The sequence below is a fragment of the Toxotes jaculatrix genome, chromosome 6 (genome assembly GCF_017976425.1).
Source record: "Toxotes jaculatrix isolate fToxJac2 chromosome 6, fToxJac2.pri, whole genome shotgun sequence".
Taxonomy (NCBI): domain Eukaryota; kingdom Metazoa; phylum Chordata; class Actinopteri; family Toxotidae; genus Toxotes; species Toxotes jaculatrix.
Window position 1 is genome coordinate 13,633,995 of NC_054399.1, and position 144,179 is coordinate 13,778,173.

Genomic DNA, 144,179 nt, shown 5'->3' on the forward strand with positions numbered 1-144,179 from the left:
TCTGCTTGTAATTCAAGCGCTGCCTTAAGCACCAGCCGCTGATGCTGATGTGTTTATGTTGCCGTGCAGTCTTTTTTTCTTTCATGCTGGCTCCACAGATTATCAGCATCACAATACAGCGGTATTTGCAGCAACAGAATTTTTGGAGTCCTCGACACGTGCTGTCAATTTGTTCATAAAGTGATCCAATAAAGTGTTTGTTAGGGAAAGGACAGTTCTGCTCACTGTGGATTATTTTTATAAACATGCCCCTTTGCAGTGCATCTACTCTATCTTTTCATTTATTCTCTCACTTGTAACAAAATGATCAAAAGTCTGCAAATGTCTCCCATTAATTAAGGCAGAAATGGTTGTGGGAGAACTGGTGCTGTTCACGAGGACCGTCAAAGGGAAAACGGTCCGCATCAGATTGAATGTAATTGGCTTGGTTAGACACACTAAGAACCATGTGAGAGGTTTCGCTTCCCCTGCTCCCCTCTCCTCTTCTCCCCCATCGATAATGCCACTCTGCTGCTCTGTGAGAAGACATTATGTACCATTCTATAGCCTAGTTACATTTAAGTACCTGCATTTCCGTGTCAGGATAATGGACCTTGACATTGAGATGTATGAGGTGTATCTGATCCAAGTGGCTGGGCTGGTACAGAGATGGCTGATGGAGCGTGGGATGGGAATGTGTCCTGGCTAGCTTGGCTGACGAAATTATAGCAGAGATAAAAATAAACAGTCCCCTGCACAAGTGTTGGGGAATAATAAGCATAACCCCAATCAAAGTTAATGATGTCGTATTAAAAGGCCTTTATTGAGAGAGAGGGAGACAACAGCTGTGACATCTTGCATTCAAAGGAGAGATGGTAAACAAGATGTGGCGGTTGGTGGCATTTATAGGCTTGCGAGCAGATGATGGTGAGAGTGGGCGTGATGCTGAAGGGTCAGTAAGACTCCAAGGGAATGCTGAGGAGAGATTGTAAAAGTTCTTTGCTCCATAATAATGTTGCACATGCTAAAGTTATTTTTTCATCCAGCCACAAGCCTGCAGGTGAAAGTATCTGTTTCCTGCTCAGCATCAATCGTCAAGGGCAACTGAATTAAGAGCATCATTCATATTCAGGCTGAACGGTTACACCTCATGAAGGGTGAACCAGCAACCTACGTAGCATCTTTTCCAGGACAGAAACATCTGTGTGTATATTTGTGTGTGTAGCCCAAATGCTGTAATATGTGACCAGTTTTGTTGAGATAATGCAGAACCTCAGTGCAAATGAAGCTATTCCAGAGCAGAGAATTCAAACCAGAGAGCTTTGTTTATATGATTACATTTTTCAGACTAAGTATGACTAAATGCCTTAGTCAAATGGCGCCACTATGATCTGAGAGTGCTCTAGTTGTGTGTCCTAATCTCTACTTCCCTAATCACACTGCTATGTCTGCACATCTCTAGAGCAACTGGGGTGGTTTCTCTTTCGGGCCGCCATGGTTTTGTGTGGGTCACGGACCTGATGGGGAGACGGGAAAGGCCTGAGGATGGGGAGGAGCAGTGGAGTTGATTTTGGCCCGAGCCACAGATTTCTGAGAGGAACTGGGCCTTTCTGTTTCTCAGCTACACCTGGCCCAGGACACAGGAGATGAGGCCCCAGGCCAGCGTTCTTGGCCCGTACTGTCCAAAACAAACAGGTGGCGCTGGATATTTTCTCGCTTGTTGGGCTGCTGCTTGCCATTGGCCAGAAGTGAGCATTTATTAAGGTGACTCAGCCACTCATAAACAGCTATTAGTAAGGGATTTTCTCCAGCTCAGATTCGGCTCGGGGCTTAGCGAGCTGGGGGACCAAATGATGATGTGGCAAGAGGACAACTTTCCACCTATTACATCATCTTCGAGGCACTCTGTGATGGCCTGTCTAGCAAGATGGTCCAAAATAACAAGGTCAAAAATAATATGGCTTCTTAGCACAGAACTCAAGTCCTCTGAACTTTGTGTCTTTACTTCTCAGCCAGTCCCTGAGATTATGCTTTGGGGTCCAATCCAAGGTCAGCCACAAAAATGCATGCCCGACTAGGGAACAATCCAACAATTTAATGTCAGCAGTTCACATCTTTTCCTCTTACTTCTCAACCTCAAAGTAAGAGAAAAATAGTGTGAATTTTGCTACATCTACAGTCTTGAGTTGTCTAACATCAGGTTGAATTGTTTCCAATCCTGAAATACTGTACCTCTCTACCATATCCCATTACCTGTCAGCTTCTATTTCGCTTTTTGGACAAGAAGGCATATTATTTTCCACTTTAATGGCATGATCTCTCAACAGTGACTGTCAGCAGCTTGGAACATGGTTTTCACTTGTCTTTGCTTCAGTGGACAGAACAGTAACAGGCTCCATTGAAAAGATGTCGACAAAATAAGTGTAAGAGCTGGTTTACAGCTGTATTTGGTACAAAAGAAAAAGTGGGGATGAGTTATTATTTTGTGCTAAATTTTTTAGTGGTGCAGTGACACTGACCTAAAACGAAAGAATTACAGGATTGCCGTGTATTGTAACATGTCTTGATCTCATCGTTATTGTCTTGTGTATTAACACAGCCTTGCTATTTGAACTCTGTTAAGTTAAAACTCTACTAAGTTAGAGGATCAAACAGAAGAGTGTAAAAATGTAGGAAAAGAAATCATCTGATGTAGTATGATTGTTTTGCTACAGTTAAATGTGGATTTTATTAGAGTTATTATTATTTGTCCAATTTAGACCTCAAATTATCTTTCACTATCTTTTTCTTATTGCATTTGAATTTCAATCAGTAATTAAAAGTAATTTAGTAAATTCAGTATGTGTAAATTAATTAACACTGTATAGTCTACTTAGGTACACAGTTCTCTTACAAAGTTGCCATTTTGAATTTGAAAAATTATATTATTATATTATATTTTCAATAAACTGTCATAAAACATTTTTAATTGCCAGAGGATATAAGAATCTCATCCTTTGATAAAAAGGAGTTAATAAATAATTAAATAATCCTGTTTGATAGACACTACAAAATGTTCCGGTGGTCCTTTTCAAAGCGCAGTAGATTTTTATACATTGTGCAGACCCGCACACATTTGCATTTCTCTTATAACTGTTTTGTTGTGCCCTATTCATCATTGAAATTTTATTTATTCCTGGTGTCGAAACCATACCTCATACTTTAACAGCAAACATTCACACCAGAGCTGTCAGTGCTGCTGTAGCCTTGTTTTGCTGTCCACTGAGTAAAATCATTGGAGGAACTGGGGTTGACTGCTTTGCTCAGCGACACTGTGACAGTCACTGTTAAGAAAAGGGAGGGTTCCTGGTTCACATAGAACCTGTCAGGGTATTCAGACTGGGCTACCACCACACAAAATCTCACCTGTTCCTTGCATCACCTCAACAAATGTCTGGCAGGGACAAGATTCCATAAATCCCCCATATATAAATGAATAGTAATATAAAAATATGCATGCATTACTCCTCGCAAACATGATATCAAATTTGATGCGTGGTTTCACTTTTGTACAGCTGCATTAGTGGTTTGCAAACAGATGTGTCCTCATCATACATACATTGTTTGTATGCAAAGGAAGTATCATTGATTAACAGGAGGCATTTTCTTTTCCACGGCATGGCAGACCCTCTTACGTGTCAACACATATTGCTAGTACTAATACCTCGGTGTGAAGATCTGCAGTTCTCTGTGGTGTGCAGATGTTTTTGATAAGAGTCGAGTTTAGAGTGTAGAGTCTGAGTCTGAGTGTAGAGTTAAGTTTGTTTTTGGTTTGCTGACTCCAGAAAGAGTGTTCCTTCATTATAAGTTGTCCAAGCAGAACACACCAGAGGGAGAGGATTTCTGCTCTAGAGATCTGCTTCAACTTTCAGTTGCCCAACCAACATGGCTAATTAAGGCCCACAAATCTTTGGTTTCAGCCCCAGTGCTAGTGCTTCTCCACTCGACCACCAGGCCCCCAGGCACAGTGGGCATCAGGGGGCCACTGAAGAACTGTGTGGGGCAATGGAGCATACTGACTATGTCACATAGTGGGTCACTGTTTTTACCCAACTGAGCTTTTCCCCTTTATCGGCCCCCAACATCAGGGTCTGTTGGTCACACAAATTAAGGGGCAATTAAGGCACTGAAACAGCAGAGAGATCAAAGTAGGCTACTGGAGAAGAAGCCACTCTGGAGAGTTAATCAGTTTTATAAAGCAGCAACAGTCTAGCTTAATAGGAACCTGACCAGTGAAAATATATCAGATTGTTTTCTGTTACTTAAAAGTGAAACAAAGAGATGATTGTTTTAAAATGGGATAGATGCTGTTTAATTATTTGAGCATGCTGTTGCAGCTTAATTGTTATGCTACATGTACATACGCAGTGGGTTTTTTTTTTTTTTTTTTTTGTATCAGTGCAAACTGTAGTTCAGTTCAGCCAGGGGATATCTCAATCTTTCAGCTTGTCAAAGATGAGAGATTAAAAAGAGAAAAAGGTTGGATGGAATCAAGTCTGCAGAGAATTTCAACAGCCCCGAACCATCATTGAGATTTCTGTATCTCTGCTAATTTCTATCTGCATGACAGAGAAAAGGGAAAAAAAAAAAAGAACAACAAACATTTTCATCATCTCTCACTTTTGTTTCGTTGCTTTGTGCTTGGCAGTAACTCAGTGCCAATCTCAGACCAGTCAAACAATTTCTTCAATGAAATGTGCTTCATGGATTAAAATGTAATTTGCTACAGTTAATGAAAATGCGTTCCATATAAACACAGGAGTGCTTATTGAGTTGGGGTTTGGGAGGTGCGAGCTGGCTTTAAACAATGATAACCAACAGGTCTTTTGTAGAGAGGCTGTCTGATGTTTGCAGATGGGCCCTGCTGCTCTTGGGAGAAATGAGATAGCGTTGGCTAATTTAATTTAGATACGCATGTAACAGTATCTGCCTGAGTGCATGTGGCCTTGTTTACTGTGGGTGCAAAGATGCATTTTGAAGACTCGGGCATGTGTATGCGTTTGTGTTCGTACTTGTGTGAATCTTCGCACGTGTGTGTGTGTACATGTGTGCTGCAGAAACTTGCCAATATTTCATGTCTGTGTTCTATTCCTAGCAGAGCGTCCACCTGTCCTGCCACTGTCTCTTGAGAAACGGACACAAACCAAACACAGTTAATCAGGGGCTGATTACAAACCAAAGTAAGCCTTTATGTTGAGTCTAAAATCAGTTATTCCAGCCCACTATGAAAAGAAAAACATCTGCGAGTGGCACATTGAGCTAGACAGCCGCACCTGTCTAGTTAGGGCTCTACATAACCACATTTTTCAGCATGCCATGTTGCTTAGAAATATGTCAAAATCATACTGTGACTTGTGTGTGTGACACCCAGAGAGCACATGCTGATATATGTGTATCTCACTCAGCAGATTCGCCCTAGGAGAAAGTATATCCCTTGAGAATGTGTGTATATATATAGGAATGTGTAGTGTGTGGGTACATTTGTCTGACCACGATCACATTTGTCTGAGTGGGTGAGTATCTTTTAGTTGGAGTAAGTGTTTTGGAAGAGTGTGTGTGTGTATTCGCAGATATTCGCATGCTTTACAATGCTTCCCACAGACCCCAGCGGCACACAAGCATTAATTTGTACACAGCATATACTCATTAGGCTTGCACTGCTATGTGGGAGCATTGTAACAGGGTAGGGGTTAGGTTATATCCACTGAGGGGCTGTGTGAGTGTGACTGTTTGTGTGTTGGGATTTGCTGAGAATGTTGTTGGCTCTGTATGTGCAAATCTATCTGTCTGAGAGCATTTGTCTGTCTGAATATCTCCTCGCATGTGTGCGAACATGCTTGTGTTTGTGTGTGAAGACGACTGAACTTGTGGCCGGTCTCGTCTTCCTGACGTAACATGGGTTTTGCCTCACTTCAGGTTGGAATGCACTCTAAAAGTCCTCAGAGTAATTTGTTTTATGGAAAAAATGGTCAGCAAAATCCTTTAACAATTCTTCCATACCAAATCTCCAAACCACAGCACACACTTAGTCTCCCTTAATACCCACTGACATGCTACGGGATGGATGGAAAACACTGTATCTAGTCCTGTTTGAATGATGGTAACAAAACGCTTATCAAGAAATTATACCACTCTTCCACGTTTCCCACAAATAAATAATCATATCAGATACAGATATTTAATTGAAATGCAGTGGTGAAACGAAGCACACAAGGGAACCGTGCTTTGAGGCCAGCGTTAAACCCACTTAAGTGGTTATGGATAAAGCAATTGATTCCTGGGCTGGGTCAATCCTCTAACCTCCTGACGATACTTTATTGATTCGAATTTGACCGCGACTCTGTGCCTTGAACATAAATTATCACCCGCTGACGTGCAAACCCAGTCCTGCATTGGGAGGGACTTGGCACATGCTAAGTAATGACAGGTCCTCAGCTGCCATCTTGGGGATTCACAACACCAGACACCAAAGTATTAAATATTCACGTGGCAAACAGGGGATGAAAGGTTTCTAAGTGTTACTACTATGGTCTTCATATTGACTTATTACCTGCTTAATGCTCAAACCTGTGCTCAGTGCTTGACAGTGTTGGTGTGAAGGGAAAGTCTGATAAACTGGCCACTCATGACAAGAAATACAATCTCCTCTCTACATTTGGCCCCCCATTAAAATTTGAGCAGGGCAATCAATAAGGAAAACAGATGTGTGAATTAAGTTATAAACAGCATGGGCGTCCGGACTGAACACAGCCATGCCTTCGTAGCACCCAGAGGTCTTTTGATCTGCACCCAATGTAGAGTCTGACCGTTGGGGAATGGAAAGGGAGGCGTTGGGTCACCTCTGATGGTAACTCTTGTGCATGTAGAGGGATGCTGTCACGATCAGTGCTGTCTGGACCCAGGGCTAAAAATAAAGCTGCTAATAAAGACCTCTGAGGTGAGGGATCGCTGAGGTTGAGTTGGAAGAAAGAAGTCAAGGGACTGTGCTGTCCCCGGGCATGTGGGTTGGACTTGCTGTCGCAGTGCAAGCTACCCAAGAAGTGCTTGTTACAGGAAAGCAAGGGTGTCGCAGAGAGCAAGAGGATCCACACATATGCACCTCACCCCCTCACTAACATTACATCGGCATCACAGGCCTATCCATCTCATTGACAGGTCAGTGGCGTCAAGTGCCAGGGGGTGTGACATTGCAGACACTGGAGTGTGCCCTACACACACACACACACACACACACACATACACACATTATTGGAGCCTCAAGATGCCCCTCTGAGTCACATCTGGAGAGGGGGCAACTTGATCTGTGTCCACGGCTTGGGGGGTCGTAGCAGGAAGGACGAGTAGGGGCCTTTCCACTTAAGCTGATCCTTTCCATGCAACCCTTTGGCACTTACATATGAGGTCAAGATCGTAAAACCTCAGAATGTACAGGGTTGAAGGGGATCCGCGGGGCCCCTGATTGCATGGTGGAGGGGGGTGCTGAGTCCAGACCTATTTGTATCCATTGGTGTGTCGACATGTCTGGGTGTTTGTGTGCGTGTTTTTACTACATGTGTCACAGCTTGTCCTATAATGTGCCAGAGAGGAGGTGATTGAGGTTTCCTGATGTAACTTCCTTAGAATGCAACTTTTATCCTCACTTTGCACTTTGGGGAAAATGGTAGAGCCCGATCGATTTATCAGCTAGCTGATGTTGGCCTGTACAGGTATATCAGTATATATTTATGTTGTCTGATTTGTGCCAATATGAAACGGTAGATGACGCTGTGGTGGTGGACTGAGTTTGTTTAGTGTTGAGTTCATGCTATGTTGTTACCTAGTAGGTGAGACGTGAATAAACAGTGTCCCCATCTTTTACTCTCCTGTCAAATTTTCACTGTGAGAATTCATGTAAACAGTAACATATGTGGGTGGTGGTGGAAAGCAAGGAGGTCCTGGGGCAGCTGGGACTTTATGCAACCTCAGCTGACCATATCTTCCCCCACATTCATCCTTGTCATGTGGATGGCGTTGCTTGCGTGTGTGACTGTTTGACTTTCTTCTGTAATGAAAATTCCACATGTGGCACATCAGACATGGTTGACGTTAGCTGTCCTCACTGCTCACTGCTCACACACAAACACACACATACACAAAGCCCCTGGAGAAAAAAAACAACAAATGTTTCTCCATTCGCCTTTCTCTAGGGAGATATAGTGACAGGCTGAACTTCAGCCAGCGCTTTCAAACCTCTCTGAGACAATGGCAGCTTTTCATGACACTTCTCTCCCTCAACCATTAAAAGCCACCAGAAAACTTATTCAAACATATTTCAAGCTATTGTTCCTCATGTAAAATGAAGTCATTCTGAACAAAACCCTCTATTGTCCTTAGAAGGATTATTTTTAAAGACACTAGTAACTTGAGTGTTTGTAAGAATCATCAAGCCAAACACCTTTTCAGAAACAATTTCAGAGAGTTAGAAATGTGTTTGTCGATATTCCTTCGTTAATGGGTAATCAATGCGGCGGCAAGGGGGTCACTTCACTGCGAGACGCATTCGATCGGGCTGCGAATCGACCAAAGCAAATAACCAACAAGTGCATTCCCAAAAAACGGCTTGTCACTGAATGGTGAGAGAACATTTTCTGATACAATGCAAACCACTATTCTGCGGAGCAGCTTTGAAAATTGCTTTGTGTTTTGGTATTCATCCCCTCTTCCTTCTTCTCTTTCTCTCTGTGTGCAGTTGGCAGTGGATTGTGACGACGGTATGGGATGGATCTTTAATAGATTTGTCTCGGGCAGCACAATGGGAGGAGGGATCGTTGTTAACATTATAACGTATCGATCGCTTCGACTGCATTTCCCAAGGCCCTGTCAGACAGGAGCCATTACTCACAGCAGTCAGCCGCACTACCACCACCACGCATACACACATATCCCCTTCTCATGGCTGGCTGTGACAGTGCCTGTCTACACGATTTCACTATGTTCATGTCTTATGACCCCTTTAACCCTAGTTGTATCCTATCCTGTTGTAGTCTTCATTTTCCCTCTTCTGCTGGATGTGGCGTGACATAATTCCTACTTGAATGGAGGTACTGTAAACATCCAGCATTGTTCATGCTGATTTATACTTATGCACTGAAGTGTGGATGTTGTGCCCAGGGGCCCAGCATACCACTGGGTCGTTGAATGTTCAAAAAGAAAAGAAGCCTAAGAATTAATTGGGAAAGTCTGGTTATTAAACTGCTGCCCAGCAGCACAGAACACTCACCCCATGTACATTTTTATTCATATACAGAACAAAACAATTACATTTAGAGTTGGTCGTTTGGCAGACGCTTTTGTTCGAAGCGACATACAAATGAGTCCCAGACCGGTAGGACTAGCGATTGTTCCGATTGTTGTATTGATTGTTTGCAGATTGTTGTGAATAATAAACCTGAATGAGAGAATTTCGGTGGGTAGCCTCACGCAGCTAGTACAATAGATACAATGCTTAGCAGTGAACTGATGACAGAAAAAACTAATTTAACAAATTACAAATCAGCAATCACAGAACAGTAATAATAACCTACAGATAATTCCCCAGTGAGGGCATTTGAGGAGTATATAAAGGGACCCTCAATCCAGCAGGAGGAATGGATGTAACAATGTCAGTTAAGCAGCAACTGCTATAGACCTGTGCCAGTAGGGGTTATTACTAGCAACAGAATGTCCAACTGAAGCCAATGTTACAGACGTGTCATAAAATTGAGGAGGAGAAAAATGTAATATAACAATGGACAGTGGGAAATGTCCACTAGGAAGCCCTACAAAGCATTACCAGACTTGGTCCTTTAGATTAGATGCCCAGAATGAGGTTTTCTATACATGTGCCACAGGTGTCTGCAGTGTCTCTGTAGGAACACAAAGGACTGTGTCTCATCCAAAATGTCACTACACATACATATACACTACATATATATTTGCCTAAGTCTTCTATCCTTGTCCAGTACATTCAGTTTGTTCACAGACACTGATGGTACTAAACTACACAACATGGAGCAGGTGGGAGACAGACTAGTACCTTCTTCTTTATCATGCTGGACCAGTTAGCTCTTCCTCATCTCACAAAAGCAATTTCCATTACAAGCCTTCTCATTACCGCCATTGTTATTGCTCTGCACTACAAAGTGAATGTTAGAGAATATAAAGGCAGTTACTTAGCTTGTAAAATGCAGTAACCCTGCCATGCAGTTTTGTGGTGCAACAGTCAATGGATGAAGCCACCTCAGAACTGCACTGATAGTTACCTATAACACCTAACAAGATTTTCTTGATGTAGATGTATAATTCAGCCTTTGTTCTTAGCATAGTCTAACAGTGAGGGGACAGACATGGGAATAAGAGAAAAAGACAGATTTATCTTTCTGGGCAACAGATGTCTCTCAGCTGTACAGGCTGTATGGGATGGAACTGACAGGCTTGAAACATCCAAAGACAATGGGCTTCAGAAGGACTGTCCAAGCCAATATGCAGGGCAATGGATCTTTCCAGATGTTAATGAGCTGCGATTGTTACCCGGCTACAGGCTTGACCTTGTTTAAAGGCCGAGGTGTCTGTGTGTGTGTGTGTGTGTGTGTGTGTGTGTGTGTGTGTGTGTGTGTGTGTGTGTGTGTGTGTGTGTGTGTGTGTGTGTGTGTTTGTATGTCAGTTGTGTAACGTTAAACAAGAAAATACTTTTTCAGTACAGGCGCAAGAAAACTTACTTCTACTACTTTTTTAGACAAGAAAAGCATGTCTGTCTTCACACTCCACAGACTCAAAGACTTCAAATCCCAACTCTGTGTCCAATTGTTCCTGTCACCTTCCAAAAAAAAAGAAAAAAAAAAAAAAAACACCCAGCTACTAGGAGTGGATCCATCATGATTGGCGAATCCAATTGCCTTGGCCTTCTCTGTCCCTGCCCATTTGATGACCTGCTGAAGATTGATGAGCAGAACACTCCAGGGTCAGGGAAGATACCTTCTTTGCCCCACCACCATGACGGTGAAAACTCGTCTATGATCTTCAAACTGAAATCTGTCTTCTTTTTTCTCCCGTTACCCCCTTGTTGAGTGATGGTATGGAAAATGGAGAGTGAGGTCTGATACTTAAATATCAATTTCCCGGACGGTCACGCATCACCTACAGGTTATCTGTCTCCTGTGTTATTCTTCTGAGATTTGATTTGCTCCAGGCACATGCATATCACAGGCCTGCTATATGCAATTTTAGTTTTGAATTCCTTTTTTGGATTACTGACTTTCTTCTTGCTGTTTATCTAAAACCTATTCCACTTTAATGATTTCATCATTTTCTTATTAATACACATTTTCTTTTAATGGACTCATTAAGCGCACTTTTCAGCATGATGAGAAGACATTGCCAGCTGGACATTTGATGTCAGTTAGCTTTTTGAAATCCAAATAACAGCGAAATAACATGTGGCTTTGAGCATCACTATGTGCATTTGTGTATCCCAGTGGATGTTTACAGTTCTTTAATGGGTGACTGGGGCCCTGCTGAGAGAGGAGCAGTGCACGCAGACAACCCTCGCCTGTATCCCAATTTGGAGATAATTAAAGGCAATGAAAAAAGAAACACTTTCCCTGCTGGTGAAAAAGCACCCTCTCTCCCAGGACATGTTCTGGTGCACATCTTTTGTAGACCGAGGTCCACAAGAGATGTGCACAAAAGGCTGAATGAGTGACTGCGCAGCAGGGCTTGAATGCTGACTGCAGGATGGCCCACTGAACAAATCACTTAACGCACATAGAAAAAGGTTGCTGGAACCTCACCCCCACTGAGTTGAAAACCAATAAAATCATCTTATGAAAGAGTCATGGCCCCAAGAAACAGCTGATTCAAACAAGCATGACACTGGTATTTCTTCAGCCATAGAGTACCTGCTGCCTGGATAATACAAAGAAATCATGCAATATCTAAATGTAGAGTAGTGATTAATGTCATGAACAACAAAATGTGTCTCCAGTGAGTCAGCAGCACAATCCTAACAATTTCATTCAATCCACCAACAATCCACAACAAAACAAATGGAAATAACTCACTGCATGGGAGATGGGAAAAAAAAGTATGATATTCTTTCAAAAATTGTCATTAATAATGTAATTTATAGGTACAGTCTCATAGAGTGACCAAAATATAATTAAAAACAGAACCTTAAATTTTAATTTACCGCCATTCCAAAAACTGCACAAGACCATGGAAGCTCCTGTTCTGTCAGTGGCTGAATATTTTAATTTCTTCCTGCATCATAATTCAACAGAGCATCTAATTTTCACCTGTTCCAAGGTGATTCATCACACTTTCCTGCATTCACTCATTTGATTATGCCAACAATATGCCATGTCTGCTTTTTAGGAGCATCTGGCAAACAGAAACAGTCAGAGGCACAGATTCACCAAGTAATTATAGGATCTTGCAACATTTTCATGTTCACTACTTTCCTTTCTTTTGCCCACTAAAGTCTCTATAACCTAACTTTGTCTCCAACTTCTCTTCCCCTCTCTCTTACTCTTTCTCTCTTTTTTAGGTTCTGTCTCTCTTTCCATCTCTCTCTCTCCTGTCCTCATATGCTTCTATTTTTCTCTGTGGTCACCCTTTTCCTTTGCACCCCTGTCTCCTGCTGTCATCACACATTCTGTCTACTTTGTCAAGTTATCACTATCACTGTCCGTGGTCTTCCAGAGGAGGGAGGCCACTGCTGTCCTTGAACCGGAGGGGGGTCAAGAAATTAATTTGTTGTCTGATTTCGAAGCTACCCAGCGCAGCCAGTGGCCCCGACCCTGTGCGAGCTGTGGTGAATTTTAATCATGGTTGAAGCTGGAGTTTGGAAATAGTGCCAGGGTTGTCCATAAATGAAGGACAATCTGTGACAGCCCTCACTGCCTGCACTGCAGGTCCTGACTGCATTGTGAGAAATAAAATTTGTGAATGTGTGTGTGTAGGTGGTGAATTGGAAAGGGCACATGTTTTGGTGGCATCGGGTCAGAGACACATTGACAGCAAACAGAGATACACTGTGCATAATGACACATTGTGCAGCAAGACCTCACATACAGTGTAAACTGACAGAGTCTCCATGTCACTCTAAATAGGTTTGAAAGTAAGAGTGACAGAGAAAGAGATGAGAGGTGTTACAGATTCGTAGGTGTTAGTGTGTGATAGCCCTCAGGCAGAGGGAAGTGAAACAGAGAAACCAAGATTATTCTTGTGTTTGCAGAAGCACACAGGTTTATGGATGTTGGCCAAGCAGGTTCCTAGTGAATCAATGCCAGTTTATTTACTCTCTCCCTCTGTACTCTCGAGCATAAATAACCAAACTTTTACCCAAAAAAGGTCATGGTGAAGGGCTTTATACTCAACTAAAAAAATAAAAATGGGAACTGTGTGAGCATAGGGGACTTGAAAGTGAATGACAGACAGCAGGAACAGAAAGCAAAAACATGGAAAGACTAGTAAAGATAACTATAAAGTTTGCTAAGTTAGTTTTTTTTGCTCAGTGCTCCGCTGATTTAGAATTGGATTCCTATAACACAGACTCAGACTCACAGTTGACAGTCCATGCATCCTTCTCCCTTGTCAAAACCTGAGACCACAGCACAAATCAACCATAGGCAATTAGCTTGGTGATTCTGATGTATTATGCTAATAGCACCTACTGTACTCTTCAGCTACTAGTCTCATATAGTGATGAGGAGCGGGCTACAGATGTTTTGTAAGATCACCTCTCTCAAAATCAACACTATCTGGGAGTGTTGCAGTAGTACTCTCCAAGACCTGGAAGGTTCCCCTTTAAACACACATTACCTGATTTTGTAATTACGCCCAGTGTAAATTCCCAAACCATGCAACCATCTCCTGTATCATACTTTGAAACTCAACACAGTTCACAGTGGCTTCTCAAAATATCAGCAGTGAGCTGGAGAGGAAATTTGGGGACTCGGGGGCATATTAAAAAATAAAAAAAAAGATTCTGATTTCATGAAATTATAGCTTGCTCCAAAGACACATTAGGTGCCCCTTGTTATGAAGCTTCAAATATTCGTCTGATGAGAGAGGAAACCCATCCTCATAGGAAGTAAGTAATTGGGTTTTGCAGTGCAAGGCCACAGAAGGATTGTTGAGTTTAAAAAAAAAGATTTTATAATCTATATGTGCTTTTCACAAAGTCAGGAATGAAAGCCTAACGGTGGAATATCAAATTCCAGAATTAATTTTGATTTGTGTGAACACTGTGGCTGCTGAGTTTTGACTTAGTTATTTCTCAGTGTGGAAATGGAACAACCCCAAAAAGCAGTGCATCAGCCCTGGTAGGAACAGAAACGGATCGGTTTTTCTAGGCCAGCGTCAGAGCAGAAGATACGTCAAATCCTGGATTTGATTTTAAGGTGGAAGTATGCTGTTTTGGATATTGCTTTAAAGTGACTGTTATAAGTGAGGTTTGGTTCAAAGATGTTGGAAAGATTCCTTCTGGCGTAGCTATACCAGCTCCGCTCATTTCGTGAGAAGAAGTAAGTGAGCAGTGGCGTTGTCGTGGCAACCAAGGAACATAAAATTCTGATGCATGCAACTATAAAATCTTCAAAATCAGACTGTGATATTTATACCAGGACTATGTTTTCTTAATTTACTTACAGATATTATAGCTTACTTTTTTTTTTTAGCTTTCTTATTTTTTGTTTTATTTGATTCGTGTTAAGTGAGCTTTGATCAGTGACTTCAGTCATTTGAAATGAAGTACTTCAGCCTCATGATATCCAAAATAAGCAATAGTTTCCATACTTCTCTCTTCCCCATGTGAGAGATTGCTGCTGATTCACTAAATGATCCCTTATATTGTGCTCCCGAGGTCCCACAAACCTCTCCACTCTTTCTCCCCTTCTATCCATCCGGTCCTCCCACCTACCCCCCAAACACTCAGCACAGGGGCTGTGCTTGAGTGAAGCATTATAATAGCTCAAGGAAATGGCCCTTCTTGAGAAACTTTCAGAGAGCTGTCAAAGGGAGAAGATTAATGCCTGGCTAGGCTCTCCAGGGGACTGGGACCCCCCCCCCTCCTTCACCATTTCTCTCTTCCTTAGCCATTTTTTCACCCCCCCTACTCCTCCCCTCTCATCATCCACACACAGCCAACAATGGCATGTCCCATGCAAACGAGAGATTCAGTAACAGAATCGCTCAAAATGCCACGGACACACATTCATTTAGTTTAGTCTCACTTTACTGACACGTTGTTGGTATTTGCTTTTTTTTTTTTTTTTTTTTGTCAAGGGACACCAAAGTGCTTTGAGGACAATGCAGCATTGATGTGCTCATTATCCGTTCCTAGATGTCTTTATATCTCTCCGGTTGACATGATGAAGCACGTAAACATTCAAATGGCTGTCGTTTTAAAATCACAATCACTTTAATCGTTTAAAGGACAGGAATTTGCCTCGAAGGCATGTGTCCGGATCTTCCAGCAGGGAAAATCAATCTCCTGCTCAATGTCCTCTCTGAATTTTAGAAATAGCAAAGTTAAAAGCACAGAGGTTTCAGCAAGTGACTCCTTCTCTGCCTTCTCTTGATTCAATAAAACTCCACTTCCTGTTGTCGACGCTCTTGACATGGAGGCCTGTTCCATCTCTAGGACTTTCTTCCTCTTTGCTTCCTCTCACCGTCTCTTCCTCCCTTTTCTCCGTCTGTCCTCTGCTTCTTTCTCCATCCATCCCTCACACTGCCTGTCTCTCATCATTTCTCCACATCCTACAATTTATGTACTTGACACAGAGGTCTGCGCTCCCTCTCTGTCTCCCTCTCTTTCATTCTGCCTGCAGTCTATCCCTCTGTCTCTCATCATCTTTCCACCTTATGAAATTGAAGCACTTGACATGTAGGTCTGGTCGGTTTGCGATGTTGACCATTTAGTTTTAGCTGAGCAGTGATTGTGGGAGAATGAGGTAGACGTTTTGCTAAAGCAGTGTCCTTGTGCCTTTTTTTTTGCCTGCCTCAGTTGCTGTGACTTCTTTTGCACTTCCCTTGTGTATTTTTCACCACGCAGTATAGATCAGAGTGGCACCTTATGTGTTAGTATGTGTACAACTCTATCCGTATCAGGTTGAAAGAAAATGTGCAAGAATCAGCTCATCTTTGAAACTGTGTGCTGGGAGATCATTCTACATTCCTCCCACCTTCTATATGTTCTCTATGTATTTGACATGAGATGTGCGACACAGACATGCATTTCAAGCTCACGAACTCAGGTCCATCCCGCTGCACAGCTGTTGAGAAGATGGGAGGATGATGAGCTACTCAAACATTCCTCACACTTCTGTCTCTCTAGCCCTCACCTCCCCCTTCACCCTCGTCTCTCCCAGTTTTCAGAAAAGCAGGGGAAGTCTCGGCGGGGCGCCCTCTCTCTCTCCGCTCTGTTGTAGAGTCAGCCGTCCTCCTCGGGGACTGCTTGTTTGAACTTTCAGAATCAGAATTTGTAACGATACAGAGCAAAGCAGAGACGATGCAGCCATAGCAGTGCAGCGCACATCAGACTAAGGCGAGGAGGGGCCAGATCAAACACGCCCCTTAGGGAGTAATGATGAACCTCAGAGTGAGACCTCCAATCTCATCCAAAAGGCATGGCTGCATGTAAGACGCCTTTTGTCTCACACACTTTCCAAGTTTGTGACCTCAGTCTATCATTTGCATCCAATCAGCGTAAACAAGCGTGTTATTTGTGCGGTATTCCCTGGGCCACCCACCCATCCCTTCCACTGACAGCACAGAGAGGGAGAATGAAACCCTTGGGGCAATCCACGGTTTTCTGCAGCGTACACTTTGAACAAAGAAAGCAGACTGAAACCCCTCCTAGCAAGAGTTTTATGAGCCAAGATATTTCTTTTTTTACCCAATTCCAATTTGCTGTTGTACATTTGTGTTGGCTCGGCTGCAGTGGCTGTGCGATAGAGATGACAGGACTAATTACATAGCTCAGAAAACGTACACAGAGAAACGAAAACAGTCATGTTTTTCTGAACGTAGAACTGAAGCAGACAGCTGGTGGCACTGACCCCAATGTCACACCATATTTATTCTTCTGAAATAAACCAGCACCGTGGTGCTGATTTTGTGCCACTAGGGCTCGTCTGCATTGCGGGATCCTGCTGTTTTTAAGTTCTGCCAAGTCAAACCAATAAGCCGAAACAAACAGTTCCTTAGTCTTTAAAAAATAGACTGTCCTTACAATTGGACACAGGTGAAACCAGGCCAGCTCAGCTCTTAAGAGAAAAACCTCCATATAAAGTAGTCTTAAGTCCTGGCCTGAACCTAATCTGGGTGTAAAGTGAACTTGCCCTGAGGGAAAATACTATGAAGACCCTTTAACATCAGGTCTATCATGGATTATGAGGAATAAGTAAGGATTTTCTATAAGTGCTCTGTGAAATCCTTTTCTGCTGTATCTAGTAACTGCGGCGATATGTTTCAATTTGTACAGAGCAGCACATCGTGGTAGAACGTATCAGTTTAAGAGTGTGTGTGTGTGTGTGTGTGTGTGTGTGTGGCAGTGGAGGGATGACTGTGGAAAACTGAACACCCCTCTAACAGCTCAAATATTTGTGAGAAAGCTAAGAGAAGGTTATAGAGGTTTGGCTCATATTTCACTATTTTTATTTCAATTTGATTCAATAAATGTCAGGTTCGCTTCTTGAAACACTCAGTGCTAGGGATTTGTTTGGGTTCACTCCTCAATGCAGAGTTCAAAAATTGGCAGACTTCGAGTGCAATAACATGTTTATGTGTGCTTGGGTGTCTGTATGTGTGTGTATAGATGAAAGCAGTTCATAAAATATTACTGCATGCTCTCTGTATGTGTGTTTGTGTGTGTGTGTGTATATATAAACGTGCAAATGTGTTCACATGGACTGCTTGTTCACACTGTGAACTGTGTGGTCCGTCATTGCGGCCAAAACCATATTAGGTCAGACACCCACAGTAATGTCTTTCTTGACACTGGCCAGAGTGACAAATCGGCGTGTTAGACAGCTCACACAACAAAACTGCTAACAAGAAAAACAGTGGAACGTGTACAGTAGATAATGGTACAACTGGGATGTCCAAGATAAGGTCATGAGTCTGAGTCAAAAATTAAACAAAAGCGTTTCAACCATCTCACAGCAGGCTGGGCGATAAGGCTCAGAGCCTCATATTACTGAAGTGTTACTATACTGATCCTTGTTTCCTATTTAACTGGTGCATATAAAGCAGCATAATCAGCTAAGTGGTTGTCAAAGCAAACAAGATTGCACTCCAGAATTTCCAAATCTCTGAGACAAATATTTTATTCCATGTTTATTCATGTGTAGTGCAAAAGAATAGCAAGCATAAGTGCACATCATGTGCTACAGAACAAATGAGAACTTTAAAATATTGGTAATTCTTAGCCAAGACCCAGTCGAGACCACCACCTGGTACAGTGAAGTCAAGGACAAAAAAACAAAACACCAAAGGGAATGTCGACCAAGTCAACATTAGGACCACACATGTACTAGAAAGGAAATTAGATATTTTGTGTTTGTATCTGACATAATACCTAGTATGAAAACTCATTGCTATTTTGGATGAAAATGTTTAAATATGAGTTCATTTTATTCCATGTTGTACCTTAAATTGCTGACACTGCTTGTCACGTGTTAGGACGTGGATGTGGCCATACAGTTCCTATTCTAATTTAAGTAATCCACAGGTAAAATGAGGCAAAGTGAAATGCATTAATTGTGTTTGAAGTAAAATGTGCAATCGAGGTTGCCTAAAATTTGTATGAAAGATTAGTTCCAAAGGCTGCTTTTTCAGACATGCATATTTCTTCACGGGTGTACACAAAGACTCTGACGGGGTCTTAAGCCCATTCCTGGTAGGTCTATCCAAGTGATTAAGCTTTGCTTCACCCAGCAGCTCCAAATGTTAAAGGTGTGTAAAGTGTTATTGGCAGTAGCTCTGCCTGACCTCCTCAGCACAGCTGCCTCCCCTTTAACCAACAAGGTCTCAAGGGGTCACAGCTTAGCAAATCATGTGACCAGGAGAGGTCACAGGAGAGAGGTTAAAAGATCAAGTCCACTTCCAGAGAGGCCAGAGTTTAGGGGCACCAGCATAAATTCAGTCACAAGGGTATGGTGCTAATGGTCAAGTTGTTGTGTTGCTCCACAAACAATGGATAGGAGTTTGTGTTTTGCAGTGAACTTTCTAAAATAAATTCATAAATGAAATTTCTCCCTCTCTACTGCCCAAACGAGCGTAGTCACAGTTCATTATGGATATGTTTAGGCCTTGTGGATGTGTGTGTCCTGTTGAATAAAGCATAGGCGCGGAAACACAAGTCTCTTTTCTCCTGACTTCAAAGACAATCGCTTGCACGCGCACAAATCACACAAGGACTCACAATTGTGTCAACCTGCATGCGTGAATTTCTTTCCCTTTTCTTCTTCTTCTCAATCTCCCGTATATCCGTTTTTCATGTAGTCACACAAGGGCTCGGTATATGCATTCACACGTTCACAGACACATGCAGACATGCATGTACTCCCACAAAAAAAAAAAAAGAAAACACTTCCACAGATACACACACACACAGAGTCACTCTCCTTCCTCTCCTCACTCACACAACCTGCCACATGGTTTGATTTCCTAATGTCTCTTACTGAAATAATAATATCTCTCCTTCTCATTTCTCGAGCCTTCACAGATACTTTGCAGATGTTCAAAAGCATATGAAATGAGCTGATGAGTTTGGAAAGTGCAGGTCTGATGAATTCTGATAAGATTCAAACATTATCGTTTGACTGCACCTGCACAGCTCTGTATGCTGTATAAGAACTCTACATACATTTAGCTCATGGCAGTTACAAATTTAAATGGTCTTACCTGCATTTTAACTTCTTGCTTAATTTAATTGTCCAGTTTCTTTTTTTTTTTTTTTTTTGCACACAAGGCAGCCATTTGACTTAACAACAGAATCAAACAGGGATCAAATAAATTGTAGGTACCTAGGATGTTACTGTTTAGTGAGCTGCATGTGTGTCGGCTTTGCTGCATCTAACTACTGATCACTGTGTCTCTGCCCCTGTAGCCAGCCCCTGTCCCCTCCTGCACACCTCTGTGGTCTTGACAAAAAGTCAATATCTGCCAAAGAAAGACTGCATTTCATTTTATTAACATAAGAATCAACTATATCCCCAAACTGAACTACCTTCGTCAGTCTCTTTTACCATAGTAACTGTAGATGCTCTGTCATCAGTGCAGGGGTTTGGGGTTTGACTGGACACCGTCCAAAATGTTTAGACTGCAGCTGACAGATAACGCTAATTGTTCGATGCGTCAGCAGTCAAAAAGGACACTTGTCCATCTCTTATGGAAATGTTTTGCAAGTCAAGGTTTTTGGAGGCTTTTAATCTTATACAAGAGTTTATCAGTCATCATATCTGACGTGCTATTAACTGGACGAATGCACTCATCTCGCGTCCCAGGTGTGAGAGTGCTTGAGTGCTGAAGTCCAGGAGTAAAGACAAAATTACTCATTCTGAAGTAAAAGGTAGTTCAAACTGTGCATTGTTAAGAATTTGACCTATATGGAGATAAGCATAAAGACACACCAGCTGCTGTAGCCTTTAGCTGTGTACCACTTCCATACTAAACTAATACTAGATTCAAACTAGATACATTTTCATGCCTAAAAGGTACATTAAGGCTTATCTTTCCAAGGAGGCACAGAGTAACATCACTGCAGACAGATAAAATGATGATATCCACTTGCTTTGCCCCAGGTACGGTGCAGGCGCTATCTTACAAATATGACTTATTATTGGTGCATCTCACACTTTATCAGTGGTTAACATTTATCTTGCTTTAGATAAAAGGAAAGCTCTCACTTTTGGAATCCGGAGGGGTTGGAGGTGATGGATTGATAATAATGAGGTTATGAAAAATGCATTGAGATTAAGTACAGTGGGATCAGATACATTGGTTATAACTGCCAACCTTCACTGAAGACACACACACACACACACACATGCTCTTCTCTCACCTCCTGGCTTCCAGTATTCTCTGATGCTTTACTTTATTGCCCCTGTCCACCCACCCAAACATCCACTCGCTAATCTCCTTGCCTCATTGATGGCAATCACTTGGTGTGACTTCTGGCAGATAAAGTAGCCCTCAGATCATCTACCCCTCCTTACCCTCCTTTCCCATCCCTTCCTGCTGATTTCATCACTTCCCCGCCGTCCGGCCATTGGACATTTAGGAGTCGACTCACAAAGGAGGACCGTGTGCTTCATCTGTGTCAGGATTAAACTGTTAACTAGGGTGTGACAAGCTGGGGAGGCCATGCCTTTGAAATGCAAAGTGAACATAAATGGGACGTAATAACCATGAGGGTTTTTTTTTCTCTTCTCCATGTGAATATTGGTCTGAATTTTGTCAGGGATTCAATTCATTGCTTGCCATGTATCAACTCAATTCTGGAGACTGTTTGTTCTTAGTCTCGATAGCCCTGAGGTATGGTGTGACTTTGAAGTGGTTTTATTCCAGAAAATTTCAGCAGCATTTCTTTAAGCCCTGAGAAATAATAAAATAGCCATAGCTGGAGAATGAAATTACTGGGCTGTTGCATTCCCATTCATCATATTAAAGGAATGTAGTCATCCAGAAAATAAAAGAATGAATAAAAGAACACAGGGGGATCGAGTGGAATAATCCTCTATCCCACTCAAACTTGGGCCAATTTTTTTTCACTTTAATTACATGTGAACCAGGTCACTTTTGACAGTGTGGCTGAAGGAAAGATGGCAGCAGCCGTATGAGGAAATGCCTCACCTCCTGTCACTTGCAAAGACTTTAACTGTGTGCAAAATGTGTCTGGTATGTCTGGTCTTGTGGAGACAAACAGGCACAAATGGTCAGGGGTTAGTGGTTTTACAATACCAGACAGCGTTGTGCTGTGAACCAGACTAGTGTGGGCCCTAAAACCTGAGGTGACAGATGAGGCAGAAAGTGTGAGCCACTTGGCCACCAGGATGTCCTGTGTGACTCATTTTCAAAGGGACAGTGGCCAAGCTGTTTTTGGATAGCTGGGCTCCCCAGCAGACCGAGTGCAGGTGTCCATTAGACACTCATTACATCTAAAGCGGCCAAATTTCAAGGAGTTAATCTGTAAGCCATCAAAAGGCCCCATGCCGAAACAAGACCTGACTCTGAATAAAGCAATTATGAGGTGCACACATATAAACATGAATAATGAATGACTGCATGCTGAATAAATGCATTTCCAATCCTGGCATGTTGGCTGAAAATGTGCCGGTTTTATGTGTTGAAAATCAGAATTTATGTTAATTTTCATCCCTTAGTATACAGCACTGAAAGCAAAACGGTTTGCATTTCAATGACAAATCCACACTGAGCCTCCACTCAGACATTTAAATCCAAAGTTGGAATTTCAATTGGAGAATTTTCATTTCAGGTCCCATTCATCTCCCCCACCCTGTTAGCATCTTACTCTCCATCTGATTGACACCCGGTCTTACGGTCTGTGGTCTATTTAATGGGATGGATGTGCATTTTACTGACAACCACATAATGGGAGCGAATGCTGTTTATTTTCAACACGGCATAGTATGGTAGTAAAAAGATTCCAATGCCAGTGGAAACCATGGATCATATGTGCTGCTGGGATTCAGACCAGCCCACATAACAGGACAAAGAATCTGTTGCTGATGAGAGAGCATGAGTAACCTAGACCAAAAGATGGTTACAATAAAAACATATTAGAGGGAGATGAAACTCAGTGATACCATGTCTGTTGTGATGTCTTACTTCAACTAATGTTTAAAGAAAACGGGGAAGACAATCCATCTTGTATGTCATACTGTTTTCTCCAAAATGGCTCCATCAACATGTTGTGAGTTTTGGCTCTCTAATACACCCAGTCTAATGAGCCAGGTCCACCCTTCCAATAAGAGGTCATTGCCAACTCCTTTTTCTTGACTCCTGAGAGCACTTCTTTACATAATGAAATGAACTCTCTTTTTAGTTCTGTGCCAGAAAGTTACTTTTCGCATTTACATCAGTGCATTTACAATGGAAATTGTAATTTAATCATGCAGTGCATTATTTATTTGCATTTTTCTAGGGCAACATATTGTAGAGTCACTGGAAGGAGACGAGGAGAGAGAATGAGAGACAGAAAGATGGAGTGAGGCTAATATGAAGGAGTTCACAAGAACGAATGGGATCATGAAGGAGCTGCTGATGTCTGCCATAAGGTTTTGGCGTGGGAGCCCCTGTCCCTGTTTGTGCGGTAGCCACTGGCAACTCCACATAGTGGTTTTGTTAAAGATAGATGACATCGTAATCCAGTTAGACATAAACCACATTCTCATCAGACCTTTCTCTGACCTGGAAAACCTTTCAAACAATGTAACATCCATTTAATTGTATGAAAGACTAAACGCTTGGTAGATACTGTTTTTTTTTTTTTTTTTTTTTTTTTTTTTTTTGCTGTGCCTTGCTATAACTTAGTATTTAACGATTACTTATGTGACTGTAGGAGTGCTGGATGGAGCAAAACCTCCAGGTTCTGGACTCTCAGTGGAAAGTCTCATGTCTCGACTTTATGTATACTAATTCTTTGTCAGTGTATTTTCAAAAATGCAACAATGATATTTTTCAGCATAAGAGACAGAAGAAACCTCTCTTACATCTTCCCTTGATGTTTCAAAGTCTGTCTGTAGAGCGTTGCCTAATCTCCTGCTATATACTGTATTTGCAGGTTCAGGAAAAAAAATATGATACGACTGACGTATTCTATTCAGCCACGAATCTTACTGAAACAACGCTGCATGAAATATATCACAGCTGGCGAAAGGCAAGAATATCCTAACTTGGAACTTGTCGGCAGAAAACCACACTGTAAAACTCAGTGACATCTTTATGTTCTCTGAGGCTTGTTCCTGCTTTTGGGACCTTTCTTTAGGAGTTTAAGATCAGTTATGTTCAGATGTTAGGTTACTGACAAGAGTGCCTATCTCACACCATGCATATACACACCTTAAAAAAAAAAAAAAAGAAACTTCCCCTCATCTCCTCCTGGCAGTCAAACTGACAAACAAATTCCACCAATCAAAGCTTTCTTCAGGGCACAGAGGTACGCTGTCCTCCTATGGTGAATCACAAACACAGCTTTGCAACAGCTCTCCTATATCTCATTTCTCATTCATTATCTGCCTATTTGAATGGACCCTCATCCATCAAGGACCCTGTAATTAAGCCTGTGGATTCAATTTGTCATTTCACCCCCTTCATTTTTTTGCCAATGAGGTGGAGGACAAAATATGTGTAATTCTGACAACAAGCAGATAATTGTAACTAATTTGACACTGGCCACAGGCAAAGATGAGGCCGCCTCTGTTTTTTTAAGCTGTCAGATTTGGCAGAGCAGATGCCTCTCTGGGGAAATAGTGATTTTATCAAACAGGTGCTTCATGAGAGAGCTGATCTGGCCTTTAAACAAGAAATGACATGCCGTCTCAACAGATGAGAGTTTGGGCAGCTTGATGAGTATTGATTAATGCTAAAAAGCAGAGTGAGAATGCTCAGAGTTGCAGGTTGCACTTTTATGGTTGTTTGAGCACTTTGTGCATGAATTTACCGCATCAAAGCCACAGGGAAAAAAAGGCAGCTGTGGATGCTCTAATTTAATTTGCTATATATTATGCTTGGTGTTTCTGTATTTTTTTTTCTATTATTATTTCAGCATTGAAAAGGTGTTGCTAGTTTTTCATCATAGTAATTGGGTAATTCTGAAATGCATTTATGAACTGAACTTTGGTCATTTCCATATTTGTGCATTTTAGCTGTAAATTATACAGCCTGGAAAGAAAAGAAAGACTGGTTAGCTTGTGTATTTGAATATCAGGTCTTTTCTGTGTGGAATTTGTGTGTGCTCCCTGCATCCAACCCTGTCTCTTAGTCTTCTGTCTCCTGTTGTTTGGATGACTTTCTTGCTGCAGTCCAGTGATCTCCCCCCGCAGGTGAAGTGACTTCTCCTCACGTGTGAATATGAACATGACTATGTTTGTGTCCTTGTTAATTACAAGTAGCAGATATCTTTACGTGTGAACCGATATTTCACACAAAGCAAATCTACTATCAGTCTAGCATAAGTTGAAAGAATGAGTTCCAAGGAATTTAACGTGTTGTTGTAACGACAAGACGTCCTCCCACTGGAACGCAGCCCAATTTCATATTTGAACAGCTGGAATAATTGGAGACCAGTGTTGTTTAAATAACGTAACTAAGATCAAGGTGGCTATAATGCACCTTACAAAATGTCTGACTTAATTTTACCTTTACAGCCCTCTCTCCTTCATAAAATTACACGTACGCCAGGCACAAATTCAATCAAAGAAACGAGTGTTGGGTGGAAGGGGGGGGGCTATTCTGAGGCTACGAAAATTTAATTTGTTTTTCTCATTCCAGGGATGGGAGCCCAAGTGCCACTCCCGTACCCACACCCCTCCCTGCGAGCACCTTTCAATTTGCCAGATTAGCGCCCCTATTGTTCCTCTGGCATGTTCCAGAGACACACACACAACAGCACAGCAGCCCCCCTCCAAAACATCAGTGCTACCCCCGCTCCTCACCTCCTTTGGTCCAACCACTCCCCGTCTCTCCAATCTTATTAAGCTAATTAACTCTTTCCCCCTCCACCAATTTCATTCCATCTCATTTAGTTGCCTCTGCCATCCCCAGCCCCATCTTTAATCACGTTTAAGGTGAACTTAATACACCTCTACCAGAACCCTTGCTCTCGGGCGTCATGTGAGCAGTGAGTGACAGAGATGAGCTTGCCATTATGAGTGCGTTCGTTCAAACAGTCTCTCCTGAAAAGCCCAAAAAAAAAAAAAAAAGGCCTCTATGAGACCAAGACCAAAAAAAATATTCTGTTTCCATGGCAATATGGTCTTAGTCAAGCTTCAAGTAGCATACCATATGAGTTTCAGGTTTAACTTTTTCTCATGCAAGGGAGCCAGTAGAAGAAAACACCAGCTGAACATACTGTGATCTTTTTTACTATTTTTTTTAAATATTTCTAACCTTTAACCTGTATCTGTATGTATATGTAAGCTATGAGTGAAAATTTTCATTTGAAATGATATTTATGTCCCAAAATGAGATGTTGGCCAGTAGAATAAAGCAACATATGGTATTTTAAACCTAAAGAACCCACAAGAATTAAACAAATAATACTCTTACCCTTTTTATGATTAAATTATAGAACGTTTACAGTGCAAATTCTCTTATAAATTTATATGTTTGCTATTATTAACGATTTTTACTATTATTAAATTTTGGGAAACAATTTCTGTTTTACTATTCCAGAAATTAAATAATTCAATATTCACTGTCAGTATCACTGCCACTATCAAAAACACAGCGTATAGCTCTGTCTATCATGAGTGTCCCGTCAGTATAAAAAGTTGTGCAGCGGTGCTGCATGCTCCTAACATCGGGAATGCTCTGTTTATTTAATACAAGCCAGATTATTTTTACTCTTCTGCTTTGCTATTGAGAACTTTGTTTTATTATACAGTATTTTCACCACACACCAAAAAAAAAAAAACACACGCCTCGAATTAAACTTACCTTGACTTGCCTATCGATCACACCACATACCATGGATTGCTAGGTGAAATCTAGAATAAATATGTGCAGTCTACATTTATTCTTCTCAGTCTTGGTGTTTACACCAACACATAAACACACAGGGAGGAGAACGAAACACTCCTCTTCCACACAGCACGTCTCTCTGCAGGAGAGGATGTGACCTTTCCCTTTCAGGAGGGAACACTTATGTGTGATGAGAAACACTTTATGACAGTTTTAGTCAAAGGAACCCAGGTCGCCCTTATTTAGAATAACAATCATGGAGGTAGGCTTATTTAGGTGTGGCATAACTTCCTCTGTAGAATACAGGTTATGTGTATAGATGAAGATACCCCGGTGAGAGACAAAAAAAAAACAAACTTACATTCACTTTTGAGATGTTAAGCTGTCAGCTACATAATCGTCCTCCTTCTGATCTTCAGCTGTTATTGTCACAGTTCATGTTGTCTTTGTTTTAAGTGTCACCTCTTTCACCCCTTCAGCCGACATCCCACCCCCTTGTGTTCTGTCCTCTCATATCATTCCGTCCCCTTCTAGGAGATAGAATGATATGAAGAACTGATATTATTACTTTGCTTTTCCAGGCTGAACATTTTGAATCCCTTGTTTAAAAAAAAGAACAAACTAAAATGAATATATCATCATCATTAACCCATGTTACCCATGATACCCATGTTTGTGCATTTCAAGAATTTTTAGAAGGCCAAACACCCCAGTAAGGAGGAAGGCGAAACTGAGTGGTTAACGCCTTCATGTTACAGTGGTTAGTTGTGAACCTCACTAGATAAATTACAGCCTCAACCTGCATTGGAAAGTCTGTGTTAAAAATGAAGCATGTTTCACAAGTGGTCGATAAACAAGCCGTCCAGATGTTTCCCAGGACATTAGTCACACGCCCACAATCCCAGTGCCTAAAACTGAGAACTGCAAAAGTTTATTTTCTGTCTGTAAGGTCACACAACTTCTCATTTTGTTTGTTTCAACACTTTAACTCTCAACAAATTCCTCCCCCAGCTAAACCAATAGAGCACCTTAAAAAACAAAGCCACACCTTAGCCACACAACCCTGACCAACCACTGATCCTTGATTTTAAGGTCCGGATCCTGCCTTTTCTTTTAAGAACATACAAGGCAGAACCCCCCTTGAAGGATTAACATAAGGCTTGGAAAGACAGAGAGGGAAAAGAGGAAGAGACGGAAGGAAGGATGAGCCCCTGTTAATGGGTGCTGGAGCGGCAGCTGACAGAAGCCACGTTTTCAATAGGGTGTGAAATTCCTGCTTGGATGGGACCTCCGTCTGGTAAATAGCTGAAGGGACAGAGAGTGAGGGGAAGCGCGTCAGCCTGTCTGCCCGCACTGGTCCCATGAGCCTCCCCATCATGCCCAGGGAGAGAGGAGGGTTTATCTGTGGTCGCTGATGCCCAACCGTTCTCCCCACTGACCTCTGTTGGCAGCGGGGAGGCTGCCGCAAAGGCCAACAACACACTAGGTGAAGAGGTCCTGTTGTAGTGGTGTGTGGCCTGAGCTGTTACAGAAATAGCTATCATGAAATAACACCACCAGCTGGGACCAAAGGGCAACAAATGAAGATAATACATCACACAAATGGATCCGAGAGCTCAAAGAATTCTAACACACAATCACTGTAATTTCTAAGTTGATGTAATGTGAAGAAACACATCCTTTGATGAAAAAAGGAAGGGGATAATAGACTCAGCTGTCAACTCGAATGCACAGCTGTCACCACAATATGGCTTCAAAGCAGCCTGAATACTTTACATATTGCCACCATAATACAAAAGAAATGACAATGTAAGCCTTTTGGTGAGAAAGCCCAACAGAGCGAGCGAACAGTCTTCGCTTTGTGAGATGTGAAGAAGGTAGATTGAAACAAAAGGTATCACAGAGCGCTCTTGGGAGTGTTGGCTGCCAAATTTAGGCTGGAAACTTCCATTAGGTTAAGAAATGACCCGGTTCTATCCTATTAGCAAGGACCTCAACCTTTATTGGACTGGGGTCGCACCGCTCTATATCGCCTCACCTCAAACTCTGTGACACATTTCTCCAATAACAGCCCATTAATTAGTTGAGCGCATTACACTGTTCAGAGGTGGGACAGTTCTTTGCCTGGAGCTGGCCACCCCGTCTCAGGCGGATAGACACATGCAAATCTGTTTGTTTCATCAAGTGTGAATTCAATTTGCGAGGTTCTTTTTTAATCTAGAGCACCTTTGCCCCCAGCGCATAGGAGGAGACCACAGAGCTCCGGTTTTGCTGAAGTTTTGATGAAAAAGAAGAAAAGGAAGGGCAAAAAGAGAAGGAGAGAAAGACAAAGAGTGGTAATGAAAGGCAAAGGTGGGCTGCTGTTAGGGAGGGAGAAAGGCTCAAGGTCCTTCAACCTAGGGGAGTCTATATGAAATGTTGCCAGGATCTTTTTTTTCCCCCCATCAGCACCCATGGGAAACTTCTGAACATTCACACAGAACAGCAGAAAATGCCCAAGACAAAACGACAAACAATGATAGATAGTACCGGATGGAGACAGGAGGAAAAAAAAAGATGAAAAAAAAAAAAAGAGACTAACGTTATCAGCACTTCTGTGAAAATGCTCGCTGTTTGTAGTCTGTTTTGTCAGAGTGTTTCTCATGCTTGTCTGTAGAATGTGTTCAGTTTTGCCAGTGGATGCCGCCAGTTGAGAAAACAGGGATTTGCTACAAAGGCAGAACACCCCTTTTGTTCTGGAGTGGGTAAAAGAGGGTATCACAGTCCCTGGTGAAAACTTTCCTGAAAGCATGAGAGGAGAAGTGTGCCTGATTTGTTCACTAAGACGAGTAGGAATACTCACATTCATTCAGACCCACATATAAGAATGCTTACACACACACACACACACACACAAAGACTTAAAAACACATTTTGATGTATAGTCTCACACACCAAACTCTTGTCCCACAAAACAGATTCCTGCGCATACACATATTCAAACCTAAGTTCTGTACTCGTTTATCCAGTCAAGAAGACACAAACCATGGTAACCATGTATGCATACACACACACACACACATATATATATATACACAACTCAGATAATCCCTCATCTTTCAAACTGGTGATTCTGGTGATTAATTGCAGTGGAATGTGTTTGGGAGCTCAAAGGAGACACTTTACTTTCTACCCATGATGCCTCATTCAGATCTGAGTGGGTGTAGGCCATGTTTTGTCAAAGTGTTCTGATGACAGACCGTCAGCGTTGGCCCTACGCTGTCAGTGTTGAGGCATGCAGTGGCATGACATAGTCTGTTATCACATGAATGTGAATCAGCCCCAAAAGCAACAGACCACAAATCACATCAGCGAAAGCAACAAGACAACATTTTCCATTTTAGGAAGAGGTTGAAGGGGGATGAGTAAAAGGCTCCCCAGGCCAAATGGAGAGGTTGTCTGTATATCTATTTTTTGTGGCGGGCTGCAGTTTTGTCATATGAATGATTGCATTCTGTTTGGCATTGTGGGTGTGCAAAATGATATCTGCTCACTTGTTTTCTTATACTGCGATATGGCTGTTTATAGCCATTCTCATTTGCAATCTTTTTCAGTTGGTAAAGAGAAAACGAATAATACATTTTCAGACATGCATGTCACCATAAACAACTCATTGAGCAATTACGACACACAGGATCGCATTCTCCTTTATAGTGCAGGCAGATGCAGAAGTTCCCCAGATCTATAAAGCAACTGCACACATTTTATCGTCTCTCCTCTCCCTTTGCTATTTTGAAAGAAGTCCATAAAAAAAGGGAGATAAAAAGGAAGCTCGGGGAGTTTAGGACGGCTACAATAGGCTTGTTAGTAATTCTAGAACACCAGGGGTGTACGTCAAACTGTACGGAAAATATGTAGTTGCATCAAAAAGGAACATGTGAACTGTCACAAGTGGCTATGAAAAATTCATTCATTCATTTAACAAGAACTAATGACTTTCAAAATACTGTCCGCAAATAAATGAATTGTCAGCTAAATGTATACCTTTTTTTCTCATTAGGTTGTGTTACATTGTGTTGTATTGCGTTGTGAATTTGATCATGTATGGTATGATTGTGGATTCGTGTTTATCAGCTAATCAGGTGTAATTTCAATTTCCAGTTTAGTCCACCGATACTGTTGGTATCCATTGTTACACCATGATAAAACCTTATGTGCCAAAATCTGTTTGGAACAATTCTTTCTGAGAAATTTAGTTTGTTTTTATACTGTAAATTAGCCAAAAAGAATACAGACTTTCTTTCCCCAGCAATTGACAGTCTTAGATTCAGTGTGGTCTTACCCACTTTACTTTTGTGAATGTTAGGATACCTCATCTTCCAGTGAGCAGTTATCTGCTTTGAAGCTCAGGCTACATTCTCTCATTCTATGCGAGAAAAACTTACTTAATTGGATGAAAAATGTCTTTTCTTTGTCCGTCTAACAGAAAACTTTTTTTTTTTCAAACTGCGAAGATGAAACAGAGTGGAACCTTAGAGTTTTTCTATTTTTATTTTTTACAATGGATGTTCTGTGTGATGATCCCCAATTTTTTCTCGGATTAACGGTGTGAAGGTTTGGGATCTGGCTTAGCTCTGTGAAGCTAACTCTTCTGATGACAAGTCGCAGCAGCCCACAGGGACGAGGACAGACAGTCTTGACAAACACCACACCGCTGTACTGCAGCACCTCAGAGGGTCACAGTAATCCTACCGTATACCATTACACTGCATATAGACTAAACACAAGGCCAGGTGAGAGAATGACGGAGTGTAGGGTGTATGTGTGTGTGAGTTCACGCTGTGCATGTACCTCAGCGTGCATTTTTGTTTTTAGCTAAAGCAGTTGTGTCAGTGTGTGTACATGTGCGTGTGTGGGCCTGCTGGCCTGTCTCACCCCATGTCTCCACTCCCACTATACGTTTTTGGTGAACAACACTAAGTGTGCATGCAAGCAAGCTTGTGTGTAAGTCTACATAATGCAGAACAGCCTTGCCTCCCACCCTAACTTGAGAAAAAAAGTCACAGCCAGGAGGCCACTTTGAAATACCAGGTGCTCATTTGGCAAATCCAGGCAACTGGGGTGTTTACATTTCAGCAACTGAGAGGGGAAAAAGACCAGATGCCCCCTTGAGCTGCTCAGCAGCGTCCATACAGAGATCACTCACATCGCCATGGGTGACAGACCTGTGTATGTATGTGTGTGTGTGTGTGTGTGGTGGGAGGAGTATAGGGATATATAGAGCACTGGGCAAAGTCACTAAACACCCTATGATGACTTGCAACAGGGAGACATGAAATAATGCAACAATGCTGAAAATTAGCATTGTTTGTTTGAACAGCACCCATTCTCCTTCCCCGCAAACCACACACACACACACACACACACACACACACACACACACACACACACACACACACACACACACACACACACACACACACCCTTCTCAAATACATGCTTTTGCTCTTCTCACTGTCTCTCTTTGCCTCTTATTACCTTATTACCCCGTTCTCCTTCTCTCTGGTTTCTGAATAGCTCCATTGTCCTCTCCCATTATTGACGCACCATATACAAACAGCTCAAGTACTTCCTTATCAGTTAAGAAAACAATGCGGCATGAATGAGAGTATGTTGTGTGGATGTTTGATGAATGGAAAGCAACGGATCTCTTCTAACACGTGCGCACACACACACACACACACATACACACACACACATATGCAACCACAGAGCACCTTGTCCCGGCTGGTGCTGCAGACATTTTTATTGTTTCATTATGTCTGCTATCAATTTACTGGCAGTAAATTCAGTCTGTCTTGATAAAACATTGCCTGTCAATTTTCTTCACAGCACCTGCTCATAACAAATCACTGAGGCACTCTTTCTGACTGATTGCTTCTTGGCAGAGCGCTTTGTGTTGTCTGTTTGTATCAGCTGCATGCATCAGGCGGCTGACTGGTGGTTATGGGCTGGTGTGTGGGTAGGTGCTGGCAGAGTAACCGTTTCCTTTCCCTGTGCGTGTATATCTGTGCCATAAAGATGGGTGGGGCGGCTTAAGAAGGAAAAAGAGTCTGCACATTTGTAACGTGTCTCAGTGGCTGTGCATGTGTTTATGCAAGCATGCATGCTTAGTGATCATTTTAACATTGAATATATATTTTATATGAAGGCGTGCACCCATTTAAATATAGCACCAAAATGATCATGAGATATTTTCCACTTGTGTTGCGTGTTTTGCTTTGTAAAATCAGTAACTAAATATTGTCACAGTATTAACTCAAAACATTTTCCAAAACAGTTTGAATGTTTTCTCAGGGAGTCTTGCTATCATATTGTGAAAAAAATGTGTGCTTGTTTGGGTTAACATCAACCTGTGTGTCATGTAAATGTCACTGGGGAGTGGAAAGTGGTTGGACTTGCGTGTTGCTGTCTGTCAAATGCTCGCTGGGCACAGTCATGTGTTTGTGTGTGCGGCTACACAACTGCATGCATTCATCCCTGCTGCCATGTGCCATACTGTGCAGGCTTGTCTGTACATGGGAGCATGTTCTTGAATTACATGTCCGCTTTACCAAATTACCTTCTCTGCCAGGGATCTTGCATTTCTCTCGGTCTGCCAGTCGGTTGTCACGGTATGCATGAGTAGAGAAAGTGAGAGTAATGTGCTAAACCATTACACCAAACCTGATATTTAAACCCACATGACCAGCTTCGGTCTTCATTCAGTTTTTAGCCTCGATTTTGTGTCGCATTTAGGCTGGATAGGAATGCATATTTGATGGTAATGAAGCGATAAAAAAACAAAGTAATCTAACGTAACAACTCTCTCTCAAAACTGTAAAATGTAGACTATTACACAGTCTAAACAACAGATAAACTAATAGGCTTCTACAAATAAATTTGAGTCCCAGTGTTAGTGAATTCAAGTAAAATAAAACTCAGATTAACATTAACAACAATACAAAGTTTGCTGAAAGTCATCTGCTGTCAGTCTATGATTATCGGTTATCTTGCCAGCTTCCTCCGATACCAGACAAAACAGAGTCGTAATTATTTGTGAAACAATCCACTTGTATCTTTAGCAGTGTAACTTGTTGTGACTCATGAATAGGTGAGATATTATGAGTTGCAGCCTGGCAGCACTAGTTTCACTTGTTAAATATTGATGATGTAATCATGTGTAAGCGTATGGACAAGTCAGAGCCCTGAGGCGAAAAAAAAAAAAAATGTTGCTCTGCTTTGTCTGCCTCAAGTCTAGTGGAGGCCCGAGACAACAGTGAAACTGCAGGGTGACTGTGATTGCCTGTTTCATCTGTGGCTAGACTTTTATGTGTTAGGGTACTCATCTAGGCCATATTTTACTCAAAAGTTAAAAAAAGAAATGCAGCAAAGGCAGTGATATGAACATGTAACTGTACTGCATTTGCACAGACATGAAAGATGGAATTTTAACTGCTGCAACTCTTTCCAGCTGGACTTAAGAATAGTTTTGTCTTCCAGATCAAAAAAAAAAAGTATTTTCAGTCCAACTAACTCTTCGTTTTTGTGTACTTATTACTTAATACTGGGTTTTATTACTGTTATACTGCATCTCTGAACATTACTAGAGGAGGATGAGTTCTAATATTTCTTTAACTTTTTTGTTTTATCTGTATATTTAAACCAAATATATCACAAGATCCATATCAAAGGGTTGGTTCACCCGCATTACATAACAGTAGTGGTATCTAGCCATAAGTTTCTCTTAGAAATCAGTGTTCGAGAATTCTCCCTCGACCTCAATACAATGGGGATTAATGGAAGCATGTTTGTGGAGATAATCCACAAAATATGCTTTCCACAGTTTTCATACGGACTATTTCTTTGACAGAAAGTAGTGAGAGAGAAAACTGTTGGCAGTGAAATCTGTGGATTATACACCAGTAAATGAGACGAAAGACAAGCTGCTGTTGAATATGATAATGTAATTTTTCACTGCTATGAAACCACAAAAGATGTTCCCACCCATCTCCACTGCATTGGGATGGAGATCTCACAATGTGGACGAATAAAGACGTGATATAACTTTGCTGTTCGGTTAGAAATGTCTTTTTTTTCCTCTGTCAAGCTTTTCATTGATGGATTAGAAATCAATCAATCAAATCTAATGTGAGTAGTCACTAAAGACATGACTGTTGTATGTGGGTGGGTGAATAATGCTTGTGCTTAATGTTTGTAGCAGTCCTGGCTGGGTCCTGCTGTGTTTTGTTGCTTAACATGCTAACTAGTGCTCAGGGAGTATCATCTGGTATGGGGGAAGAATCTAACAGGGACAAACACACGCACACAAATGTACTCACCCACCATGTCATGCCAGGGTAATAAGTGCTTTGGTTACATTACGCATACACTAAGGTAATAAGGACTTAGCACGCACACACTCATACACAGACCACCTCACACCCACCCACACTGAGGTAATAAGGGCTTGGCTTACACACACACACACACACACACACTGAATGACTACAGTCTTGCACCATCTTGCCAGGTGTCTGTGCTCTCTCACCACATGCCCCACAGCCAGCGGGCCAAGCTAATGGCCAGCTAACCAGTTGACCAGCTGACTCCCTGTACCACTACCACCTCTGCAAAATAATTTGCCCAGATTTAAACACTTTGAATCAATCAGCTTTTAGATCTTTTAGCAGAACCCACTTACACATACAGGAAGAGTCATTAGAAATATTACAAGCATTTACCCAGGGATGTGGCTGACATTTCTTTTTGGGTGCCCAGATCTGGGGTGGTGGTGGTTAAGGCTCTCTGCTTCCCATTACGCAGCTTTTGGGTCATGATATGCTGTATACGAGTGGTGTGTTCATGCAGAGGGAGAGAGTGAGAGCAACCGGATGAGAGCCATGTTGAATGGTAGCATGGCCTAAACTGAAACCATGTGCTTCTGTGGTTAGAAACTTTGTCATGACTAACTAGCTCTGGGAGAACCGCAGTACAGCTGGACACTGAGGGGGAAGAAAATCCCTTTTCACCTGATGGACAGTAACTAGACAGGGCCGAATTGTTGTGATTTGATGCTCAAAAAAAGGAAAGAAACCAAAGCTATTGACCTCTGCTTCAGTCAATGGCCTCAAGTAAGTCTTCTGTATGAGATACGAGTGTAGCAGTAACTACACTATTACAGATTTTGATGTGCTTTCAAATAGCAGAACATTCCCCCGGGCCTGTTTAATAAGTTAATTTCCTGGCTTGTTTTTGAGGGGTGTTGATAGTGACCTCCAGTAACCTACAGTAGAAAGCATCTGCCACCATTTGCCACTGTTGCCAGCCCTCGGGGTCACAGACTGCATGGGAGATTGCATTTTGCAGCCGGACATGCTGAAAGGTCAAGGGTCAGACAGAGAGTCTCTGGGTATGGAGGAAGAACGGGGCCCACGAGGGAGACACTGTGTTGACATTGTGTTTGGACACTTTGAACAGTGTTATCTCAAACAGTGCGCGGCTCTGGGCCAATCAATCATTCTGTTATTGGACCAGCTCCGGTGATTATTCATCCTGGACCTTTGATATCGGCTGACGTCAAATGGATCCTGCATGAGCCTCCTTACCGCCTCACTTTGTCCTTGGGAATTTGTCACGAGTGTATTTTCTTCAAAACATTTACTTATTAAAGTAAATTGAGTGTTCTGTCCTCAGTCCAACGTGAATGTAATCCACTGCTGTGATGGACACGTCCAGAATATTTATGAATCCAAAGCAATTGTGTTGGCACGAGTTAAGCTCCTGATATTTCAAGCTCAGCCATGGATGTAAAGAGACAGCTTATAAATCTGTAATGTACAGGCAGAGGTACCTCAAGAGCAGGGAGGGAGCAGGCCGCACATTACAATGGCAATGATAGTAACAACAGCACATGGGATTTTTTTTCCATTGTGTTAATGGGAAAATCTCTGAAGCGTACAGTCGTGTGTCTACAGCCCAGTGTACCTGCACTGACCTCTCCCCACAGCTTCTGCCACTCAGACCTAACACTGGGTAAAAACTGAGAGAGAAGAATATGTTTGAGAAATTGTGGGGTGAAAGAAAAGTGTGTGGACTGAGGTATTTCTACATTTGCACATGACATTTAGCAGCTGTTTTTGAATTAAGACCATATCCGCTTTGGAAAGCTGTTGATAGACTTTTTTGCTGTATTTTACAATATTTTCATGTAATTTTTCAGCTTTCTGTTTTACAAGTAGCAACTTTGATTCAGCCTATATATCCAGTTCAGCTTTTATATTGGCTCGAAACATTCGCTGACGCATAACAAGTGATGTTTAACAGCAGCAGAAAATGTTTTGGAAGAGAAGATTATGTTATGACAAAAGCAGTGATACCTGTTGTTTTGTACGAGAACAGATGTTCAAAAGTTTTTGAAATAAATACAGACACACACACTATGAGTGTTGGCACAAATCTGGAGATATGATTCCTCCATTGTGACAGCAATATATAACAAACTGCACATGCTAAATTCAAGTCACATGGAAATATTAGTTGATGGTTGAGTTTAAGCAAGTTAAGCAATTACAGATAAGGTTAGGCAACTGAAACCTTGGCTGAGTTTGTGATAAAGCTTTTGATGTGGCTGAAAAGCTTCAATTACAGTTTAACTGAACTGAACCTCAGTTTCCAGATATGTGATCACTTATCCACCACCTCAGCCTCAATACCCGAGTCTCCCACCACATAGCGTGCCCTGTCAGACTACTGCCTGTTTCTATCCATGTTCTCCACGTAATCCTGTCATAATGGTGAAAAGTTGTTTCTCTCACTTTCCGTCTGCACAGTGTGAAATTTGCATGCTCAGGCATGTTTGTCTGCAATCCATGTGTGTGCCTGCTTGACACCGTGATCCTCATACGTGTATGACTGCGTCTATCCATGGCTGCCTGTCTCCCTAAATGCCTGCCTGCCTGTCTGTCTGTCTGTCGGCACAAAGACGGCGGGGTCGTGGTGATGGGAGGTTGAGTCATAAATCTGCAGTCAGCTGAGACAGTGGAGTATATCTTTTCTCGGTTAGGTAAAGAAGGTGCTGAAAGGTGATAGATACTCACCAGAGACAGACAGTAGCTGGTTGTGGCAGAAGTTGGGGTGTTGGTGGTGGTAAGGAAAGTAGAGAGTGGAGTCGGGGTGGGGGTTGGGTGGCAAGGAGGTGCTGATTTACAGCAGCAGGACTGGAGCTGGAGGCGAGACAGTGGATGCGCTGTTGTGTGTTTGTGCCGGTGTGTGTAGAAGAGTGTGGATGATGGTGGTGGTCTTGAGGGGGTTCAGTCGGGGCAGTTGGGGCTGCATTCATGATCCTGTGTTAAGTGCTCGGTCAGTGGTGAAGGCCTGGAGGATTAGACCCCCGCACCTCCCCACCCCCAAAACTCTTGTGAACAGCCCCCCTCTCTCCCACACACAGTCACACACACACACACACACCTCCTTTCTGCCTGGATTCCAGCTTTGAGCTCTTGTGAGATTCTCCAGAGCCACCCACCACCAGCTCCCCCTCCACCAGTACTACCAGTGCTCTTTGCCTGTTCACTCACACGCACACACACACACACTAGTGTGCATGCACACACACGTCAAAAGACACTCCAACATAACCAACGGCTCACCATTCCCTTAATATTGCCAGAGTAAAGCGATCCTCTCACACTCACATCACATTAGTGCTGCTATTAGACCAGACCCAGACATAAGAGCTACAGGGTGTGTGTGTCTGTGTGTGTCTGTGTGTGTCTGTGAAGTCTGTGAGAGTTTTATGCATGCTGGAGGGGGTGAAATGTGTGTGTTTGTGTTTGCGTCCGGGCATGTGATTTGTGAGGGAGGGAGGGAAAGAGAAGTTTATGTCTGTGTGTGTGTGTGTGTGTGTGTGTGTGTGTGTGTGTGTGTGTGTGTGTGTGTGTGTGTGTGTGTGTGCGTGTATGTGTGTGTACGTGTTGAGTTTTAAGAGAGAAAGTAGAGACACTGATATCCTGGCACAAGATGAGTGGGAGGAAGGATGGATGAGGTTAGCGAGGGTCTGGCGAGGGCGCAGTAGGTGTAAGCTTGAGAAATTTCCATATGGCAATAAAATGTCTGCCACTTTACTTATTGAGTTTCTAATGTGTGCCAGGTGCCTCTCATGAGCACTTAGAGGACCATTTCACTGTGTCTGTGTACAGTATGTGTTTATCTGTATTTGTTCGAGGTTGCATTTGGAACAAATTGTGGACTTCAAACCAGATCAGACACTCCTTAAGGACAAAATTGGCGTCCTGAATTTGGTTTCAGAGAATCCAGCGAAAGTCAAAATGTCCTCTTGTCCTCACAGAGATTATATTATAGGGTGAAGGTAAGAGTAATGGTTAGGGTCAAGCATTTTTTGGTTATGGGTAATGGTTACGGTAAGCCTCTAGGAAAAAAAAATATCAATCCAACGTCTACAGAAATAGGCAATGTGTGTGTGTGTCGGTGGGTGTTTTCAGCTCTAATCTAGACCCGTTATAGTCGTTATATAACTGTATATACAGTTTTACTGCTGCCATTCATAGACGGGAAAACTCTCAACCGTCAGACTGGACCCAAATGACACAGACTATAAAATGTAGAAAAATAAACCTTCTCTATAAGTTTTGTAAAAACCAAACCATAGCTGTAAAGCACAGAACCGTCAAATTTATTAATGTGGATGCTCCAGTCATTGGAAAAAGTTTCCCTCCCCAAGTGTGTTGGTTTATACAAAGCCCATATTTATGGTTTGACACACTTATTTTTTACATTGGCATACAGTTGGGGGTTCAGGAATTCTTTGAGACTTACCCCTGGTAATCTTTTGTTTATCATACACCAAGGGTTTTGCTCTTTGATCTTCTGGGGGGATAAAAAACCTTTAAAGGTGTAACAAAAATCTGTAAAACTCCAAATAAAAACTAAAATTTTAGAATTATCATCATGTTTGCTTTTCTTTTCTTTGCAAAGCTTTTCTTAAGTCTTTCTACCTCATTTCCTTTTAAGAGCAGTCAGAATATAGCAGGAACAGAGGTGCTAGTCGTGAACTCAGTGGTTGCCCTTTAATGGCGACCAGGCAGGAGAGCCCGGGGCTTCGGTGGTTTTGGCAACAAATGAGACAGTCTTCTTTGAAGCCGCCACAGATCCCCTTACCCACGTTGCTTCACTTATTATAAATGGTTTTTCTTTCAAACGGACTATGTCGCTGTGAGGCAGACAGGAATTCATATGTGAGAAATTTTGTGTCAGTGAGACATGCCCACGAAAATATCTTGAGTAAGTTTCAGTCTCTTTTCATTTTCTTAATTTTTTTTAAAAAAGTATTTTAACACATCAAACACACACAAAATTATATATATATGTATATAGAAAATAAGTTAATTTTGTAGTAAATCACCATCTTATTGTTTTTATTGCAGACAGCAAAATGTTGAGAGTGATTGTTTATATAAAGAAGACTTTTATTTTCTCTATTATTCAGTCGAAAGTAGTAAGAAGTTATTTAACTTCTTGTGGATATGATATTTTTAGAATTTCTAAAGGCTGTTTTCCCACATGCTGAGCTGCTATGCCACCAAACAGCAGTAGTAATCATCACACGGGCAAAATAGACTAACAACTGTTAAAAGGAAATGTTTCAAATGATTTGTTTGTACTACCAGCAGAGGTTATTATTTCATTATATTTATTTTCATTTAATATTTTGGTTTATTTCAGTCTCTTAGGTCTCTTAGGTAATCCCTATTCACAGTAAGAACAGTGCAATATACCCTTTTATCAATTTCTTAGTCATTCTAAAAGCTATATAAAAGTAGTTTTCAGACAGGAGAGAACGCACAGTGAAAACATCCCTTTGATAAAATGATCCGTAACTGGAAAAACTTTGAGTTGAGAATTTCTTCATATTTCTCCTCTGATATCAGTCAGGTAGTAGCTCCAGCTAGACAAGGAGTTATACAAGAGATTTAGAGCAGTTTTTACGAGTATACGTCTCATACATAGTTTGAATTTCTATTTTACTTAAGATACAATATTATGAATATTATGAATTAAATCTGTAACTAAGCTTTGCATTCTCACTTTTAAAAACCTAAATTATCTTGGAATGCTCTACTACACAATCTAATTGTTTGTCTTTGCTCCATAAAATCAAATGCCCATATTTCGACTTGATGAGAGTCAACATTTCTGACCTTTCACACACAGAATTCACTGGAAAGAAAAAAATCTGACAATTGTAATTTGAAGTTTTTGAATAATTAGTGATGACAAAAGCGACAATTTCTTTGATCACTTTAGTAATACTCACAGTGAAGTTACACAAATATACTCAAATGGCAGAATTTTAACTCTTTAAAGTTTTTATTACAAGCCAACACTGTGACAGTGGCAACACTGACTCATAATATAGAAAGACTCAGCACAGAGCACATGGTTCCATCTGTCTGCTTGCACCTCTCAGGAAATGGCATCAACTTTACACTAACACCAGTCATTTGGCTTTGCTTCGACATTTCACAGGTCCAGTTTCCTCACAACACACCTAAAACCTTTCTCTGTATACACTGCAGAACAGGCGACAAATTCCACGGTATTAACATAAGTGCTGTTCTTTGCATACAGAATGAAGTTAACCAATAGAAGTCCCTTGTCAATACTGCAAATCCCTTACATTAACTTTAATGATAATAACTTTATTTGAAGAGCGGTGTTCAGCTCTCCACTTTTTTTTTTCTTATCTCCAAATACAGCAGAGAACACATCAATATTGAACATGATTAATAATGTAGTGGGCTTCTGCTATTTGGAAGCCTAGTGTTAATGCTGACTTTGCCAAGTTCAGCCTTTCATATTGTAGAACTGCGTCTGTCATCTCTGGCTCTGTTATACATTTCCTACTTAATTAAATGCATCAGTTGACTATTGCTGAATTTGAAAACAATTGATAAAATATTACTCAGCATTAAAGTAAGCGTCCGTATTGTTGAAATATTCTCTATACATCAGCATGTGTATTTGACCTGTGTGCTGACTTACTGTAGGCTCCGCTTCCTTACGCCCCCCACACACCACAGGATTTTATTTGAGACACCAAATGGCTATTTCCGTTTATTGAAATCACATAATGTGCTCGAAGCGACGAGTATTTTTGTCTGTAAAAAAAAAAAAAAAAAAAAAAAAAAACCCAAAAAACACAACTATATGTATAAAAATAAAACTTATTAAGGATTGCCGTTTGGAGTGAAATCCATCGTTCTTGGCACATTCTTTAACTTTGTTTACTGCTGTTTTGAGTATACACTGAAACACTTAACTAATGCAATAAAACGACTGTAAAGGCAGAGAGACTTGGGAGAAGGGCTGTAAAAGCCTGGTCGTGACAGATGCCCCCCTTCCTCAGCTTATCCAAGGAAGAGGACAAGTAAATTACAGGTCTGTTGTACAGCAGGAAAAAACACACACATATACACACACACACACACACTGCCTGCTGCCTTTGCCCGTCCGATTGAGTTAAATGTCTGACTGCGTTATTATTATTATTATTATTATTATTATTATTAACACAATCAGGCGATTTAAAGAACTGTGAAGTTCTATGTTCCGCACAAGTAAAAGCGTCGCGTCCCCGAAACTTTCTTAGCTTTATTACTTTTAATTTGACAGAAAACTTCGATCCCACGGACTCGAAATTAGTGGGAAGCTCTGAGGATTGTCATGAGCTATCATTCAGAGCCTTGTCTTAAAATTGCATTTTATTCATCCATATAATTTTTTTGTTTTTTTCTGAAACGAAGTCCAGAATATAAAGTGTGAGTGTGATGATGTCACTTTTCATACTCACAGAAAATCTGAAAAGGTGCGAGATGCCCTTTTTAGGTGAGAGAGAGAGAGATGGGGGGTGGGGGGTGTCCGTGAGTGTCCATCTCAGCTTCTCCGGATTGTTTCAGAGCTTTATCGCGGTGCCGTCGAAGAGAAAATCGTTTTAAAAAACGAAAAAATCAGAAGAAACTTCTTTTCTCCCTTATATCAAAACAGAGCGACCCGCAGGGGGGCGCTGTGTGTCCATCTCTGTAAAGGGGCTGGGAGTCCCAAGAACGGCAGAGCAGAATGACACGCTGTTAGAAAAAAATAAAAGAAATTAAATTTAAACGAAGCACATAAAACAGAAAGGGACACACTTTAATAATTAAGATATTAATTTAATGCTTGCAAATCCGTGGAAAAAAAAAACTGTTATGAAAATGATTACCAAAAAAAAAAAGTCAGTTATTCTAGTTTTTTGTCACAGACCTGTTTTACATCGAGTGTCTGGTGGACGGGAGAAACAAAGGCTGCTCTGCTCTGGGAACGAGTGAAAATGTTGTCAGGGAACCGCTGTTTTAATTTGATTTTGAAAATAAATGTGAGACTAAATGATTGTCAAGGTAGACTTCTTTTTTTTTTTTTTTTTTTTTTAGTGCAGCTGCTTCAACCGTAACCCCTCCTCCTGGTGCCCCCCGGTCTCTCTCTCTCTCTCTCTCTCTCTCTCTCTCTCTCTCTCTCCCCCCCCCCCCCCCCTCCCTCCCTCTCTCTCTCTCTCTCCCTCTCTCCCCTTATTCCTCCACAGCCGTGTGCTTCATTCCAGTGCACAAGCCGAGCGAAGCAGACGGTTCACACAGCAGCCAAAGCTGATAAATTCGCTCAGGGAATAAATATCTGTAAACCGCGCGGCTGTGGGAGTAACACTTGATCTTGGACGCATGTGAGCGTACACATACCTTGCTGGGACGATACACCATGGTTCTGACTCAAGTGCGGCTATCTCTGCCTCTGCTCCTCTGACCACAGAGAGGGAAAAAAAAAGTATCTGGATCTCATCGGAGAAAGGCTGTTGTTTCTTCTTCTTTTTTTTCTCACTGACTCTCAACGAAACATTGCTGGAAATATTCTCCGCATGGTGACCACGGAGCGGACTACCTGTTTTCAGCTGATTCGCTCAATGCGAGGGGAAGGGACTGGAAGACTTGCGCCCGTTGCCTTTTCTCTGGTCTAGTAAAGCACGTTGGAGATCACTGGAAGAGGAGAAGGGCTGCTGTATTCACACATTTTTATACCAAGGCTGTTATTTCCTCCGAACTCTCACCTTTTACGTGTTTTGGTGAATGGGGGTAACTCTGGTCCTGGAAGCTTGACACAGCTGGGACTGGGACTGGGACTGGGACGGGACTGGGTGCGTGGAGCGCCGGATCACCCAGGATTGTATTCCCTCCTCACTCACTCACTCGCTCGCTCGCTCTCTCTCTCTCGTGGGTCTATTTACATGTCCAACCTGACCGCTTTATGACAATGGATTACTTTCTGCTTTTATGCAGCCTCTTGCTGCCCGTGGTGTCCGCCGTGGAAGGTAAGAAATCTCATCTTCAGATGGTGTTATGTTGCATTGCAGGATGCCGAGAGCGTTATTATTCCTCCATACCAAAGCGAGCCAGCACCCATGCCTCTCTGAGGCTGGGCACCCCGGCGGGTGAGGCTCCTTTATACCCAAATTCTTCATTTTCTGCCATCGCAGAATTAAAACGAGCGCTTCGTTTTCAAACTGGCCATCTGGCTTGTTTTTAGGGATAGCTAATGGCATTACGGGCTTTACGCAGTCAAGCTGTGGCCGGTGCAGGTTTCAATGCACTATTGTTGTGCGCGTCAACGAAAGCTCATCCATTTCAATGGTAGTTGTGTATTCTTTTTTTGTAACACCAGCTATTGCCGTCTGTTAGTGCTTTCCTCGTCACTTTAAGGAAATTAGCTCTACACTGTATCTCATCGGGGAGTCGCGCACCCACGCCACCCCCCCCCACCCCACCCCCAGACACTTTCCCTCAGGTCGGCTGCGTGTATTTTAGGGCTGTGTGAGTGTGTGGCCTTTTGACATGTGGACTATCAGTTTAAGTCCAAAGTGTACCGTTGAAAAAAAATCCAACACGAGTCCATTTGATACTCAGTTTAATTAGAAAAGCTCTAAAATGATTTTGGAAAATGTAAAAATAAATAAATAAATAAACATTAATGAACTCAGTGAATTCAAATTATCATTAGCTTATATCTGTCAACTTTCGTTTTGTTTTAAGTTTTTCTCTTCAAGTGGCATCAATTGTTTATTTACATGTATATTTCCTAGCAGTTACTTTCAATAACAAAGCCATTTGTTTTAGCTGAGTGATGTTTGCCGTGCGTTAAATTCTAGCTATCTTCTCAGAGAGAGAGTGTCCCACGCTTGGTTTTCTTTTCTTTTCTTCCCTACATTTTTGAACGTCTCCCCTCTGCTCTGTTTGGGGAAACAAGTGTGAGGAATAGTGGAAATAAGGTTGAAAGGGGCCTAAAGCTTGAACTATGAATGCTGTCAGCCCAGGCGAGGCTCCCGGTTGGCTTGTGATGCCAGTAGGAAAGTAGGACAGTGGGCCACTGGCTCAGTAAACGCTTCTCTCTTTCAGCCTGTTTCTCGACCTGTCCGTACAATGTCATAAGAGTCCTTTTTAAAAAATAAATAAATAAAATAAAATTATATATATATATAATTTTAAAAGAACTGAAATAAGCCTGACAAGGAGTTGAATAGGAAACGCAGCTTTTACTTTGACTGTTTTCTCCTTGACTATTGATTATTTAAAATAAGGCGCAAACATTAGTCAGTGCATTGGCTGTTCATATACAGTGGACACATTTGCTGAAACGACAAAAGTAGTCAGCGTTGCTCAGCTCGTTTTAATTATTAAACAGCCATTACTAAACTAAATCATTTAAAATCGAAGATTAGGTTTTGCCATTTAGAAGCCTACCACGCCGCCCTGCATTGCATTTGAAGACTATCTCTAAACTCACTTTCCAGTGCCTTGACCCTAATTTGAGAAAACATCCGTAGGCCTGAGCTGAGAAAAGATCACGCTGCTTCTCGACCTCTTCATGAAATCACCAGTCTGACTAAATTGATTTCCACACTGCTGCTTCCTCTGTCAGGACCCGGGGCAAAGAATACGCGAGCACTGAGGGCACCGAAAATACTGTAAAGCTTATCTGATAACGGTTGTTGTTTTATTGCTACCTCTTGATAACAGGGAGAAGAAGTGGGCTATGGTGAGAGTCCTAATACAGAAGTCACTTATTCGCTCACAGATCTTACATTAAAAGCACCAGTCACACCACTTTTGACGCTGAATTAAGTGTGGAGTCCGCCTCTCTTTATTTAGATGGACGTGCTTAGCATTACAATTCTGTGATACCAACTTTCTCTGAACTAAATTATTTTAAAATTGTCTTTTCAAAAATATTTTTGCCAGGGACCCCCACCCCGGACCCCCTCTCAGTGACCCCTGCAGGTCACCGGACCCCAGTTGGGCACCACTGACTTAAAACACATGGCTGGAATGGATGAGGGGATTCTTGTTTTGCAGAAGTTTGGGGCTCCGGAGGTAGAGACAAGAAGTAGAGAGAAGAAAGTATAGAGAGAGAGAGACGGGGGGAGAGAGAGAGAGAGAGACGGGGAGAGAGAGCTTGGTGTTTTCTTCACTATAGTAGATACTTGGCTGCGCACCGGCTTTAAGTTGATGTATTTCGTTAGAACAATCTATCCCCTACATAAGTGATGCCATAAATTGTACCCCGCTGACCTGGCAGGGGGTTTACCTAAGCTTTTAATACAGCCGGCTGATTTATGGCCGTTGCTGGGACTGGGATCTCCTGCTTTATGGCGATTTAGGTCGAAACAAGCGGCCTGGCGGGGACAAGTTTCCCCGCTCCCACCGTGCGTCTCTCCGGGTCCCAGGGTCACACAGCCCGGGGAAAAGGCTCTTAATTAATTCATGTTTTCTTTTCTCTTTTTCTCTTCCCAGTTTTTTTTCCTTTTGTCCTTTTTTTCCACATCCGCTTCTTTAATGGAGATGTAATAGTTAAACTCAGCGTCTTCAATCATTGTAAATGTTTGTTTTTAATTATTTAATGATTCACCGACTGCACTCTTGGTTTCTCTCGTTTCTGAGAGCCACGGTGGCTGCAAACTAAAACGCTAAACAGTCATTTGAATCCATCCATGCACTTTACCTTATTTAACTGTTTAGGTGCCTTTACGTGGCTAAAATGAGGCCCAAAGAAAAAAAATGACCAGTAGCTTTGCGCAGAATTTGATATTCTTAATGGCCGTTTTGTCGCTCTGCGCAAAATAATTAAATATCCAGGTCAACTATTTTTAAATTATTATTTTATTTTTATTTTATGTTATTTTACATATTCAAATGTCTTGAATGTGTTCGTTGAATTCTGATCATGAGCCTTATTTGTACCTCAGATGTTCTCTGTTTTCATTCGATAATGAAATTCATGATGTTTTGTGAGTTGATCGCTGCGCTGCTGCTGAGGATAGGTCAGCCTGTGGCCTCACTGTTAGAAGAGTGTTAGAAAGGCCTTGGCTGTTGAACTTACAGCTGCTATCACTGTGCTGAAGAGACAAATTGCGTCGATGACAGTCCTGTGTAGCGCACAGGCGGTTTGGTTACTCTTCGGTGTAAATTACTTGTGATGGAGGAAGGAAGCACAGAGAAAAAAAAAAAAAAAAGCAATGAGCGCAGGCACAGGAATGATATTCAGGTCAGGCCAACCGAGCAGCAGACCCACCTCGATGCCGTGTGTCTGTTTGTTGTTGAAATGCATCCCTTTTGCGCATTAAAGGATTCAAGTTCATATCTTATGCTTAAATAAGATTCTTACCAATGGTCTAGCAGCCTGAAAGAATTAGAGTTTCACGTGGGGGAAAAAAAACTTACTCTGAAGCCCAGTTTAAGTGCCACTTGTGTTCAGCGAAAAGGTTTAGTGCGTGTTTATTATGCCACAAACGGCAGCCCCATTCTCCCTGACACTATAACCTCAAAACCTCTGATGATGACGCCCACTTGTACAAGCCTCACCTGGAATAATTTTCTGTTTAAACTAAGACAAATGGGCTTTTGTGGCAGCAGCTCGAGATTCCGCCCTCACTCTTCTTGCTTTCCCCCTGTTCATCGCAGTGTGTTTCGTGGAATGATTACGCACAACCAGGGCCTTTGAAGCGCACATGTTTATGTTTTTATGTGGGTGAGATCACACCTCCACAGGAGCTCTCCTGTGCCTGTTTGCAGTTGGCACATTTCTCATCAAACTCACGTGATTTATTCTCCCCTGTCTTGTTCTTAAGCAGAGGAGGTTGGAGGTTCCCCTCGCCGTCGTCATCGCCATTACTTTATTATCAATATCATCAGACATTGCCAGACGGTGAGGCAGTGGCAAATCATAAAAGGACGGGGAAGGAGGGTTGTAAATTATTATATCCAGTGGGTGATCATCCGGCAAACATCACATTTACGAGAAGAATTAATGATAAAAAAGAGAAATTAAAAAAAAAGTGAACTAGAACACACGATGAAGAGGGGATTTTTCCACCAGAGGTGAAAAATGTGCGTAAACTCGATTCCCACCAATATAAAACACGCCTCAGTTAAAATTTAGCTGATGTTATTTGACGTAATTTAAGCGGAATCCTGGTAAAAGCGCAAATGATGTTTTTTTTTCTCCAGTCCTAATAACATCCAAAGATCTGACCTGTGGCGATTTGATTGAGATGTGTTCCCTTTAATGTTAAGAAAAAGTACAACACCAAATTTGGACCTACTTTCAGGCCTGGGAGGGCCGTATCTGGCTAAAACGCAGTTAAGATTCATGATAAAAGCAGTAATGGGGCCATTTTGTCCGGCACACTTACTGTACTGAGGCCTTCATACACCAGGCTTTATTTAAAAGCGCGCAGCATGTGTGGCCCGAGCAGGACTCACTGTGACTCTGCTATGTTAAACTTTATCTAAGGAGCTCTTCTACATAACATTCAAAAGCAAATTACCGAACAAATGTATTTAGGGCCACAATTGAAGTGACAAAGGGAACTATTAGTGGCTCTATGGTGGCGATCACACAGTGTTCAAGGGCCGAGTGGAAACGTGCTAAAGAGGCGTGAAAGTGAATTTACAAAATAAAAGCAAAGTCATTTTGGCAGTTCTACTAATGAATCATTCTCATTCTCAATGGTGAATGACTTGGATCAGTGATTCTATCTATCTATCTATCTATCTATCTATCTATCTATCTATCTATCTATCTATCTATCTATCTGACTATCTGACTATCTGTCTAGTCATAGTGAATGAAATATCAATTTACTCATTTTATGAAAGTGAGTATATCAAACAGAAATACATGTTTTTTTTAATAACAAGAAAGACGATATAATGCTGGATAACAAATAGTCGCACAAACACCCACGCAGCACACAGAGGGTGAACAAAGTGTCAATTGACGTGGTCCCATTGATCGAGCGAATCAGCGCTGCTCAGCCTTTTAAAACCGCAGAATCAGGTTTGATGCGGGAGACTGCTTTGCTGTCTACTTGCGAGGAGCAATTACCAATTCATAAGGATATTTATCAATGCGTCCTGAATCAATTTGCTGGGTGAAGGATGACTTCGCCTCGCTGCTGCATTTACAGCAATAGCTGTGATTGCACTTTGGGCACAAATGGTTTCGTTCTAATGTAATAATAACAATAATAATAATTTTATTGCTGCTGCTGCTGCTTCTACTATTAATAATAATAATAATTATAATAAAAATAATAATTTCTGTGATCAAGAATTTAGGCTTTCAGATAATAAAATCAAGTCAGTCATTTATTTTATTAGCAAGAAAATAGTAAATAATTCTGTGTTCCACAATCTTAACCCCAAGGCTCAAAGATATATTAAAGAATAAAATTAAATAATATTAAATAATGTAAATGTATCATAATTTTTCAATAAAATTACAGTGTTGCATATATTTGAAAACAAATTAAAATAACGAATTATGATTACTATCATTATTAGTAGTATTAGTATTCAGTTTATTAATAATATTATTATAGAGTTTATTCTTGCCTTCATTCATGACATTTTATTTGCTTGAAAAGAACAAATTGGCACAGCAATGCAGACTGCTCTCAACATTAACAGGTCCGCGCTTGTTTAAAAGAATAAATGATCAAAACAAACCATAAAGACATGAGAGACAACAGCAGTTCCAGTCCATCACCCTCAGCATTATCCTGGTATCTTGACCTCTACAGGGATCCCAGCCACTCGGTAGGTCATGTAGGCAGCAGCCATGTTGAACAGATGTACAGTGACTTAGGTTCAGATTGGCGTAAGGCGCTCAGGAAGAAGGGGGAGTGGATGACTACATGTTGGGAGATGGGGTGGGATGGTAATGGGGGGAGCAGGGTGGTGGTGGGGATATGGGCCGGATTTGGAGCAGAGACCCAGAGAGCAGCAGAGCTGACAGACTTTACAGATGCAATGGGCCTGCGGGTGTGCTCATGTGCACAGGCTGATGGGTCATCATAAAGATTCACCGAGCTGGAATTTCACATGCAACAGCCGTGTCAGGCCTGCTGGGGCCTTCACAAACCAGGAAGCAGGATGACCAATGAAAATAAGGCTGCAGGGATGAAAATATGGATGTTTTCCGTTCAGCTGGGATTCTGTAGAGCTGCGCTGTGGAGTCTCAATTGAAGATGAGAAACTATGATACCCAGGATGTTGTCTTGTCAAGTGCATTTCAGTGTATTTTTTTTTTTTTTTTTTTTTTTTTTAGGGCTTTACAGTATAAAAAAAGCTCTCGAGCTTGGCTTTTGGAGCTTAGAAAACAGCATCAGCCAGGGCAGAATAAAACCAGCAGCAAATTATAAAAATGAGAGTAAGCATATTGTTATTACAGTAATACAGTATGCTTTGTGCGTTGTGGGTGTTAGTTTACAGTGACCTCGGCATGCAGTTAAATGCTACCAAACCCCTGTGTTTTTCAGTTGCTATAAATAATTGCTGTAGATATTGATATCAGTGGTTATGTCCATATGTGCACGAGAGCAAAAACTGGTGCTATAACTCAAAACAGTTTAATTCAGCCGTTTACAAGACACTGTAAAATGACACCAGTGTAGTGGATGTGACATAACTGTGACATGAGTAATGTGATCACAGGTAAGGAAATGTGATTGAGGCGAACTCAACTGACTGGTCTCTGTTGATCCAAGTAAAATCTGAGTACAGCTCTTACTGTAGTTCACCACACTTGCTTTTGCAAACATACACAGATAATCATACTAATTTAGTTGCGTAGTGTTAAAATTGGTCCTTCCTTCCTCACAGTGTTGTGGTAATTACTTCAAAGTTATATATTTGTGGTCATGAAACAAGCCGTAGCGAGTAGCACGTCACTCTATGATCTTCTAAGGATATTTTCCGGACAATTTCCAAAGCTACGTGTGTGAGTGTGCAGCTTGTGTGTATGGCTCTTGTATATGGCATTTGTGTGTGCAGTCCATCCTGGCATCCGACAGAGGGGCCTTGTGGGATGGCAGGTCTTTGACACCCACTGTCGAGAGCAAGCAGGAGAGGGCGAATGTGTCTGGGCCTGCCCACCGCACAGACACACTGCTGCTGTCTGTAGTCAGCCGAGCAGAACAAGGGAGAGAGAAAGGCACACAGACACAGGGAGTGAAAGGGAAGGAGAAAAAGCGAGTGAGGGGGAGCTTTTAAGCTAACGGGGATAAGCTTGTGTGTATGTATGTATGTATGTATGTGTGTGTGTTTCGGAGTTATGGTATGTTTGTTGCTGGAGTTACAGTATGTCAGTGTACCCTCCTTCCTCTAACTAAGGTGGATAGAATTTTTTTAAAGTCATGTAATATCAGTATAGAGAGCTGGAGATGCCATCCTTTGTATTAAGTCCTTGTCATTAATAAGTACTAAGGCTCAGCTTAAACCCTTATAGTACTAATAATTTATTATTATTATTTTTTGACAAATACTCATGTGAATCATGTTAATCATTGTTTCACTGCCCTGCTATTCCTGTCAGAACTTGTTCACAAACTGTTCATTTTTTGTCATGGGAAAGCCCCAGCATATGAAAGTTTTATAGCATTTGCGCGCACAAAGACAGAAGAAGGGTGATTCACATTGATGAGCTCACTCAGACAGGGATCTTCTCTCTCTTTGCTCCTTACCAAATTATATTAATGGCTTTCAAAATACTGATGAAATGTTTGACAGCATATTAATGGATTAGAGTTGGTGTTTTATAGGCCCTGTCTGCACCGGATGTCCAGAAAGTGCAGCTGAAGTTGCCATGTGTCAAAATGACCAGATTATAAGTGAGTTAGGACCTGCTGTGCTTTCCACCCACGCTCAACCCATGTCCTGTGACCCTTATGCAGAGGTCACAAGGGGCTCTGTTTGTGAGGGAGGAGGGGGGGGCCTCTCCTCAAGGCTTGTCTTGTTGCCTCTCTACAATAGCTGTCCTAACACAATCAAACTCCAGGGGTTATCCTTTTCCAGTGGCGAATAAAAATAATCTCAAAGAGGATGTGTATATTTAGAGGGGCCGACTGCGCAGCTTTCCACGGCTCGTTGACACACATAAACACTCACACAAACAGACCAGGTCAAAAGCACAGCTGGAGACTAGGTCAGTGATGTGTGCTTGACTTCTTTTTGTCGTCATGGCCAGTCTGCAGATCAGGGCAGTTGTACCATATGCATGCAGGACCCGTAGCACTGATCGGAGATGACTAAGAGCCTGTATGGACATGTGATGGCCATTATGCTGCTCGTCTCTTGGCAAGAACAGAAATCGCAGGCACTGGAGGTTTGAAGGATAGAGTTTAAAGGGGGGTTGACTTCTCCTAGCAGCAGTCTGATCCACCTCAGGGCCTACTCCCACAATTTCTTTACGAGCTACAGACCCTTGCAACAAATTTTACCGATGGAGCAGAAAGAGATCTTTGATTTTTCGACTTTAAAAAACGGCCAGTTACATCTGTCTGGAGAGTGAACGCTGCTGTAAAACAGTGTGCCTTGAGGGGGAAGAAAGGCCACATCACCTGGTTTCAGCCTTTGCCAGTCTTGTTAAATATAAGAAGAAAAGAGAGACGGGGGAAATGGGGAGGGAGGTTTCTTTGTTGAGCTTAACCATAGCTGGGTGGTTGATGGTGGGACTTTTCGAGGCTGAGGACCTAGCTCCCGGCCTTGTTCCCCTTCAAGAGCAGGAAAACAGCTTTTGCTAATTTTCAAAAAGCCATACTGAGTAAGCGTATGTGTGATGACAGGAACGTCTTCAAGGGAAACGCTCAAGTCATGACTGATGGGATGGACTCAAATGTCCACTGTAATTAACCATAATGCATGTGTGAGTACAAACGCGTTTGAAAGGTGTATATTTTACTTGGTAAGGGGTCTGTGTGTGAGGGTTCTCATTCACATGGAGTGCAGCGTTGCAGCAGGCCGCTATTACACCTTATTCTGCCCCACTTCTCATCCTTGGTGTCAAAAACACTCGCCACCTGCACTTCATCTGCACTTCAAAAGACCCGCAGGCAAGAGGAGGGCTCCCCGCTTCTATTAAATATTTCTCCCTTTCTCTTTTTGTCTTCTCGAGAACAGCGGAGGGCTTAACCAGACCCCTGCTCTCTTATCAACAGTGCACTAAATTCAATCTTAAACACATTCTCTTCTGCGCAGCTCCCACAGGTTGAGTCCAACACATTTCAGTGGCAGCAGCACCGATCACACGTGACCTTTTGTCAAGTTATTTACATAATCCCCATGGTTCCACACTGCAGCCTCCTGGAGGCACTGCCAGCTGTGAGGCGCATTTATTTAACCTCAGCTCAAGTTAAAATGGAGTTTCAGTGACATAGTGACTTTAATGTTTAAGTGAGTGCAATATTTAGAGGACAATGAAAGGAAGGTCAAAAAGCCCCATTGGCTGTTATTAAGGTAAGTATTTCATAGGGGCAATCAAGCAGATGTGTAGGTGCTGGTTTTGGTCTTTTGTTACTCAGATGGTCTTAACACCTGTCCATTTGGTAGAGCTGTAGATGGCAGATAGCTGTAAAGCAGTGTGTGTGTGTGAGGGAGTGGGTGTGTTTGTGTGCGTGTGTGTGTGTGTGTGACACAGAAACGGTCATGGTGTGTGTTTTCAGCAGCAGACGGAGGAAGGGAACACGAGGCCACCCTGTGGGTTTGCCATCAGCCTCAGTCAGTTCACAGAGCTGTTGTTCCACTGTTACAAGAACGTCTGTTCGCCGGTACTATACAATCACATGCAACTGATTGAGTACGCTAATTTTAGTTTTATTTTACACAGACCTTTTTTTGTCCTTACATCTCCATTATATCTGTTCTTACTTAAATACTGCAAGTTTACTTCACTGTCAGTTAAAGTGAGGATATATATATATATTTATATATATATTTCTAAATGTGTGGGCCTGTGTGACACAGTGATTGTTAGCTGTGAATTTAACAGGGATTTGACAGTGAGTGCTGTGAAAAACTAATTGCAATGAGCCAGATGAAAGCACTGGACAATATAGGGTGACCCCCTCCCTCTGTGCCAAGTCAAGCCGCAAACAGCTCCCTTTTCCCCTCTCACACCCTATGGAAATCCCTTCTGACCTCTCCTCACACATACACACACACACACACACACACACATGAATAGTGACAGTTACTTAATCACACAGCCATACACACACATGCACGCATTACTTCCGCCCGATACACATGCACATGAGCCCCCCATGAAATCCTCACCCGTGCACCCACCCGCTTCTTAGGGTCAGAGCCCACATCCACATCCCCTCACTCCACTGCTAATGAATCAATCAGCTGGTTCCATTCATTTCAGTGCTGTCAGACCCAATCGATCAGCCCCTTCCTCCCCGTCCCAACAGAGCAGCAGGGGAGCTCAGAGATTGAGAGAAGAAGAAGGGGCTTGAAACATCTAGACAGTTCAAAGACTCCTAATTTTTTATCTGCTTCGGTTCCCCAGAAATATGGCGTTTTGATGGTGTGCAGCAGTGTGAATGTATATGTGTGAAATGAAAGAGAGAGACGAGATTAAAAAAAGATCAAGAAGGCAAGACGTCACCTAGAGTTTATACGTGGTATCTGACCTTCTTTTTACCTTTGCAAGACTAGCGTGTTAGCACTGTGGATTCCAACATCACAGGAAGGCTAGAGATAGCAGGTGGTGGATTTCAGCCAGGTGCAAGCTCATTCACTTCCAGGGATGCCCCCTTTTTTTTGCTGTGATGCATAAACTGCCCCACCCTACTCTGGCGTTTGAGCCTCTAGCTTGGCGAGGTGAGCAATGTGTATGGAGGGTCCAATTCTCGCCATGCTCAGTTCCCCCACCTACAGAGTCAAAGTCAGAAAGGTTAGCAGTTATTAAAGCACCTCAAAGTTGGAGCTGTGTGTGAGAGAGACGGAGGCAGGAAGAGAGGGTGTACATTTTTAAAAGCCACTATTTATTGGCCAGGCAATTCATTTCAAAAGGTGTTGAGAGAAGAACTATGCAGGCCAGAGGTTGCAGTGAGGTCGCAAGGAGTCAAGGTCAATTGAGTTGAGTTTAGGGGAGAAAGGGTGGAAGAGGAAGGAGTGAGCGGAGCTGAGTAACACAGTAGCAGTAGGTTCTGAGACTGTGAGATCCATATAAGTAGAGAAAGTGTAATCTCCTGACTTGGAAATTTGCCACCAATCTGTCGTCCAAGTCTCCACTTTCACACCATGCAACTTCCTCCCTGGTTCAGGATTGTGCCTAGGAAGGGATCTTCACCTTTCCACCAGTACCTTTCGCCATCTTTTATCCACAGTCTCAGTATCTTGCTCACACATACACTCACATTGGTCCCAGATGAAAGGTCTAGGCTTTGATGCAGTCTGGAAGGAATCTGCAGGCAGTTTTTTAATGAATCTGACAAGCAAGCCAGGGCCAATCAATGGAAACATTGTGCGATGACTTCAAGATGCAATCTCTGATAGTGTCAGAATAGGTGAGTTAATGGCAGATGGAACGAAAATAATTATAGCTGAACAAAAGGCAGAGGGAGCAAGTGAGTAAACACAAATTTTATATGAATTGAGATTGCAAGCTTAACAGTAGTGGAGCACTGCGGGGTTATTATCTGCTCACGATTAAATGGCTGAGAAAATCAAAGCCTTGTTTAACTAGTTTATCAGTGGGAACAAAGCATAGTGTCTGCTACCATTCTTGTCACTGATTTAAAGGAGCCAATATATTTTATTGGCATTTGATTAGAGGAAGTCTGTGGTTGTACAAATGCAGTGGTGGTTTAGTACACGTTAATCAGGTATCACCAGCCTCAAGGTCCCCGTAGGTTTTGTGCCAGCCAGACAGCTTGGCGCTCTGGCCTGCCAAAGAGGAAGAACCGAAAGGTTTAAGACTTTCCAACAAAAGAAAAGGTGGGCATTTAGCAAAGTCCTCAGCAGACAAAGCTTTCTTTTATATGGTGTTTACCTTCCCCCTTTTTCACCTCCCTGCCACTCTCTTTTGGCTTTGTCCCTTTCCTCTTAGTCTAAGATCTCTCCGCCTCCTCTGTATAACTCTCATTCTAGTCCTTTGTTCTTTCATCTCATCCTTTTTGTCCATCGTTCTGCCCTCTGCCCCTGTTCAGTTCCCTCTTCTGTGACTGCCGCTTATCACGGTTACAGTAGGTCCTAATTGCAGTATTATTTTCTTTTCCCTGTTATCTCATGCCCTTGTGATATCAAAATCCCAACCGCGACAGTAAACAGCTGGGAGACAGATGCTATTTACTGCTCGCAGACCCTTTGTTGTTGCCTACCACTTGATAAGGTCTTGACTGTCAAGATGACTTCCTCTATTGTGTATGGAGAGAGGAAAGTCTTAAGTTAAAAGGCATGGCAAATGCATGTTATCTCCGCTCATTCCACTGACCCTAGTTGTTTTCTGTATCTCATGAAGGCCAAATGGTTTTCTGTATACAGAACAGAGAAACAAAAAAAAAAAATATCAGGTTCAAAGACTGACACTCAAGTGACAGGTCTGACATGCGCTTTTCTTTCAACATGTCATTGTCACCCTATGTTTTTTTTTTTCTCCCCACAAAACATGTTCCTTGCCTGTCAGGTTGTACAAAAAGAAAGATTAGAGCAGGGGGAACAGCTACATAAAAGAAAGGCTAGAGTGCTTCAGTAGGCTGTAACGTAATATGTTGCTTTAGCTGGCTGAGGGTGTCTAAGAGTGACTCGCGTGAGGTGTCTGGGTTTTAAATACTTCAGCCAAACAGCTTAGTGTGAAAACAATTGGCAGAGACATGAAAGTGTGAGCGAGAACACACAGACGGGTCAGATAACCCCTGGCCAGATGGGGATGGTCAAGTGAACAGGGGGAGAGAGGTTGTGGGGGGTTGCAGTGTTTATACCACTAGTGTCAGGGAAAGGATACAAAAGCATTACCCCCTGTGCCACTTTTGGCCTCTGTAAATCCCTGGGGGTGCAGGAACTAAAAGGGTGGTGATGATTAGAGATTCAATTTGGCTTGCCATCAATCAATGCCACCAAGACAGACAGGATTGCTGCCGATAGCCCATCCTTGCCACCAGATTGGGTCTGTCCCTCTTGGGATTCACGCCCTTTTTTCACGCTTTGTTAATTAAGCGACCAAGCTGCCCCTGCACTTACTTATTTATGAATCTTGGCTTCGACCGGTACTGAAGACCACTTATTAGTCCCCTAATTAGTCCCTCACTAATGGCTGTGCTTCCAGACAATCCATACAATCTCAATTCAGACCACCGACCCCCTCTCTGTGCACACGTAGAACCGTAACACCCATATGACCTTGACATTACACAGCCCACGTTGTCTGGTGTTGTGTTTCTGTGGTACTGGATAAAGTGCCCCACATGGGATAATGAGGCAACACTTAAAAAAATCAATTTCCATCACCGTCTGTCTAAGTAATTCCTCACCTGTTCATTAACCCAAGAATAGAGCGGCCCGGATGTGTTGAGCCTCGACAGTCATTAGATATGTAAGAGAGCCTGAAGGAACAGAACGGGAGGTTTCACGTTGGTGAAATATTAACACCTACCCAGAGCAACGAGGGCTTTGCAGATTTCATTCATGATTTATTGATATGTGTACCTTATTTTAAACAAGAGCTTGTTGCAAGCATAGAAATAAAACACGTGAATACTGTTGACTTCATAACACCTTTCTGAATGAAGTATGCCATTCCTTTCCACCCCAGTCTTATAATTACTGTAACTACCAATCAGTCTTGCAAACACCCCGCCCAAAAGCCGTTTCCCTTCCTTTCAATGAAGTCACTGTTCAGGGTCAGTAAGCCCATGCACTGTGGCCTCGTGTGGTGCGGTTTGAATCCCATAAACACTGGTCCTGAGTCAGATTTACTGGCCAGCGGCCCTGGGGATTCATTTGTATTCTGCCCACTTCGGCTGTTTCAGGGTCAGGGCCGATGACTAATCAGGTTGGTGCTGATCCACACCCTGCGGTTGGAGTATAACCAACCCCACCTAGCTCACTCGGACCACCAAGAGGTCTGACTTGTGTATATGTGCGTGTGTTGAAGGTAGATGGAACACATCTGAGATGGTTGGAAACATGCTGATATTTTTGGTGCATCTCATTTCCCATGTCGCCAGTTGGGGAGAAAAACAAACTTGCACCTCGTTGTTGTTTATTCCCTTTAGATTGTATCGCCACAGGCCTCAACAGAACTGAACCCAGCTGAACACATGTGCTAATGGGTGAGCTTAGGCATAAACACAGGGACTGTTATTTTTTAACTAGGCAAGTTTGCCACAGGCTGTGTTCTAAGGATCACAATAAGGCAGGTGGGTAGGTAGGGTGAACTTCTGGGTGAGTTATAAAAAAGTTAACCATTGCATCTCTTGGACAACCCTGGCGCAAAACAAGATTCCTCTCATTTGTGTTTAACTGAATGTACACATTCCCATGTCCATTTGCACATGCATGTTTGAGAAAGCAAAGAGAGAAGTAAAGAAAAAAACTCTGCTGCTCCCCTGATTGTAGCTCCCCTCAGAATGGCTTCACCTTCAGACGCTATTGTCTGACACTCTGGTATTCAGATTATCCACATAATATTATTTGAAAATGTAATGAGCTGTCAGGACAGAAAAGGTTAATGTATAAACTAACTATTGATTGTCCTAATAATCTGACCTTTTGAACCAATGATCTCTGCAAATGTACAAACAAAATCTCCGTCCTTCTCATCTACTTACCATCTTCCCGTGATAATATGGCATTTATAATACTTGTGTGGTCCTGTAAAAATTCCCAGACGACTTTCTGTGTCTGTGTGTCCTGCACACACACACACAGACACACAAAAACACAAAAACACAGATGCACAGCCATTCAAGTGGAAATCCATGTTTTAGATGCAGGAAATTGTGTGTGCACATGTATGTGTGCTAACATGCACTGTGTGTCAGCTCATAAATCAATGGGTGCCTGGCGGCCTTGTGGCTAGAGCTACTGTGTATGTGTGTCTGTGTATATGGGTAGGTAGTGGTGGTATGGGGGTAATTGGTGACACAGCGCTCCCTCCAAACTGCCAGCTTTAGTTACACATCAATGAAGGGTGAATAATACATTAGTCAGGATAGCCCATATCCCTCCTACATATCCCATGAGAAAGACAGAGGGATGGAGAAGTAGACAGATGACAAAATGAAAAATTTCTACACCATATATCTTCTATAGAGAAAAAAAATAAGCTAGAAGAGAAAAGATATTTAACCCAGAGGTTCCCGTTCCCTCCCTAATCTCATTTGTCATCCACATCATTTAGCGAAACCATCAAACTTCAACCTACCTCACTTCCTGTTTAGATAGTGTCCCCCCTCCCTTGTCCTGATGTACGACCAGCTTCTTTCTTTTAGATTTATGCTGCTGTTCAGGAGCTTTAAGGACACCAGGACACCGTCAGATGAAAGAGGAGTCCAGGCATAAACTTTAGGCCACCTGACTTGGGTTTAGTGGACTTGCTGGAGTGTGTGAGGGTCCTTGAGCGTAGATCAATGATGCAAGTGGTTTTGTAATCAAGGTGCGATTATTTCAACATCCATCTTACTAGGACGATGACAGGATGAGTTTCTGTTTGTGTATGTGTGTTACGGAAAGATAGAAAACTCATTTTGTCTGTGTCTTATGTTGGCCTGTGCAGTGTGTGCGTGTGTGGATCTTCTGCATTTTGGGACCGGTGTCCTTGCTAGTCCTTCTGCTTCTGTGCATGTGTATGTGCATATAAGTGTGTCCATGTGTGTGTTACTAACCGCTGTATGATTTATTCCTTCTTTCTCTGGTGTTGCTGTCTGGGGCCTTCTGTGTGTCATGCCAATGCGCAGAGGTCTTTATGTAATTGAAGTGGGCCTCTGAAAGCCCCCTGCCATATGGACCCCAGCAGCCTTGGATGCCTGTCTGTCCATCCGTCAATTTCTTTTAATTGCCCAGTGCCAGGATTCTGTGCCGTGACTATCTATCGAGTGGTTTCTCCATAGGTTAAATACATTAATATGTAATAAGGTTTGGGACCTCACCAGTCCCTGACCGTGAGATTGACCAGATAATGCTGAGCTGGACTGGAAACAGGTAGAGTGTGAATGTTAAAGGATCTTGTCTGGCTGTGACTTTCACTATTCTGACATTGTCATCCCCTTTTCTGTTTCCTTTTTTGTTGATATCATGTTGTTGAAATGGAACTCAAATAGAGTCTTGTATTGTTTGCAATATAATTGTAGTTATTGTTTTGCATCATAAAGTTTATCTCCCTGTGTACTGTAAAGTTACTTAGCCATGTTCCTGGAATCTGTGTGGCACACAGAGTGAAGTGTATTTTGGAAGCTACAAATTTAAGCTAAATGGCTAAGATGTAAATGTAACGCACATGTAAGGTCAATCAGATATTAGCATCGACATGGCCATGTTTTAAGCTTTATGGATGCTTCTTGCGTCCTCTCCCTATGCCCGTCTACTGGCAGGTTCATTACTGGTGCTTTTAGCTGCTAAAGAGGTGAAGTCCATTTGCACAGAGGAGGTCTAACAAGTCAAGTTATTACAGCAGCCAAGTGTGAGATTAATTAACTCATTGGCGATTAAGAATGCAGCTCCGACAAGAATCTCAGTGGAAGCGAGGGGAAAGAGGGAGAGAGAGACACACAGATAGTGTGAGAGAGAGCTTCCACTCCAAAACAGATCAACGTGATTAATCTCACACAGCCATTTGTGAGTATGTGACATCGAAAAACAAAATAGCCATAAATAATGATGATCTCTCCCCTGAACCTCTTACTCTAAATTAATGATGCCAAATAACAAATAAACACATTTATCTGCTACTACCCGCTTCAGAAATGAAATAAAAGCCCGGTCCCCAAAATAAATATATAAAGCCTTTTCAGTAATCAATCTGCAGCTGTTTGTCATCATAGATTTATTAACCGTTGTTCACAGTGCAAAGAATGAAAAAAGGCAGACAGAAATGAGGTTGTATCCAACTATCTCATGCAGCGCTGCTGCCAAGGTTTGGCAGGGTGGAGATCTGAACCACTTCACTCCAAAGCCCCAAAGCTGGTTATTTGGTTATAGCCAGCAAACACCCATCTAGGCAGGAGAGAAAGATAAAGAAGAATGGGAGTGGTAGCCACATGTGTGAAGGAGAGACTCTGTCATAAAGGTAGAGACAAAGGAGAAACAGAAAAGAACGGAAGGAAGGATTTGTGAGAGAAAGGACAAAACTAGATGACCTGCCCCGTTTACTTTGCTTAATGTTTTATTTACCGTAAACAGCATCTGGTGTATGAGCCCTTGTTCTTCTTCCTGTTTGTATTTGCAATTTTTCATGCTACATTAGGATTTTAACTCTTTTACATAAAGCGCCACTCCCCACTTCTTTGTACGTGAGGATACAGTGAAAGAGATACCTGTGCTTTTATGTGATCGTTGTGTGTATGGATTTGCGTGTCTGTTAGAGAAAGGGTGTGTGTGTGTGTGCGCGTGTGTGTGAGATTGTCTCAGTCACACAGGCCTGAAGAGCCCTGACCTGGCGGGCTGCATTCCTAACTTTAACTGCCCTAACCTCCCTTTTGTTCTCAGTGTCTTTGACCTGAATGGCTAATGACTGGGCAAGCAGGTAAACTGTAACAAGCCCTCTGCCTACTTAACGAGCTGATGTGAGAAGCACCAGCCTGCCTGCAGGGTTTGAACGTCACCTGGTCTTCCTCATCCTTCCTTTAGTAAAGAGAACACAGTGGAGTGGGGGTGCAATTATGTGTATGTGTGGTGGTGATGGGGGTATAGTATAATTACTCATCTCCTAAAATTCCCCATCTGCCGTTTTTTTTTTCTTTTTTTCCCAGCCTTTTTTTCTTCCTCACAGGTAAACGAGGGCATACCTGGGAAATTAACATGACTGGCGGTGATAATTGACTTGATAATTACCCTGCAACATCTTCATAAATCATCAGCGGTTGCTCGATGAGCCAAAAGACGGCTTTTAGTAGGTCTAGCCGCAGTTCACACTAATAGGATTGTCCCCAGCTCCTATTCTGTTTCTGTTTTTTGTTTATTCTGTCTGTGCAAGTTTCCGAGGAGAAGCAGAAAAGAAACAAGCAGACCTCAAAGACTTTTGGTCTTTACCACTGTGGTATTTTTTTAAACTGTTTTAAAGTAATTGGAAGCCACTGGCATGCGGAAAATGCGGACCGCATTGGGGCTTTGCCCCCTCACTGCAGACACACAGACAGCTGTTCCGGGTGTAACAGGAAGTAGACATCTTTAATTAGATTCAACACGATCATTACATGCTGCTCTGGAAGTGCATTGTAAGGTGATCTGATATGTTGGCAGATGACTGTATTAGGAGAGACTGTATTAAGCGAAACAAAGGTAGAGAGAGAGAGAATGAGTATGTGTTTGTGAGAGAGACTCAGTGGCTATTGAAACTGAATGGCAAAGCTGGGTGCTAAGCACTTTTCTTGTGGTGCGCAGCCATTCAAAAAGCCACGGCTTTTATTCAGTGCCCGGTTCCAGCTCGTTCTAGGCTACACCCCCAGTGAACAAACAGGATTTGTGTGTGTGTGTGTGTGTGTGTCTGTCTGTCTGTCTGTCTGCGTGTGTCTGCGTGTGTATGTGTACAAGTCTTAATAACATGTCTCATTTTGTATTTGTATGTGTGTTGGTGTTATTATTTTTTAAATAATGTATTATGCATAATGTGTATGCATTAGCATTATGTAAGTGTACAGTATGGGTTTGTGTTCCCATGTGACTGAGTTCTGTTTGTTGAGTCAGCCATTGCTGACACACAAAATTGTCTGAAACCTGCTATTAGAGCTGTGAAGTAACTGCTCACACACAATTCGGCTGCACAGGCAGCACAATAGCCCACCTCCTATTGAACAGAGGTGTGTTTATGTGTGTGTGTGTGTGTGTGTGTGTGTGTGTGTGTGTGTGTGTGTGTGTGTGTGTGTGTGTGTGTGTGTGTGTGTGTGCGTGCGTGTGTGTATTTGTGCATGTTTATGCTTCTAGTGCCTCTGAGACACTCAGATAATCAAAAGCTTCCACTCTTACAAGCAAGTACTTATCCATTCACACAGGTGAGTGTGTCCATGCAAACACAAACACCACCAATGTCTCCATTGAAATTATACATATAGCTCCCCAAGGACAGTTGCTGCTATCACATTTTCATATATTTGGTCCGGGAAACTGCGCTGCTATCTTCTACACAGTCCTTTGCCAGAGCTATCGAGCTGTTATGAATGGAAGCCCTGGTTGGCACAGGGGCAGTGGAGCAGAGGAGAGGAGAGGAGAGGAGAGGAGAGGAGGAAGAAAAGGACAAGAGAGTAGAAGAACAGAGAAAAGGACAGCAGTGAAGTAGACGATGGCTCCCTGGCCTGCAGTAAGGCAATGAGCAAGAACAGTTCCCATCAGGCTGCATGTCAAACACAGACACTTCAGGCAAACACACAAACATTGTAGATGTCTGCACACAGACACACACCCAGTCTCTGAAGGCCGCTACGTATCAGCATGCCAAAAACACTGTGGCAATGAAAGAAGTGCAGGGGCTGTGGGGAATACAAGGGAGCGTGTACCAGCTCTCCATCCTCTCCTCTCCCTCCTTTTCTCTCCACTGTGTTCTCTCCTCCCTCCTGCTCCCCCCTTTGTTACCTTACTGGCCCCCTTTGCCTTTCATTCCCATCTCTTTCTCTGCTTTGTTTGCTCCCTCTCTCTTTGTCTCTACTTTGAATATCTCTTTTCTTTTGCACTCCCATCTCTTGCTCCCCCCTTCTCTTCCCTGTTTTTCCTTGATTCGTTCTCTTCCTCTTTTTCTCTCTCACTCTTTCCGCTTCTGCTGAAATCTGTGGAGTCTTACAAGCAGCACTGGTATATATGAGTGTGCACTGCAATGACTGCCACACCCAAAGCTGGGAATCTTTCTCCCTCTCTTTCCACTCGCCTCTCCCTCGCTTATCTTGACAAATAAACCCATATTCAATAGTTATTTCCTTTGTGCTGTGGCTGTATCAGGCTGAGAAGTAATGCATTGAAAATGCAGGAGACTGTTGGCACATATTCCGTTATTGTTTGAACACGGTTCATTCCTCATTCATTGCCTTTTGCATTTCTCATGCATTTTCCAGCATTTTACTTTTACTGAAAACAGTCGGTTTTACACGGTTCCTGATCCAGAGTGACTTACAATTGCTAAGCAAATAGAGGTTCTTTTCTTTTTTCCCCTTTTATTTCTCAAGGACATTTTAACAGTCTGTTAATGGATGTGCGTTGACCTTGGAGATCAAACCTGTGATGTTTCAGTTCCAGTGTGGTCTCTTTAAGCACAAGGCCACACTCCCAAGAAGTCTTTGCTTTCACAAAAGGACGCACAGAATCTGTGGAAATGTGACAGGGGTCGATGAAGTTAAAGTAGGGCAGATTGTTGGCTGCCAAAACCCTATTGGCAGACTTGATATGCTAAATGTGACTTGGATGGAGTTAGCGAGTCCTGACACTCACCTGTCACAATGTTAGCCTGCACCACTAATACCCAAAATCCCTTAGAGAGGCAAAGGCGCCAGGTGAATTTCTGCTCACAGACAGACACACAGGCACAGAGTAACATAATGCTGGGATGCTGTCTTTCTTGAATAAAGAAAGATAGTCAGCTAAATTAATAATTAATCCAGTATACCTAAATAACTTAGACAGACAGATGGATTTCTACCTCTCATACCTGCACCCCTCCCTCTGAATCAGTTTAATGAGGTTTTCTTTTTAATTCTAACATTTAAATGAGACTGTTGAGTAAGAATGAGGATTATTTCAAGATTAATTAAATCATAATCTATCTTCCCCTCTCCTTGTCTGACCTTTGAGGCACTTCATATTTATTAGCGTCTGCTCTACCTCACATGATTCTTAGCAGTGTTGTGAGCTGCAGAGCGCTGCTTGTTCATTAGCCTCATCCACCGAGGAGTCCATCAGGGGAGTCTGCAGGTTTGACCAGACAAAGCAGCAAATCAAAGAATCTCGGCACCGCTTTATCTCATCGAGTAAATTACTCCACCGCCCCGCTTTTATGTCTCTCTCTTTGTAGAGGAACATATAATGAGGCAATTGTTGAATATCAGTTACAAGCTTTAAATAAATGCCAAAGTACATGGGATATGAGACGGATAGATAGAGAGACAAGTAGCTGTTTTAGAAAGATGTGAAAGAATTTTTTCATCATGAATTAGCGCTGAACTCAGTTTGCATTAAAATGAGCTGAAATGCAAAACAGCCTGCTAAATAATCTGTGGAGAGAAGCTGAATTTTGCTAAACTAATATCCTTTATTCCGTAGTTTTTGTTTTATATAGTATATATCACTGTCACTGCATGACAGTACAGACTGCATTTTTTCACATCTTTCTACTGAGGTGCCCTTGAGCAACGCTTTGAACCCTGGCATCCAAAGGAATGCTTTGGTGAAAACTGTCCCTGAATAAAAGACAGAGAGTGCAGTTTTTACAGTATATGTTATAAATAGGTGTGGTTGAAAGCTAGGTAATAGTGGAGTTGATGTTAGGCCGTGTGTTGCCTGCTTGTTATTTTGGTATGTGTCAAAGAAGTCTTTTTATAGAAATTTGAAATGTGCACCTACGTGTGTTCATGTGTATTTGGTGTATGAGGTGTATTTGTTTGCCTTTCATCTGCGTGGGAGGCTAGTAAATCAATCAGAGCTTGCTGAGGTTGCAGTTACACTATATTGTGTTTTAAATATGAATCGTATTCGAGGTATTGCTGTCCCCCAGGGAGCGTGGGGTGAAACGGAATGAAATCAACAGCTGTAGTGACACACGCGCACGCTCCATAACACACAAACGCACACACACAAACAGAGAGCCAAATTACTCAGTCTCGCTTCCTTTCTCACTCTGACTAATACAAACACACACGCGCGCACAAATACCCACAAAACTCGACAAGGAGATCTGTATTTCCATATGCAGATCCTCAGGGTGAAAGCAAACCTGCTCCTTGCTCGCTTGTTTGCATTTTTCAGTTGCAGTCGGCTGAGTCATTCGCCAGGAAATCAGATGATGGCACCTCGACGTCTCACGCAGAGGCACACACTGCACAAGTCACCCTGAGCTTACATTCAGAAATCGAATTCATGACTAGAGAGCGTTATGCTTAAACAGTGTTTACCGTCTGTGTTTGATGTTGAATTTTACTGGAGGGAAAAAAAAAAAAATCTAAACCCAGACTGAATTATGAAATGTTGTAAAACATAAAGAGAGAGGTGTGGAGAATTTCCAAAAAGGGTTGTAAGAGAAAAAGTGCTTCATTTATGGTAAAGTTTGAGCAAAAGTTTCCATGTTAGGTGATGTAAACATTCCGTGTCTCTACAGAAATGTGGTCCTGTGCCCATTTCCTGGTGGTGGTTAAACACAAACAGACCTGGTGCCCTTAACACAATCATTTGCAAATGAGGAGCATGCCTATCCGAAATGAGACGTCCGTGGTAATTGTGACACAAAGCCTTGTGCCAAAGTCACTGTTTCAATGAAACAATACTTGGAAGATTATTGCTCAGGTCTGATATATTTTAGAACCTTTTTTCTCATTGAAAATCCAAAATGGTGAGTGGAGGCTTTCAGTGACAATCTGCTTGTTTACTGTAAATGTTATATTTCCATTTCAAACGATGTTAGCATCAAATATGTGGCCCCTTGCTTAGTTTCCAGTGAGAGGCGAGTTAAGGCACTGGCAGCACCTAATTCGATTTCACATGACAAGGCCAAACATCTCAGTGTCGTAAATCAGCATGGGCTGGGATGACTCCTCGAGAGAAATATTTCAGTGGGGGAATGAAACCCAGTAAAGTTCACGTCACACAGGGAGGCATGACTGTAAAAAAAAAAAAAGAAGGTGGTTAGGTCTTCTCAGACAAAAGCCCAGAACTCTGTTATTAAGTCACGATAGTCAGCATCAGCAGTCTCGCAGGAGCAGTGCGCACACGTGAAGATAACTATTTACATGTTGAGTAAAGGGGGCAGGGTGGGACATAAAGATAAATGTGGAATGTAATGCACAGTGAACAAAAGCTTTCACATTCCCTTCTGAGAGCAAAATGTTACAAGCAGCTTTCACAGCTTGGGAAATGAAGTGGTAACTAAAAGGTTGCAGGTTCAAAGCTAGCTGAAGTATTCAGCTGGAAACACCAGATTAGTCAGCTGTTAAACTAAACTGAATATTCTGGGCAATCTGTTGTGCGTTGCGTGTTGTGTAACATAGGTTTTTTCATTTTCAAGTGAACAATGACAAACATTTTGTTGATTATATCAAGGAACAGCAACAGGAGCCAAGATGGCACTCCTGATGAAACGCAGACACTCGCGCTATCAAGAATTTCTGTTGAACTTACCCAGAATTGGATTTTGAAAGCAATTGAAAGCACTGGTGTCAGAGAGTAAGTAGCCAATAAAACAAGTGCTAAGGGTTCACCCCCAACCGTGAATGTGTGTGTGTGTTTGTGTTATTTTGTCAGTGCTGTTGATGAAGGGGTCTGTGACTTATTCAATAGCAACCAAACACAGAGCCATTCAATGAACCCATGGGACAATGCACACAGCTGTGAATGCCTGGTCCTGGGCAGGGTGAGGGGTTGGGTGGTGAACTAGGAAGCTGGAGCAAAAAAGGAAGAGAATGTGCACATTCACATTCACACACACACACACACACACACACACACAGAGAGAGAGAGAGAGAGAGAGAAATAACAGGGAGTCAGGGAAAAGGAGTTTTGGGGGAAACTGCAGTTTGTAAATGTTTCACATTTCCATTTAAGTCAGTTAGATTATGTGCTCATCTACAGTCACTTGCATAAAGTGAAACAATAAAAATAAACATCAGTTTTCCATTTTCAAGAGGCCAACATTAAAGTAACTAATCCTAAGAGGCACAATGTCAAAAGCCACAGTGACAATGCAATAAACCGAGCAGAAACTTCAGATTCAACCACTTACATTTATTCATACATCAGTGACTCAAACGGACACACGAACAATGACTCATAATAGAAAGGCACCGGCTTCTGAAGGCTAAACATGCACACATGCATATAGACACTCACTCAAGCACACACATGCTGACGCACATGTATGCACACACACACACACACAGAGGCACACCTGGTTTTGTAGACAGCTGCCCTTAGGGCTACCTGTTCGTCAGATCCTCTGTGCTTTGTAATTAGGAGAGTTAGTGAGAGAAGGGGGAAGGGAGGGCTCCAGAGAGAGAGAGAGAGAAGGAGAGAGAGAAGGAGAGATGAGAGAAAGACGGAATGAGTGAGGGAGAAAGAAAAGAGGGAGGGGGTAAAGACAAAGAGGTCCATTCCATCGCCAGTACAGGAACTAGACTAGACTTCATGAGCCCTTGAAAAAGGCAGTACCCTCCTTGGCTTGGTTGCAGCAGACACAGGCACACCCACACACACTCACACACATGCACACACACACATATATGTAATTTCAAAAAAGCAGCTGCACGAGCTCACAATGTCCTCCTTGCCGCGATCACAGCTTTTTCTTTTTCCATTTCAACCGCTTTGCTCGGCTCAGCTTTGCTCCCTCAAAGCCTCTGACAGAAAAGAACATGGTTGTGTTTGTTTTTGTTTATTTATCGCAAAGACCCAGCATCATCGGGTAAGAGCTGCTTGTCAGGAATTGCCTCTACAGAGACAACAGACCAAGCAGACAGACCAAAAAAAAAAAAATGACACGCTGTTACAACCCAAATAGTACTTGGCCCCAAGGTATCTTTTGACGAGGGGAAAATAATTGAGGGCAGAGCCCAGTGACAAATGCAGAGGGCAAAAACTTGTGTTCGTTAGATTTCCACACAGGGAGAGATGATGGTCAGACTGAGTGAGAAGGACAGAGTTTGGAGGAAAAAAATTAGAGACAAAGAGAAAGGTAGACTTGTTTGCAAGGTATCAATGGCATAACCCTGTTAGCACACACACAGGACAAACCTCTTGTGTGACAGCCATTGTGGGTTGACTGACAGTGAGTGTTAGCAGGGCGAAGTGTTTCTGTGTGTGTTGATGGGGGGAGGAAGATGGGGAGGTTGTCATGGGAGGAGAGTTCGTTGAGGAATTCCGCAGAGGAATCACCTCCTTGGCCTGTCCATGTCGCAGCAACCAATTACCGTGACTGTGAGTGTTTGTGTGTGGGTGCTGAAGGGGAGGTCTCTCCATAAAATGGAGGGGACTTCTCCTAATCATCGCACTCTGGCCCCGCACAAAGGCAAAAAGGCTGCTCGGACGATTTGAATTTGAATAGCATCTCTCCTCCTGCTTTCTTTTTCTGTGTCTCTCTTCCTCTTTCTCTGCCTCAGCTTCACGTTGACAAAAGCGGAGCCAACAAAGATAGCACACAAAGCAATCAGGCTAATAGCGCTAATAACTTGAGCGTGGGGTCCTCGCTCTCAGTGTTGACACATTTCACTGTTTCTGTGGCTAAACAGAGGCTCAAGTGTTTGGCAACCAGACGGCATAGTATTTTAATGGAGTGGCTACCCCATGCCAGGTTGCCATGTGCTTGGTCTGTTTGACTGTAGAAGACCACAACAAAAGCTACTCAGAGAAGAGGTGGGGAGAAGATAATTAACTAGTGGAGAAGCCTGAAGGGAAGGATTTTCAGGGAAGGAGTCATTAGGGGGGTTTAAGATATTTTTTCCATCACTTTTTTCTGGCTGAACAAAAAATTGTGCTGTCATCATGTTTCATTAACATGGCAGCCATTTTGTTTTGCACTTACAACAGGAAATCCCGCTAACAGGGCGCTGTGACGTCAACAAAAAGCTTTCATTTAACATTTCAAACATTGTTGTGTCTGCAACACTTATCTCTCCAAGGTCGTCGAGACATATCTTTTAGCTCCCCCAGGGTTCAGTTCAGTTATCTTTCAGTTGCCATCTGACGGGGGCCACGGTAACAAAGACGAGCATGCTAAAAAGCTCAAAGTAGTCGCGGCAAGATCCAAGCTAAATCCCTCACCTGTCTGCTCCCTGCGACCTGGGGCCTTAGCCCTGTGAAACAACTACACATTCCTCTCTCTCAATAATAGCCTTTCTTTCCCTTTCCTCCTTCGGCCCTTCTCTTTTTTCTTTCTTTTAAGAAGTCTGCTTGTTTGAACAAAGAAATATTTTAAGAGGCTTGTAACTCTGGGTGATGTGTGTGTTTGCGTGTTTGTGTGTGTGTGTAGGAGTGTGTATTGGATGCGGCCATAGGGACGAATGCTTCAGTGCCCTCCCCTGTTATTAGGCCTGCCCTGTCATTACAGGATTAGAGTGTAGGGGTTGGCTTTGCGTGTGTGCGTGCATGTGTGTGTATGTGCGTGAGAGTGCGCGTGCACATGTATTTGCCTGCGTATGATCTCTTTAGGCCTGTTTGTATTTCTGCAATCTTTCTCACACAATCAGAGCATGCAGAGAAAACAAATGTCACTGCCGTTTCTTTTCCCATGTTTGTTACGCTGATCCCAGGAGCATTTGACCTCTATCATAAATAACACTTTACTAAAGCAGTTCTCAGGTTGCTCAAACAGTGACTCGCTAATTGAATAGTCTTCGTAAGCAGTAGGAGGTTGAAAAACATTCCCCTGTACACTGCACGTCACATCCATCACAGCACAGCATGAAAACACAAGCACAGATATGGAGATTGGCAAGAGAGGGAAGAGGGAAGAGAAAGCGGAAAAAGGCAAATAAAAAGGGGTCAGACCTATCACTTCCTAGTGGGGTGAAGTGAGAGAGAAAGTAGCTAGAGAAAGTGTGGGATAAATTGGGGATAGATGAAGAGAAAGAGTGGGAGAAAGAGAAACAACAGGGAGTTAGATCCATCATTTCACAGGAATGATGAGAAAGAGATTGAAAATGGATAAAAAAAAAGTGAGTGCGTGCAAGGAAGATGGATTAAACACCCTTGTGCATCTTTGTATGCTGATCCAGCTCTACCTCCCACATCTGCATGCTTCACCCTCCCTCAGTGTGTGTGTGTGTGTATGTTTTACGGCAGGAAATTTGCATGTTCAGTTGCCTGATTTACTCTGTTTTCTCTTTTATCCCCTCCAACCCCCAGCTTTTCTCATTTTACACTTCCAGGATTTGAAACAGTGAAGTGAAACTTACAGTGCTAAAAGGCAAACGGGAGCGCTTTCTGTGCGCAGGGAAGGGTCTCACAGTCACTCACTGGTCGTTTCTCCCTCAACTCGTCCTTCTGGTTTTCTTTCCGTCTATTTTTCTTTTTTGTTTCTCTCAGCCAGGCCCATTAGGCAAGCCGCCAGCGTAGTCTCAGAAGCTTTCAGAGGTTGTTTGCTTAAAAAAAATACCTTTCTCTCTTTAATGTGTCTTACTCTGCTTCTGTCTCATCCTTTATCATTCATATAGCACAAGTCGGTCGGTTTGGCACACAAAAACTGTTACGTTGTGCGTGGGCATATCAAACTTTATTTTCTGTTTAGTTTTATTGCCTTTATTGTGTCTGTGTTTTCTGTGACTGTGCAGGTGTCTGAATTTGCCGTACAGTCATGGTTATTGCAGCGCGCTTCTATTGCCTGATGTGTTATTCACACACACACACACACACACACTCACACTCACAAACATAGTGTGCAGACACAAATGACAACAGCCACTCACATGCACATACACAGGGACAGAGAGGGAGTGGTCGGGTTAGGTCGGGGTCATTCAGTGCTTTTGCTCTGGCCCATTGACTCAGGATTGGTGCGCTACTTTGGGCACAATACAGGGCTTTGCACAAACTACACACTCACACACACACACACACACACACACACACAAGTACCCTCCCACACAGACACGCATACACATATTCAAACACACAGAAGCACAGGCCTGGTAAGGTTAAACAATGCAGATGCATCGAGATAGGAAGGGTTATTGCTGCCCGTGCACTCCCGAATGATCCACTGTCCAAACCACTGACTCGGATTGCACAGGTGTATGTTTTGCATATCTCTCTTTAAGCTCTCCAGCTCTCGTTCTTTCTCTCTCATCTCTGTCTCCCCCCTCCACCCCCTACCCCCTTTTTGACTCTCCCCGCTTGTCATTGTATTTCACCATGTTGCCATTTTCAACAAGGTCAGCTCTAATGACAAGCCAGTGTACCACACAAAAGGTATGACACAAGGCCTAGTCATACTAATAAACACCAGGCAGCGGAGGTGTATCATTTGCCACTGCACTGGCTTACATACCTGCGTAGCTGACGGTAACTGGTCCCAAATCACACACTGTCACAGTATGAGTCAGGGGAAATCCTGCAGCTAATGTGCACTGACACAGTTTCCAAGATGAAAACACTTGCAGACCCTTGTTTGCTCAAGTAACACATGTGGCTCATTGCGTCTAGTAACAAAGAGAGCTCTCGGCAAAAGCAGACTGCATTCATGATTTGTTTGAAGCATTTCTACTACTCGCACACAGAGGATATTGGAGATTGACTGGATAGAGAGAGAGAGAGAGAGTGAAGATTGTTAGTGACAAAGGTTGTGAGCCAGATTTGACCTTGTGCTGCGAGTGCATGATATTCACTTCAGTTCCCAGAACCACTCCCAGGGACACGGTTCTCACTGTGTGAACTGGCTCACGGTGAAGCTTCCAGATCATTTTGCATGAGGGGAACAAGCCAAAGCTACATTTGAAATCTGATTGATTGTACACTGAGTGTTTTTTTGTACGGGAAGATATCTCCCTTTGGCTGGATCTCACTTGGAAGTCATATTTTTTTCGCCAGTGTAATAAGCACATACACATGTCAGAGACACTGTCACTCAAAGCATGTGTGGGTGGAATTCAGTGGGAATTCCCAGTTGTAGGAGCATGCCGTCTCCACAGAGCTAGACATAATTCATAAGGGGTCTTTGAGTTCGAGGGTGTTTGCGTTTGTCACCACTGGTGCTCCTGAATGTAGCAGTGGTGGCAGCAGACGTTTGGAGAAAGGATGGTGAAATCCTGGGGTTATACTCTTTTATTTTGCTCCCAAGTGCCATTTCCTGTCAGCTTATCCAGTGGAAAAAAAAAAAGAAAAAAACTGCAAAGATGAAAGAGGGAGAGAGAAGCACAGAAAAACTGAGAGATGGTGGTAGAATAGCAAAGAAGGCTGAAAGACTTCTTCAGGTTCATCTCCTGCAACTGAGGCAGGAAAAGCGGAACATCTCGCACTTCCCTCGACAGGGACAGTGCAAGCTCACTTTCTGCCAGCGCCGTTTCATCATCTTTTACTATCTTGTAGAACAGCGCAGCGGTTGAGATAATAACGGTGGCTGCATACTGCGCCTTGAGCGCCAGGTAGTAAAAGACTCGACATTTACAGTCTTCCTTCTCTGCTCTCACAAAGCCGGCGACTTTGCCAGTAGAAACACGAGAGTGGAAAGTGGATAGGCGAAAAGGGATTTGCAGGAGAGATCCCTGTCCACCATTTTGTGTGTTTGTGTGTACTGAGTGTGTGAAGTGTGTGTGTTCCTCTGTACGTGCCAAGAGATGGGTGTACAAATAAACTTGTCTACACTCATGCTTGAGTGTATGCATTGAGGTATTGACAGAAAGTGAATCCAATTCAAACGTATTGACCCCTGTTCCGCTCAAGAGCGTCTCTTTTGTGACACCTAACTTTATTACCCCCTTCTCCATTAATGCCTTCTGTTGGGTTATATATCTTTTGGAGTTTTACAACCTGTTACCCATTGTGTGTGTGTGTGTGTGTGTCTGTCATAGTGCCCTGTGGGAAGCGGAACCATTTCTCAGTGAGACTCACCGTTGTTTCCTCTCCACTGTATAAAAGCAAATGTCTAATAGAGACTAATTAGCCAGACGAGGAGCTGCAATAAAATGTCACACAATACCTCACGGATCACCCACCGAGATCTCTGTCTCCCTCTCTTGCACTGTTTCTTGATCTTCCTGTCACACACACACACACACACTACTTCTTTGTCTAATTGAATCTAATATCGCTCTAAGCCCGTGCTTTCTGTCACTGAGTTACTCACTCACTTATCTGAGAACGACTTTGGTCAAAGTGTCTTATCTGTTTCTTGGACCATTTTACAAGTTTTATGACATTGTTTTAAAACTATTGAGAGTTCTAGTGATCTCCTTTTTCACCCTGTTCCCCTTTGTCTAACCTGGTTGTTTTCTTTTTCTTTCCGTTTGCAGAGACGCTGATGGACACAAAGTGGGCTACGACAGAATTAGCCTGGACTGCACACCCTGAGACTGGGGTGAGTACTTGGCATTGTGCCCATCGTATTTGTTGCTGTACTTTTTCTTTGTAATTTATGTGATCTTATAAACTTTCATGTTCCTATATGGACAGCAGCTGTGACTGTTGCATGTATGTGTGTGTGTGTGTGCACATTTGCGTCTTTGTGCCTCTACATACAGTATGTCTGCTTGCCTCTTTGAAGTTGAACAGTCCTATACACGTTCATCAGTAAATCACACCACAGGATGTGTTTTAGCATTCAACAGGATGCCTCCGAGCACTTAAAACGTGCAAAACGCGTCAGTTTCCTCGTGAAGTAGCCTTTTAAACACAGAAATATTTCTCGGTGTTGACCTGTTGCACATCCAGGCATCCAAATCTACCACACACAAAGTGCTAGTGACAGCCTCATCTTGCTTTCCCATGTGGTCTCCACAATGGACTAAAGAGGAGCAAAAAGAGTCTTGACCCCTCCTCAGCTATACTTCAAAGACCGCCAGCACTCCTCCCCTTGCCTTTGTGTGGCCCTCTGACTTGGCCCTTCTGTATTGAAAGGTGGGCCCCCATTTTTTATATTTTGTTTTTAGCCCAGTGCACTTGCAGGGAGATTCCGCCACAGCTGTTCGAAGTCACCCACCCTCTTTATTCTCCCCTTCCTTTACTTCCAAGTAACTAAGCACTAATGAAGCCAGACACACTAGACACATCAGCTGCAACAATCAGTAGGACAAACCCCCTCATGCCCTCGTTCCCTTCCTCCTATCTGTCCATCTTCTTTTGCCTCCCTCTGCCCCCCTCCCCCTCGTTAAGCTACAATGCAGCAGCAATGCTCCCACTGGTCCCATGAAGAATGGCATAGGAACCAAAAAAACGCCTCCCTGTTTCTTTTCCAACCAAACCCGCAACAGATGCTCCTTTTCAAGAGATGTACATACAGTGGACAGCCTTTTGTGCTCCAGATTTCCCACATTACCAACCAAAAGACAGGAGGTGAATTTCTCTGAAGCTTTTTTTTGTTTTGCAGCAGAATGTGCCACAGACGGTGCATGTCCCTGAGTTATCTTCCCTCGTCTTGTCTTTACAGTGTATTGTACGCGTGTTTATTTGTATGCTTTTGCGGTCTTGCAACGGAAACGTCACGGCCTGTTTTTGTTACGGGTGACAGGGTGTTTAAGAGGAACAGATACAGAGGCTGAGAGGACAAACAAAGTAACATACTGGAAGGAGCTGGAAGGGAGGGGGGGCCAGATAGACTTTCTGGATCAAGAAAAATCCAGAGAAATGTCCATACGGGTAGAGAGAGAGAGACAGCATATAAAAGAAGAAAAAAATCAATTTCTAAGAAAAAATCTTAGAAAATAGACCCACTCGCAAACAGACTATACACACTCTCCCAGGGATGCTGTCCAGCCAAGTCTGAGTCACAGTATCTCTGTCTTGTTTCACAGTGTTGCACAACACATACAGATAAAGCAACAGACAAAAAGCCACACAGAGGGAACATAAGCTGTGTCTATTTGTGACAGTGAATCCAGAGACAGCATGTGGCATATACTGTAGGTGCTACTATTAATGCCACCACACATGGTGCATGAGCTAGGCACAAAAGCCATTTGTGCGTCAGTAAATGCAAATGTCAGTATTGGTACGTGCAAGGCAGTGTCTTCACATACCACATGACTGGGTCGTTATGTGTTTACGTGTGTGTACATGTATTCTTTCATATTTTTTCACCTCTCTGTCTGCGCTCTGGTACGTGGATGTCTCAGTCTCACTGTCTGCATTTGTCTGTGTAGCCTGTAGCATCTGTACATCATGCATGTCTGTGTTTAAATGTGTGTGTGTGTGTGTGTGTGTGTGTGTGTGTGTGTGTGTGTGTGTGTGTGTGCATGTCGATACCTATCCTGAGCTCGGCTTGTGTTGTTGCTTGGATTTTCAGTCCTCACTACATCTCCCTGTATTGTGTGTGTGTTTGTTCATATACGGTTTCATTTGAAAACAGAAGGGATATTAAGGGGAAATTCCACTTTATAGCAAGGCTCCCCTCAGACCTGTAATAATACTCACAGGTTTTCCATACCCATATACTGATAACAATATACCAAATTAGTTAGCTTGTGGAGATAATAACTATTGTTAGTGTATCGCCGTCTGCTTCGCACTCCTCCAGCACGCTAAAACATGTTATGAACAAGCTAAGATGTCCTTAAAATTATCCCCAGGTAGCTCATTCACACTAAAAGCAAACAGAAAAATAAAAGCACACTAATTGCTAGCACTGCTAGCATTTGTTGGAGCTACAGCATTTCAGCTAATGCCTATAGCTAGTAACGCTAGTTTAGTTGCCCACAGGGCAGCTAACAGTTAAAGTTTACCTTGAAAACGTATAATTTTGAAGAAGGAAACAGATACCAAAACGTCTAAAATGTGTCTTAAAGAACTCCTGCATCACAACCAGCATCTCAGTCCTCATATCATATTCATATCCTTAGTTGGCTCCAAACAGCCATGGTTTTGCCAAAAAATTGTGAAATATATTTTTCTAGCGGAGCTCTGGACCTTCGAGGCGAGCGATGTTCATTGTCATCTGAAAGTAAAATTTAAAGCTTTGATTGGAAAGGACAAAGAGAAAATGGAGTGGATTGCAAATCTTGCATAACGATTCATCTTGTTGGAAGTCAGTGCCAAGAAACTTGACCCTTTTTCACATGACCTACTTAATTCATTCAGGCTTGGGTACTCAGAGTGTTTGGCCACTGGTGTGTGTCTCGCAGGGATGACACCTCCCTAAACGCACACATACACAAACAGACTCACACCTACACATGCATACACTCAAACAAACACACGTAGCAAGTGTACACTTATGCAGACAGACTCACACAAGCACATTTAAACAAATATACACAACCTCATACATACACCCACAAACACTTGGCTGTATCGCTCTTTTGCAGTGGGTGATTTATTACACTGAACTAAATACCCATTGACACTTCATGCTTTTAGCCATCTCATTGACCTGGCTGGTGATTATCGATTCCCTCTGGTCGCTTCCTCCTTCTCTCTTGCTCTCGTCGGGCCATCGCTTTAATGCCATGGCCGAGCTACGCCCATTTTCCCTCTCTCCCTCATGGCCTCCAGGGTCTTGGATTAATAGCCTTGTCTCCACCACATCCATATCACAGCCTTAATTAAGATGCTCTGAGCTCAGATGGAAACAACTGGCTCTGGAGAACAAATTGGTGCCTTTATGGCCAAGTTCCGAGACAGTCAAAGGCAAACTTCGGTCCCGAGGGTGCAACTGTAGGCATTTTATTTTGTTATAGATGTGTCTCGGTATTTAGACTTAAGTTTTTTTTTTTTAGTCTCTTAGGATGGCAGGGGTGTTGAGTGATGTGAAAGACTGTCCTGTAATCAGAAGGTCACAGGTTCAGTGTCATCGATTTAGGTAGCAAGTCCAGTTACAGCCATGTGATGTAAAAAGTGAGCAATGTACACAGAGTTTTAGCTAAAACTGAACCCAAGCTTTTATTGATACATCTAGTTTTAATTTGTTCAATTTAATTTCCCTCCTCATTGTCTTTTAAATGCTTTAATGCATTCCCCTGTCATATGCAAAACACTTAGAATTGCCTTTGCATCTGAAAGGTGCTATGCAAATAAACTTGTCAGGCCTTGGCTTAGCTAAAAAATAAATGCATTCTATTTGTCTGATAGGAGAGGGGAGCAGGTCCCTCAGCACACACGCACCGATATATTATACACACAGGAATCGCTATTTGAAGTGAAATGATTTAATCGTGGTGTCCTCATTTGAGATTGAAAAATGCATTAGATTACAGTGTCTTACAGCAAAGCTTTTACAGTCTAGTTTGCTTTCGCTCATTTAATGAAGCTGGTAATCAAAGTTTAGAAAATTTAATTCCATTTTATCCTGAGTAATTCACCCCCTGGGTAGTGTACTAGCATTGAAAGATGTAGGGGAGTGTAAAAACAGAAAAGCATGAAGGTTAACCGGCGCCTTTTCCCTGTCTTTATTAGAGGACGTTGCGATCATTGCTCTGTAATTGAAGCGTAATTGGTTGTGAAGCAATGTGGCTGCTACTTCCAAACAGATATGAGGTAAACATGCTGTGGTGGCTCTGTGGTGAGGGGGTGACAGGTTGCTGTAATTGTGATGAATTTGCAGTCCTTGTCCCTGGCTTTTCGCTACACTAACCAGAGATGAAATGCGTTACATGGCAAAGGCAAGGGAATGTAATTGAAAATACCCAAAAAGTGAAATAAAAAATCCCCTTGTTTTTGTCTTTCTTTCTTGGCCCTAAACTATGCCATTCATGCAACGTGACTGAATGTAGTTCTTCTATCTTTAATGCAAGGTACACAGAGATGGGTGAAATTACTTTCCAGAAATCAGACAGACAGAATGTCTCAGTGTCTGTCAAGCTGTCTGAGTATCTGTCAGAGATATCAACAAACATTTACAGCCTCTAACCGGTTTATGTTCCTTTTCTATTCTCTCTGCAGTGGGAAGAAGTGAGTGGCTACGATGATGCCATGAACCCCATCCGGACGTACCAAGTCTGCAATGTACGTGAGCTCAACCAGAATAACTGGCTACGCAGTGACTTCATCCCACGAAAGGATGTGCTGCGTGTATATGTGGAGATGAAATTCACAGTGCGCGATTGCAACAGCATTCCCAACATCCCAGGTTCCTGCAAAGAGACCTTCAACCTCTTCTACTATGAATCTGACTCAGACTCAGCCACAGCCACCAGCCCTTTCTGGATGGAGAACCCTTATGTGAAGGTGGACACTATTGCCCCAGATGAGAGCTTCTCCATGCTCGAGTCTGGACGGGTAAACACAAAAGTCCGAAGTTTTGGTCCACTGTCCAAAGCCGGGTTCTACTTGGCCTTCCAGGACCTTGGTGCTTGCATGTCACTCATCTCAGTGAGGGTGTTTTATAAGAAGTGCTCCACCACGATCGCCAACTTTGCCGTTTTCCCAGAGACAGCAACTGGGGCTGAGGCAACGTCTTTGGTCATTGCACCGGGAACTTGTGTCCCCAACGCCCTGGAGGTGTCTGTGCCACTCAAGCTTTATTGCAACGGAGATGGGGAGTGGATGGTTCCCGTAGGAGCCTGCACCTGCTCGGCTGGTTTTGAACCAGCAATGAAGGAAACCCAATGTCAAGGTGAGTGTTTTCACAACAGATATTTAAGGTCAGTCTAGCATTTCATTATTCAGTGTTTGCAATGGTAGATTAATCTATGAGTTAGAGAGACATACTTCAGCAAGGTACACAAGGGCTTATGAGCCTTATGTCAGCTTGCTGAACTGGTCCAGAGTAAGTCAATAAATCTATGCAAAGTCTACATAACCATGTGCTATTTAGTAGGTTATACCATAGTCTTACTCTTCTGGAAGATGACGGTGGGGGAGTGGGGTGATGGGGGGGGTCCCTTTGGCGATCAATAATGTATCACATTATTACTGCTGAGAAAAGTTACATTTGCATTTTAGGCACACAGTATCTGATGCCTCTATGCAGAGTGAATCACAATGAGAGAGTAGTAAGAGGTCAAGGTCTTCCTGGGGGACACTTCATCAGGACACATGACTGTTGTGGACACACACTGATTGTTGGAGAGATTGAATCTGTATTATTTTGGCTACAGGTTACAGTCTCTATCACTAGATTGCCCAGCTGCCACGTTATTATGAGCCATTTATTTGCCTTGTGTTCTTTGACACATTAATCCAGTGACTACATGGTAGAACAATACACACTAGATGACACTGTCAGCAGGCGGCTGTTCACTCCTCTGACCTCAGTTTTGCCTGGCAGCTGGTTGCTAAATAAATGGAAATGCAGGGGAGGCTGTCTGTTTATGAGAGCTGGGAGGCCCTGTGATGCTTTCAGGTCTGATGGAAAACATAACGGGTTCACAGAGGTTGAGAGCAAGGTGAATTTAAACACCAGGTCTCATCTGAAATGGAGTGCAGGTGACAGCAGGAGGAGAGGGAAGGATAAATGGAAAATGTATGTGTGTTGACGGATATGGGGGCGTAAAATTAAGCTCAGGGTGCGTAGGTCAGATGGAGACAGCAGAATGAGAGAGAGAGAGGAAGAGAGGGGAACTGGCAGAGTTATTGATCAGCGGGGTCGAGTGCGAGGTGTCTGTGCATATGCAGTTTGCATACAGTTTGCACATCATCCTTGCCTGCCTGGGTTCAGAGTGCTCATTCTTCTTGTTATAACGGAGAGAGATGAGCCTGAGAAGACCTTTTGTTCAGTAACCATACTGGTGCTCAGGCATAGAGTGGGTGGATACTTTACTCTGGCAGCTTCGGTCAGACCATGGATTTTGAATGCGTGCTCACCTTTAGAACGAGAATGTGTGTGAGTATGAGAAAGAGAGCATAGTAAACCTAAAGCATAGTGTATGTGTTTAAAAACTCATTTGTTTGTTCCTGGCAGCTCAAGGTTAAAGCCCTGGCGACTGGGCCCTGATAAAATGCTCTCTAATCAAGCTTCACTCGAAACCACAAGGGATAGATCTCCTTGTCTTTCTCTCTTCTCACATCCCCTCTCCTCAGGTTCACTCTCCTTTCTTCTCCTCTCCATCTATTTTATTCCATACTCATTTCTCATCATACTTTGACCATGACTCTCGCTTTCTCTGCTTTTCCGTCCTCGTTTCAACGTGCAGTATCGCCTCCAGCTCCACCACTGTTGCTCCCTTTCTCTCTGCTAGTCTTTACCTCCACTTCTACCTAATCTGAAGGCCGCTGCACTCATTAATAAGCCAGCAGAGTTACAGTAAGGATGTCTGCATTAATATTAATCAATGAGCCCTTTTTTTTGCCTTTCCCCTCGTTTTCTGCACATTTTTCACCCCCCAATATTCTTTACTTTTTTTCTTCATGCTCCACACTTTCCAATTTCAGCCTTCGTTCTAATCAGTTCCTTAAGCTCTATGTTCTGCATGAGAGGATAAGACACAGGGGAGTGGGGAAAGGGGGTGGGTGGGGTGGGGGTGGGCGCCTGCAGGATTAGCATTTTCTATGCCTCCACCTCTTCCACCTCTCCCTCCCTTTTTCCCTACCCCCTTGTCTGTCTCTCTCTTTTTCATTCTTTAGTGGTTCCTCTAAGGAGAAAGTGGATGAAAGGAAGAGGATGACCCCTTTACTCACTGGAAGTGATTGATCAGCACGTTCATCCCTTCTCTGAAAAAAAAAAAAGCCTCTTTTACTGGGAATGCTCCCTCAACATCTTTCGTTAGGCTAGCATGTTCTGAACCAATACTCTCATCCACTGTGAGCAGAGAAATTGCTCGTAGTTTATTTTGTGTTGTGTGAGCTTAAATGAACTTGCATGGGTCACGATACCGAGCCAAAGAGGCTGTTCTCCCTCCTGGTAAAACTCGAGGTCATTTCTTATCTGTTTATCAAGCAGCACTTCCTGTTAGCCAGTGGTGTGATGACTCTGATTAATGGTGGAAGAACAAATACACTCAGTGCTAATGTACACGGTGCAGTCAACTGGTGGTTTTGTGCTAATATTGAACTTTCACAAAAATGGGAAAACAGGAGGAGCAGGAAAGGGTCTGCTATAGATCTGATCTCTAACCTTGGTGGTTTTCAAAAGGCGCCGAAAAACTCAGAAGCTGTTTTGGTAATTATCATTCAGAGGGACAAACACGGCAGTGTGTCCTTGACATTGACAAGCTAACACACAAGCTAGTGGGTCAGCTAATCAACTGGCCCCTGTAAACTTTGCCTGTCTCACCTGCTCTCATCTTTTTTATTAAGCGCCGCAGCAAACTCATTCATCTTTTAACGAGACTGTTTATCAAAGATATGGAGCCTGCCAAAGTGTTCTGGATCACAGTGCCGCTGTCATTGTTTCCTGGCGCGTCTGCAACTTATCACCTGAGTTATAAACTTCCAAACAGCTGCTATAAATGGAGCTAGAGATTTACAAAGGCCAGCAGTGTTTTCATCTGATTAACTGGCTTCACCTAATAAAGAACCAGTTTAGGTAACTATATTTAAGGTACACCTTGAACACAGGTGCACCTTATGTTTAAGGTAATACCTGAAAGATTCTAAATGTTAGTTTTTGCCATTCTTACATAACCAGTCTAGAAGAAATGTTCCGAGATCAGCATCAATCTTCATTCCTTTACTTGCCAAGAGCTGTCTTTAGTGGTGGAAAGCAATGTCAATGTAAACTCTAGTTTTGCTTCTATCTCCTAGTTCATCTCATAATACTATTTGTGATCGTCACTTTAGCAGCCAGACCCAGCCCTCAGTTCAGCACGATAGGATGAAGAAGTAGCGCTGCCCAGAGGGCGAATTCTAACCTCTTGTCTTGTGAACACAACAAAGGCTGAAGCACTTGGCAAGTGGCCATTATCACCACTGCGACCACCACTACCCGCTCCTGGCAAGAAAGACATTTGGCTGCAGAGAAAACTTACATATAGCACCTTTAAATTATGTTAAAGGTAAACAATGTTTAAGGTGTGGGTCTGCAAAGGAACTAATTTCAAATGCAGGAAGCACACAGTATGTACTTTTTGAGAAAAGCCTCTTAAGATTGAGTGCACTGAAGTGACTTGAGGCCAGGATCCTGTGTGTGTGTGTGTGTGTACAGACGCAAATCTCTACACAGTAGTGCGCAGACCCATGTTTGTGTACACATCGGCATGTGGTATGTGTGCCTCTCTGATTCTCTGTGTATGTTTGTATGTATTTCATAAAAGAACTGAATTCAGATGAAAGCCCCATGCCAACGTTTTGGCTCGAAGGTTGTGTATGTAATTTGGGCTGACAATCTCTTCATGTGAGTGATGGCTTATGCAAACAGCTACATGCTGCTCAAAAACCCCTCTCTCTTTCCACTACAGTTTGCCGAAGATGCACTCTCCATAATTAAGGGAAAAGGGTACATGTGGGTTGAAGGCACAAAAGCCAATTCTGTCCATACGCACATATGTAACTAAACAAACACATGCTAAATATGTCAAATAAGATGTCAGACATTTTACCAGTGAGCTGGAACAGTGTTTTAAATACTGACTGAACAACCACAAAATTATCTAGTACAGTTAAAATACTACATCCTGTTGCTAATGATCACATACTGAATCTAAGGATTAATTAGAGAGTGTAATTTAATGATTTCATACCACAGTGAAAATTTGCCTACTGACCATTAAAATAACATGACTCACACAAATGCAGTGTAAATGCAGCAAAAAATGACCACTTGAAACATCATCGATGTTACTGTCAGCATCTTAAGTTCTTATTCATACTTTTCTTTCTCCATTTTTCTCTCTTTTACCATCAGCTTGCAGTCCTGGCACCTTCAAGTCCAAACAGGGAGACAGCTTCTGCTCACCCTGTCCTGCCAACAGCCGTGCCAGCTCAGGAGCAGCCAGCGTTTGCTCCTGTCGAAACGGTTACTACCGCGCAGACACTGACTCTCCTGACTCCCCCTGTAGCAGTAAGTGAAGACTATTTTCAATATACTGTATAGCATCAGCATGATTTTAAGACACTGCAATCCATACAACTTCTGTGTCTTCTTGTTCCCAGTCAAAATACAGGAATGGGTTTAAACATCATATTCACACAGTAGTAAAATGTATTGGTAGCCATAAAGTAAAACTCTTGACTTTGTGGTAAATGTTCTCCCAAACTTCCCTCTTTGAATTGTGCCCTCAGTGGCTGATAAAAGCTCTCAGGAGGACGTTCCCACCACGCCACACGGACGACAAACAAGTCTGCTTGCTTTCCCAACGTTATCCAAAACTTTATCATCCAACCCCTCCCCTGGCAGCCTCTCTGTGAAGTCTATCTGTTTTCCACTCTGCCGCCCCTTTACAGACAGAAAGCAGAGGAATTTTTCTAGTACCAGTGCCTTCGTTTAGAGCAAATACGCACATGTAGGAGCTAATTCATTCACTGCTGAAGAGAGCAGAAGATCCTTTTTTTCTGTTGCTGGGGTGGGAGGCTGATTCTTTCACAGTGCAGTGAGAGATAAGGCTCTGGTAATTGGATAAGAATTGCCAAGGCTCTGCCAATAGTTTGTCTCGCTCGTCCCCCCCAGCACTTTACGCACACACACACACATATACACGCACACAGTGGAAATGAGCATGCAATTCAAATTTGAACTCCTGTCCCCTTTTTTTTCCTGCAACACTGCTGGAACAGTCTCGTTATGTAGAAGGAAAAAAAATGTTCTACTTAATGCATGAAAAATGTACTAATACCACAGCACAAGGAAAATTCTTGGGTCATGAATTGTGTTGATAGCAGCTATGGAATAATGAATGTATGTGTGTATAATCATATGTAAACTGTGTTTTTCAATATGAATCTTTGTCTATTGTCAGTATGTCTCTGTACTGTCACCAAGACAAATTTCTTTACACCTATTGTGCATGGAGATTAAATTCGTTCTCATTCCAAACCTATTTTCTTCATCTCATCCATGCTTTACCACCCTTTTGCAGCTGTTCCCTCTGCACCACGCAGTGTCATCTCCAGTGTGAATGAAACCTCACTTGTACTGGAATGGAGTGAGCCACGTGACTTGGGTGGCCGGGATGACATCTTCTACAATGTCATCTGTAAGAAGTGCTTGCCTGAGCGGGGAATGTGCTCGAGGTGTGACGACAACGTAGATATCTCGCCGCGTCACCTGGGCCTGACCCAGCGCCGCGTGGCTGTCCGTAACCTGCAAGCCCACACGCAGTACAGCTTCGAGATCCAGGCGGTCAACGGTGTTTCCAACAAGAGCCCTTATACACCCCAGTTCTCCTCAGTGAACATCACCACAAATCAGGCCGGTAGGTAGAGCTGCTGCCTCGTGGCTTCCTGTCAAAGATCAATATTGAACTTGTAGGCACCATCAACTTTCAAGGGCTAGAAAAAGACACAAAAGAATGTCAGAGAATATGTTCTGTGCTTAAGAAGTAGAGATCAATTTCTTGGATGCATGTAGGAGTATGTTACATATTTTCTCTTTGAACAGGGATTGAGAAGGAAGACATTCTTCTGAATGAGCTTAGAAAGGGACCTTTTTCACACGCCCACATCATGCTCTGTACTAACACTGCTGCAAATAGCAATAGCGAGGCAGTGTGCATTCAAAGTGTTGAACCCTCAGTATTCTAGCTGCCCACTGCTTCCAACCCACCGCTCCTCCAGCCCACAGCAACCACAGTAACTAGGCCAACGTAGCAATCAGTGCTGAGATGAAGCTGACATTGAACCCCTGCTAATGTGTGTACAGATTAACTTAAGGTAGTACTGACCAGCTACGGCAGGTGTCCCTTAGAACACTGAGACTGAGACACTGAGAAGGATCAGCAGGTAGATCCTTCTTGCAATTACTTTGGTACTTTTAGTTTGTTCAGTTTACCTTAAACAACCTCAGTAAATTTCAGTGCTGTTGAGCCTACTCCACACTTTTATTCATGTGAGTTGGTCTCTTTGTTAAGGTTCTCCCAGGGTTCTTAAGTTGTGCCTTGGATGTGTTTAGCTGCTATGTTAAATTTGCTCTTTCTGCAGTCGTAGACAATGTCAAGGATTATCCCTTGTACCATCCCCCATCATCTCTCTCTTCACTCCATGGCCTTGTCCTCATCGCCTCTAACCTTGTATTCCTGCTCCTGAAAAATGCTTTACCAATGCCTTCTGTTTGTGGGTCTAGGACCAAAAGGCCCCGCAGGGCCCCGTATTCAGGCCTCATTGTTTTATGACAGATCAGGCACAGGGCTGACAGGAACCACTGTCCATCCTTGGCTGCTGGGGGTCAGTAGGGTGCAGAGAGGGAGGTCAAGAGAAAGGAGGGAGCAAGAGAGCATCAACTGTGATCAGATTATCCCCTGGTGTAGTCCCAAGACCATCCCTGCATGTGCATTCACCTTTTAAGAACCAAAATAAATACTAAGGCGGTGATAAGCCCCAGGGGCCACCTCCATGGTTACTGCAACGTCTTCTCCCGGAGGAGGGCCCCTAATCCCCTGGCTAGAGTAACCAGGGGATCTGCCTAGAAAGTATTGTCATCTGGGAGAGAAAGAGAGAAGTAGAGGGCCTGGGTGGATGGGGCTGGCAGGGGAGGCAAAGAGGGTGGGAAGGGAAGGGAAGGTTTGGGGAGCAAAGAGAGAGAGAGAGAAACAGAAGGATGTCTGGCCACAAACACAGGCAGCAGAGGGAGAAAGGAAATGCAAGGGGGAGGATCAAAGAACTAAAAACTGGGGATTAAAAAGCTTTTAACAAAAATGGAGAGAGAGAGAGTGTGCAGCGGTGAAAAGGAAATGAAAAGTGAAGAGCTGAAGAGGACAGCGAGACGGGGGGAATTTAAGAAGGTGATTGTGTGAGTGTAGGAAAAAGTGAGGAACTTCATTTTTGAAGAGAAGGTACCACAGGAGATAGTTAAAGTTATGAAACAAAAGCGATGGAGTAGACTGAAAGGAGGGAGTGAGTCAGAGCTACAGAACAACCCTGAACTTAGAAAAGAGGAAAGAGAGACAGGGAGGCAGACAGCACTTGGACATTAATAGACACATGTGAACAAAGCACAAAAGGCTCAGGTGGGTGGAGTGCCAGTGTGTTTTGTGGTCCTCTGTGAGGGTGTGTGTCCACAAACCACTGCATGTATGCGTCAATTTGTGTATTTGTGTACATTCTGTATAAATATGTAAGTCTATAACCATATAGGTCTATATGGTGTGTGCACATTTTCATATGTGGTAACAGTAACTTGTATACACAGCACATAATGCATATGAATTCTTATAACTTAACGACTACAAAAAAAAAAACATAACTGTTCTTGAACACTTCCTCTGGACAATGGAGCAAAAGTGCAGTAGTAGTTCAGCAGGAATTGAATTAAATGTGTGAAATGGCTACATATGTGTGCTTGTTCCAATGCTTGCCTACAGTTGATGTATAGCAGAGAACTGCATGTACCAGAGACTTATCCATCAGTTTTTGCAGTTTCATTCTGTTGTCACAGGAGAATTAGACATCCTCTCTCCCTCCCTAAGGACTCTGGGAGGGAGAATTTCAGCATTGGTGGGGAATGGTTCTGCATACTAACTATTGGCCAAAGCTTTTCACAAAGCCCACAGCCTAAGACTTTGTGTTTAGGCTTATGTGAACACACAAAGGGCATAGAACTTGAAAAGACATAACACAGAAAACGATAAATAAAACGGATTTTCCTTTATTTGTTTTGCCCCCGTGCAGCTCCGTCTGCAGTGCCCACAGTTCACCTGATGGCGGCCACAGCAAGCACCATGAGCCTGTCCTGGCTGCCTCCAGAGAGACCCAACGGAATCATTCTGGATTATGAGATTAAGTACCATGAGAAGGTAAGCAGCAATGTAAGTCAACGCCTCTAATTCAATCCAATTTCATTGACTCGCTTGGTCTCCATTTCGTCTGTGTTTCTCTAAACGTGGAAAACAGTGCCTCTGCTGATAAACACATGGTTGTTGTGAGGCGAGCCACCATTTCCAATCTCAGTGTGCGTGATCATCCTCGCCTGCTTATTCCTCTCTTTCCACCCCTCTATCCTTCCTTCCTTTTCCTCTCTTTCTCTTGTCCCAATCCGTTCCCATTACGCTCTGTCCTTTTCTGTACCCCTAATTCTATCTCTCCCTCTTACCCCCCATCCTCTCCCAATCCATGCATTAGAAAGTTTCTGTAGTTTCCAGGTACCCAGGGAGTTGTGGCTGGGTTTGCCTCGGGGAGAGAACAAAGGCACTCAGTGTGTATCTGCTCTGTTTGTTGTCTTGTTCTTTTCCCATCAGATTAACGCACAGACTATAGTCTGCCTATCTCCATTTCTCGGTCTTGCTCTTGTCTGCATATTTCTTTCAGCCTCCTGCATGGTAAGTTTGGTCAGCCATGTCAAGGAGGGTAAAGCATCTGAGAGTTGATGATGACAAATGAGATAACACAAGGAGCTGCTATTTGGTATTGTTTTCATCACTGACTGTCTTTTTCTCTGCAGGATCAGGGTGAGGCCATCGCCCACACTATGACTGCCCAGCGGAGCAACGCACGCATCGAAGGTCTCAAAGCTGGTACACCTTATGTGGTACAAGTCCGTGCCCGAACAGTGGCTGGTTACGGCCGTTACAGCAGCCCAGCGGACTTCAGCACCAACCTGCAAAGTATGTTATTCCCATACCTGCTTTATTACCCAGGGATATATTGAGATATTTGTGCCTTAGCAGAGATACCTCTATAAAAGTGCTGTGCATAAGCTTATGAACATAATCGAGGCTCAAAAGCTCATAGAGGTAGAACATTTAGCAGACAAAGTAGAAGAACTGAGTAGTCTACCTTGCAGTCTCTATAGGCTAAATGCATATGTTAGCCCCAGGTTGCTCCCTATTCTGCTTAATACAGACAGGAGTTTTACTTATGTAAGCATATAGATCTTAGTAAGTCCTGAGAGGCATTCAGGCCAGAGTGACACAGTCTTCAGCTGTACCAATGGGCTGCAGCTCGTGTGGGTGTACATTTGTTCTCAAAGTAACCACTTTCTCTCTTTGACCCATAAAGCCGACCCTCCAAAGTCACTGCAGGAGCAGCTTCCACTCATCGTGGGATCAACCACCACCATCTTCGTCTTCATCATTGCAGTTGTGGTCATCGCTATCGTCTGCCTCAGGTCAGAATATAACACTTTCATCAGCTTCTTAAAAAGTCAGAACATGTTGAGACAAGTTGGAAAAAAAAATTGAGATAGCTTCAAATGTCAACTTTGTTTGCATGTCCTCCAAACCACCCCAGAACAGTCTCAGCGGATTTCTGTGCCACCTGTGAGGCCACTGAATGCCAGATTAGCCTTCTGAATCTGTGAATAGTAAACAGCTCTGGCCAAAATGCTACTTTGCTCACTGGACACAGCATGGTGGAGCAGCTGTTGGACCTGATAGGCCTGCCCTCATGGCCCAGCACTCAGAGTCAACTGTGCGGTTGCCCGACCACAAAGAATCCAGATGCGCCCCTGTCCGCTGGGCCCAGTTGACTGGGAAGATGCGAGTGGCTGCTCACACCTTTCAGAAAGTCTGACATTGCATCAGCTGGGTCTAACCACACTCGTTTATCCTTATACCACTCATTTGTCAAGCAGCAAATTCAGTGCGTGCGTGTATATATATATATGTGTGTGAAAGGTTGGCACCCACCGCTGACTGGCGCTCACTGGGTTCCCTCCGAAAGCCAGTTCAGGCAGCGTCTGACAAGCGTGGGCATCGGTCACGCTAGACTGAATAATAATCTCCCTGGCTCCCCCTCCTCTCTTTCTCCCTCCTGCCTCTTCGCTCTCTTCCATTTTCACACCGCTGCATTGTGTCTCTCTCAGGGTCTTGGCTTAGCTGCTGCTCTGACTGCCACAGAAGAAGAAGGAGAAAATAGTAATAATACAAAACACAGAGCTTCGGTATATTCCGGAAACCAAATTAGAATTTGAAATAAGATGCAAATCACCATCGGGTATTATTGCCCCGGTTACTGGTTAGACAACAAAGGAAGCACATTAACATGTAATTTCAACAACCCAGCCCCCTCACTCTGTCATCGTCTTTGTGGCCCCCCCTCCTCAGTGCAGGAGGGACACATGCAGGAAGATGCTGATACAGAAACTGCGAGACAAGAGTAAAAGAGAAAGAGAGAATGGATAAAAAAAAAGAAAGACAGAAAGACAGCAAAAGAGCGAGAGTCCATGAGGAGAAAATAACAGGCGGATTGAACTGAAATGAATATTGTGATGTCTGTAGGGCGAGAAAGGCAAGACAGCTGAGCTTGCTGTTTAAGTCTGCTTTTGTCTTGCCTGCTCATTTTGGGGGTAGTGACTATGGAGAGCGAATGGCTTTTACTTGCTGCAAAAGACAATGGTCTGATATTCTTTGTTTAGACTCGAGTTACAGTCCCAAAGTATGAATCATTTTACCACCAGGCATTGATACAGTCTTTATCTACAGTGTATCCCTCGCTTCTGATGCAGAAAGACTAAACATCTTCACCAAGCCATGTTGTAGTGTGACTACATCTTTTCAGACATTATTTAAGGATCTGTTTTCTCCTCGTGCCTTTGTTCCTTTCCAGTATTTGCACCCTGCTGTCAGTCCACGTGACTCAGTTTGTTTTTTCATGTTTTTCAACAGAAAGCAGAGAAATGGTTCAGAGTCGGAGTACACAGAGAAGCTGCAGCAGTACAGTAAGTCTCTTTGCTGAGATGCTCTTCCTTATTACATGGCTCCACATTCCAACAGCTGTAGTCCTATACTGTAGTAGGGGGGGCAGGACCTCCCCTGGGGAGGCATAGAGCCATGGCGTGGGGGGCACGAATGGCCAGGGGGAAAATATAGTGTGAAATTAAGCTGAATGAATATGATTTTGCAGGGAAAATAAACAAGTGTCTGATCTTGATTTCTCTAAAATTCAACTTAGATCATTTTTTTATTAGTTATTTCTCCTTTCATTGTTAATGATTGATGAGAGTTTGAGAACCACTGCTATACTTTCACATAGCAATGAATGAGCATCCCCACCCACTGAAGAGTAGCTCCCATAACATGAACTGGCTTGATCAGTAGCGAAGAAGGTTCTTGCTTTGATCTGCACCTGGTTGATAAATGATATCTTTTCATAACATTACACTGTGTTAACACTTGTTGAGATTTTTATTATTTTTTTTTAGCAACATAGATTCACTTTCCTGTTCTTGCCACTGAATCCCCTATAGTAACGCCGGGAATGAAGGTCTACATTGATCCCTTCACCTACGAGGACCCCAACGAAGCAGTGCGCGAGTTTGCCAAGGAGATCGATGTCTCCTGCGTGAAGATCGAGGAGGTCATCGGCGCAGGTAACCCACCAAAGCTCCTGAGCTACAGGGGGAAGACTGCTAGTCACCTCCAGGCCATACCGTTAGAGGACTTCACACCAAGCGGTACTTTCACTCAATTCATCGCTAGCCCTCTCCTTGCTCCCTCTCCTACCACACTCGTCACCTCTTAGGAACCCCTTTCTAGTCTTACAGATGTCTCCAGCACTCTCCTGTGTTTAAAGCATTACTGGCTACAGTGTGTCCTCTTTAAGTTAGTGAGACTCACAGTCCTAGCACCCTTATGTTGTTTACCATGCTATGTACATTTAGAGTAGCTGTAACACCTTTTTGTTTGGTGGATTATCATTTCACCCGTGCCCTAAAAATGGAGCCCAATCCTGGAACAAGAGAGATGCTGATTCAAATAGATATGACACGGCAGAAAATTCTAAATGACTTGAAAACCTTCTTGAAACTACTGAAAGCAGATTTTGGACAATACAGTCCCACACAGGCAGGATTTATTTCTCTAGGGGAGATTTTAATCCTCTCCAAATGCATGTGAGCAATTCTTCTCTTATCTCATCCAGCATTAATTACAGCCTATTGTTTTTTGGCACTCTTTTTGGCCCTCCATTGTCTTTTTTTTAAACTGCTTGTACAGATAGACACTCTGTGATTTAAGATGTAAGCCTCAGAATTTATCTCTGAAGTTTCCCATTTTCAATTTTTTAAACTACAGCAGTTGGCCACTTTCTAGTTCTGTAGGGTGTAATGAAAGAGTTTTATACAAACTCATTATTAGGTTACTGTCATACAGTTATTACTGAAAGCCCATGTGGAGAATCAGACCCTACAAAATTATTAACTGGTTTATGGCTAACTTAAATCAAACTCTTTTATGTTATGTTGAACTGTTTCTTGTCCAGGATTGGCCGTCTCTGACCCTGCCCACTTTTTAGTGCCTTGAGAACCTCTTTATTAAAGAGGGCTTCTACAGGATCACTATACTTGACCCTTGTTCCTGGCACTTACACCTCTTCCACTATGTGGTTGTACCCCCTCCTTTAGAAACCCTCCCTAACATTTGATGTCGTAGATAGTAAAATATTTTATGTTTTTGATTTATTTGATAGTAATATCTCTGCTCAAAAGCTGCAGGACTGTGCCAAGTGAGGTTGAGTTTTCTTAGCATTGTATCTGAGCCAAAATGGAGGACGTTGTGATGGCAGAGATGGGACTCCCCTACTGCTGCTTCTGCTACTACCATTACTACTGCTACTACTACTACTACTACGACAACTCTTCTACTGCTGAGGCTACTACTTGAAACCCGTCGCTTCCCAGCATTCGCCTTTAAAGTGACGAACCCTCAACCCCTGTCTTCCCTGTCCCCCTCCTTTCCTCTACCCCTTCCACAATCCATTCCTCCATTCCTCCATCCCCTGCCCTTTCTCCTTTTACTTCCCCCACTCTGTTACCTTTACTCCCATGTTGACACACATTGCTCTCATTGCCTAATTTTTTCTTGCACTCTTGCACACGCTTGGTGTAGACTCTAAACGTAAAGCGTCCACAACCCCAAGAACTCCTAAGCTTCTGTCTCCACCTGTCTCCTCCTCCTCTTCCCACTTTTCCAGCCCCTCCGAAGCTTAGCACCACCCCCCTGATCGCCCCCCCCCCCTCCACTGTCCCCCTCAGCTCCGCTCTCCCTGTCACCCTACTTCACCCATATTTTTTTTTATTTCAACATGCATTTTTTTAGCTCTACATCCTCTCACATTCCATGATCATGCCTCACACTCATCATGCTGTTTCTTTTAAACCGTAGTTTAACAGCATAAAGTCACTGTATTGTATGCTCCCCCTGTCACCATCCTCCCTTGACACTGGCCTAGAGTCCTGGCTTCTCTTGCAGTTCCCCCGTCCCACCCCTCCCGCTACCCTTCCCTGGCTCCTTGGTTCTAACCAGTTAACTGTCCCCTCTCCCCTCTTTCCCCCCCACTCTCCTCCACTCTTCCGTCATGCCTCTCTCCCCTTCCTCTTTCTCTCTCTCTCTCCTTCCATCTCTCCTCTTCCTGTCTTGCTGTTTCTCTGGCTGTCTGGCCTCGGCTCTCGCAGGAGAGTTTGGGGAAGTGTGTCGTGGCCGCCTCAAGCTACCTGGGCGCCGGGAGATCATCGTAGCCATCAAGACTCTCAAGGTGGGCTACACTGACCGCCAGAGGCGAGATTTCCTTTCTGAGGCTTCCATCATGGGCCAGTTCGACCACCCCAACATTATCCGTCTGGAAGGCGTAGTCACCAAGAGTCGGCCAGTGATGATTGTGACCGAGTTCATGGAGAATGGAGCATTGGACTCTTTCCTAAGGGTGAGAAAAACACAAACACATTACACACAAGAAGAACTATTAGCTACTTGTTATAAAACATGGATTTGTGATTTTATCAACAATGCAACACTATCCCGCAAATAAGCCCATCCTAATCTGCTTGATCTTGGTTTTAGTTATCTCGCTTTATTTGGAACCATGAAAGGTCTTCTTAAGCTCTGCTGCAGTGCCCACAATGGATATCTGACAAATGCTGCATTCAGGCAATTGGTGACATTTACAAAGAGCTCAGTCTCCAATGAATCTCTGCCTCAAAGTCACACCATACATTGTCTGCCAGAGGAAGGGGAGTAATACAAGAGGGATGTAGGGAGGAGAGGACTAGTGGATGGGTAGGTAGGAAAGAGAAAGACGTCATGGTGTGAAATGATGGGAGACGGATGACGCAGGTAAGAGAACATAGGCAAAGAAAGTACGAGACACATAGGACAAATAAAGGTAAAGAGAGGCAAACATACATTACTCTGAATACGCAACCTTGATCTGCAATCCAGTTTATCCTTGGCGTTCTCTCTCTTCCTTTGCCAGCTCAATGACGGGCAGTTCACAGTGATCCAGCTGGTTGGCATGCTGCGCGGTATCGCAGCAGGCATGAAGTACCTATCGGACATGAACTACGTGCACAGAGACTTGGCTGCCCGCAACATCTTGGTCAACAGTAATCTGGTGTGTAAGGTGTCTGACTTTGGCCTATCTCGCTTCCTCGAGGATGACCCTACAGACCCCACCTACACCAGCTCACTGGTGAGTCAGTGTGTACATGTGTATGTGTTTGTGTATATGTATTCATGTTTGAAATCAGTGTTTTAAGGTGCTACATGTAACGTTTTAACATCAATACATCACTATTACTTTCATTTTGGCCCCTTTCACAAATGAATCCACAACATTGGCAAATGTGAGTGCATTCAAAAAATAGATCTGTGTCAAGTCTGCTCCCACATGACATGACCATTCTGAGTAAAAAGGGTTTTTTTTTTCTCCTTACTGTGGAAGGCAAGGGCAGGAGTGAAAAATCAGAACAGTTAAAACAGTAGATTAAAAAGAAATGTACACTGCAGCTGAATGACTGGAGTCACAAAAGTATGTCTTGAAGGTAGAATTGTAGATACTTTTGTGGCTATGCAGTTTTCTTTTACATGGACATGTTGCTGTGTGTGTCCACTGAAACTATAGGAGATTTCCAGAAATTTTACTCTAACATTACCTGACAAATTACTGGAATGTCTGATGTGAAAAACGGATTCTGGCTTCTGTTCTCACATAACAAGTAAAACCAGCAAAGCTGGACAAGGCAGATAGGAAAGGGTCTAATTGTATAATTGTCATAAATGAACAAGAGTTCTGGTATAAAGACAGGCAGCCTCCTCCAGCCTCTATACAGAGTTTAATTTATGTGCCTGTCAGTAAGAGTGAGGGATGACAATGGTCTTAATTGGGAAGGCTGTTCTTTACTTTGAGAGACACTGCTGGTGGGAGATACCAATCACCTCACCTACAATTTAAATTTATCTGGGTAGTTATAAGAAAGGGTTTCTAAAATGACGGAGATATGTTGATGTTGAAAAACAGTTTGTAGCACATTAAATATTCTTACAGCTTCATGTGTTTGTACACATCATGTTCTCTAACTGTGTTACTAACCGTGTGTGTACGGGGTGTTTGGGTTCAACTGCATGCGCCCATGTGTTGTGTATCAATGTTTCCCTTAGACTGTGTTTTTCTCACCCTCTCTCTCCCTCTCGTATGTGTGTGACTCTGTGTTTGTGCTCCATCCCTCCAGTATTTCATGCTCACCTACTCATTCGCATATCCACAGGGAGGAAAGATCCCCATTCGCTGGACGGCTCCTGAGGCAATTGCGTACAGGAAGTTCACCTCAGCCAGTGATGTGTGGAGCTACGGCATTGTCATGTGGGAAGTGATGTCGTACGGCGAGCGGCCGTACTGGGACATGAGCAATCAAGATGTAAGATATTATGAGAAATAATCTGATATATCTACTTAATGTTACAGATACAAATGTAGATCTTTATAATATTGTCTTTCTCACAAAGCTGTTATATTTTTCAGTCATTTCTGCCATCACTGTCCAGAAGCCATTCTCTCTCTACATATCCACCTGCAACTACCCTTCAGAACTGATTTTTCTCTGGGCGTTATTTTTTTGCATTACCTAAGGCATTTTTTTTCTGTTTATCTCTGACTCTTCTGTCGTTTCCCTCATTCATCCTCTTCCGTCCTCCCTCACTTGTTCTTTTCATCGACCCATCTCTCTCCTTGTGCTGTTCGTCCTCCCTCTACACCATACTTGATGATTAGAAGTGATTGTGATTTCTCTCCCGTCCTTCCTCAGGTGATAAATGCCGTGGAGCAGGACTATCGACTGCCTCCACCCATGGACTGCCCCACAGCACTGCACCAGCTTATGTTGGACTGCTGGGTTAAAGAGAGAAACCTGCGACCCAAATTCACCCAGATTGTGGCCACGCTGGATAAGCTTATCCGCAATGCTGCCAGCCTCAAGGTGGTCACCAACAGCACACAGTCCACTGGGTAAGTTGCTGGTAAAGTAAGCTGACCATCTTAAGTCCGGAGTCAGTTTGAAAGCCCTGTCAAGAAAAGCGTTACAGAAAATTCCCTATCTCTTATTGGTTCTGTGGAGCTGGTAATAACAGAAACAGACATATGATTCTGTTTCTCTTAGTTTCCTTGGAGGTCCTTGTTGAGTTTTATTAGGTGGATTAGTGATTTTCATAAAAGGCAATAATGTGTAATTATGGCCATTGCATAATACATATTAGTGCTGATCGCTTTCTGAAAATCTTCTCTGGCTTTCTTAAGTTATATTTTGGAAGAGACCAGTGGGTCTCTTGTGATAGATTACTGTAAAAGGTCATTAGTTTATTGAATGAAGTCACTTGACTTTTCAGCCGTGAGAATACTGGCCAAAGCATTTCATTTGCACCTGAGCCAGAGCAAGTGCGATAATGGTTTTCACTGTGCAAATATTCCTTATCCAAGTTGATTCAGTGTACGTTAGTCACTCTGACTCAGCTATAGCAATCTCTTGACTCCTATAAAGTGCAGATTTCCTCCCATACAACTCTTTGGTTCTTACAAATGCAGCCTGGGCCATTATGCAAATCTAAATTACCATCGCTCAATACAACCCTTAAAGCAACTCCCCCGCCGACTGGTGGTTCAATCGATGATGTCACATCTACATTTAGCTGCACTACCTTTCTCTGCAACCTGTTTCTTAGAAAGAATTTGGAGGAGAGAAGCTGGCAGAGTTGGAGCGCAGAGGAGGGGGGGTGACCTACCTATCTGTCCCTGGATCAGGGTCTTTCTGTCTTGAGGGAGGGCCGCAGACAATCCTTGGTTGGACTCAGGGGGGAAACCAGGGTCTCGGTTGGCCACCAGAGTGACGTTCTTAGAAGATTAAGCTTGCGGTTAATTAGCTCGATTAAGGCGATGCAAAAAAGAGATGGGAGCGCCTTTTAATTAGCCACTAACGAGATTTTAAACGGGCCAGCGGAGAGGTGGCCTCCTGCCGACAAACCTAACAAGGGAGGAGTGAGAGATGATACTGTCGTCCTGGTCGGCATTGAAGGGTGGCTGGAGGTTAACTAACGCTGTCTGACATAAAAGTTCTTTGGTTGCGTGTACTGGATGTACTTGACATGACTGCATAATGAACTGTAGGTGGAAAGTGACCTGAGCAAGAGGGCTTTGGTGACATCACAAGTCATCTCTTTCTGCTGTTCAGTCTCGGTTTCCAAAAGAGAAATACACGCATCAGAAATAAACCACATCCAGTCGCTGAATTTCTTAAGACACAAAATAATGACGTAACCCTTTGGAGGCACTATGACAGTCCCAGCAACTGACCATGAGCCTCACTATCTAGCGTACAATGTCGCGGAGCTTTCCTGCTGTGTTTCTGCTTGTGGCTCACATGTTGACCGGGAACGGTCTGGACCCTTTTGAAGCTAACTTTTGAGAAGGAGGACTAACAATACTCCATTAAGAGAAGAGCCAGAGTCTGGCGTTAACAACGGCCTGAGGCCTTGGGCTCTGAAGCTCAGGCCTTATTAAAAATCACTCCATCTACACCACTCAATGGAGCCTCTGTATCACTGTTATTAACTCCCCCTCCATGCCTTTTCTCCTTTCTCCCTTTTTCTCTCTCCATTCCTCTTTTAATTGTTATTGAATCTAATGCCATCAAAAAGGATGACAGGGATCAACAGAGCAGAGAAGAGGGGAGACAGTGGTGCTCATTCTCTTTGCCTGGTCCCTCATCTGTTTCTCCTCCTTCACCTCCCCGCACCTCCCTCTCACCCCCTCCATCTCCACCCCCTCTCTTGGTCATCTGCTCCCCTTCGCTCTGAGTTGTTGCACAGTTTTATTAAAACTCCCAAGGTGGCCTCTCTATCTGCAGCATTGATCAGCACAGTGGGTTAGGTTCTTCTTTAGAAAGGCCTTTTTAGCCTGCCAACAGGCGTGCAGGAACATGCAAAATACATCCAAACAGGCATACACACAGACAGACACATTGACCAAAGAAGCTATCACACAACTGAATATTTTCATATACACAAAGATGCACAGTCAAACACCCAGGCCGGTTTGTGAGCCACGCCTTCCATGTATTGCCAGCATTCACAGGTTCATGAGTCAGTCTCATCATACAACCACAAACATATGTGAGCCACATCTGTGTTTACATTCCACAGACATTTCTTTATTTGTCATGAAGCATTTTTCCAAAATGTCTGTCTACTTCTGTGGTATTGTTTTACACACATCCTTTTGTCTAGTCAACCTCAGACAACATGTCCGAAAGGTCATGTGCATACATGTTCAATCACACCCTCAGATAGTGTACTTTAAATTCAGTAATTATGTACTATTTAGCTTATAGCCTAAGAGTTAAGCAGTGTTCATACCAGCAGCCCAAATCTGATTTGAGCTGACCAGCTAAACCGCATGGAATCTAATCTTCCCAGATCAGATTTAAACCACATTTGTAGGTGGTTTGAAAATGCAACTCAGTACAACCACTCAGATTGGATTTCAAGTTTTCTCTCTGTTTTGTCAGTCCCCATGCAACACAGTGACATGTCACTGCAACAAGAAGAACAGGAACCAACAAACAGGAAGAGAGCAAGCCAGATATTTTCAGGGTTTCATGATGCGCATTCTGCATTCTTATATCACTGATACTGCCACATAAATGTATTCTTGACCCAAAAAAAAAAAAAAATCACACTTGGTTACTATGACACCTGTTGTTGTTATGATATTAAATGATTATAGTTAACATAAATCTGGTTTCTTGTAAATTCAAAGTCATCATTCAAGACCACATTTGACATCTGCTTTATTAACACACACCATCTCGCCTCACCAGCTGCAGCGCCAGCATCCACCACCCGAGCCTCCAGCCAGTCTCTCCCCAGTCATAAAAGTGCCCCACCCAATGCCCCCACCCCCCTGCACACAACTCCTTACATGTGGAGGAGAGGAGAGGAGAGGGGAGAAAAGAGGAGGAGAGGTGGAGAGATGGAGAGGTGGCGCTCAGCGGGGGGCGTTTGGGGGTGAGGTTGGCCGGTAGAGGCAGCAGAGTGACGACCTTAACCCTCTCTCTCTCTCTCTCTCTCTGTTTCTCTTTCTCCCTCCTCCCTCCCTCTCCTCCATGCAGGGTATCCCAGCCCTTGCTTGACCGCTGTGTGCCAGACTATACCACTTTTACTACTGTGGGGGACTGGCTGGACGCCATCAAGATGAGCCGCTACCGTGACAACTTTGTCAACGCCGGATTTGCTTCCTTTGACCTGGTCGCCCAGATGACAGCAGAGTGAGTGGAGAGGGAGAGTGGATCCAGCTAATCAGGCCTAAAGTGATTGGCTGGGCTGAGTTTGAGTGTCAAATTTGGATTATGTATATTGACCTTGAGGGAATAAAAATAGTCTTGTGGCTAAATTAAACATGATAAGATGTGAAAAGTGGGCTCTGAGTGGGCTCTAACATCAAATGAAAAAGAGGCAACATTTTACAATATTGGTAGGTTTAGCAGACATTTCAGAAATAGATTTGTTGTTTGCTAGATAAACCATGCCTTGAAGACACGGAGTATCAGTCCTTTTACTGCTATTTGTTCCAATATTTATGTACAGTTATATCATAGTCTCCAAAGAGTTCTAGTTTTAAAAATGAACATGAACAAGATTCACTGGCAACAGAACTTAGTTTTAATTTAGTTTATTTGTTTTTCTTGAACAGCAGCTGCAATAATCTAAAATAATAATACAAAAAATTAAGTAAAATAATGTACAAAAAATAAACTACCTAAGGAGCAACATGCCAAAGAAGACATGGCCATAATAGTAAAAATAAAGTGATTCATGACCAATAAGTAATAAACCTTCCTCACCAACAGGAAGAAGAAAAAAAAAAAACTAAAAAGAACACAACTTGCAGAAAGAGATGTGAGAGAGATTATGTAGGAATACAAAATGAGAAGACACAAAATCTTCTACTCTTTTCCTGTGATCTGATAGAAATCAGGATAGGTTTGCTGTAAAAATTGAATTATGTAATTAGGGAGGGGAAATTAGTAATAATTACTGAACAAATCTGATGGGCGATAAACAGATGCACAATTCAAAATGATGCAAAAAGTTCCTGTCGCTGCTTCTTTACTACAATCTTCAGTTGACCTTGACGACATGCCCACCTTCTGCCATGTTTACAAACAGGAAATGATGTAATGCAAGTCATGGAAATTGGAGGCCAGTGATGATCAAATAAATGAATTAAGATTATAATGATAAATAAATCATCCTCATTAGCTGCATAATAGGCAATGGAGGTGGGGGTAATTTGTTTCAATTTGGCCAGGCTGACAGGTGTGGTGTACTGTGGCTCTCTGTTGCCCTTAATGGCCAGTAATTCCTCTAATGATGCCCATTTATTATCATTTCATCCTCCGTCGCGGCACTGATGGAGATGGCGAAATATCAAAAAAAAAAAAAAAAAAAAACACCATTTATTTGTGTGAAATTGCGGTGATGCACCTTTTTTTGGGGGGTTGGAGATGATGTCTGTGTGTGTGTATGCGTGTGAGCGTGCATGTGCTGTATGCATGCATGCGTTTATGCTGCTGTGCTTTTGCTCATGTGTGGTTTTAGGTGCACAGTTTTGTGCTCAAATGGATAGGGCCACAAAGTCAATGAGACAAGCAGAGTGTATGGTGTCTGCGTGTAATATTAGATTATCCAGTGTGTGTGTGTGTGTGTGTGTGTGTGTGTCTGTATGTGTGTGACTGAACGGAGAGGACGCAGACTGTGGCAGAGCCCCAACAGTCAGCTAATCGCTGCCCCAGACGCCGTCCGCTCTCTCCTCAGCTATCGACTAGGGAAATCAAACAAGCGAGCGGAAAAGAGAGGTTCTCGTGATATTATTGTACAGTGTTAAACCAACATGACCGTGAAGATTAGATTAGATTTGACTAATGACGGCCAAAGCAGGTGTATCTCCCTGGCCTTTTAAGGATGTAGTAATGTCAACTGTGTGTGTGTGAACATTTTACTCTACCCTCTACCTTAGGTTAAGGCCCTGTGCTTACTGTAAGGATCACACTGCTGGTAGCTTGAGTGAGCCCTTGGTTAAAAGATTAATTCACACTTTCCAGTCTTAATTGCTGTAGTTTTTCGTGGATATTTTTAAGCACAGACGAATGTTTTGCAACAGTGGCCAACTTAAAGCAGATTTACTGACACGCAGACCCGTTCTAAGCATGAATGACAGGATAGTGGGTAATCTGTCTAATATCTTGCAAAAAAAAAAACAAATCTGCTTTTCTGTTCCTACAGCTAAGTGGCAGGCTGGTGCGGACTGTGTGAAGTCTGCCAGCTGCCGAACAGTAGCTAAGTTTGCTCTTTAATCATTAACTATCACATTATGGCTCTTTGACTCCCCTACACTCGCCCACCTGCCAAGTGACAGAAGTATGCTGCATTAAGACTGTAGCTGTAGTGTTCACTGTAGCTGGGTGAGTGTTCCCATTTTGTTGACATACCCTTAGGAAGCCATTTTATGGGTGATTGCCAAGGTGCTTGCCTGTCCCTATTCCCACCTGGTGGAGTGTGTTTACTTATGGGTGAAAAGTAAAATTTGCACTTCAACTTCAGACATGTGATGTTTGTCTACTTTTATGTTTTATGACTGAGCCACCTGTTCTTATTTTGTTCTCCTTTCTTCTCACTCCACAGGGACTTGCTGCGGATAGGGGTGACGTTGGCTGGCCATCAAAAGAAGATTCTTGGTAGCATTCAGGACATGAGACTACAGATGAACCAAACACTTCCTGTCCAGGTGTGAGTGACAGGACACACAGACCGATGCAGTCAAAGGACAGCCAGACAGTAAAAGGGGGAGGAACAGTGCCAGAGAGAGCCATTGGAAAACCCTAGCTGCCTGACCCATCTCTGCCAATTAGACGCGATGAAACTGGCTTGCGGTGCCTCTGACTATTTTTTTTTTCTTTATTTCATTACCACTTCCATTTCTTGTTCCTGCTTTTTTGTTTTTTCGTTTTTCCATCCAATCAGAATTTGTGTGTTTTTGAAGGAGGAGAAAGAGTTAACCCGCTTTTATCCCATGCGTGTCTCACCAGCTCTGGTGTGGGTTGACGTTTGCATGCATGTGTGTTTTAGTGAGGTTGGCCTTAGCCCTGTAACTGAAGCGTCACACTCTGATCCTCGTGCAAGAGCCCCTCCCTTTGACCACTCAACCAAGCTCTGATGGACATAATATATAGTAAAGAATGAACACCCTGGTACTAAAAAAAAAAAAAAAAACCACATAAAAAACAAAACAAAAACAGAGGTGTTTTGGACCCGCAGGAGATAGAGGACAGTTCTTTCCCCGATAGAAGTTTTACTGTGCACGTGTGTTGTTCTCCATCTTCATATTGAAGGTGTGTTATCTAAAAAGGGCACTTGCCTGAGAAGGGTGAGGTGGTGGAGGATGAAATATGATGGGCTAAGGTCAAGAGCATGACAGAGGTCAAAAAGGTCAAAGGAGTGCAGCCACATTTTTTGGATACTTGTTTTGGCTGCTGAATCTTCAGAGGTCACCAGATGACCTCTTCTCTTTGACCCGCAGTGACTCAGGATAGTTCCACAGCTTGGGATCACCTGCTCATCAAGTGTGTTTTTACACATAAAAATGTTTTATTTTTGTTTGTCCACACTACATTTTTGTTTTTTTTTCCCCCCCTTTTTTGGCTTTCTTACACATTTTTGGGAGATTTGTGGTTTAAAAATGGCCGGCCAATCCTAAGTAACCCCACCGGACACTTCACGTGATTAAGGGGAGACATGGACTGTGGCAACACTATAGAAAGACCACTTGGCCTTTTGTGTGCGTTTTTGTATGTGTGTGTGTGTGTGTGCGTATGTGTGAGTGTATGTGTGATGAAGTGTGCGTGGATGTGCGGATGTGTCAAGTTGCACACAAGTATACTGTACAGTATGGCTTCCGCTATTTGCCACTGTGGAGAATTAACGCATGAACTGAACCGTGACAAGGAGCAAATATATCTGAAACAATTACGCTATATTCTGTGGACAACTGTTAAACATTCTTTTTTATTGAATCCAAAACAATGAACTTTGGACACACACACACATATATATATATAAAATTCTCTATATATATATATGCATCATGCAGAAACTGAGAGAAACCATGACGGACACCTTACTTTCTACTTACTATTATCTGGATTTAGAAATAATCAAAATTTTTGTTTTAATTTCTTGACATCCTGCCCTATGTATTTATTTGTACCTCGCCCGCTAACCCCCACCCCCCTCACCAACACTCAGATGGACTGTAGGCCATTTGGGACAGTGGACGTGGAACAATCAGAAGAAAGACAAACTCCAAGAGGATTCACCTAATGAATTGATGATTATTAAACAAAAGAAATTGCATATAAATTGGATATTGTATTTTTGTTGTTGTTCTAAACAGCCTGTACATGTTTTGTAACAAAAATACGATAAATAACAAAAGAAAAATCGTGTTTTGACAAAATGGAAGTGTTGTTGTGAAATGATTCGGAGTGAAGTTAACAGAAAGCAAAGGAGGAAAAGAGAGAAGTGGGGGAGAGTCAGGACTGAGAGAGGAAGAGATGAACGCATGGTTAGACAGCTGGTAATAATATGTCGCCCTTTTGCTCTCCGTCCATCATAGTGTGAGTGTCTATGTTGGTGTGTTCAAGTTGTGTGTGCCACCTGGACTGGATATTAAGCTTCCACGATCCATTCTCATTCTCAACATAACGAGCATTTGCGAATCCCAGAGCTGTTACTGATTGTCTTCCAGGCACTTTTTTTTTTCAATTCAAAACCTCCTATCTGTCTACTTTACTAATTTACCATCACCTCAAACAATGGGATCCTCCCAACCCATTTTATGTAGGACTGTTAAGGAGTCCACTGGGGGAAGGTACAGAGATGATGCAGCCTACCTGGCAATCATTTCAATTGTCCCAGAGGCGGAGCTCCATCACAAGACCTGCCGCTTGCCTCTCCGCAACAAGATCCTCATCAGAGAATCCAGTGCTGTCAGAAGAGAAACCTATTGGTCTTTGTCTGTCAGGTCGATTAATGCAGCAGCCAATCTGGCATTGCGAGGATACGAGCACGCAGCGAGCGCAGACATACGGCGAGCTGACCTATCATTATCTCTCTTCATTTCCTGTCTGGCCTGCAATCATCCTGTCTCAGGCTGCTGCATGATTAGTACAGTGCAGGATCAACAGCCCTGGCACGCAGACAGCCAAAATCTGCAGCCCCCCCCCATCCTAAATGATAGCAGCTGCATCACGGAGACCATACTATTTGTGACAGAGGGGTGTTCGAAGGTTGTGGATTCAGGGATGGGGCTGCATCTCTGGCGTGATCTTCCAGTCTCCATATTGTTTGGGTCGGAGCTGATCAATGCAATATGTGACTTTTAGTTGGGCGTGTAATGATAGTGCCATGTTAGTGGCCGTGCAGTGTGTCTTGCCATATTACTTTTGTCAGCCAGTCTTAAGGCCCTTCAGAAGCCATGGAGAATATTATGCAAAACAGCAATGTGTTCCCTATTTTCTGTTGTTTCATCTTGTTCCATATACAGATGTTTCCACCACTGCTACACTCTAAAAGGATTACTAACCAGTAACATTTGTAGTACACAATCAAGTAGTAATTTTAACAGTTGTTTACTCACACTACATAGGAAATACTTCTCAAATTTTTAGATTGTTTTCATCCAAGTCAGTTCTGATTTCTGACTGATACAATGGCTCAGAGTCAGAAACGCCGGTATCATCAACAAGAACAACACATGCTAACATGATTAGAATGTGTTGAAAGTGCCTGTTAGATGAGCTAACATTTTTTTCCTGATATCATCCTGAAGAATTATTTAGTTTTTCTGCAAAACAGCATTTTTGATTGAAAAAGAGTGATAGAGTACACATTTGGTGATGGCAGAAGAGTAGAATTAATGCAATCAGAGGCTCACTTTTACTCCAAGTCTCTCAGGAATATACAATATTACTCCCTTTTCTTCCATTCAGCTCAATCATTCAATCAGCTAAGCTCCGCTGTTGCAAACGCGCAAATGTGGCACCAAACAAGACACAATCGATGAGCATAAAATAAAGAAAGGGGAGGGCGTTTTTCGGGGTTAAACACAATCAGATGGCAGATGTGCCCACTCATGAAAAATGGCAGCGCTTTGGAGTTTGCATGAACTATTGATGAGGTGCACATGGTGTGCTGGGATCTGGAGTTGTGTTCACCAGAGTCAACCAGCCGTGAGTGATGAGCTCAACTGGCACTGTTGCACATCTTAAAATGATTAAACTGCCACCACATCAACTGCAAACAATTAATCATTAAGTGGATTTTTCACACATTCATGGGAGTGTTTAATATTTAACATTCACATAGAGGAAAAGAACTTGTTCTCATATGTTTTTTGTTCATCTTCATTCATCTATCTGACTGAAGGTCGCTGAAATTAAGAAGGACTGTTATGTTTGTGTGTGTGTGTATGTGTGTGTGTATAGAATAAAAGGATTGCCATTTTATACAGAAACATTTTGATCAGCAGAGTCTAGGCTTTGTCAGATGTGGTTATCTCTCTTTGTGCCAATAGGATTCAAACTATCCCAACATTCCTTCCATCTTTCTTTCCCTATTTCACATCCTCCACAGGTCATCAAACACACACACACCCGCCCTCCCTGAAAACCCTGTATTTGCAACTTTCTAACTTTCTTTTCTTCAGTTGTCTGTTTTAAATGAATTTACACAGTTCTGTCCTTTCTTTTTTTTTTTTTTTTTTTATAACAAGCTTGCTGCACATCTGTCCCGATTTTGAAAACTCCCTCTTCATACAAGGAAGCGAGATGTTTCAGAGAGTACTGTACATGTATAGTGAACCAGGAGGGGGCATGGAAAAAAGCGCAGAGAAATGCAATTGTTGATTCCTCTTTGAAAAGCATTGAGATGTATTTAATGGTGCAGACATACCCAACAAATTACTAAAAATGATGATGCATTCTTGTAGAAATATTTTTAAAAGACCCTTTTGCAATTAAATTATTTAAGAAATGTGACCTGATCTCCCGACTGAGTCTTTGTGTTGTGTTTTGAACTGATCACTCATCCATGTGGAATTGAAGTAAATTGTTCTTCCTTGAGGTACCATGCCAACCCATAATCACACACATGTTCTCCAGTCAAGTAATTTCCCAAGACAAACACATTTAATTTCACCGCTTATCATTTATGGCCGTCTCTCACTGCTATAATCATTACCAGAACATCATGTCGTTTTTCAACAGCTATCACAATAACATTTCTTGTTGATAAAGTGGCACCAAAGCCTTAGTTCAGATAACTATCTGCTTTAGATAAACACACTGCACTCCAAGATGCAACTCTGCACATTTCTATTAATGTGTTCAGTGTACCTGTACGCAGGAATTGTTCATTTTTCATCCAAGTCTCTGATTTGATGTTTGTGCTTCAGACAGGTTTAGGCTGCATTATTCCCCCTTTCCTTGGAAAAGCCTGAAGACATTTAGTGTAACAGTGTCTGTAAAAATATATTTTTCTGTTATGCTGTCTTTTGTCTTTATAGCTACAGGCACCTGATGAATGGATATTGATCCTTGGGAGAAGTTACCCAGAGTTCATCTATTTCTAATGCTCCTTTCGTTTCCAGGTTCTTTGCCATTATTGAAGTTGTTACTGTGAGTTAAAGACCGCTATTCCAAAGCAGTTTGCCAAATATCGCTGTGAAAAGCCTGACTTAAATTACACATCTGTCTAGAGGAATACCAAAGAGGCAGCAGCCTAATTCCAAATCAGATATAATTTTTCAAAAGTTACCATCACAATGGAGTCGATTTGTTCTCAGGCTCGCATGTTTGCCAGACATGTTGTCACAATCAAATCCAAAACTTTGCAGTCCATAGTCGAGTTATGTCAATAACTTGCAACACTAAAGCTCCCCATCTTGTCTTTCAAATGCAGTAATTAATATGAGCTCCACTCATCTCTGCAGGCACTGAGCCAACAGTCTTATTTTCCAGCAAAAAAGATGCTCAGATCATAGATTCTACCTCATTCGCCCTTCGCCTTGTCCCCTGGCTCCCCTCTTCTCCCTTTCCCTGTCCAATTAAATTCAGAGCTTTGGATCGCGCGGTCTCAGTGTCTGAGTAGAGCAGATATTTTCGAAACATTCCCCCCTACATGCGCGCAGTGAAGTTTCAACAGAGGATTATGTGGGTTCTTTTTGTGTTGCAGCAAGCAGAATAAATTGCATCTCAGATCTCCAGAACTTTTATAGCTTTGTGTTCTCCACTATTGTTTTCATTTGATGGGCGCACTTGACAAGCACTGAGGGTCCAGCTACATTTCACAGACCCTTAATCTGCATTGTCTTCTTTCTTGTCATTTGGTATCAGAACCAGCTTCTGTTTTTCCCCTGAGGCACCACTTTGGCAGTAGAAACTTAAAAGCCCCATGTGAAGAAAAAGATATTAACCACAACTACGGCATGCACCTCGAGACAGATCGGGGACCATATGGGTTCTGAATTGTTTTGACTAGGCCAGGTAGTGCGCGCTCCTTCAGTGCTCGATACGTAGTATAATCTGTCAGTTTGAAGTAAATATGGACCAATGCCAAGATGAACTAGAGCTCTGTATACTTTCCTACGGCTATTGACACAGAGTCACATTACTCCAAGCCGGAGAATATTGATTGTATGCAGGCTTGTTTCATCAAAATATGTCATATAATGCAAGGGAGAATTATTGAGACGTCAATAAAGATTAATTTCTTATCCCTGCTTATTCAGTGAGGCTGCATTTGCATAAATATCGCTATGCATTAGCATGTCTTAGCCACATGTCGGTCAGGACGAGGATCAATGCAAAACATGATCACTCAGCTATAGAAAAAAAAAGAAATCCGCTCCCTTACGCCCTCCTTACCCACTCCTACCCCTCATTTCAAAAGCCAGACTTTGTCTCCCTTTATTCTCTCTTATTCCCTACAGAGTATCCCTCACTCTCCCCCACTTATGAGCTCCCAACACCCCCACACCCGTTCCCTGTCTACTTTTTCATCCTACCCCATCTCGTCTGCCATAATCCCTCTCTTTCACTTTAGCTTGGCACAGCTAATTGGTCACGTCTGTACTGTGACATGGGGACCTGACATAATTGCTGGACAAATAGTGAGGCGTTTAGCTTCGGACCTGTCTCAGCTAAGCTGTGCACAGACACCAGCCGACTGGAAAGCCTAATTGCCACTCCAAGTCCACAACTTGCTAATTGGCAAATACTTCCAACAAAGAAGTATGTGTGTGCATCTGTGTATATGTGTGTGTGCACTTGTCTGCACCTTTATTTCCTCCATGTAGTTAAGGGCTGTGTGAAACCTACGTAAATAAAATGAAATAAAAAACACAGAAAATAAGTGCTATGCATGAGTCGGCAGAGAGGTCTACCCACAAGGATTTCAAAATGTGTCACTGATCTTCCAATTGCCGTACCAGTGGTCATCTCTACAGTGAAAATTTCAGTGTGTCATACATCATGTTTCGTGCTGCTGTTGTCATGGCGATGCTAATTACATTCCTGTTTGATTAGCTTAGCTCAGTCCAGGCTTTCTCCATACAACTTGCTTTTGTGTTGTTTTTTTTCTCGTCCTTTTATACCACACACCATCTTTCCAACACATGCACTCACATACCGACCTGAATTAACTGATTATCAGATTTTTTAGTGTTTTGATTTCTATTACTTTAACAATACAATAATTAAGTTCCACCGATTTTGGAATGTTTCAACCTTTTTTGTTGTCTTGGCCTTTTAGCCAACCATGACTACAGATAAATAAATGAAGGAAAGAAAGAAATAAGAAATTTAAAAAAAAAATGGCGGAATTTTTGGAAATAGTCATATGTCAAAGCGTTTATTGAAGAACGTGCTCAGGAATGCTCGGTCTTTAATAGTTAAATATTTCACTTTGTCCAATGTTGCTTAAATTTGCAGACGATCGCTTCCATTCACAGGAACATCACAAAGGATTATCCTATTGCAAAACCCCTGAAATATTTGACCACCCGCTCACATCACCCCCGTCCCCAAAAAGGGGACCCGGCCTTTTCTGCCCCAGAACAAGCATCCTATTGTTGGGAGTTTGAGTGCAGCTGCATGGTCTTTCTGTCTGATAAGTTGAGCACGTCTGCCGGAGAAACAGTATTCGTCAGGACTGCGCCAGGGACCGTGAGGTGACCTGGAGTTCACGGTCAAAGTTGGACAGTTGGTGGGAGTCTGTCACATGTGAGAGGTATGGCAGCCTTCAGGTACGCTGAGCCCATTGATCAAGCATGTCAAAATGCCGCTGTGGGAAGATAAGCTATCCTCATGGCTGCAGTTATCAAGATAGAGCCTTAATTTACTGTAAACAGAGGGTAATACCAGTAACATGATCCATAAATCACAGGGCCTAGTATGAAACCGCACTGACATGGGCTGGCTGCTCAAGGGAATAGAGCTCACACATAAAGCAATGCAGCAATGTATACATGGTGCTAGTGAGATAATGAATTTACTTTCTTCCAGCCCCCCTGCTGAGCTTGTGTCCTCATCATAGTTCAGCAGACATCTTACAGGCTTGTGTTTGTGTCTTTGTGGGAGTTTTATGCATTGCAGTGTTTGCAAAAGGCTTCAGGCATGTTTACGTTACAGAAAAACAGTGCTGTGTCATTATACTAACCAAAAACATAAATGATGTCTGTGTGGAAATGTTGATCTGTATCTATTTGAATTTTATTGATAGGTTTTAGACTTTAAGCTCAGTGACTGGCATCTACTTATATGTGCAGCACAGTCACAATGGGAGACAAACATTTAAGATAATCTTTTAATCAGCTAATTGACCTGCCTGCAGGAACCTTTTGTTGGCTACATGTCTGTCTGAACCTGTTACCCAAAATAAAAGCGTTGTCTTGGATGAAAATTGACAATAATCATTCTCAGTTTAGCTGATGTAATTATGAAGAAAAATATCCCAACAAGCATCTGCTAGCCACTATTTCTTTGATGTGAATAATCCAGCTGCACCATCGATAATTTTGTTCACCAACTGAGGATAATTAATAGCTTGTGCTTTGCGCTTATGAAAGATGATCATGACATTGCCAAGTCGAGGTCATTTTTCCTCTTCCCTCCATTGGTGTCATCGGTAGGCATGAAGGGAAGGGCCTTGTTCCTGCTTGACATCTCATTAACTGCTCGTCGATATTTATCAGTCTTAATCAGAGCTGTGGCAGGTCCGGTGTGATTACTTCCTGGGTGTGAAAGCAATCACACCTCGTCCTCCCCACTGTCCTTGATTTACGAAGGGAAAAACAGTCTGACATGGTTGAGGAAGTTTGAGAGTAAAAATAAGCTGGAATTCCAGAGCTTCTGCCGTATCTCTCCTTATTGCGAACATACTGCCCAAAATAAAATCAACATCAACATTCAAGCCTGGCAACATTGACAAACCCTTTGTTTTCTCGCTTGAAAAGTCAGTAAAGTGGTGTATTATTGTGTACCCACAACAAATAGAAAATTGTCAAGATTTTACATTTCAGACATGCAGCACTTTACCTGACCACAGGAATTTTTTGATCAATCAGAACGGAACGAAGATAAGATTACAGCCACGGCTATCAAAACATCTATTTATTTTGTCTGTGAAATCAACATTTTGTCTACCAAGAAAGCAATTCCAAAATGAGTGCTTGTGTCATTTATGATGACATTTTTCTTTGGCTCTGATAAATATCTCTACTAATTGAAACAAAATATCACAAAAATAATATTTATTTATTTGCAATGCAGGGTTAGAAAAAAACGGTGTAGCAGGGAAAATGCTCTCAAATGAAAAAATAGTAATAATAGTAATAGTAAAACAATAAAATAAAATAAAATAAATAAAGGTAATTACCTTATAAATTAAAAATAAGAGGATATGAATTATCCCAGTAATTAGTGTATGTCCTGTTATGTTTTGTTTAAGATACTAATTGTTCAGGCGTGTCTTCCGTTAGGCCACCCAAGCACACAGAAGCCAATGACGTTCCAATTCTTTCCAGTGCATTCTGTGAGTAAAATATTGAACGGTTTTGATCAGAGAACATCCAAATATGCAGCCTAAAACAGAAGAAAATATTGTTATCACGCAGCCAGCGGAAAGGGGAACATAATCACCCCAAACAAACCATTTCATCAACGAAAGACAGCAAAAACCACTAAAATGAAGGAAAAATAATAACTTTCTCTCTAGAAGTGGAAAATAGAAAAAAGGAAAATAAAACCTGGACAATGGCTGGAAAAAAAATTATATGTCTATTATGATCTTATTTAAACTGTAGAAACTAGACACTGTAACGTTAATGTAAAGTACATTGAACAAATACATATTTCATACACTGGTTTGGCAAATGACTATAAAAATCAGATCGAGGAGGCAAATTATTTTCTTGTTCACACACAAACTATAGCCATTTACGTCTGCTGTCAGGTGTCCAGTCTTACCCCTTGACCTCACTAAGGACCTCTAACAAGGCCAAAGTGAAGCGCTCTAATGTCAGGTGGCAGGCAGACAAAGGTGAGGCAATGGGGGGTGCTGGATAATGTGCTAACATTCTTGTGGGCTTCGCAGCTGTGTGGGTTCGAAGGCCAGTGAGGTGTTTTAATGTGGAACCAAGTGTCAACTCATTACAAACTCGGCTTCACCTCCTTGCACCGCCATTGACCTGTAAACAGTACAAGTCGCCTAGAGCTGTCACGAAACAAAGGCGAAGCGTTAAAAAAGTGCCGCTCGAGTGTAAGGCATACGCAGCGGGAAAGCCGAAGCGTTTCTCTCCAGCAAAATACGATGAATCATGAAAAGTGGGACATCGTCCGATTTTTCAGATTAAGAGGCTGGCTATGTTATGTCTGTTTTTCTCGGGGGGGTTGTTATGTTTGTTTCGTTCGCTCTGCGACGCTACTCCAATCGCGTCACTGGGCACAGTCTCAGCACCAGTCACAACCAGTCAGTCATAGCAGAGGATTTTGATTGGACAAAACTGACCGATATGTGACCCCGCCCGCGGCCAGACACTTGCAACATGGCGGACGGGGTCATTCAAAGGCCAGATCGTGATGCATGTTGGGTAAAATGTGCCCTCTTTTTCCAAGAAGGAGGAGGGCAGTTGTGAAAGCAAAAATGTAGGACAGCTGGTAAACAGAGAAGCCATCATTCTGTTAAACTAGACACGGATTTAAATAAACTAATCAGGCATTCATGCTTTAAGGATAGTTGTTGCCCTCATGCTACACCAGTGAGCATTGTGTTTTATAGCTGTATTGAGACAAGCCTAAACACACAGTGCTCACATATCGCTCATTAACAAAGATTTGCATCAAGCCTAATTTAGCAGAGTGTGCTATCAGGGTGTAAATGGTGTCCAATGAAGAACAATAAAGGCTTTCGATAGAGCCATAGTTAGCGCTGGCAATTACCTCTCATTACATTCTACATCGTTAGAGCCGTCATATTAAACACATGGAAAATGTGAAATAAAAGCTATGCTCCACACATCAAAGGCTGCCTATAAACTCAGCTTCTGTAATAAGATTAGAATGTGTGCTAATTTGCGAAGCAGTATTATCCAGTACTGTGTTGCAAGTGTTGATAGAAGAGGAAGAAAATTCCAGACTTAAAGGGGAAATGGCTGTGCAAGTATTCTAACAGCACTGATGTCCTGTTTGTTCTGTTCTGCTCTTCTATTCTACCCTTAATCCTTTCCCCCTTAATCCTGCACTAGATGGTTACAGTATATTGGTGTGCAACTACAGAAGAAGCTTTAATTACAAAGGCAGCAATTTTCCACTATTGTAGCTTTTACAACAATCAGTGTGGTATGATAGTTGAAAGGTACAGTGACCCCCCTAAGGAAAAAGCACATACAACATTCACGCTCCAAATACAAAAACACAACACTGGAACTGCTCCGGGATGCTAGGATAGATAACTTAACTGTACCTTTTAACCCTTTAGTTTTCATATTTCTCAGGTGAGAAAGTAACCATTTAGATTTCAAACATCATTTGTCCAAATAATGTTTGCTGGAGCTGTGAGGACCCGCCTGGCTGCTCTGACCTGTGGTCTTCTCAGTAGCTCACAGCCCGGCTCCCATCCCGATTAAAACAATCTCATCTGAGCAAGTCCTGTGGGAATATACCACTGGCTCTGTGGTCCATAGCATTATGAAATATGTTATAATTCCTTTTGAAAGATAAAAGTTTGGTCTCAGAGTTGGAATATAATGCTGCTAGTTTTGTGAAGACAAAGCTAAATACGCAATAAATGCATTTTTATTGAATAGTGCATTTTTAGAGTAACAACAGCACTGCTTCTGTGAACTTCTTATATGTACAGATGTATCACCACATTTCAATAGAAATAAATATATAAACAAAAATGAACCAAGGCATGTAATGTCTATGTAAAATTTTGCTTTATTTTTTTTTTATATATATTAAACTTTGGATAACAGGTGTATCTTTTACTATGTTCAATGTCAGTTGGACTTTTTTTCCCCAAAAAAGTCTTTTTAGTCTATTTGTAACGTAGCTGTTTGTCCAAATTGAGCCCATCGCTCCCTCTGGCATCCTGGAGCACTTCTAGTGTAACAGTTCTTGTTGCATATTTCATTCCCTTTTTGCATGTGTTTTCATATTTGCTTGCATTTGTTTCCCTTCATGTTGTTACTTCCACTCTTGGATGTGCTTTGAAAGGAGTTCAGTAATGAAAATAAAAATTAAATTCACACTGAATTCTAAAAGACACTGCTCTCATATACCTTTATTCAACTACACAGGTTATGATTTTGCATCTTTTAGATGGTTGCTCCTGCACCAGATGGGTGAACACTGTGTGTGGTTGTACCTCTGGGTGTTCACATTTACTTTCATGTCTTCATACTCAGCTGCAAATATGTGCATGTCTTCAGAGGAGGCACTTTTGCTGTGTTGACATATGAGCACCATCCTTGCCTGACGGGAGCAGAAAAAAGGATTAGCGGCAGGTTTAAAAAAAAAAAAAAAATCGAGACATGCTTGACAACAACAATACAAGCACACCTCCTACCACACATGCTTCAGTGGTCCCGTGTGATGTGATAAAAACCATCACAGAGGCTGAGAGGCATGGCAGACAGTTGGAAGACATGCACAGGCAGAACCCAATCCAATAGCTATCACTTCTCCTGGCACATCATGTACTACTGAGTTGAAAAGAACCTTACAGAATGGGTTCAATAACACAAATGTAAATTTAACATGACACATTATTCAATTCACTTCATTTCCATAGCAAGTATGTAGGAAAGTGTAATATTCTGAATTTTACTTTGATTTGATTTTCTTCTGTGTGTTCCCATGACTATGAATATATCATATTTACAGAATTGTCAGTGTAGAAACTGAGTGAAAATTAAAGGAAACATCCACCTGTGCACTGTCACTGCATTTTTAATGAAGCCACTGATTTGGTTCATGTTTGATTGGACTAAATTATACTTAATTGGTGTACCCACTTATCCTCTGCCTGCCATATTGGACATATATATCGTTTCAGGTACTGATTCTACTGTCCACAAGGCATGAGGGTTTGTGAGTTGGAGTGAGTATATGTGCTTTGATTCTGAGGCGCAACTGTCATGACTAGCCCCTAAGGGGGCTGTTTTTGGAACTCTTTGGTTTTGTTTTGAACTCTTTTGTGGACTTTTGGACATTTTCAGTTTAGTTTTATTTTGGAAAATATATTTCTTGTGTATCATGTCTTGTTTTACTTACTATCATAGTCTGTAATTTATGTTAAGTTATGTTTTTGTCTGGTGTCTGTATTGTCTTGTGGGTTCCTGTTTTATTTTGAATTCACTGTCCTTGTGCATCTGGTCTTGTTTTACTTCCTGTCTTTGTCTTGTTTCCCGCTTTTGTAATTGTTTTCCCCGCCCTAATTGTTTTCACCTGTTTCCCCTTACCTGTTGTGTATATATAGTCTGCGTTTCCCTTTGTCCAGTGTCAGTTTGTTTTTGTCTCATGTCTTGTTCCATGCTTTTGCCTCACGTTTTTTTCGCCTTGTCTTGATTTCGTCTTGCCTTTCGTCTTTGTATCCCAGGTCAGGTTTTGTATTAATTAGTTACTTTGTTTCTTGTTAGGTTTTGTTCATTGCTTAGTCTTTTTCCTCGTAAGAGTGATTTTGTGTTCACGTTTTGGTAACTTTTGTTTTAGTGCCTTTTTCCCCTTTATGGGTGATCGTTTGTTTGTTACTTTGTCCAGTTGGTTTGCTTTCCTCCTTCGCCTCCCATAGTCCTGACACGCAACTGCCAAAACTTTGTATTTACCATAGATGGTTTACATAAAGTTTTTCTTTGAAACTCTTTGCTAGGTGTACTTGAAATTTCTCAACATGCCGTCCACAGTTTATTATTCGCAGTAATCGGCAAGAACACCACCAAATAACAACAGAGAACAGAAATGCCAGAATTGCAAACATATGGTTTTAATGGAGTTAAAGAGTGATTGGATAGTTTTTTTTTCTTTATTAGTATTAAGTATTATACACACATATCTCCTAAGAGCTGACCCATGTGCATTATATTTGTACCCCTGGCTGCTAAATTGCTCCCCTTATAGCACTTAAGGGGTCACATCTCCTTGCTCAAGGGCAGAAAAACAGTAATGACAGGATGAGTTTGAGAGGCAAACACATATCTTGTACACCTTCCTGTTTAAACTTTCCAAATTGGTTTGAACTACCGACCCTCTGGTCAAAAGCTCAATTCTCTCACTGTTAACTCGCTGCTGTGTGCAGTTGAGATGATGTGGCTGTGGTTACTGGCTGAGCCGATTTTTCCTCAGGACACCCTCTCACTGGACTGGTGATTATTGCCAGACTTTATAGCCTCTGCCAGGGAACATTCCCTACATGCTCACATACACACACAAACAGTGCTCACAGAGGTGCAACCTTCACACACACGCATTATATGCACGCACATACATTCCTGTACACAAGAGCATGCATGGTTCACCTTGAACACAAAGGTACTGATGTTTCTCCCAAAGGACTCTGAGAACAGTGGAGGGGAATTGAATCAATTTGATGATAGTGGAGAAGTGGTGATTATGGTAATATGTCTTTGTTATGGCATAGAGAAAAGAAAAAAAAACAGTTAAGCTCTAAAGGGGACGCTAGTTTCTCACTACTCTCCTCTTTTGTAGCCTCTTTTTTGATCCGCCTTTGTCCCCCTCGCTCGACGGTGGCCTTCATTTTAATCCTCATCACCATCTGCCCTTTGCTCCGAGGGTCAAGCACGGTCATGTTTGTTAAAATCGGGTTCAGCTCTGCTGAGAAATTATGATGTATTCTAGGTTTAATACAATGCCATGCTGTTTTTTTTCCCCTCAATCATGTTTTTTTCCCCACCGCAGATTCTCTCCTTCTGCGTCCTCCCTGCAGACACAATCTCATGACTGAGGAAATGAAGTGTGTGTGCAATCAAAGTGTGCGTGCAAACACGCTGCCCATGTTGGCTGTGCTGCTCAAATACTGTACACCTCTTCCACCCACCATTTCAATGCAATGTGACAGCTTGCTCACCCGAATGCTTTCTACAATTTCTTTTATATTGTTTATTTTCAAGAAATGTGTAAGCGCATATTTGTGCACCTTATCCAACTTAATTACTCATAGCAAAGCTAATATTGGGGTAACTATTCCTGTTTAGCTGGCAGTTGTTTTAATGCAACATTGTCCAAAGTGAAGACTGAATACTTCCACTGTCACCAAAAACAGATATACAATAACCTGATGTAGTTTGTATTTCCTGAGTACTGAGTGTTTACCACATGAAAGCTAAAAGGCCTTCAGCTTGCCTTGAGCCGTAAATACTGGTATAGACCCTTACACTCTTTCTAAAAGGTAAGAGCCTTTTTGCGGAGTACTGAGATGTGGCAGACACATACATGCATGGTGTAGTAGTGAGGAAACTGCCAACTGTGATGAATAGCTTTCAATCAGGCCACAAAATGGGTTCACACACCTCTTGGAAGGGGGTTTAGTCAGATAATTGCTGTTCTGAAGAAAGGCTATTTGTATTACTTTGTAGGAAATTCATTCCAATATGATTGAGTTCATCAGACGTAAGCATACAAAACATTTAACCTTGTGAAAGATGGAAATATCTTCTTAAACACATTTTTAAGATCACTGAGAGTTAAACTTGATTTGTTTGAGATTTGTAAGTTGTTTGAGCTTTGCTGACTGAGGATTTGTCACTTTGAACACTTCTCATCAATCTGTAGAATTTAATCTAGCTGAAGTAAAGCTACAGTATCATTTATTTTATTGCACCATTAAATAAAGTAATGTTATCCTTTATTACTTATTACTGTCATTTTTCAACCTGTTAAGTCTGTGTAATTTGTGAGCACTTTGGCAAAATCTACATATCAATATGGTGTACGTAATCTTTCTTAAATGTGCATAGTTGGTTTAGCTTGCTTAGCATGATATACTGACATTCTGCATCTTTCATCTTGTCAGTCTTACAGATGACTGTACCTTTTTAATGTCTGAGAAACAGAAGCTCAGACCTCATCAACAGAAAATTGAAAATGTGTTTACCACCCAAAGATTGCTTCAGAGTGATCTTTTGGATGTATTGGATGAAAGTGCAATACAACAAAAGTTAGAAAATAAGTAAGAGTCAAAAAGCCCTAAGTGAGGGTGACACATTGTATCTTAGCACAGGCTCAGCCACCACCAAGCTCCTCTGTGACATGTATCTGCATCTCTTAACTTTGTATTCATAGTTGTAATTGGATGCAAGCCTGGAAGAGGGAGTGACATAAACGGGATAGACAAGAATGTTTTGTGTTCCCCAAATCTCCTATTGACATTTAAGTGTATTATGTGCATTAACCTGATTTGATTAGATGACTAAAAAGAGAAACTGCACTCTGGAAACAACTGTCATTCTTTCACCATGATTGTTCATCTCCCCAGTATATAAGTGAGTGAGCACATTTCAACCTGTCCCAAGCCAGTTAACCAGATAAGGACAGGCACACCAGCTGGCAAGGTGGGTGGGAAGAACTCTCACTCCATCTCCAGTTAGCGCTTAAGGCTTGCCCATCCGTGCCAGTGTCAGTATGGCATGCTTTGCTTTGTCCCGAGGCAATCAACCTGCTTTTGGAACAGGAGGATGGAGCCACATCCCTTTTGTGCTTCCAGCCAGGAATCAAAACACACCCAACCTCACCGCACAGCTATTAAATACAAGTTTTACAAGCATTGTGTGATAATACTGTTAAAATTAAAGAACAGAGGCACTGCAAGTGCACATATTAAAGAATGTGTTGCAACGTTTGTCTTGTAGTTCTAAAAACAAAACAAAACAAAAACAATATACATGTATCATTGGATCTGGATTCATGATACTGTAAATTCCAATCAGTCACTTTATAGATGTTTACCCAGGCATCTAGAAAGTATTGGACTTGTTCTCACAGGCTTTGCATTGAATTAGGATCCGTAAGGTTAAAGGTGCAAAGTCAGTTACAAGTGAAAGTACACAAAACAAGCTGAAAAGACAAGTGAAAAAGAGACATGTCATGTCATCTGAGTGACTCCAGCTAAGGAGACACTAAGCTCAAGGCTAAACAGCCACAGACACAATTTGAGTCTACCCAAAGTAGAGGGCTGGGCTGCAGCAAAGGGGGCTGATGAAATGCTCGTGGTTGGTTGTCGTCAGATGAGTACTAGAGAGGGAGGCACACCAGAACTGAAACAGCAGAGCCAGAAGTGGGAGCTATCGCAGTGAGTAGGTTACACAGTGCCCAGATACACACTATACTGACAGTTCTACCAATTATTCCAGATAGTTGGAACTGTAGAGTTGTTGTAGTTGTGGTTGTGTAGCTCGGCTGGTCATCATTACTGAGGCTAAGTTAGTTTAATGAATACATTGATTTTAGCATACTATGGCCTGCTAACAGTAGTGTTTTCTGGTCATTTCATTATGCACTGTCATCATTCACAATGTTTGTCATATGCCATGCGCACATTCAGTTTCAATCACAAAATGTTTGTTTGTTTGAGCTTCCCTCCATATTACCTGCTGCTCATTGGTCCAAACTGCCAAAACAGGAAGAAAGAGCATTCAATGGGCTTTCTAGTAGGAGGAACCTATGGGCGGAACCCAGACTGTGCCATGTTAGTTGGAGTACAGAGGGGGTTTTTCAGTGTTTCAGGGAGTAGTCTTTTTAAAGTAGTCTAAACAACTATCAACAATACTGTTGATATTTCTGTTAGGAGAATTAGAGTGATGATTAGTGCAAATCTGCAAACTACCCTGCGCCTGTAAAAATATAAGTATTTACACACATTTAAAACCCACTCTAACTAATATAACTGAATTATCATAATCTCAACCATTATATTCAATATTTCGCATGCTGTTTCAAAAATAATATTTTTGTCTCATTCATGTGGGCCAGGCAAAGGCAGAGAAAAATGACAATGAGCATGTGCTACGGTCAGGGACAGGGCAAGCATTTTTGTGCAAGGTGAACAGCTTGAATGAATAAATGGGCCACCATATTTAGGAGTCTTCATCCAGTGTGTCTATCGATGTTGAAACACGAGCAGGGTGAGGTGGAGACAGGTCAGACACAAGCTGACATTGTTGGTCTGGCTGAACCAGTGGGAGAACATCATGAGGTCATAGCTAAACCGGGAACGTGGCGCCAGAGGTCAGCATGCTGTTCAGCTATCATTAGGGTACAGGACTTGTTGGGGCCTTTCACCCTAGGGTGCTCAGGACATGAACATGCAATCAACTAGACAGTCACCTTTGAACCTAAGCCCTGTCAGGCTCATACACAGATGACTCTAGTTACTGCTGTGGCCTCTGTTAAGGTTAAATGCGAATAGATTATGGCAATGATTTGTCGATTCTGAGGAGACATCCAGTAGTGTGCCGTCAGGACGAGCATGTTAAGCAGTGGTTCACCAGTTAAATGTAACCAATTAGAACAAGACCAAGGGGGGGAGTATTTTTTATTACAACTGTGCTTGTCAAGCTTTCACCGTTCTGTGATCAGTTATGATTTTGCACGCATTATTATACACGTGCAGGTGCATGTAATGCAGATGTAGATGCAAATTAGACTACAACAAGGACTTAGGATGGAGGCATATTAAGACAAGAAATAAAGGATTCTGCTTTGTCACTGAAGTGTATCGTTGTCACTAAATGTAAATATTTTGAAGATTACCATAGAACTGATTTTTTTAGCTATCTTTTCACCACAGTGCACATGTGATGTATTTACTGTCAGTTCAAAGGAATAATCCAAATATTTCCTCTGCCAGGAAGGAGTGCAGAAAGGTGAAAATGTCAGTGTAGCAAGATGCAGGAGAGAGAGCTGCAGTACAGGAAAGACAGGCAAAGGCCCTGAATTTAAGAGAGATTTTCCACTGATACTGTCATGAAAATGTGTGTTTTAGTTTGATCCATTTTTGTTGTTGGTGTGGTAAACAGCTGAATCATACACTGAGATGGTGTTGCATTTGCTTAACATTTTAACATTGATAACAACAGATTCCAAGGTGTATATGAGTGTCTGAGAGGGTGCTCTTCTCTCTTTTCATGTCTTTGTGACTTTAATTTAATACAATAAATCAATACAGTATGAGATTAATTCCAAAAGATAAATCAATGATTTTATTATGACAGCATAATAATACATGATCTACAACTATTCCACCTTTGAAACTCAATAGTCTATGCAACTCAATATGGTTTCATTCGCTTCCCTCAAAGACTGGTACATTATCCAAAGCCATTACCTACCTCTTTCCAATTCAAGCTTACTTTGCCCCAAAGTGGAATAAAACACGATTAATGATTTCAATTACTCTGACCCTGCTTGCCGTTTACAGTGCCTGAAGTCTGGGTGAGGGAGCTGTGCTGCATAAAAGCCGATGGTGAAGGACATTTACTAGAGGAATGATTCAGTGAGGGGGCTGGCAGTTTGTGCTGGCTCAACAGTGGGGGAACAGAGCTTTTCTTTGTGCTGGAGCCTTCCTATTGCTCGGCTTGGAAACCACATTGTAGATTAATGCTGCTGATGCTGCTGGCCAGCCATTCTCTTTTACAGATTGCAGGATGGGATACCTGTGTAATGGTTTATTGGTCTCATGAAATTTCAGAATGAGCAGAATGTTTTAAAATGTACATGTTCTACATAAAGAAGAAGGAAGTTAGGTGAACTGAGAATATTTGGATACCAAAGTGTAATATAAGTAAGGATAGGGGATGATTGTGTGTATCTGTCCTCAACTTTGACTTCATGAATTCAAGCCTATGCAAAGTACAGTTTCTTTTTCAGAGTTTGTCAACCTTGTGAACAACACAATGTGACCCCGAATCAATGCTAAACTAGATGGGGATGATCTGACAATAACAAAATAAGTAGATTTTTATTTTATCATCCACTGGCACCCATTCTGCTCCTTCATTCTGCACTCTTCCACATACAGAGTAATTTCCCTGTCTCTATTAGTAAACTATATTTCTGAATTCTTTCATAAATTTTTCGTTTTATATTTATATATAATAGAATCTCATTGAGCAAACACAACTAATTTCTTGTTTTGCAATGGTAGAATATTATCTTAGTCCAACAGTGGAATTTAGGACTTAGCTTTAGTTTAAGCTGGTTTAAGTTACTTGACAGTCCAGTGTTGCCTGACTTTAATGATTAGTAAGCATTTAACTTGCATTAATTACTGTATGTCATATTGAAACTGACTCAGAGTTCTATCTGAAATGAGATACGTGTTGCTTGAATCATAGAGGATTATCACCCAAACTTGGTTTATTTTTTATGGCCCATCTATATCAAATATGGTTGGGCTTCAGTTGCTCTCACCTTCTCCTTTAAGGAGCCAATAGAGATAAAAAGATCTGATGCATCAGGTGACCATAACACCAATTGAGTGCTAATGTTGCTTTAGGTCTGCTGGATGTGAAAACATGAAATTGTTTCCAGTGACAAATATAGAATTTTTTTCAACATAATGTAGTAATACATGGGCACAGTATTCAAGGTTGATTTATTAGACTGAAGCACTTCATGAGACGATGCTGGGAAAGGTCTCTGAGATATAGGGCTATATGGTTCAGAGAAAAAGAAGGAGAGATGAGAAGAAGAGGATTTGTTCCTGCAGGGATTCAATTTGAACACGTGCCACAAATACTAAAAATGCATACACTCTTAGTACGCTACTGCCCTTTGGATAAAAGCATATACTGTATGAAAAGAAGATGAGGCAAGGTGATAGAAGAAGGAATGTGAGAAATGCTTTGAGAGTTTTCAATTGAGAGAGATTGGGTACAACGGGTGGGGTGGGGAGTGCATATGCTTGGCTTGAGGCCAGAAACATAATACCTTTTTATTTTCATTTTCACAGGCGAGGTTGAGAAGTTATATGTATGGCTACAGATTAACTGAGGCAGATCTGCTCTGTTGGGTGCTCCCCATAGTCAAGACCTTCCCCATCATCTTCACATAGAAAACCCTTTAACAAAAAGGTTGCCTCAGATGCCTTGAATATTTAAGAAGGAAGAAAAAGTGCATGCACAGGCAGCAGCCGGGTAGGCTCACAGTAGATTTTCTTAATTACCTGAACTGCTTCTCAAAAGGCTTTTAAATGGAAAATGATAGCTCATGATGGCAGAAGGTGGCTGATGATGCTGCATTAGCACATTAAAGAAAAAGTGAATCGAATCTTTGTAAATATTATTCACAGTTTGTAGTTCAACGCATATTTCTAGAGTAACTATCTACACTGACCATTGCTTTTTAAGAATCGCCTCAGTAAAGTATCATTCTGTGTTGCTGGTGTTCTTTCCTCTGCCCAGTCACTGGATATGAGGATTTTGTGACCCAGACCGATTGTCATGTTCACAGAATCCAAGCCTGTCATTCGGCATTCGGTGTTAAGTATCACTGTGCTGAACAATTATTACGACAAGAAAAAAACAGGTGTCTCTCTTCAAGCTGCACTTCAAAGCACTCCGGTGGCCTTTGAAGTCATAGCGTGCCAATACCTGGGTGCAACAGATAGACAGCAATCCCATTTGCGTATAATTCCTCCTTTTCATACGTCCACCACTGAGCAAATAGGAGGAGAAGCAAAGATAGAAATACAAAACAAAACGTGTTAAGTGGATTCTTTCGTCGCCTGTAATCTCCCTGCGCTGTTGAAACGCCTCTGGAACTCCGCGGTGAGGTTGGACAGTAACAATGTCCTTTTCAGCGGGCGATGAAAGCGTTTCAAGTCATTCCCTATTCTGTGTGGGCCTTTGTGCCCCTTATCCACTTATTCAAATCAGTATAAACGGCAATGTGTCATATTAGCAGGCTGAGCAAAAGAACTGAAAAATGCTTTGATATGTATGGAAACAAAAGTGAAAAGACTAGCAGAGAGGGCAATGTGAACACACAGGCCCAATCCACTGATCCTCTCTAGGCTGCTTTGTGGAGGTTACAGACAACCAGTGTGTGTGTGTGTGTATGTGTGTGTGTGTGTGTGTGTGTGTCTATGTGTGTGTGCATAGTTGTCCAGTTATGCATATGTGCAGCTAGGAGGAATGGATTTAGAAGTGAGGCCTTTTTATATCCCATATACAATGCCCTCCTCACACACAGACACCTCCCTCCAGATAGAAGAAGAATTTTAGGAGCATCAGTCAGCCAGACTGGGGCCCAGATTGACACAGTGGACTTAGAGTGACAGACGATGCGAGGAAAGCGAGAGGGAGGCTCTGGGCGCAGCATCAGGAGGCTGAAGATGTCAGCAGCACATCCATCATCCCTGAATATTAGTGAAATGCAAGATCTATGAAGCATAATCATTAATTAGCTGGGGCATGAACTCGCCTTGAAAGAAACCCTGAACATTCCAAGGTCTTCCCACCCTCCCTTGTGCTTTCATTCTTACACCCCCCTCCCCAGTGCCGCTATCTCTCCCTTTACACAAGTGAGGATAACTGTGGCCCTTCTTCACCAAGCGTTCCCATTTTATCATTTGAAAAAACAAAAGAAGAGAGGAGAGAGAAAGGAGAGAGGAGCGGGTAGGGGGAAAGGCCATTCAGAGTTCTGAGAATGTTGCTAAACAGGATTAGAATTGGTTAGAATAGGGGTAAACAGTAGCATGCTGCATGGGGGGGCCAGTGGGATGAGAGTTTGCTCGAAGGGGCTGGGTGGGGAAGACAATGGTTAGATTAGCCATCTGTGGGGCTTCTGGTGCCCGGCGTCATTAACCGGCTTAGGGCCCCACAGTAACACCAGACACCCTCCTTCCCCCATGCATTAAGTATCAAGCCTTGTGAGACTTGTGTGTGTGTGTGTTTGCGGGGACGGTTGGGTGACAGGGGAAGATAGCTGTGACAAGGTAATGTCTGATGAAGCTGATAATTGCATATACAAACACACATGCACACATCCACACTTGCATAAGTACACTAATGTGTGTTTGCGCACATCTGCTTGCACACTTAAGCCCTTACCAGCACGCAGACACACACGCAGAAATTTAGCATAACCTCCTCACAACACCAACATGCCCCCACCCCTGCACCCCCAGTCCCAGTTCAGGGGAACACAGTTTGACATTTGCTTTGTCTCCTTTTTTGTCTCCTGAGTAGGTCTGTGCCATTTTGCATATCACTAAGCATCGGTTGGAGGGAACACATGACTAACACTGGGACCTCATTCAAGTATTTACCACGGAGCTGAGAGGGGTGATAGTGAGGCGGAAAATCTAGTCTTTTCGCATTGGGCATTGATGTTGTTTTAATTCTCAAATGGAGAAATTTGATGAGCATCCTTTGCCCTAAGACAGAACTGCCATGGCCCTTTTTATCCATTCTGTGCATTTTCTCTTTAGTGTCATGATCGTTATACACTGGTTGACAATGATTTGTCATAATTTTGTTTGCTTTGCCTTTATCGTGTCTTAAACGCATTCACTTCACCATGAAGGCGCTTGCTTTGGACATGAGCTTTATATATGTTTACCATAATAATGTACTGCACTTACAGGAGATGAAAACTAGAACATATAGAGAAAAAAAATAGGCTGAACAGATGAAAATAAACAAAAGCAAAAACCAAAGAAATGAAAGAACAAACCAACAAATTGAATGAACTGAGATGAACTGTCTGAACATGTCTTGAGTAATATTTTTTATTTTACTGGCTATAATCTTCACTGTGACTGTAAATCATTCATGACTGCACAGTTAACAGCTCTCCATGTTGACTCATTAGGGCTTACCCCCTGTCAAGTGTTTATATTATGGCCCTGACATAAATGTATGGTTCACTGTAAGAGGTGGAAATGCATGTGGCGCACAGTAACTGTGGTGCAATTACAGTGATAACCTGGCATTGTCAACCTAATTTATACAGCTTAATGGCTGTTTGTGTCATTCTATTATAATCAGCATCTTTCCATTTTCATCACTTTTCTTTGACACATTTTTTTGTTTGATTTGAACAACCATTTTAAATTATTCCATTGTTTATTCCATCCACTCTTAAACCTGGTTGGAGTTTATGACATTGCAGAGGTCAGCTACTGAACTTGATAAATCGGTATTTAAATTGCATTTCATAATTGTCAGTGGTTATCGTGGTGAGTGGGTTCACTTTAATGGTTGCCACATGAAATGTGATAATGTTTTCATGGAAATGAGGCATGAGCCAACTAATGTGTGGTAAAAGCATCCTTTGACTGAACCCACTGTACCTACATGCCTATTATTATTGTATATGCACATAATGCACAGATGGAACTCCTTCCTTTTTGGTTTTATTCAGATTGAACGGAGGACTGCACAGGAGGACATTACTGTTACAATCAAGATATCACTTCCATCCATTTGATTTGCCACACATCAAAGAGCCTCCAACGCTTTCTTTTGTTATATATGACTAGTCACCATCTTTTTCACCAGTTTGCTTCTTTTTCACCTCCTGCCATCTGGCTCTTGACTAGAGGTTACTTAATAAGGTCATGGCTGGGCCAGCATGTATCCCTTTATGTTTAGCAACAAGACACCTAGGTGTGTGTCTCCTGCTTTGTACGTGCCATTGTCAGTGCACCTTGTAATCCTTCCTGACATCTCAATCCTCGATACCGGTTAAAAGGTGGCCTACATAGCCGGCAGAGAATAGACATAGTTTGGTCTAATTGTCAGTTGACCGTCCCAGGAGCAGAGGGGAAAGGAGGAGTTCGTTCTTCGTAAGATAGAAGGAATGTAATGTGTTGCATTGGGTTACATATGATGGATGAGGATAAGGGAGGTGATACACTCTCAGGTTTGGCAAAAAAGTACATTGTGGCAATGTGGCTTTGGTTAGCTTTGGTAAAATAGAGACCAGAAAGTGTTCTGTTTTTTTTCTGGATGCAGCTTTTATGACACTGTTGCACAATGATACATTTAAACTCAGTGAATTTAAATTGGGGGAGAGCTGTTTGCTTTAGACTGATTAGTACCATTGTCTCCATTAGCTCTTTTGATGGAGCCACGCAAACTCAAGTGCCACTTTGTGATGACGGCCATGTGCAAACGACATCCCGATTAATGGATCATAGGATTGTTCATTAGCACTCCACCTGCCAGAACGGTCCTTGAAAAATGCAAATTGGTTGTTGTTTTCCCTCCCTTCCCCCAGTCACCTTACAAGTGTTATTTGAAGTGCAGCCACGATATTAGTAACATTTGGGTATGAATAACTGGATTAGGGCGGAGGTTCAGCTCAGATCCACTTCCACAGAAAAGTGCTTGTTCCAGTAAAAAGCAGAGCTCTCCACTCCTTGTTTCGGGCCAGTCATTTCAACAGACGGTCAAATCAGATGAATGTGTTATGATGTCCTTCAGTAACAGCCAGCTGAATTATTAAATGTCTGTCCTTGCAGACCATATCTGATTCTAAGTGTTGGAGGCATGGCTGTACAAGGATCAGATTCAGAGGATTTATAATTTATTGTCTCTAACATTACCTCCTACTCCTCCTCCGACCCGGACCCTTAGTGAAACACATGGATATGAGTGAAGGTTGTAATTTTCATTTCTGGGGGAGAAAATTACTAGAAACTGCTTAAACCTCTACAACTGAAGTCTTTGACACTGACAGCAGTGAGTTCTTAATGGAACACTATTGTCTTGTGCTTAGGGAAGTTGAAGCAGGGTCACATGAGAACATAGGTTCCTTTTTTGATGGCATAAAAATTAATTTTTGTACAACAGACAAGATACATTTAAAAATAGGACTTAACATGTCTGTTGTAAAACCTGCCTCTTAATCAAACACTTTAGCAGAGCTTTCTGAGCTATATCTGCTCTCACACAGCTGTGAAGGTCAGATAATAACATCAGATGGATCGTAACATAAAAACTATAAAACACTTTGAATTCTCCTTAAAACTCGTTTTCCCAAATGCTGTTCTTGGTATATTTTCATTCTCCTTCATCAATGTAAATCACAATAGATGACTCTATTTCCCATTTTAAACATGTCGGATGAAATGCTCATGTTGAAAATAAGATACCACAGGAACGACTCAAACATTTTTAGGATGGGTGAGGTTGTTGCAGACACTTGATAGGGTTAATTGACAGCAGCAAATAATTTTTGCTGCTGAATGGGAATGACGTCTCCATATCTTCTCATACAATTACACCTATGGTATCACTTGTCCCACAAGGGCAAGCATTGACAAGTGTTTATTAGCAGTGGAATAAAGTGTCTAATTCAAAATGAAAATGAATACAGAACACTGATATTGGAATTACTGCAATATTCAATATTAGAATAGGCTATTCTATTTCACCTCTGTACAGCCAGTGAAAACTGCGATCTGCTCAAACACATAAAGTGGTAAAGATAAGAATGTAATGAAGGCTGATTTGGTTTAACAATGAATGATTATTCAGTGTTTTCATCAAATATAAAAAATCTTCCTCTACAGCCAAATGTAAAGACCTTCTGATAAATGTTGCTCTAAGCATACATGCAGACAGTTGTAGGTCTTAATGAATCCACACATCTTGGATTTGTGGCCTGTTGTGGCACAGACTATTTTCTGGAACTCTCTGCAGTGATACTGTTATGGAATTCCTTCAGGTACTATTCCTATCCATCTGGGAGTGATGGAGGAGGCTCCGTGGGGGATTGTGGAGATTAGGTGTCTTCCTAGATTAGGGCTGACAGGGCGCCACGGCTCATCCCCTCTCTCCCCTGGGTATTTACACAGCACTTGGCTTGCCCACAGGTGGCTAATATGCCATTTGCAGGGCCTCCTTCACCCCCTATATGGCTTGTGTACAGATCTGTGTGTATATGTGTGTGTGTGTGTGTGTGTGTGTGTGAATAGAAAAAAGAGTGATAGATAGGAAAGCATAAAGGTGCTGAAAGGCTGCTGGATAATCAATCAAACAAACAGGTAAAGAAGTGTTCACACACAGATGTGTTCACTCTACAATATCAGACAATGGAGTGTACATACACAAATACATAAACACTTTAACAAAAGCAGTCAGTGCTCCATTTACTGCGTGTATACCCTGACTAAAGGCTTCACATGTTTCTCTTTTCTAAGTGGTTGCAGGTGGTATAAAAGGAAACTGAGTCCAAGAGCTGCAATGTGAAAGTCTGCAGACATCACGTTTTGGCCATTACAGGTATTGCCTGTCAAATTGGTTTGATAAGATAGCATCACTAACAAGGAGTCACTAATCATATATGTCTGATCTAAGATAAAGTACTGTAGCAAATTGGGGAATGGAAATCTGTTTCCATCACTGTTCTGAACAACCTGTGTCGTGAAAAATGTAATTTTTAATCTGCCCTCTGTCCTATATATTTACTGGCAAATGGTCAATTAAATGCAAAGCCCACGTGTGATCAGTAACTGAATCCGTGACTGACAAAACAATGCCTGCATATAGATTGCACTGCCCAAAGAGGTGGAAATAAAGCTCTGTTCACATAGTATGATGGATAGACATTGAATCATGCAGTGGGAGATGGCTGACTGATGTTGCTGGAAAGATACTCTTTGCTCTAGTTAGGTTCCAGTCTGGTCACACTTCTGTTTTTCTAACAGCAAGTAGGTGAAAACAGTTCAGGACATGGATCAGAAGATGCAGAAACCAGGACAGTGACCAACGTTAAGGACATTTCTGTTGTATTTTCTATTATCCCTATTTTGAACAAAATAATATTTTCTGAGAGTGCAGACACTTTGGTGAGAACAGAGTGAGTTCACCTGTCTGGGTTTTACGACCTGAGCTGACAGGAGGAGAGCAAAAATGTATTTGGAGTCGACCTGCTTAATGGAATGACATCCAGAGAATGCTGGTTAATCTTACACATTTGTGTTTGTGTTTATTACTTTTTTGTGTGATTATAGAAAACAAATGGAGCATTGTATAAGTTTAGGCAAAGGACTGAGGTCAGTCTTGTATCAGCCTATCAGCCACCCGCTGACATAGGATGGCTTTTGTAACAGTTTCCTTGTTGCTGCTCAGATTCAGTTAATTATTTGGTACACGGTGTGGATCATTGTTTAAAGGTAAATACAGAACAAACCAACAACCCAGCATACTCAGTAATTATGTGTGCATGTACACTGCATGCATCTACATGTAAATGTGTGAATCTGCAACAGACATGCAAACGTGTGGTGACACATCTCGTAGAACAATAAGCAGAAACAAATCAGCCATGTGTGTTTCATGTTGCCACTGTGGTCCAGTAATGGGTTTTTGGTGTTTCTCTGTCTCTTGGGGTCTTGTTCATATAAGCAATAAATTTTATCTTGTGTATTTATGTCAAGTAGAAAGTATTGTTATTCATCTTCTTGAGTAAGTGTAGCTTCTGGTTCACTTGGCATTTTAATCCATTACAAAGTGAGCCTGCTCTGACTGTAGAGAAGACGGAAGCAAAGAAAAGAGAAAGTTGTGATGCTTGTGCACACTGTAGCACAAAGGGAAAAAGTGTAGACAGAAATTTCATCAGGTGTTTCGAGCTTAGATAACACTAAACTGTGTTTGAGCAAGGTATGTCTAAGTAACTTTCAGGCAGCTTTTCACCTACTGATTTTTTTTTTTTTTTACAGTGAGAACAAAACTAGGCACTATCACTTTTTTTTATGTCAGAGCTGTTTGCTGTTGCTGTATTTGTGGCTTTCAACTAAACCGGTTGCAGTGGAAAGAAATCTGTGCACAGTCACATTAAGTTTAAGGTCTTCTGATTCAGCTTTGACTACAGCACAAAGCAAAACCTTTAGGTAAATACATACAATAACAATTTGACAAACGTAGGCACTTCTACTTTTTGGTAACTTTCACAATGGTCACACAACAGTCACATGATTTTGACAAAATGTTTTACATGTGAAAACAGTAGACTGTAAAAATAGATTTCAGTCGGTGTCTCTCGCTCACACAGAAACAGCATCGCTTTGTGTCTTTTTGATCTTCTTTATTTTAGAAAAAAAAATTATACATAATACATAAAATAAATATACACTAGATGCTGAAGCTACAAGCAACTGTAACAGGAGTGGCACAGATTCTCAAAGCTACCCTCATATTGGAGTAAATTTCTGTCAGCTTATTCTCATACAGGAAGGTCAAATGTTCCATGTTTGTCATGTTTTTTGATGGCAAATGTGAAAATTTTTCCCACCATCAATATCTGGCTTTTTGTTATGGGTTAGAAAATCCAGTGTTTCTGTAGCAAATGAGGAATCTCTGGTTTTATTCAGCAAGTCGACAGCTACATCTTGCTGCATGGAGGCTGTCTGCATCAGTTTACTCACGTGCTGGATCTTGTTGAGGATGTCAAACCACATGACTTTTCAAATAGAGAAGCGGTAGCTACCAACATGCTGCTTACTAGATCACATTTGGCCATAAGTGAGTGCCAACTCTTGCTTGGTGCCATGTGTGTATTGTGCTCCTGGCTATCCTCATGGGCCTTGAGCAAGTGGCTTGCATTTTTACAATCCCTTCGTCCTTCTCTGTTCAGTTTGAAATCTCTTTGAGAAAACATTTTGGAGCAGAAGAAATAGAAACAATTATTCTTTTTTTGTGTGCATTAAACGGTTTCTTTGTATCTTTGGATGCTGCAGACAAACAAGAAAATAGGGCCTGTTTGATAGGCTATGTAGTTATGTTGCTGTAGCCTGTTTTGTGATATTTCCTTTGTTTTTTCCCTTCCCTCATTTGGGGACGGCCTTATCATTCACCTATAATTCCTATGCCACTGGCTGGATTTCTTAAATATGCCCTCGTCTTCATTATGTTCACACTATGGGAGGAAAGTTCTGTAGCACAATCAACTGCATGTAGTTCTCTGACCACTGTTCCACAAAGGGAACAAGACATCAGTAGTGTCCTAGAAAATGTAGACAACTCACATTTTAATGGTAAGAATTCTGTTGCAGACCAAGGCAGAATGATTCAGTGAGTAGGAGTTAATAGCGTGGGTTTGTATTGTTGCAGGATCAAGTCCAGCTTATGTACGTTGTTTTGTTTCCATGACCTCTCCCATTTTTTCTGTTTCATTCCACCAACTTCTTTGCAAGAAGCAGAACCAGAAGAACCACATTAAAGCTCAAAGTTTGCCAGGCATTGGCTCTTCTCAAATGTCCATAAGCAAGAATCCCACCCAGAACACTTTTCTGTAGCTGACTGTAACGTCCTTGCAGAAGCAAAAACTGCTCTGCTTTTCTTTGTAGGTTTGTTTGTCTCATTGGATAACATTACTGTAAACAACATTAGCATACTATATGAGCACCGTTATGTATGCATGCAGCAATTTGCATAAATCCCTCTGTTATTTTTGTTAATTAATTTACAGTGAATGAGTTTATTATCTAAGTCTCCGTGACCAAAGGGCCATTAATTTCTTGATTAAAGCAGGAAAACTTGGTCCCAAGCTGCAACAAAGAAGAAGGTGTTTCAGCAAAGCTTGAAAAGGAGCCAGTCATGGTTACGCCTGTCATTGGACAAACCATGAAGACAGCTTCAGGCTTTTTATTGGCTCCTCATAGAAAAAAGTGTCCATCTACTTGTGCCTCCATTAAACTTGACCTAAAAGTGCTGAATACAGACTACTCTGTCTCTATTTTTCCTTTACCAGCCAGTGTCAAAATGCTCTCATGCAAGAGGCTTTCCACTTGACTCCAGCATAGGTCCACTGTCTGCACATGTAGTACATCCGCACAAACTGTGAGGTAACATACAAAATTTAAGGAAGCAAACTCTTGACTGGGTGCGATTCCCAATGAGCATTTAAAAGCTTTTTAATCCTTAGATATAAACAATGATCAGGAGTTACTCCAAGGAAGTTCATATAAATCATTTGACCCCCTTTATGAATTCTATCTAGTGTGTCAAAAACTCCATTGGTTTGAGTAGAAAAACATAGTGGTATAACAATTAAAGTGCAAATATAAATAAAATACTGGACAACTTATGTGACCATTTTTTGTTAATACCCATGTCAACAATGCAACAGGAGTCATCAGTCAGATTAATTGCATTTAGAAACAAGCAAATGTCCCATATAACTGCAGAAAGCGTCCTGCACATCATGACCCTCTTGGTACAGAGTTGTCCTTGTGTTATAGTGATTTACTTGTACATTCAAGCACTTTGTGCAAGAGCATCATCAAAAAGCATAACTATTGATTGGGCCAGGTTGTGCAGGAGCATTCCTGCGGTGAGTAAGGAAAGGAATAAAGTACACCCTCACTACAAATAAACCAAAAAAGAAGCACTGATAGAATACCTCTGATTGCCAGGGTGACATGTTTAGTGAAAAAAAAGCGAGAAGGAAAAAAGATAAATCATGTTTTCCTCTTCCCTTTGACCTTCAGCTTTCCTAGTTTGAAGGAGTGTAAAGTGAAAAACCACTGACACATTCTTTGAAGACCTAAAAAAGACTCTTTTTATACAAGCGGATAAAGACATGTAACTCTTAAAAGGAGTTCTAATCCCAAATGTCCATCCAGACCCAAATATACACAAACACCTACCGAACACAGTGTCTGGCTGCCCTCATCAGAGATAGTGCATCAGAGACAGTGCTTTTCTCAGTCTCAAAATAAGATAAAACGGGCTACATGCAGAGTTTCACATTTGCTTTTTGTTTTGTTAGAGTACACACATTTACATGGCATTTACTACCCACAAGCCCTTACTCCCCATGTGATTATTGTACACTCAGCTTGCACAGTTTGCCACCACCATGTGCTACAGCACATCAACAGATGGGAGCATTCCAGTCTTGTTGAGTAAGTCGCTGCTTGTTACAGATACATCAAACCACGCATTATTTTTTGTCTTTGACAGAAGATTAGCCTGAAACCTTTAATGCAGTTCGCACGGTGGTGACACCTTGTGCGCAGATGTGCTCAGTATGTAAGTGAGCAAAATGGAGAGGGGTCTAGTGTATTTCTACAGAGCCAGTGGTACATTTGGCTGGGAACGATGTTCTAGGTAATGATGGGCCCAGATAATCATAGGAAGAATGATGATGGTAATAACCATTACTGGGCTGCGTGATAGGCCCCATGGTGATACTTGTTTACAGTTATTAGTCAGCGCACTACCCTGTGCTGCATGACACTCATTAATAATGTGTATGCGTGCCTGTTAGAGAAAGAGAGAGAGATGAAGTGTTATGAGTTAAATGTCTGCAACTGAATGCCAATTTTTGGATAGGAGTGTCTGACCGTTCATGTGCAAGTGTGATTATTTTCACGTGTGTATGTGTACACCAATCTATGAATCTAGTTTTCATAATGGTATTCTTCTTTAATGTGTGTGTGTATGAATGCATTTAGGTGTGTCTGCATAGGTGTGTGTGCTTAAGTGTGTTTTTGCAGCTCTGTTTCTGCTCAGTATCCATCTGCAGCGACGCCATCCATCAATCTGTCGACTCCCCAGCCCACCGTATCACCTTTCCTCTTCCCTCTTTTATCTCACACCTCGCACTCTCTTTGACCAAGCCCCACCTCCCACCCCCCTTATCCTACTTCATCCCTGTCACCTACTCACGGTCCCATTTTAGCCATTACCATAGCATGTAACTGCTGCTGGACAAAAAAAACATGCATGTATGTTTTTTTTAGGAATTAATAAAACAATGTTTCTTTTCTTTCTGCTTGTTTTAATTCAAGCTTGGGAAACAAAATCCAAAGTTGCAGGTACAAGTTTTTCTCACTTAACACACACAAACTCACATTCACACTCACACTCACACACACACACACACACACACACACACACACACACACACACACACACACACACACACACACACACACACACACACACACACATCAAGACCTTTACATTCGGCTAAGGCCATTTCCTCCACTCCTGGGGGCACCCAGTGGAAGGAACTCGCTGAGGTCAGTGTAATTGTAGCGCCCTTGATCAATGCTCATTTGCTTCTATGACTGCTGTCGCTCACTCCCTCTCCCTCCCCTCACCGTACCCAACTCCAGCCAGCCATGCATCATTCATAAGGAGTGTAAAGAGCAGCTCAGCAACTCTGAGGCCTTCTAACCTCTAGGCCAAGGCTGGCCCCTTAGTGCCCTTTGTGAGTTATGTTCTCTCCTGCCTGTCTGCAAACGTGACAAGGTGTTCAGCTGCTGGGTAGAAGTGTCATCTGGGTGAACAGGATTTGACCGTCAACCCCTACAAGTATGGAATGACTCAGGTTGTACCAGGGCCTGAAGCAGTGGATTGTCTCACATGATGTAGATAATGTAAATTACTGCATCTATTTTAAGATCTTGCTCTAATATCCACTCAGTATACCCTTCTTAACTTGGTTACTCAAGTAACATGGAGTGTTGTGTGCACTGTAAATATCATTTGTTTGTAGCAACGTGGTTACGTTCATGGTTTAATCATTAGAAACATGGTTAAAGGGTCAGTTCAAACTAGATAACAATAAAACTACACACAGCAGCTGACCATCTTCATCCAGAAGTAAATAACTAGTACACATGGATAGGACAAGTGCTGTTGCATGGAAGTGACTCTAAACACAGTGTTTACCATTAAGCTACAGTCCAGTGTTGCATTGCAGCTTTGAGTGGAACAAACCAAATAATTCACTATTTGTTTTATCATATATTTTTAATTTTTATTGCCACACTTTATGATGTTTATCTCTTTAAAAAATAAGTTGCTGTGACATTCTTTTAACTTGCTTTAACCTTTTTTTCCTTTATGCCATCAGTTCAAACTTAGGCTGACAGCATTTTGTGTGCATTTGGGTTTAAGACACACAGAGCCTTTCTCAAACCAGACCCTCCCCACTCCCACTCCAAAATGGAGTGTAACTTGGTTTATAGTCACACTCACATCTGAATTAAGCACCCATCATTAAGGTGAACGGTATAAATACAGCAGGATGAACTTCCCTCTCTCCAGCGAAATAAGGATCTGTAGTAACTTTTTGTAACCATGGTTTTGTATAAGCATATTATAAACAGCCCTAAAAATAGGTTACGTAAGTAACAGTGTGGGCAGTGAGGAGGCAGGCTCATTACATTCCCTCCACAGTAGGCCTAATAAAACTTACTTTAAGCTTTTCGTAAACATATTCTAGTTTTTAACTCTAACTCTAGCTGGTTTTTGCAACAGTCCCTGTAAATATACAAAACATGACAATCAAATGAACACTTCAGTGCTATTCTAGACTAGAATATTTGGGTATATTTGATCCTAAATGCAATCTAAACTTGAAGTTGTTAACATTTATTTGATAAAAATGTCTATCTTAGTTTGAGCACTTTAAATAAATTAAATGTAAATGTAAAAAGTAAATGTTTGTTGGGGTAGCTGCAAGGAGCTTACATTTGTATGGAGCATGTTTCATGACGGACACAACACAGGGTTTCACACTGTCAGTATGTCAGCAATGATGTGAAGTCCCCGCTACTTGGTTTGGGGTGGCACTTAATGTGGCAGACCCTCCATTTCAATGCACAAACAGAGTAGAAGTGGGTAGGGAGAAGGTGTAGGAGGTGGTTTGAAAAATGGCCACATTCACCTCCACTGAAGAGCAGAGGAAGATCACAAAATATCTTACAAAACAGAAAGCTGCTGTACACTTCTGTTTGGACAAGCAATTCTTTCCCCAGTATTAGAAGTAACTGACATTTTTGTCCAACAGGGTAGGAAATATCTCAACATTTTTTTATACTGTTTCAGTCTGTTGACAGTACACTATGGAGATAGGGATACACTAATAGCAGGTGTCTTCATGTCAGTAGGGGTAAGATACAACTGCAGGGTGTCAAAGATTAAAGTCAGCAGCTTAACTCAGATGTTATCATAACTAGTTTATGGTCCATAACAAGACTGTTCTGTGCATATACAATTTAATGCAACTATGGTCAACGAAAATATGTGGGCTGTATTCTTTGCTGCTGTGACTCACACATCCCCACACCTCTGATCTGCATACAGATTTGCACAATATAAAGCACTGAAAGTACGAAAATTAGTTTAACCCAAAATGGAAGGAAATAAGATTCATTCCACATCGAGAAGACAAATCCTCTCCCTTTGATCTGTGCATCCCAAGACCATGAAAGTCAAGGTTGCAAATTAATATCTCATTAGCCATCGCACCACTACACAGGAAATCACAGTCTTGTCTGTGTTACTTTTTTTCTTTCTTTCTCACCTCACCCGCAAGACCAACACATAAAAGTGCAAGCAGGCAGGGAAACGGGTAATCAGGGAGGCATTATGTAAATAACTTCCTCTGCTGCTGCGCTGGAGCCATGTGTATTTAAACTTTCCTGCTGTTCCCTCGTTTCGGCCTCCGCTGGTGCCTGTTCATTAGTTAGGAAAGCCCAGCAAATGAGGTAATGCAGGAAGGTGGTGTGGTATCTGCAACATCAGTTGACGTTTTTTTGAATGCAGCTATTCTATGGTCAGGATAACAAGGCGAAGCTGTGAGGCGCAGTGTGGCCACATCTTTTATGGCTGTGGAGCTGCCCCTGCCCGGCAGATGCAATGGTGGTTTGAAAGGTGGTGGCAGTTTGTTTATGTGGGGGTGTGCGTGTGCATGCATCTGCCAGGCAAAAAGACAGAAGAGCTCATGAAAGAAAAACATTCCCATAAAGATAGCACACCAAACAATAAAGTTGCTATGTGCACCAGGCCTTGTGGTTCTGACTGTACCTCCCACTCTTCCCTGTGTGTTCCCCTTGCTTCCTCCATCACCCCATCTCTGCTTTGATCACTGCCCTTTCTTTTCACAGGCCTCAGTCCTTCTGTGGCTCCACACACATAAACACTGTCTCTGTGTGTGTGTGTTTTATAGACCTCTTTCTTTCCTTCCCTCCCTGGGTATCACCTAGACTTTGATCTGCATCACAGTCTTGTACATCCCTTTCCCCTTTCTTGTTCCTCCTTTGCTGTTCATCTGTCTTCCTCTCCCAGGCATCTTACGAGCCTATACCTTTGCTCCTCTGGGTTTCTTTCATAGCTTTCATAGCTATTTACTTACAGTAACACACGCACACATACCTGCTTTAGCCAACCAACATCACCTGGTGTTATATTGTTCATTACATTCTCAAAACAAAGGCTTGAAACCAAAGTTTGAACTAATCCTCAAATGCTTGCTGAGGCCAGACAAGCCTGTCTTGAATTAATACCATTATCAAACAACAGTGACTTTTTCTAAGTCTTTGATCTGTGGTAAACAATTACTGGACAAACAGGACAACAAGAAGGCACAGATGTGACACTCAGTCAGCATGACTTTCCTGTGGCAGCGGTTAATTGAAGACTTGAAAGAGATAAAGATTTAAGAGGAGAGAGAGAAGGACAATGATGAATGGCAAGAGTATCATAGGCCCCCGTATCCTCCATCAGTCCTCGTGAATCCCCACCTCATTCGAAGAAGGCAGTAGCCATGGTAACAAGGACAAAGAAGGGTAGAGTGAGAAGTAAGTATAAAAGAGAGGAGTGAGCAAGAGAGAAGCAAGAGCAGAAAGGCAGTGGAAGAGGCAGAGTGAGGAATGTGAGATAGAGAAAGAGGACAGAAAGAGGGACAGTTGAAGAGAGAAGGCATGAACAAGCAAAGGCAGACACAGACAGGTCATCTCCTCTGTGGTCTGACCCCGAACCAACAGCAGGTCCTTCCTGCCGCGTAGAGACGTGAGCCCTGTGAGGACAGTGACATTTGCAGGCATCACGTCTCAAGGGAAGCAATTTCCCAGACACCGTGTACTGTTGCAAAAACTTCCATTTAGCCCTCCGGGATCATAAAACTTCAGGGCCATCTCCTACCTTACTGGCTTTTCCTTACATTTGCCTTGTTACAAAATGTTTATATCAAGTACTGTGATTGCAGATCCTTTGCCATATTTCATTTCTTGTACATGCACTACCACAGTCCATTCCTAAGAGGAGAACAGTTGCAACGTTGCCAATTGTTTGTTTGTCTGCATGCCAGACTCAGTGGGAATGCCTTCTCCTAGTGTTTTCCCCATGGGCACAACCTTTCGGGGGGTACAGTCTGCTAGAAGGTCTTTAACACACACAAACATACTCAAGCTGGTTCTGACAGTGGCAATCCACAGCCAAACACGACAGTGTACTAAACACTACTTAGACAATGCAGCATAGTGAGAAAAGAATATGATCCAATCTATGTGGCAGTATGCTACAGCTGAAACAGAAGAAAATTGTAGTACTTTAGTTCTTGGTTCAGGTCTTCTCATAACAGGTCAACCTGAGGGCTGACCGTCTTTGTCCACATACTAAATGTGGACAAAGACTGAATGATTTTTAAAAAATGTGCTGAAACTTTTGGTCAAAGCATAAAACTGTGCAGACAGAGATCAGTATTTATTATCTCTTCAGTATAAATGTAAGCATAATAATTATAAAGGCAACACTTGTTCTGATGTCTGTAGTCAGGTTTTTTAAATGGTGTTTGTGTACTTCATTGAGTCATTGTTGTTTTGTCTAAATTGCTCTTGTCAACAGCATTAGAATACTAAAGTTTTAGAATCCACAAAAACTCCACACAGCAATGAAATTTTAATATTTTCCAGTGTGGAAATAACAAATTGAACACCACAATCAGTGTCCCACTAATTGGTCAACAAATACATGCTGCAAGAGGCAATTATCCCTAACTGACTTGTAGGTAATTAACACTCTCTTTCTCCTCTTGTGACTGTCTCATTTTGGGTTTGCATCCACACACAATGTGCTGAATTACTGAAAACTGGTCTATGTCAAGATTGGGATGCAGTTCTTCACCAAACAGCTGCCCTGAGGCAATGAAACACTTATAGTGTACACAGTATAAAATCTGGTTGGAACACATTCAGACCTCCTCCTCTTTATTTTTTTAATCTTTTGTGATTTGGGTCTAAGTTATACAAGAGAGAATGCTAATTTTGTCATCATTAGTAACTGACATTAAATGTTTTTGTGCTGTCTCATGGGGACTCTTAGATAGTCTTTGTCATGCCCTGTTTGTCAATATGTTAATAGCAGGTATGGGGACAGGAATGGAGAGCAACTCTGACCCCCTTGGCTCACTTCCCCATGCCACCTGAAATTTAAATCAAGACCTATGCTCGTGGTCCAGCTCAGAACAAAACACAATAATTTAACATCCTGTTTCCATATAGTTTTAAAAGTTTAAAAGCATAGAGAAAGCTCATGCAGGGTGCAGGGTTAGCTTTAACAAGTTATTTTCTCCAAGACCAGAAAGGCCAAATTTAAGGTGAACTCTCATTAGGGACAGGCAGAACTATGCCAGGCTGTTATTACCTGCAGCACAGTGAGTCTACCCTCAAACATGTTTCTGGATCTTTGCCTATAGTTTGACTCTAATCTAAACTGTCTTTTTGACTGCCAGAACAATCTGTACAAACTCTTTCCCTTACCATTTTTTTTGTTTAGCTAATAGCAGAGATGTGGTTATTGAACTGCTTTCAGTAATGAATGTGTTGAGATTTGACTGCCAGGTCAACTGCTTTTCATGAAACATTTTAAAAGTCCCACCTCCAGCTCAGCATCCACCTGCTCTGAGTCTATGTTTCCCCAGGGTGTAAGTTATTGTCACTCCCCACTCTCTGCTGTGCTGAATTTTGTGCTTTCTTTTGGGAAGAGACAACATCAGAGCACTGACTGCAAACACTGAAGCTGTACATATTCTACATTCACATTATGATTTTATGTAAGTAGTACTGACTGAACCTTGTCAATGTAAAACAGTATGTTGCTGAAAGTTCACTGTGTTTGCAATGGGCTCTCTTAAATGTAGATTAGACACAGGTAGAGTTCATTTAGAGACTAGAAACTGAGTGCACCGCAGAGCAACACAATCTGATTTGCTTGTGTTTTGTCCTCTACCTTTATGCATTCTTCCCTTCTCTTGCTTTGTCCCTCCATCTCTCCCTCCTTTCCTTTGCCCCATAAAACGGTTTGATTGACCCAACCCAGGAGTTCACAAACATGCCTGTGAAACTGGCCATCTGTTCCAAACACTGCTTGGGTGAAAATAAATAAATAAACTGTACATGCATATGTGTGTGTGTGTACTTGTGTTGGTGAGTGTATGACTGAGGAGGGTCGGGGCGGGGGGGGGGGGGGGGGGGGGGGAGTGATAGCCTTTGCACCTCACGCATGCATGTGAGCATGTTTAAAATGCAGCAAACGTAATGTGGTTTGCTCTCAAAGAAATTGGTTTGCTTAAACTCAGACAGCGGGGGCGTGGACCCATTTTCAATCAAGATTACTTGTGTCTAAAACTTCAGACCTTATAAATCAATCCACATAAATGAACTCTGTCAAAATAAACCCTGTCAAATAAATTTGTATCGTATAAATAGCACCACATTAATAGCAACAAAACAGCAAAGCTCAGTCCAGATCAGTCCATTCTCATATCATTCACCTACAAAGCTCAATGTTTGACAGCCATTCTGGGTCACAATGGCTGACTTAGTGACAGGTTCCATCTAGCTGCCACTTTCCTAAACCTTTGTGACCCAGAAAGTCCAAATAACTGTAGGTCTGGCAGCAGAGAGTGCAGGAAGCAGATTATGACAAGTGGAGCCCATGATGAGGCACCCACAACCACACACACAGAGACAGGTTGCACCAGTACATGCTCAGGCAGACAGTGCAGGCTGATGCTTGAAGGGCCTGTCAGCCACTCGCTTGCCAGTTCACTGTTACCCTCCTCCTTCCCAGGTCTTAATCCTCTCCTCCTCATTTTGATGTAGCAGGACTTTGGGCTCTTCCTATAATTGGAACACACTGGCTCTGGGCAAGGTGTGTGTGTCCACGCATGACTGTGTGTGTTTGTGTGTGTGTGTGTGTGTGTGCATCCAAGTGTTATTGTGAGCGTGTCCCTGTATGCACATATTCGCAGGGGACCTTGCAAGGTTTGCAAGTCACTGCAAAAAACATTAAAACATTATATTTAAATACAAAGAAAAGCAAACATCTATTTGACTGGCCTTCCTAGAAGTACAGGTGTTAACACTGACAATGGCTCTGTTCTGTGTAGTAAGCTGTGACAATGTGATCTGTGTGAGTCAGCAGGCACCCTCTAACCACAGCAACTAAAATTAATTCAGCTATTGTTAATTTTATTATTTGCACTTATGCCTTTCCTACTGTGACATATGAAAATGTTTTTCATGTAAAAGGCTTATTAATTAAATTAATTTAAATGAATAATGTTGGTTTTCAGAGTCACAAGTATGGAATAAGTGCATAAAGCATCTGTACTCATTATTTAAGTTAGCTAGTTAAGTAGATGACTTGATGACTAACTAACTTGCACCCAAGCTCATTGGTAAACAAGCTCATTTTCTGAACACAGTAGTCATAAATACAGTATGTTGACCATTGCTAGTAGTTTAGCCAGAGTTACTTTTTATGGTGTGTTCAGACCAAACGTGAAGCGTTTTTTTTTTTTCCGCGGCGCGATTACATACAAAGTCAATGTAAAGACGCGGACAGCCGCGAATTCGAGTCGCGCGACTTTTCAACTTGTGCGAAAACTTCGCGTGACGCTGCGTCGCGAAAGCCTATCAGCGTTTAGATTTTCCTGACGTCATCGACAATCAAAAATGGAGGATAAACTTTTCGTCGCTGTCTGTGGGCATCGCAAGTTGTACGACACAACTTCTGTAATCGACAATGACAGAGCTAAAAAAGGAAAGGGCTTGGAGAAGAATTCGCGAGACTGTAGGACTACCAGGTTAGTTCTGAAAATATGTGTCTGATTCGTGATCCCAGCTGTTGTATGTACGTTACCACTTGCCAGGCTAGCTCGTTCCCCCAGTTAGCGCAAACATTAGCATAGCCGGCTTCCCCGTGCAAGGCAGCAATAGTGGTTATTCCTCCCTTGGGCTGTTAAAAGCTAATATTTGCACTTTAAAAGTCACTAACTAACACCTCTCACTCACGTCTTTTGACCAGAATTTTTAATGGGGCATTGCATTTATCTAAAACTGAATTGTTTGACTATCAGGCATGCTGTGCCTCTGCTGCCTAGCTACCAGCTGACTAGCAACAGCCAATAATATTAAACATACCTTACTGATTTTTCTGGCAAATAAACAAAAGTTATGTTTACATAACTTTTACCAAAACAATTTCTGTGTATCACTAAGGTCCAGCAAGCATACTGAGTGCATTTCTTTTTTTCATTCAGCATATGCATAGGCCTTTTCTTTTCTTTTCCACTATGCAAAATAACCTAATTTAATTTAACAGAGGTGTACAGGGAGGTTATTTTAAGCTGACAAGTCTCTCATTGCTCTGTTTATACACTTGTGCCAACACTGTTTGCAGATGCAGCTTCCTCCACCACCACAGCTAAGCTTTTGGTTTTGTTGAATTAAGTTAAAACTAAGTTTTAATATTTTTTGTTTGTGTTTGTTAATGGGGGATTAGTTGTGCTTGCAGAATCCTCATTGCTGCTTGGATTCTTTGCTAGCTTTTCCTGGCAGCTCTCTAATTCTGTAACCACTTGCTGTAAAAGGTCAATTAGTCCACATATAGAAGTGTTTCTAACTGATATATTTTTACATTTTCTAACCACAGTTCCTTCTTGTTAAGTTTGCAAATGAACAAACTTGTTCTCTTGTTCTCTGAAATGATGTGCTTACTTGAGCGGCTCTGCCTCTCATCTGTGTCTGCATCGTCGTACCGTCTTGTGTCTGTCTTTGTATCCATGTCTGCATTGTTCAAGGTCTGTTTATATCTGTGTGGGAGTGCATAGTTACTTGAGCGATTTGGCACGGGAACAAAGCTAAACCTCCTTGCTGTGGTTTTCTGTGGGGACTTGTCAAGGTGCTAGATTTTTTTAATCACATCTCGACCCACATTAAAGACGTGTGCATCTCTCAGAAAACTGAAATGATTTTGATTTTCTGTTGAGCCACTGAAAGGAATAGAGGTAAATCCTGGATGACACAGACCTTTGCACAGCTCAAAGAAATAAGATGTACATTAGAAATACAACACAGAGCAGTGCTCTGCTATAAATGCAAA

At 42.2% G+C, this 144,179-nt stretch overlaps 1 protein-coding gene across 9 annotated transcripts; it reads left to right on the forward strand.

Moving 5' to 3' along the window:
* The first annotated feature begins 43,429 nt into the window (after nucleotides 1-43,429).
* On the forward strand, nucleotides 43,430-102,723 carry LOC121182835 (ephrin type-B receptor 3-like). Of its 9 annotated transcripts, none has more exons than XM_041039451.1 (16): nucleotides 43,430-44,176; nucleotides 74,489-74,553; nucleotides 79,068-79,740; nucleotides 83,908-84,063; nucleotides 85,079-85,414; nucleotides 87,825-87,961; nucleotides 88,594-88,756; nucleotides 89,151-89,259; nucleotides 90,758-90,810; nucleotides 91,327-91,545; nucleotides 93,544-93,791; nucleotides 94,341-94,556; nucleotides 95,632-95,781; nucleotides 96,169-96,368; nucleotides 99,523-99,678; nucleotides 102,095-102,723. In XM_041039451.1, the coding sequence occupies exons 1-16, from the start codon at nucleotides 44,113-44,115 to the stop codon at nucleotides 102,201-102,203; spliced, it is 3,054 nt and encodes a 1,017-aa protein (XP_040895385.1). In that variant the 5' UTR covers nucleotides 43,430-44,112; the 3' UTR covers nucleotides 102,204-102,723. The 9 variants fall into 9 exon arrangements, with proteins under 9 accessions (XP_040895385.1, XP_040895389.1, XP_040895387.1 ...); XM_041039455.1 differs by having other exon boundaries at nucleotides 91,327-91,461; XM_041039453.1 differs by having other exon boundaries at nucleotides 91,339-91,545.
* Nucleotides 102,724-144,179: the final 41,456 nt, after the last annotated feature.

Coding starts and splice junctions, on each gene's coding strand:
- LOC121182835 (XM_041039451.1), top strand. CDS start 44,113: ATGACAATGGATTACTTTCTGCTTTTATGCAGCCTCTTGCTGCCCGTG. Junction 88,757..89,150: donor CTTCAGCACCAACCTGCAAA/GTATGTTATTCC, acceptor TGACCCATAAAG/CCGACCCTCCAAAGTCACTG. Junction 99,679..102,094: donor GTCGCCCAGATGACAGCAGA/GTGAGTGGAGAG, acceptor CTCACTCCACAG/GGACTTGCTGCGGATAGGGG.